The sequence below is a fragment of the Telopea speciosissima genome, chromosome 9 (assembly GCF_018873765.1).
Source record: "Telopea speciosissima isolate NSW1024214 ecotype Mountain lineage chromosome 9, Tspe_v1, whole genome shotgun sequence".
Lineage (NCBI taxonomy): Eukaryota > Viridiplantae > Streptophyta > Magnoliopsida > Proteales > Proteaceae > Telopea > Telopea speciosissima.
The window spans coordinates 7,192,672-7,336,850 of NC_057924.1; the positions used below are offsets into that span (position 1 = coordinate 7,192,672).

At 38.1% G+C, this 144,179-nt stretch overlaps 9 protein-coding genes across 13 annotated transcripts in view; 7 read left to right on the top strand and 2 right to left on the bottom strand.

The window, feature by feature from the left end:
* The first annotated feature begins 4,078 nt into the window (after positions 1–4,078).
* Positions 4,079–25,515, top strand: LOC122641022. 3 transcript variants are annotated; one of them, XM_043834335.1, is made up of 3 exons: positions 4,079–4,161; positions 4,294–4,352; positions 24,925–25,515. In XM_043834335.1, the coding sequence occupies exon 3, from the start codon at positions 24,926–24,928 to the stop codon at positions 25,448–25,450; it is 525 nt and encodes a 174-aa protein (XP_043690270.1). In that variant the 5' UTR covers positions 4,079–4,161; positions 4,294–4,352; position 24,925; the 3' UTR covers positions 25,451–25,515. The 3 variants fall into 3 exon arrangements, with proteins under 3 accessions (XP_043690270.1, XP_043690271.1, XP_043690272.1); XM_043834336.1 differs by lacking the exon at positions 4,294–4,352 and having other exon boundaries at positions 4,115–4,175; positions 24,926–25,515; XM_043834337.1 differs by lacking the exons at positions 4,079–4,161; positions 4,294–4,352 and adding an exon at positions 19,398–19,419 and having other exon boundaries at positions 24,926–25,515.
* LOC122640330 lies at positions 10,808–12,835 on the top strand. Its single transcript, XM_043833490.1, has 2 exons — positions 10,808–11,887; positions 11,942–12,835. The coding sequence occupies exons 1-2, from the start codon at positions 10,808–10,810 to the stop codon at positions 12,833–12,835; spliced, it is 1,974 nt and encodes a 657-aa protein (XP_043689425.1).
* Positions 25,516–36,838: 11,323 nt separating the features above from the next.
* Positions 36,839–37,861, top strand: LOC122640653 (vascular-related unknown protein 4-like). 2 transcript variants are annotated; one of them, XM_043833879.1, is made up of 4 exons: positions 36,839–37,109; positions 37,146–37,247; positions 37,382–37,447; positions 37,548–37,861. In XM_043833879.1, exons 1-4 carry the CDS (start codon positions 36,897–36,899, stop codon positions 37,677–37,679), a joined length of 513 nt encoding a protein of 170 aa, XP_043689814.1. In that variant the 5' UTR covers positions 36,839–36,896; the 3' UTR covers positions 37,680–37,861. The 2 variants fall into 2 exon arrangements, with proteins under 2 accessions (XP_043689814.1, XP_043689813.1); XM_043833878.1 differs by having other exon boundaries at positions 36,839–37,247.
* A 9,835-nt stretch (positions 37,862–47,696) lies between these two features.
* On the top strand, positions 47,697–69,665 carry LOC122640621 (protein disulfide isomerase-like 5-4). Its single transcript, XM_043833835.1, has 15 exons — positions 47,697–47,940; positions 48,958–49,048; positions 49,368–49,462; positions 51,125–51,182; positions 51,838–52,019; positions 52,163–52,220; positions 53,446–53,486; positions 53,586–53,660; positions 59,366–59,422; positions 60,673–60,739; positions 60,901–61,044; positions 61,700–61,924; positions 69,010–69,174; positions 69,252–69,329; positions 69,404–69,665. The coding sequence occupies exons 1-15, from the start codon at positions 47,900–47,902 to the stop codon at positions 69,479–69,481; spliced, it is 1,455 nt and encodes a 484-aa protein (XP_043689770.1). The 5' UTR covers positions 47,697–47,899; the 3' UTR covers positions 69,482–69,665.
* An 8,934-nt stretch (positions 69,666–78,599) lies between these two features.
* Positions 78,600–98,591, top strand: LOC122640539 (rab GTPase-activating protein 22-like). 2 transcript variants are annotated; one of them, XM_043833763.1, is made up of 12 exons: positions 78,600–78,739; positions 80,074–80,169; positions 81,999–82,102; positions 82,868–83,116; positions 83,177–83,229; positions 84,305–84,427; positions 86,236–86,324; positions 93,014–93,119; positions 95,918–96,015; positions 97,090–97,341; positions 97,910–97,994; positions 98,245–98,591. In XM_043833763.1, exons 1-12 carry the CDS (start codon positions 78,650–78,652, stop codon positions 98,247–98,249), a joined length of 1,350 nt encoding a protein of 449 aa, XP_043689698.1. In that variant the 5' UTR covers positions 78,600–78,649; the 3' UTR covers positions 98,250–98,591. The 2 variants fall into 2 exon arrangements, with proteins under 2 accessions (XP_043689698.1, XP_043689697.1); XM_043833762.1 differs by having other exon boundaries at positions 82,868–83,229.
* Positions 98,592–101,293: 2,702 nt separating this feature from the next.
* LOC122641140 (DDRGK domain-containing protein 1) lies at positions 101,294–107,230 on the bottom strand. The gene is made up of 8 exons (XM_043834465.1): positions 107,095–107,230; positions 106,684–106,786; positions 105,770–105,876; positions 105,186–105,287; positions 104,934–105,095; positions 104,397–104,453; positions 102,368–102,404; positions 101,294–101,573 (listed from the first exon to the last, which is right to left on the bottom strand). The coding sequence occupies exons 1-8, from the start codon at positions 107,212–107,214 to the stop codon at positions 101,371–101,373; spliced, it is 891 nt and encodes a 296-aa protein (XP_043690400.1). The 5' UTR covers positions 107,215–107,230; the 3' UTR covers positions 101,294–101,370.
* Positions 107,231–109,576: 2,346 nt separating this feature from the next.
* On the top strand, positions 109,577–113,969 carry LOC122640921 (GPN-loop GTPase 3-like). The gene is made up of 8 exons (XM_043834206.1): positions 109,577–109,803; positions 110,069–110,177; positions 110,266–110,347; positions 110,655–110,740; positions 113,015–113,118; positions 113,220–113,350; positions 113,440–113,533; positions 113,823–113,969. Exons 1-8 carry the CDS (start codon positions 109,759–109,761, stop codon positions 113,952–113,954), a joined length of 783 nt encoding a protein of 260 aa, XP_043690141.1. The 5' UTR covers positions 109,577–109,758; the 3' UTR covers positions 113,955–113,969.
* A 13,577-nt stretch (positions 113,970–127,546) lies between these two features.
* LOC122640922 (CRIB domain-containing protein RIC10) lies at positions 127,547–129,740 on the bottom strand. The gene is made up of 4 exons (XM_043834207.1): positions 129,630–129,740; positions 129,386–129,486; positions 129,180–129,285; positions 127,547–127,993 (listed from the first exon to the last, which is right to left on the bottom strand). The coding sequence occupies exons 1-4, from the start codon at positions 129,685–129,687 to the stop codon at positions 127,767–127,769; spliced, it is 492 nt and encodes a 163-aa protein (XP_043690142.1). The 5' UTR covers positions 129,688–129,740; the 3' UTR covers positions 127,547–127,766.
* Positions 129,741–143,521: 13,781 nt separating this feature from the next.
* Positions 143,522–144,179, top strand: part of LOC122640919 (probable dolichyl-diphosphooligosaccharide--protein glycosyltransferase subunit 3B) — a 1,416-nt gene continuing 758 nt past the window's right edge. The window contains exon 1 of the mRNA XM_043834202.1: positions 143,522–144,179. This exon is cut by the window's right edge and continues 511 nt beyond it. Coding sequence (XP_043690137.1) covers positions 143,580–144,179 — 600 coding nt within the window. The 5' untranslated portion in view covers positions 143,522–143,579.

Below are 144,179 nucleotides of genomic sequence, written 5' to 3' on the forward strand. Positions count from 1 at the left end.
AAAGATGAGAAATGAGAGAAGTGAGGTTTCTGTCACCTTCTTCTGATCTGGTTTGAGGTGGCTCCATTGGGCTCAAATTACATGTTTCAGTTCTATATAATCATCTATAATGTAATAAGTTTCAGTTAAATCCAAATATTCAATGTTAAAATTAATCCTTTTTAGCCGGTTATATATGGGTGTTATAAGTTTTTTCCTCACAATTCACTTTCTTGAACCAAGCATACTCATGTTAAAGTAGGCTATTGAATGATTGAATCCTCAAGCTTTAGGAGAAAGTTTTCTTCACTGTCAGTGAAGTAAAAGTATATATATCCATCTAGGGTCTTTATTACTCGATCTACCTCTTATTATATGAAGTCGATAATGCTTTCTCTACTATTTCTGATATCCATTCTAAGACACACGTACAAACCCATAAGCAAGGAATTCTTCTCTCACCGTGGGTGAAGGAAAACGACCTCCCAAGCTTTATATTTTTATAGAGTAGGTCTAATTTTATCATGGGTGAGGGTTCTCTGAATTCTCAGCCAAAAAAAAAATAAGAAAAAAGAGGGTTCTCTGAGTAAGTGGCATAACACCATTGAGAGGAGGTGGAACGGTTTTGTAAATATGAACAGAAAGGTAATTTCATGTTAGAAGGATAGAGAGAATGTGTGTGTGTGTGCCTGCTAGCGTACCCTCCGCATTTTGCGTAGAGAATCTTTTCCTTTTATAGATTGTGTATGGATTACTTTTGGGTGTTTAATTGATTGGTGTTTTGGTCTTTAGACCAATTAAGAATCAGAATCAAACCATCCCATTATTAATTAGCAATTGATCAATTAATCAGGACACTTCTGACTATGGTCTTAAAAAGATGAAACCAATTAAGACTCGTCCTGATTAATGAGAACCATTTCAATTGACACCTTTGCGTCAGTCTTGCGAGAAAAGAAGTCTCTACTCGTGCCACAATATTGTCCAGTTTTAATAAAATAGAAAAAGAGAAAGTTTTCCTCCACCGTGAATAAAAGAAAAGTATTTCTATCCAGGGTCACCATCGGTAGACCCAATCCTTTGGTTTGGTGGACTAAGTAAAATAAATGGCATATGATAGAATAGATGGGATAATAAAAATAGATCGAGCAGTAATTTCTTCACCTAAAGTCTTTTGTTTTTAATTTTTTTTAACACATTTTATCTAGCTTTTTTGCTTTTAATTATCACCTCAAAAATTTAAACCATGGAAGTGGATTCTCGGTGGTGAACTCCAATTTCTAACCCAAATTAGTTAAGCATACAAGCATGTTGTGGATGGCCAACCAAAGGTGAATTTATGTTCTTTTTAATTATACATAAAAACCAAAGGAACAGGGCCAGATATGAGAACAAGGGAGAGTCAGGTCAGGTCAGGATCAGCAGAGTAGTTTTGGTAGCTCAAAAAAGCACTGGACAATTAAATGTCTACATTTCATAAACCAATAATGGAATAGTGGGTTCCATTAATTATCCAAAATATGCCATTGGTAGAATATGTGGGCCCATTATGCATTAACCCAATAAGCTTTCTCTACACCTATCAATACATCCAAGTCCCTTGAATATGGGCCCCCACCCCAGCCCAACAATCTCATGTGAACTCAGTTTCCAAAAATGGGTCCCAAATAAATTGAACTGACTCAGTGAGTCAGAACTCAGAAGACTGGAGGAGCTATTAAGTCCTGCAACCAAGAAGATGAAGAAGAGGATTTCAATACACTTTTGGTAAGAAATTTAATTCAGGAGAAAACAAATGTACTTGAAAGTATTAAATACAAAAAGGGAAATAGAAGAAGTTTATTAAGGTTTTAGAGATTAAAAATGTAGTTGAAAGTATCAAAGAGAAATGGGAAATAGAATAAGTTTATTAAAGGTTTAAAGCTTTAATTATGGGTTTGCTGATGGGATAGGATAAACAAAAGAAATATGTGCAATGTAATGAACACCAAAGTGGCCCTATCTCTCATTTCAGATATTAGGAGAATATCATCTTCTTTTGATTTCATATCATTTCAACGTATTCTATGGGTTATGAAATGTATTTTAGATGCCCACGCTAGGAAGGCTGTCTATTATGTGAATGATAGATTGGCCAAATTTTGGATCAGGATCGTCTCCAAGGAGGCGAGCGCCCAGGGTGCTGTCAGGGGGCATCCAACGATTGAGTTGTGCGGCACACATCTCGGCGCATATCTAGGGATGTGAGCGGCATAGCCCAACGGCTGGCAGCACCTTGGGTGTGCTGGGCTCCCTGGAGACGAGCTAAATTCTCAAATTTCACTCCGTGGCTTCATGATCTTTGTAAATCTAAAGTTTTAGGCTGTACACATAGATATATCCTTTTACCAAAAAAACCCTTATCCATGAGAGGAAAAATAAATTAGCAATAAATCCATTTGTTCTATGGTATTTAATGAATTAATGGTAAAGTGCACAACATGATATCTAAAAAATCTGACTGACAATCCTAGTGATAGAACCTAGAGCTCAGGCATTACATACCATTAATTACATTTATAATAGTTATAATGTATAGTGTTTAATTTTCCCCCACCAGATTTATTGTCTTTATTTCAAAGTAAATAGGCCTCCACAGAAAGTCAGCCAAGCCCATGCCCAACAGAGCCCACTTGTTCTCCCTCCTCTCTCTCTCTCTCTCTCTCTCTCTCTCTCTCAATCTTGGCATCTTGAGGGGGATTTGTGACTGCATGGATATCAATGAAGAATGAAGAGCCATTGTTGCTTCTTTAGCTAGAGTATTTGCCACCCTATTACCTCTTGTTAATTTTAAATAAAACTTGGAAGAATGTTCTCTGTGCTGGGGCACAAGTTGCGCCCAGATACATGGGGGTGGGCACAAAGACCACCCTACCCCCTGAGTGGCAGGCCCATGTGTCTGGGTGCAGCCTGCGCTGCGGCATGGAGAACATGAGCCCATAAAACTTTTAAAAATGAAGATTCAAGAATACATTGTATTTTTCTTCTTTTTTGTATAATTGTGTGCAAATTAGTTGTGGGATAAATGGATAATGGATTACGTCGATTTTGAATATAATATAATTAATTTACACTAAAAAAATCTAATTGCATGTTTTTTTTTCCTTTTTATATACAAATACATCGAGGTTTTCTGAATTTTCCTGAAATTTTCTCCTTTTTACCAATTTTTATATTTATTGTAGTTTGATAATTATAAAATGATAAACCTTAAAGCAAAAATATATACATTTTTTAAAATATTTTTATTATTCTCATATTCAATTTTTTCTTATTTTTTGTACTTTTTAATGATTTTTTATATATTAATTGTCCTTTAAGTATAAAATAATTAATTTTATTATAAAAATATGTTTATAGGTTTTTTTTAGTCATATTTACATTGTATAGAAAAATTTTCTGATTTTTTTATTTGGGAAAGAGAACGTTACCTGGTCACATGCGATGCGCGGTTACTATGCCACACATAGGGCCGTACAAAATGACCACCGCGCCCTTAGGGATTTCCACCTTTCAATGGGGGCACGACGGTTATTTCGCAATGCCCTGTCTGGGCACAGGGACCTCCCGTCGCACGCAACTAGGTAGGGTTCTTTCTCCCTTTTTATTTTTAGAGAAAAGATTGGGTGTACTAGCGGTATACCGTATGCTAGCACCCTATGTGTCTATCTCTCCCTTTCCCGCTTTGATCTTTTTTTTTTTTTTGTTAGAACTTCTCCACTTTGATCGCTGTCCTGTTTTTTTATTAATGTTTTGGCTGATTCCAATTCTAGCCCAAAATGGCTTGGAATTGGTCGGGTCGGACCCATCCAGGCCGATTTTCAAATCGGAGTCGGTACTGACCTATTTAATCCCGATTCTGCTTTTCCTGGTTGTGTAATTGAGAGGATAAAAATTCCTGGTTGCACACTGTGCTTTGCGAGTCATATTTGTGTATTTTATTCTAAACCCTGGTTGCACACTGTTTAGAATTCCTTCTTACCTTCCATCCTCCCATTAGCGTTGACGAAACTTCCTATTATAACGTTAGAATTATTAAAGAAAGGGAGAAAAGGCATTTGAGTTGGCTGGGTAAGTCATAACCAATGCGAGGTGAACCAGAGGAGTAATTTGTTCTTAATCCTTACACACGAAAGAAGAAGAAGAAGAAGAAGGAGGTGCGTTCCTATCGAAAATTTGAAACTGTTTAATTTGTTGTAGTTGGCATTCCCACAGTTTTCTCTCTTGTTTACTGTAATCCCTATCATTCTGTCTCAACAACTTCTTACTGTTTGTAGAAATGCCATAAAGAGAGTCTGGTAGTTTGCTTAAATTTTCTTTTGAATTTTGTAACGGACAAGTAATTGAAGGTCATGTTTGAGAGTTGCCTGGGCATTTACTGCAACCATGACATGGATTTCTGTTTCCAACAAACCATTCTAATGTGCTTACTAGAAAATGAACCATTCTTTATGTGCCCTTTCCTCCCTACGATCATAGACTTACAGCTACTCGCACACTCAGTCACTCACTGAAATTTGATTGCTGAAACATATCCTTAATGTTTGAGCAGAAAATGCAGTACAAACCGAGCATGTTAGGAAGTGGGTTCAAGTACTCCAATGGATTAAGAAACGGTTTATGTTAGGCTTCCCAATTAGCTTTACTCAGTTCCTAATCACTGAATACCACTGCTAAAACATACATGATGTCTTAGGGACAAAACAGCACAAACAAGCATATAAAGAGATGGTCTGGATTGCCATAGTAATCTTTCTTGGGTTCCAGGAGGGAGGAAGATCTGGAGAACACTACCAGCTACCATCAACTTGGTCCTTTAGGAGGAAAAGCAACAATATATTTTAGAATCATGCCAAACCAGCCTATGGGGGCTTAAATGAAGGTGAAGGAAAGTAACATTTTTTTAAGCTTTCTAATTGGGGTAAAAGGACTTTTGCATGGCCCATACAGGAAGCCCTTCATATATGACCCAACTACTCTTTTTGCCATGCAAAAGGATGATATGGCAATTTCAACCATTGGATAGATATGTGTTTTAAAACGCTAAATCGTAGGAAATGTGAGATTATTTGCTCTAATATAAGATGATGAAGCTTAAAAGGAGAAAAATTAAAAACATTTACTGATAAATTAGTAAAACAAAGGGTGGGACTTTGATGGAGAGATTAATATGATGTGGAACAAGATGACTACTTATATTAAGAATGTTGCTAAAGAAGTTCCAGGCAAATCTAAAGGAAACCGACATTCATCTAGGGAAACTTGGTGGTGGGATGATGAAGTTCAAGCATCCATTAAGGCTAAGAAATCTAGTTTTAAAACTTGGCAAAGGATTAAGGATTAAGAAGATTTGAAAAGGTATGAATTTGCTAGAAATGAAGCTAAGAAGATAGTAAGAGAAACAAGGACTAAGAATTATGAGAATCTCTATAGTAATTTGAGCACAAAGGAAGGGAAAGATATCTTAAACTAGCTAAAATGAGGGAAAGGAAGAGTAGAGATTTCAACCATATTTGAGACTTTAAAAGTGAAGATGATAAAGTATTAATAACTGATGAGGATATTAAAGAGAGATGGAAAAACTATTTCTGTGACTTACTAAATGAAAACAATACATGTAACAATATTTTACAAGTAACAGTATACAAAAACAAGAACGCAGCCGTATCCCAACTAAATGGGGTTGGGTACATGATCCTTGCTCTCCAATCAGCTCTATTCGAGGTCAGACTCGATACAATGCCTAAGCTATGCATGTCTTTCGTCACCACTTCTCCTAAGTTCATTTTAGGTTTAGCCCTAGCTTTTTTAGTTCCTTTAATCTGAATCAAATCACTCTTCCGTACTAGGGCATCCAAAGGCCTCCGTTGAACATGGCCATGCCACCTCAAACGACTTTCTCGTAGCTTATCATTTATCAAAGCTAATACCAAAGTAGCTCTAATATGATCATTCCTTACTTTATCTTTCCTAGTTTTGTCACTCATCCATCTTAACATCCTCATCTCCGCTACACTGAGTTTATCTATATGATGCTTCTTAACTACCCAACATTTCGCACCATACATCATAGCTGGTCGTATGATTGTCTCATAAAATACAACACTCTAGACGCACCTCTCCACTTTGTCCATCCTATTTTAATCCTCTGTGAAACATCATCCTCTATATCACCTTCTTTATTTATGATTGAGCTCAGATACCTAAAATAGTCACTTTGCGGAATCACCCTCTCATCAATTTTCACCACCTCATTATCCGTCCTAGTGTAACCAAAGTTGCACACCATATACTCTGTCTTCGTTCTACTTATCTTAAAACCTTTTGATTCCAAGGTTGGTCTCCATAACTCCAGCTTGTCTTTAATCTCTGCTTTTGTCTCATCCATGAAAACAATATCATTAGCAGAAAGCATACACGAAGAAACCTCATCTTGAATGTCTCTGATTAAATCATCCATGGTAAGCACAAACAAATGAGTGCTTAAAGCTGATCCTTGATGTAACCCTATTGTAATTGGGAATTCACTACCTTACCCCCCACAGTTCTTACACTTGTCATCACACTATCATACATATCTTTGATTATGTCCACATATTTACTTGAAACACTTCTCTACTCTAGTACTTGCCAGATTAACTCTCTAGGGACTTTGTCATAAGTTTTTTCTAGGTTAATAAAGACATATAGAGATCCTTCTTGCAATCTCTAAATCTTTCCATGAGTCTCGTAAGTAAGTAAATAACTTCTGTTGTGGATATTCCTGGCATAAAACCAAATTGGTTATATGTAATGGTAGTTTCTTGTCTCAAGTTGGTTTCAATAATCCTCTCCCATAATTTCATAGTATGACTCATTAGTTTTATGCCTCTATAACTATTGCAGCTTTGAATATCACCTTTATTTTGTAAATCGAAACCATGATGTTTCTCTTCCATTCATCTAGCATTTTCCTTCTACTCATAATCTTATTAAACAGCTTGGTTAGCCAAGATAAACCATAGATTCCTAAGCTCTTCCACACTTCTATTGGGACCTCCTCTGGGCCTTGTGCCTTGCCTACTTTCGTCCTCCTTAAAGCTTCTTTTACTTCCCAAATTTTTTGTATATACCTACAACATGTGGTATCTTGATGGGTAATGCAGTCTTCCGGAACACTATTACTTGAAGTGTCTTTATATATTAGGTTATAGAAATAACCTTCCCAACTCTTCTTAATGTCCTCATCCCTTATTTGTATTTTACCATCTTCACTTTTAATACATTTAACATGGTCGAGATCTCTATTCTTCCTTCTCCTCACTTTAGCCATCTCACAGTTATCAAGGCGGCAAGGCGACCATGGTGTTGGAGAGGGTCTAAAATCAAGGTGACACCAACAAGGTGGTAAGGCATCCAAGGTGACCAAGGTGCCTGGACGCCTAGGCGTAGCCATCTTTTAAATAGCTTTTTCCCCTTCCTTTGTGCTCAGATTGTTATAAAGATCTTCATATTTTTTCACCCTTGCTTTTCCACAGTCTTCTTAGCTTCATTTTTGACAAATTATACCTTTGTAGATCCTTAACGTCCTTAGTCCTTTGCCATGTCTTAAAACTAGCTTTTTTAATCTTAATGGTTGCTTGAACCTCATCATCCCACCACCAAGTTTCTCTAGAGGAATAATGTTTTCCTCTCAATTCGTCTTGGACATCTTTAGCAACCTTTTTAATACAAGTAGTCATCTCATTTCACATCGTATTAGAGTCTCCGTCAAAGTTCCACTTTCCTTGTTTGATCACTTCATCAGTAAATGATTTCAAAGTAACTTCTTTTAAGCTCCACCACCTTATCCTATGGCAAATAAGCTCTCCTTTATTACGATTATGTGTGGTGAGGCACATATCCATGACCACTAATTTTTATTGTGTGGTTAGGCTCTCCCCTAGTATAACCTTACATTCCTTACATAATAGTCTATCGGACCTTCTAGTTAGGAAGAAATCTATTTGGCTATTATGGTGCCCACTTTTAAAGGTAACTAAATGCTCCTCTCTCTTTTCAACGTAAGTGTTAACAATGGATAAATCATAAGCCACAACAAAATCTAGGACTGAGATCCCCTCATTTCTGTCTCCAAAACCATATCCTTCTTGTACACCTTCATAGCCTCTACGATCTTTCCCAACATGTCCATTCAGATCACCCCTATAATTTTCATTTCTCTTTGACTAAAAGTTTGCATTAATCCATCCATGTATTCCCAATTTTTTTTTTTAACTTACTATTTTCATCCAATCCTACTTGAGGTACGTAGGCGCTAATTATATTGACAACCTCTTTCTCCAACACAAGCTTGATGGATATAATCCTATCTCCGAATCTTTTGACATCCACCACATCATTCTTTAAATCTTTACCCACTACTATGCCCACTCCACTTCTATTACTTTTATCCCTTGTATACCAAAGTTTAAAGTCATCCAACTCTTTAGCTTTTTTACCCTTCCATCTAGTCTCTTGAATACAGGCTATGTTAATCCTTCTTCTCCTCATAATATCTGTCAATTCTAGACTCTTACCTGTTAAAGATCCAATGCTCCAAGATGCTAATTTAATTATACGCTTTTGGACTAGCTTTTTTACCCGTACTCGTCCACGGTTCGAGAACCCTTGCCTACTTGTCACCGCATCCAGGCGCCCAAATACCCAGCAGTTGATCACTACTATTAGACAGAAATTAGGGCAAGATAGCAGTACCTGAGATCTGGAAAATTGGATCAAAGTGGAGAATTTCTATAAGCCACAAATCAGACCTTGGAATGGCCTTAAATTCTGATTGAAGACTACCCCTGGTGTGCTGATTGTATGCTTAAAATTTGGACCAGTTTTGATGGTCAATTGCTGAGATCTGAGCAAGTCTTGAAAATAGAAACTGAAGATGATGCAGGTCCAAGTACACGAAGGAAGAAGAAGAGCAGCCTTTATTAGGCTGCAATTCGTTGGAGCCTTGTAGTTCTTTTTTTTGTTTTAATTAGGAAGGTTAAAACAGTCTTTTTATATTTGTTTCTTAGTTTTTCCCCTCCACGATTTTAGAGGGATGATTTTTTTATTTGTTTGACTTGTACTCCTAGTTAGAGTATGAGTCCATTGTGTTTTATATTGTTTTTATTAGGATTCAGGTTAAGAGAGTCACTACTCCTAATCTGACTAGGATTGGTTTTAGGATTTAGGACTAGGACTCCTAGTTCAAATCTACATAATTGTGTAAGGCCTTTGGCCATCTTTTTTATTATAAATAGGCAGATCGTGGGCAGGCTCCCCCACTTATTATTGCATTAAAAAAAACTGACTTTTCAGATCTGAGAATAGCTGCCATCGAGCTGCTTCCTCTGCTCCTCTGTGAGCTCGCATCCTTGTGGACTCAAGGTGGTGAAGGGTGGGTTCTCCTGCGATTCCTTGCACTGTGAAGGTCGGGAAGTCTGTTATATATTCAAGCTGCTGCCTTGTTTTCTGCAACCAGTAAGTTAACCTGCTGCTCTGTTATTTCCCTTATACAGTTCTAACATAGTTGCCCTCTCCCATCACCACTCGACCTCCATTAAACCTGCAACCTGATTCTGCCTTCTACAGCAGAATTTTGGAACTTGTCCAAACCCTAACATCTTCACATCCTTAGGATCCTCTAAACCTGCACATCAAAACCCTATAAGCCCTTTTCCTCAAATCTGGCCCTAAACCCTAGATCTCACAACAGCTCAATTTTCATAAGGCATCCTACCCGAAACCCTAGATTTCCAACCCTATCCAAATCAGCCCAAACTTATACCATTAGACTCCTTACAACCTGCATATTCATACCACATAAACCCTAAACTGGAAACCTTAACCCTAACCCTAATTTTGCCCTAATTACCCTAATCTGCCCATTCGGCCGACCTATTACACAACCTGGTCCTAAGTGAGACTTATTTCACCTAGGCTACTTCAAATTGGTATCAGAGCTATGGACGGACAAGGCAACCCTATTGTTGATCCACCACGGCCACCCCCACCTGATCCAATGGCTGCAATTCTCAACATGCTCCATAAGATCAGTGATCGGCTCCAGATTGTTACGCAAAGGCCCGCTGTGCCTATTGTAAACAACCCTCTATATGTAGAGGAGGATCAACTACAAGTACATTCTGAAGTTCATGGAACTCTGGGAAGGGATGAAAATCACAGAGATCATCCTAGACGTCACAGGGACCACAGAGATCAGTCTAGACATGACCGAGGTTATAGGGATCGACGTAGGTATGACATGGATGACTACAGAGAAGACAGGGACAGAACTACTGAAGCACCTCGAAGACCTAACTTTGAGGAACACTTGAGATCCTACTTCACTGGAGATGAAGGCCATAACAGGAGATTTGATACACAGAAGGTCAAGCTCGAACTGAAAGAGTATGATGGGCATGGTGATCCACAGAAATTCTATGACTGGCTTGCTGCCCTAGATGACTATTTTAACTGGTATGATTTGCCTGAAGACCGAAAGATGAGACTGGCACGTACTAAATTAATTGGCTCTGCTCGAGAATGGTGGCGTAAGACAAAGAGGGACATGGAACGTGAAGGCAAAGCACCTACCAACTGGGAGGATATGAAGTATGATCTGAAAGAGAAGTACTTACCAAGACAATATACAGCTCAGATGCAAGATCAATTCAACTCCCTTCGTCAAGGTAATATGACTGTATCCGAGTACATGCAAAAGTTCGACTCTCTCTCAACTCGTACTGACACCATAGAAAGTGCTACTTAGATGCTATCTCGGTTTCGGTTGGGATTGAAATCTGATATCATTAGAGCTATTGGCGTCGTGGATGTTCTGGACATCAAGGACTGCTTTAAGAAGGCATTGAAGGTTGAAGACCTATTGAGCACCACTAGAAGGTTTGGCTCCACTGTTGTCAACACCAGAAAATCTTTTCCAGCATTCAAACCAACTAATGGTTACAATAGAGGCAATAACACCACTGCTGGTTCTACACGAACAGCCCCCTACACTGGCAGCTCTTCACGTGTGGACAAGGGCAAAGCCCCAATGACCACTAGTGAGTCAAATACTTGTTACTGCTGCAATGAAAAGGGACATTATGCTAAGGACTGCCCACAAAGACAGAGACCAATCAATGTAGTTGACAAGGAAGAAGACAGCCCTGACGAATTTGATGAACAAGGTATTTACGCATTACCCCCTGAAGATGATGATGATGGGGCTGCCTATTTTGACGACTTGGGTGATGAACTTGGCGATACCCGAGGTGTACACATAGTAGCTCGTATATTCAGTGCTGAATCTCAAGGTGAAGATTGGCGACATAGTTGCATCTTCTATACCCGCTTGCGAGCAGGTGAGTGCACTGCCCAGATAATTGTTGACAGCGGTAGCTGCGTTAATGTTGTGTTTGAAGATCTTGTGAAGAAGGCGAATCTGAAATTTGAGAAGCACCAGATGCCCTACAAAGTCTCCTTATTGAATGGGAATAAGCTTGATGTGAACAAGCGGTGCTATGTTCCCTTACAAGCCCAAAAATATTCAGAGGAAATTTGGTGTGATATCATTCCGATGAGAATGACTGATGTTCTACTAGGGAGACCGTGGCTTTATGGCAATGATGTTGCTCTCTTAGGAAGAAAAAACCTCTGTGTGTTTCAACATAAAGGAGAAGAGATCAAGTGGTACCCACTTAATTTGCCTGCAGAAGTACGGAAATGTCGTGTCATGCGCACTAATCAAAAGGGGACAGAATCGGAAAATAAATTGTTAGCTGTTCCACAAAGGGAATTTGAACAAATTAGTTATGATACGGGACTGGTTCTTGCCTTGGTGACTCAAGAGGTTGCTGCCCCATCCGAACAGAAGTTTACACAACCCATCAAGGATCTATTGTAGGATTTTTCAGATGTAGTACCCGAAGAACTGCCCAATGAGCTACCTCCACTCAGAGACATTCAACATGCCATCGACTTGGTACCTGGTGCTATGTTACCAAATCTGCCCGCCTACAGGATGAGCTCCTCTGAACATGAAGAGCTTAATAAACAAATTGGAGAGCTTCTCAAGAAGGGGTTTATTGACGAAAGCATAAGCCCTTGTGCTGTTCCAGCCTTGTTGACACCAAAGAAGGATGGTTCGTGGCGCATGTGTGTGGACAGCCAAGCCATCAACAAGATCACCATCAAGTATAGGTTCCCAATTCCTAGGCTTGATGACATGCTAGACATGCTGTCCGGTTCTAAGATCTTCTCCAAGATTGACCTCCGCAGTGGATACCATCAGATCTGCGTACGGCCTGGAGACGAATGGAAGACAGCCTTCAAGACCAAAGATGGATTATTCGAGTGGAAGGTCATGCCCTTTGGCCTGACGAATGCATCTAGCACCTTCATGAGAGTCATGACCCAGGTACTTCGTCCCTTCATCGGTAAATTTTTTGTTTATTTTGATGATATTTTGGTGTACAGTAAAAACCCAGATGAGCACATAGACCACCTGAAACAAGTTCTCAGAGTACTCCGGCAAGAGAAGTTGTTTATCAATTTAAAGAAATGTTCCTTCATGCTGCCCAAGGTTGTTTTCCTTGGTTTTATAATTTCTTCAAAGGGTGTTGAAGTTGATCCGGAAAAGGTCCGAAGCGTTGTTGAATGGCCTATCCCAGAGACATTTACTGAAGTGCGAAGCTTCCACGGTTTGGCTTCTTTTTACAGGCGATTCATTCGCAATTTCAGTGCCATCATGGCACCCATAACCGAATGCACCAAACAGAACAAGGGTCCGTTCGCATGAACAGCAGCCGCTTAAAAGGCCTTCCAAGTGATTAAGAAGAAGATGACTGAAGCTCTGGTGCTATGCCTGCCCAATTTTGACCAGATTTTCGAAGTTGCTACTGATGCTTCCCATGTTGGTCTAGGCGGAGTTCTTATGCAGAATGGGCATCCTATTGCATTCTACAGTGAGAAACTTAATGATGCCAAGACTCGGTACTCTACTTATGATATAGAGCTTTACATTGTTGTTCAGGTCTTGCGACATTGGCGACACTACCTTATTGGCAAAGAGTTCATCCTGTATACTGATCATGAGGCACTCAAGCATCTCCACTCACAAAAGTCCATTAGCACCAGGTATGCTAGATGGGTTGCTTATTTACAGGATTTCAACTTTGGCCTCAAATACAAGTCAGGAAAGGAAAATACAGTGGCTGATGCACTGAGTAGAAAAGTCCTGACCTTGAACACTTTCTCAGCCCATGCACTTAGCATCGAGCAGATCAGAGACGAGTATGCTAGTGACAAGGACTTTCAAGTCCTATATACTGATTTGAAGCAGGGTGGACAGCACCCTAAGTACTCATTACATGATGGTTACTTATTCTTAGGAACCCGGCTGTGCATTCCCGATTCGTCCTTACGACACCACATTATCCGGGAGTTACATGGAGGAGGTTTAGGAGGACACTTCGGGAAAGATAAAACCATCTTATAAGTGACTGATCGGTACTATTGGCCTCACTTGGCCAAGGATGTAGAGCATGTAATCAACCAGTGCCGAGTTTGCCAGCTAGCTAAAGGTACCAAGCAAAACACGGGCCTCTATTCGCCATTGCCGATCCCTCACCTGCCATGGGTTGATCTCAGTATGGATTTCGTACTTGGTCTTCCCCCTACTAAAGAAAGATTTGACTCCATCATGGTGGTGGTTGACAGATTCACCAAGATGGCTCACTTCATTCCTTGTCGAAGAACACTTGATGCTTCCCACATTGCCAAGCTATTCTTCAAGGAGATTGTTCGCATCCATGGGTTACCCAGTACCATTGTATCCGATCGTGACGTGAAGTTTATGAGTTATTTCTAGAAGACTTTATGGCTGAAGACAAATACCAAGCTTTTGTTCTCTACTGTATTCCATCCCCAGGCTGACGGACAGACAGAGGTAGTCAACAGGAGCCTTGGCAATTTGCTGCGGTGTTTGGTCCGAGATTATGAGAAGACATGGCCCTCTATCCTTGACATTGCTGAGTTTGCATACAACAGCTCTGTGAACAGGACCACCGGTCATACTCCTTTCGAGATTCTCCTTGGGATACAACCCCACCGCCCGATTGATCTCATTCCCTTACCCCCTCAAGCTCGGGTAAGTGTTGGAGCTGATGAGTTCATTCGTCATATCACCGAAGTGCTTGCAAATGTTCGGCGCAAAGTTGCACTCAGTTATGATAACTACAAGTCCACTGCCGACAAGCATCGCCGGTTCGTTGAGTTCAAGCCCGGAGACATGGTCATGGTACGGGTAAATCCAGCGAGACACCAACCGGGTGTCAACAGTAAGCTCCATCCCAAGAAGATGGGTCCATACAAGGTGCTGAAACGTATTGGACCTAATGCTTATGTTCTAGAGTTGCCTGATGATATGGGCATAAGCAATGCTTTCAACGTGGCTGATCTATACTTGTACATGGGGCATCATTCCGATGATGGCGATTCAAAGCACATGTTGCGGCTGCCCCAACTGAAGCCACCTCCGAAAGATGTGATTGAAGAAGTTCTGGATGATATGCACAAGACGACTCGTCAAGGCACCGGTTATCACTCTTTCCTTGTCAAGTGGAAAGGTCGCCCACGCCAGGACAGCACTTGGATACATGCTGATGATTTCAAGAGGCTCGATCCGGAGTTATATGATCGCTACATGGCATTCACCCATTCATCGGAGATGAATGTTTCTAAGCCGGGGAGAGCTGATGCAGGTCCAAGTACACGAAGGAAGAAGAAGAGCAGCCTTGATTAGGCTGCAATTCGTTGGAGCCTTTTAGTTCTTTTTTTTGTTTTAATTAGGAAGGTTAAAACAGTCTTTTTATATTTGTTTCTTAGTTTTTCCCCTCCACGATTTTAGAGGGATGATTTTTTTATTTGTTTGACTCCTCCTAGTTAGAGTATGAGTCCACTGTGTTTTATATTGTTTTTATTAGGATTCAGGTTAAGAGAGTCACTACTCCTAATCTGACTAGGATTGGTTTTAGGATTTAGGACTAGGACTCCTAGTTCAAATCTACATAATTGTGTAAGGCCTTTGGCCATCTTTTTTATTATAAATAGGCAGATCGTGGGCAGGCTCCCCCACTTATTATTGCATTAAAAAAAACTGACTTTTCAGATCTGAGAATTGCTGCCATCGAGCTGCTTCCTCTGCTTCTCTGTGAGCTCGGATCCTTGTGGACTCAAGGTGGTGAAGGATGGGTTCTCCTACGATTCCTTGCACTGTGAAGGTCGGGAAGTCTGTTATATATTCAAGCTGCTGCCTTGTTTTCTGCAACCAGTAAGTTAACCTGCTGCTCTGTTATTTCCCTTATACAGTTCTAACATAGTTGCCCTCTCCCATCACCACTCGACCTCCATTAAACCTGCAACCTGATTCTGCCTTCTACAGCAGAATTTTGGAACTTGTCCAAACCCTAACATCTTCACATCCTTAGGATCCTCTAAACCTGCACATCAAAACCCTATAAGCCCTTTTCCTCAAATCTGGCCCTAAACCCTAGATCTCACAACAGCTCAATTTTCATAAGGCATCCTACCTGAAACCCTAGATTTCCAACCCTATCCAAATCAGCCCAAACTTATACCATTAGACTCCTTACAACCTGCATATTCATACCACATAAACCCTAAACTGGAAACCTTAACCCTAACCCTAATTTTGCCCTAATTACCCTAATCTGCCCATTCGGCCGACCTATTACACAACCTGGTCCTAAGTGAGACTTATTTCACCTAGGCTACATCAGAAGAGTTGCAGGCCAAACCAGCCAGCAGTACGGCCTCAAAGCAGGGCCGAGTGGAGGCCTAAGCAAGGGAAGGTTATACTCCAGATATCTCTCAGACCTGATGGAAGGTTGTTGAGATCTGAGTCTTCAAAGTTGCAGCATGCAACTTGAGAAACTGACCAGCCGATAGCACTGATGGGGAACTTCAATGGATCTTGGATCTGTGGGCTGCTGATCTACAAACAGAGGTTGAGTGTCCTGTCGTTTGTGATGTATTAGATCTCCAAGTACCAACAGAAGAAACTCTCTAGTTGCTGAGATAACTGGACATTAACTAACAGTAATGAAAATAGAAAGTAGGAGGAAGAAGAGATATCGAATAGGGGAAGATGGGGGTAGGATGGCTATCTCAGCCTGGGCATCTCACCCTTCTCAGCCTCTCTCAGGACAATGGTTTGCAAACAACAATTGAAAGCTTCATTCAATAAATCGTGGTATGGCCTCTAAGGGCCATTACAAATATATAGGTTCAAGGACTGAGTCCAAAAATAGAAACAATGACCATAGGAAGTCTCTAGAAGAGCTGAGACTTTAGTTATAAGTAATTGAACTTTGCTAAGTAACAAAATTAGAAGTATCTAAAATAGAAGCTCCAACTTAGCCTAACAAGGACTGAAATATCAAGTAAGGAAACAAAATAAAGTCTTCTTGAAGATGTCCTATCGATCCTTGAGTAGCTTGCTGTCCAAAAGCTTCTAGAATATTGGAAATAGAAGCCACATATTGTCCCCCACGATTTTACGGTTTTAGAGACCCAAAAATTCCCAGCCCAAGTGGGCTGGCCCAGTTAGAACTGGTTGGCTCTATGGCCCTGTGGGAGGGTCCACTAAATGGTGTGATGGACCACCCCTTTGATTCCTTCGGCTGGTGTAGTGCTTACCAAAGAATCTATCTACAGCACCCTAGCAGTTTATAATATATGATTGTAGAATCCATGTAAAAGGGTTTGGCTAGGGTTTTTGCCGGCTGCCGACTTGACGCACCAACCCTCCTCCTTTATCCGGGCTTCAGACGGCAGCAAACACTGGCAGAGTTAAACCACAAGTCTTAAATATATTCAAAAAATTAGGTTTTTGAAGTAAATGAAGCTTTAAAGAAGATGAAAATAGGTAAGCCAATAGGTCCAGATGGTATTCCAATGGGTGTGGAAGAGCTTAGGAATCTGTGGAATAACTTGGCTAATTAAGTTGTTTAATAGGATTATGGGTACAAGAAAAATGCTAGATGAATGGAGAAGCATTGTGGTTCTGATTTGTTAAAATAAAGGTGGTATTCAAACTTGTAATAACTATATAAGAATAAATTTATGAGTATAACTACGAAATTATGGGAGAGAGTAATTGAAACCCGCCTAAGACAAGAAACTAATATTTCAGATAACCAATTTGATTTTTTGCCAGGAAGATCAACTACAGAAGCTATTTATTTGCTGAGGACGGATCTCCATATGGTCTTTATTGGCTTATAAAAAGTTTATGATAGAGTCCCTAGAGAATTAATTTGGCAAGTATTAGAGAAGAAAAGTGTTTCGAGTCAATATGTGGATATAGTTACAATTATGTATAATGGTGTGGCCACTAGTCTGGGAACTGTTGGGGGGGGGAGTAGTGATTTCCAATTACAATTGGATTACATCATAGATCAGCTTTAAGCCCATATTTGTTTGCGCTAATCATGGATGAGTTGACTAGAGACATTCAAGATCAAATCCCTTGGTGTATGCTTTTTGCTGATGATATTGTTTTGGTGGATGAAACAAAAGCAGGGATAACTGCCAAGTTGGAATTAAGGAGATCAACTTTGGAATCAAAATGTTTTAAGATAAGTAGAATGAAAACAAGTATATATGGTGTATAACTTTAGTAACAATACAATTGAATATTCTCGAACACAAAAGATTGAAAATGAATGCATCAACTGAAACACCAACTATCGTACTCTTCAAGGAACGATAGAGGGTGGAGAAATCTCTTCTAGGTTTTAGTGAAAAACTTCGAGGTTTCAAAGGTTGAACTCTTACAAGTTCAAAGTACACAACTGAGTAACAATTTCATTAATCATATTCTTCACTATTACAATGAGCATAGCTCTTACATATTGTTGTAATGTGGAATTAAAGGGTTATTTGGTTATCCTTGTAATTATGTATTGTTCTGAGGGTGTCCTTGTAATTTGCTCTTTCTCTCCTCTTATTATAAATAGAACATGACTGTGCTCCCTTGGGAATTATTCCCCAAATTATTTTCATCATGGTATCAAAGCGGGAACCAATCTTGGGATCAGTGCCCTAGTACCCATGTTACCGTGAACCAAAACAGCAGTACTGCCGCCTCCAACACCATCTCGCCTTCTTTCTCTCTCTCACAAGACATAACCACCACTCTTCTAGGACTTCCACGTCCTCTCTCTTCCACTGCCACATGGCAGATATTTGGGTTGTACAGGAAGGCCTTCCTCAGTGGGTCATGCTAGAAACAACTGCCCCTAAAGAGTTGAAGGACAAAATGATCAATGGCTTACCGCATACGGTCTAACTGGCTTTTCTTTTTTGTATGTGGGGGATGTATATGGTTTGACTTGGGGACTTTATAGTGTGTCCTGGGACTTGTAATACAGTTTCCTCTAGTATGTCCTAGGACTTTTAAGACAGTTTCCTCTTTTTTGCTCCATTTTCTATCCCCTTAAAGCAACCCTTGTTTTGCTGCATGGCACAGTGTGTGTCCTTGGATGGGTAAAAGAGGGCAACATGTTCACATTTTTTCTGGCCAGCTAAGTTGCCTAGGTGTAGATAAATGCAAAGAGACCTGCATCATGGGTTTTCTGTTACATGGAGGGCTGATTTAGCATATCTGGACTGGCCACATTAGGGGGACCCATTGGATTAGCCATAGGTACAGTTCACTTGTTAACACCAGCAATATGGCTATATGCTGTATTACATTTTTTCTATACTATTGATAGTCCTTTGATTTTGTTGAATATATGGGGCTTGAGAGATTTCGGTGGCTCATTTGCCACGTGGCATCAGGCAATAGAGCTGAAACTTGTCACTTGGAAAGGTATTGATCTGAGGAACATGGGAAGCTTCTTTGGCTGCAATTTTTGCATGTTTAACAGCAAAGTGCTCTGTATGAACATGATAGGTTTTATAAGGTTCGGCATAGATGCAAAGCACCTAAAACCCAAAAACTGCAGGAAATTACACCAGGAATATTACTATATTAATCTTGTGAGGCCCTATCACTCTTCTTTTTTTTTTTTTTTTTTGGGGGGGGGGTGGGCCGTGGGGAGTGTTCTTCATGTGCAATGTTCCCTCTTCTCTTTGTTTTGGTGGGTTGGTATGTATGTGTGGATGTTTTCCTATCAGTAATCTTAGATAGGAGGATGTATCAGCAATGCTGTGAGTTCAACCTTATGTGCCAACATTAGTGTCTAGAATGATGAAACAGTTCTGATAACTTGAGATTTCTTTCTTAGTGAATTTTTTACATGTGATTATGTAAGGAGCCGTTGAGATAGATGTAGAAAGTTCTCCAGATAAGGGTTTAGCTTCATGTTACCATACAATGTAGCTATTTCTTCAATTTTCTTCTAATACAGATAATGCTGATTAATGGTAGATGTACTACTTGTAATGGTTAAAATTGTGCTTCTGCTCTCTCTGAAATTCACTGTCTACTTAGTATTTCCTCTACAAGCTCTTCTTGAATCATATCCTTTTTTTCTCTGTTATGTTTTCTTTCTGATCTTTTAATGGGAAGAGCTGTTGAGGCAAATAAATTTTGTCTCAGGATGTACGTAGATTAAGTATACTATATGAAAAAAGGGTTTCTAGGTGACCTTAGCTTTATTTGTTAGCTGTCCATTATTTTACTCCCTCGGAGGATCTGGCAAATTGACGATTAGAAGTGAGCTTCATTTCACTACGTGGCATAACACTTTTTGGCCTTAATTCTCTGATAAATTGAGGCTGATCTAGGCTACATGTGGGAGATTCCTGCCTGTGTAGCATACGGTTGTCCTATTTCATTCTCACTGGTGCTTGCTCTATAATCTCTAATAGTACTGTAACAAACTAATTACAGATCTTGCTCCACAAGACAACAAGAAAATACCCACATATTTACCAAAAAAAAAAATACCCACAACCCTTCAGGAACAGTGGAACACTGCAAGGTTTATATGAGCACAAGACACCCACAAGGAGTTGACTTTGACTTCCACAGTCTATCATAATTATGTAGCCAATGCATCAGGAGTACAGTCACGCACAAGTTTCTCAAACTCCTTGAAGCAGCACATACACTCTATACTATTCACGCTGCCTTTCTATGTCCCATCACCATGAAGCCACAACTAACACACTGATTCTAAAGGAGAAAGTTTTGCTTCACCCATGGTAAAGAGAATCAAGGCTTATTAAATTCTCCCCCCCCCCCCCAACCCAACTATTGTATGAACCCCGAAAATGCCCTTAAGAGTAGGTGAAGAGTTCCACCCAACCGTAATGACAGCGCTGGGTGAAGTGATTTTCTTCACCGTGGGTAATAGAAACTTGGTCCGGTTCTAAATAGGATACCATCAACAAATTATTCCGTAGGCAAAAAGTCAACCCTTACAGTTGCTCCATAATTTGTAGTAGACGAAATCCTTAGAGACTCATCAGACCAGTATATGTAGGTGTAGACATTGAAGGAGAAAGAAGAAGAAAAGGGAAGAGAAGCCCCAGAATTAGAGAATATGAACGTCATCATCAGGTCTAGTGCTGTTACAAGCTATACCTCGAGATAGGGACAGTAGATGAATGGGGAAGACAGGAGGGCCAAAAGCAAGGTTTTAGCTATCCTACCATATCCACCGATACTATCTGCTACGTATCATATCTTTAAGGTACCGATACGATACCTAAAAAAATGTATCAACTGTATCAGGTCCATAGTTGTCAAGGCGTCCAAGCGCTTTGGTCGATTTGGGCGCCTTGGTCGCCTACTTGGTGTCGCCTTGATTTTTTCCCCTCTCCAACGCCTTTGGTCGCCTAACCGCCGTGACAACTATGATCGGGTCAATACATGACCCGATATGGTTGTTATATGGTCGATACCTATGATCCGCTTGATACATCTCTTATAAACTATAAAACATGATCTCTAACTACAAAACTTTTGCCGAGATCTCTTGTAATGCCTTCTAATCATTTTTTTTTGGGGGGCAGAGTGAACTTGATTCCTTGCTTCTAATGGCAAAGGTGACTCTAGTATTATTGATTTTATCATTTTTTGGGGATTAAACAGTCTGCAATCAAGGACCGAAACCAGATTTACCAAGAATAGTTATCAATCAAAACTTGAGTTTTTTACTTAAATATTGATTTTTAGTATTGTGTTTTGCAATGATCACTATATCAGGTTTTTTTGCAATGATGTGTGCATCTAAATCCTAAATCTTTCCCAAACTGAAAATGACATCTTTTTTGGTAATAGTACATGTAAGAAACCTCATTCTTTATGTGAACCAGCAAACCAGAGAAGAAGAAAAAGGTAAGTGAAGAGAGAGAGAGAGAGAGAGAGAGAGAGAGAGAGGAAGAAAAGAGCTTGTGTGCACTAGATTATGAATAGCTTCTATCACACTAGCCTACTATTTATATTAAGATAATCATCTACTCTTAGTAGGAATCCTACTAAGAGTGGAAATTAAATTACAATAGAAACAAATAACGTATCTAGACTCCTAATAACAAAAAGAAAGTATAAAGACAATAAAACTATGGTATTAGACTAGACTATCCAACGATACATTAGTCCATACCTTCATGGACCAACATTCCACGATGCATACTTTAACACTCGCCCTCAAGCTAGAGTATATATATATCTCCCATACCCAGCTTGGAACAGTGCCTTGTGAACATATCACCAAGTTGACCATCAGTGTTGACAAACGGAGTCAAAATAAGCCCTTGCATAATTGCATTCCTCACAAAATGACAATCGACCTCAATATGCTTAGTCCTCTCATGAAAAACCGGATTACTGGGAATATAAATCACAGTTTAATTATTATCACAATATATATTCATAGGTTTAGCAACTGAGAATTCCAACTCTTGCTTGAGAGATTTCAGCCACATCAGTTCAGCTGTTGTATGGGCCATAGCTTTGTATTCAGCCTTTGCACTTGATTGAGCTACTGTAGTCTGCTTTTTACTCCTCCAGGTAACAAGATTTCTGCCAACGTGCAACATCCAGTAATAAACTTGCGATCACCGTCAGCACCAGCCAAGTCAGCATCAGAGTAGCCCATGATAACAGTAGAACCATGGCGCCGATAAACAAGACCTTTCCCGAGAACACATTTGAGATACCTCAAAATATGACAAGCAGCATCGCAGTGGCCTTGTTTAGGATTTTCCATGAATTAACTAATTATACCCACAACAAATGAAATATCAGGTCGAGTAACAGTTTGATAAATAAGTCTACTAACAAGTCGCCTTTATTGATGTTTATCCTCAAAGTCTTTATCATCACCTGCTCCAAGTTTCAGATTAGGATCCATAGGAGTATCCATAGGTTTAGAACCTAACATCCCCATTTCAAATAGAAGATCAAGCACATACTTCCTTTGAGATAAACTGACTCCTTTGAACTACGAACACCTTCAATACCCAAGAAGTATCTAAGTATTCCCAAATCTTTCATCTTAAAATGTTGATGTAGATATGCCTTGACATCCTCATTCCCAAAGGAGTCATCACCATAAATAATGATATCATCTACTAAAACAACCAGGATTACCACCTTGGATGCATGTCAACGAACAAAAACGGTGTGATCAGAGGAGCACTGCATGAAAACCAATGACCTTGCTGAATTTGTCAAACCAAGCACGCAAGGATTGCTTCTACCCATAGATAGCCTTTTTTTTTTTTTTTGGGTGAATCATAGATAGCCGTATGAAGGCAACATACCTTTGATGCATTCTCCCCTTGAGCAACATACCCAAGGAGGTTGCTCCATATACTCCTTTAAATCACTATACAGAAAGGCATTTTTCATATCAAGTTGAAACAAAGGCCAGTCAATATTAACAGCCAATGATATCAGAACATGAACAAAGTTAAGGCGAGCAACTAGAGAGAGTAACAAAATAATCAACTCCATACATTTGAGTAAATCCTTTGGCAACCAAGCGAGCCTTCAGACACTCAATAGAACCATCTGGGATATACTTGACAGTGTACAGTGTACACCCATCGACACTGCACAAGATTCTTCCCTGGGGGTAAATCAGTTGTGACCATATCTGACAATCTAATAAGGCATCCATCTCTACATCCATTGCTTTCTTCCAACCAGTATGTAATAAGGCTTCCTAGTACTTAGCAGGCACATACACAGTAGATAAAGACAAAGCAAAGATACGAAGTAAAGGTGGAAGATGAGAAATTGAAACAAATTTAGAAATAGGATAGGCCACATTAGATTTTTAGATACAAGTTCTTATACCTTTACGAAGAGCGACTAGTAAGTCAATGGAGGTAGAATCCCCAAGCAAAGGTTCTGATAAAGTAGAGGGCGGTGTCGTAGGATCAGCCTGAGCTGTCATAGTCTCCTTGGAGCGTCGCCTATATACCTGCAATTGCATTGGTGGGGAAGTAGTAAGGTGAATAATAGCTGGAATGAGTGGAGGATTAAGGAGATGAGTATTCACCTTAGGACTCTCACTAGAGAAATATGATGTATCTTCAAAGAAGGTAACATCAACACTAATAGACTACTAATGTGTAACGGGATCGTAACACCTATATCCTTTTTGAGTGTGAGCGTATTTGAGGAATACATAGTTTGTAGCACACGGAGATAATTTATCATAACCAAGGTGTAGGTTGTGAACGAAACACATGCAACCAAACACTCGTGGGGGTAACCAAATAAGGAATACGATGTACCTTAAAGAGAAATATTAGATAATTTATCATATTTTTCTCACTAGAGAAATATGATGTATCTACAAAGAAGGTAACATCAACACTAATAAAATACTGATGTGTAACACCAATATCCCTTTTGAGTGCAAGCGTACCCGAGGAATACACACTTTGTAGAGTGGAGATAATTTATCATAACCAGGGCGTAGGTTGTGAACAAAACACGTACAACCAAACACCCGTGGGGGTAACTAAATAAGGAAGAATTGGGGAAAACCACAGAATTGGAGATATATTGACATTATCAGAGCTTAGTGAACCAGCAACCCGGAGAAGAAGATGAAGGAAAAGGAGAGAGAGCTTGCATGCGATAAATTCTGAATAACTTCTATCGGACTAGCCTACTGTTTATATTAAGATAATTACCTACTCTTAGTAAGAATCCTATTAAGAGTGGAAGTCAAGTTACAATAGAAATAAATAATGTATCTAGCATAAAGCCTAATGACAAAAGTATAAGGACAATTAAACTAAGCTATTATACTAGATTCTTCTATGATACACTAGTCCATGGAAGTCCATACACCAGCACGCCACGATGCATACTTTAACACTTTATATATAATCACTTGAAAACACTTGTCTAGTCGTACTTTGTTCTCCTTTTTGTATATGATATATTTTACATGTTATTTATTTGTAGTGTTTTATGCTTCAAAATTGTGATTTGCATATATCCTAAGCATTTCCATACTTTTCTTAACCATTTCCATGCGTATTTTCAGCTTATCTTGCTCAGATACGATATGATACATCTCTTAAAATCACACTTCCTATACGATACCCAATACCAATACATTAAACCTTGGTCAAGAGTATTCCTCCCTTGGTTGCTATTAATATGAAAACAGAAGTTACCAAATGCCCTGGTTCCATCTTTACACAGCATACATGCATTAAAAAAGTTGAACTTATTTGTTTATGAAATATAATAGAACCTTACAAGGATCAAAAGTTGTAAATTGCAAATAATTTTAATTTAGATCAATGGAGACCACTAAAGTGTAGATTTATCAGATTAATGTTTAAATTTTACATTGATGTATGTGCTTATGACTTGTAGATGGATAAACAGTGCAACCTTAACAAAGATGAGCTCATAGCTGCTGTTATGGCTGCTTGTTCTGCGGGAATGTTAAGCATGATTGCATGGTATTTGACCGGTGAGCTTGTGGATGAGGCAGAGACTACTGGTGAGCATATGACAGGGGATGAAGAGGTCAATCTTGGTGGCATAGAGGAGGGCATGGAAGCATCATCAGAGCAAACCAAAGCTCCTCCAGATTCTTCATTACACTCTGGTGGGAATCTGAACAAGATCCATTCCTCCCATCATATCATGGAGACAATGAATTCAGTGGCTGCAAACCTTGGCAAAATTGCTGAAGCATTAGACCGAAACAACAAATTAAGCATAGACAACTTGTATAATGAGATTATGAAGATCCAAGATTTCGATGATGAACTTCTTGTGGAAGCCCTTGAGTATGTTGCTTCTGATGACAAGAAGGCCATGACATTTCTCACTTTGAATGAAAAGAGACGAAAAAATTGGTTGTTAAAGCATTTACGTGGTCAAAGTTGTTAAAATGCTTGTATTAGTGTTGTTTATGTGCATGTATTGAACATTTTCAATGACTTTTGAGGATGATAGTCTTAGATATTGTATCATCTCACTTTGAGCTACTTCTTATGCTAATGGTCCTCTATTTTTTACATGTTTGACTCATGGGTATCAATCTTCCAACTGATTTCTGAACAGGGGATTGCAGAACATGTTATATTGACAGTTCATAACCAAACCAGGACCCTAGACCAGAGCCTTTAGGGCAAAATGTAGGTCACTGGGCCATGTGTCTCATGCCAGAGAATTGGAATTCTTCACTGAATGCCTGGGCCATTAATCAGCCTGATTCGAACCCCCTTTGTTTATTGTGATTACAAAAATTTCAGATAATCTGCCAATCCTAACCATGAGCATAAGTATAGTTTAGTATAATTTCAGATAATCTGCCAACCTAACAATTTATGATCTTTTATTAAGTGTTATGAAATGATTTCTAACCATTTGAATGTAGTTTTGATTGGACTTTGCAAATAATTTTCTGACCTTGCAATGAATACAATTATATTGTTACATTACCATAACAGGAAAGGGAGTAGTTTTGCTCCAAATGTTTCTGCCTCCAATGAAGAGAGCCCACATGTTCTTGGGGTTTTCTTTATTTTAAAAACTAAAGGATTTTGAATAGACAATGTTCATTGGCTAATTTAATTTAGATCACAAATTGTCCCTCCACATTGTTAAGTTAATTTTTTAATTAATAATGACATTTCCTTTCTCGATTAGTTTCCTAATTAATCATGCATGGTCTCCTCAATGCTAATATAATTTGTGTATTAATAGTAAAATTTCCTCTCTCTCTCTCTCTCTCTCTATATATATATATAGAACTTTCTAAGATATTTCCAATACCTTGGGATTTAAAAAAAAGGTTTAGATAACCTAATTTTCATTTGCTAATTAAATATTCTAGTTTCCTTTATTATGAATATATTTCATAATTTAAAACTCCCCTAACCTTTTGGAGTAGATATGGAACAAATAGACCATTTTAAGAACATTGCAGTCTATCTACACCCACCCACCCAAAATTTAAACCAAGTTCTATTATTTAGTTAAACTCGACAGTTGCTGGTTGAAAATCAGACCCCTTTTGACATTGTTTCTAGGTAATAGCCATGTAAAAATGCAATTTTCAAGTAAATTTCCATATTTTTTAATTTTTCTTTATGGGAAAATCTTGTTATAATCAAAATTGGTGAAAAAGAAGCTGTAAATTTTTTTCCCAACAGATAGGAAATCATATCATTTCACATACGACGATGACAACTTAAAATGATATATCACTTTCAAGTTATTTGAAAAAAAAATTTGCTTTTATCTTAAAATAATTTTTGGAAATAAGATAACGGGCAATTAGAGTTTCTTAGTTTACCACTTTGTTTACAACAAGTTGCACCCTTTATTTAAAAACTGAACCATGTGAACATAGAGGATTTGACTAGTCAAGTCTTATACTTTTCTAGCGAAGAATGGCATCAACAACACAATCGAATCTAACAAGAATAAATAGGCAAAGTCAAGAATTCAACTTCATACGGGGACTGGAATTGTTTGGGAAGTCATAAATGGCCATGTGGCTCAAGACCCACCATTGGATAGGTCCTACCCCAGAGATTTTTTCTTCTTCTAATGAATAAGGTATTTATTAAAGAAGCAATTCAATACAAAGGAAAAGAGCTGCAATTGGTGATTAAGGACTCAAGACCTCAGCAAGAACTGAGCAAAAGCTGATTCTTTGACTTTTCAGCTTAGAGACAACTCCAAACCTTTCAACGGTTTTGAATGATCCAACCCTATTGTTTGGGTACAAGAATGATCCACTTTGTTTCTACACTGTTAGGTGGTTTACCTATCAAAAATTAATTACACAGTATTTTTTTCTAGGTGAAAACCATGTAAAATTTTTTATTAAAATCTTACTCTTTTGCATTGATTTTTCCTGGAGGATTTTCTCTGCCTTCACCTAATCAAATGGAACTTAAACAAGAAAAAAAGGGAAGGGGGGGGCATTCACCTGGTCCTTTTATTAGAGAGGTTTCTCTAGCTGACCACCTACTTGAACAAGAATACCAAGATTTTTTTTTCCCCTTTTTTGGAGTAGGTTCTCTAAGCAAGCGATATGAGGAGCACACCAATGAAGAGAGACGAAACGGTTTTATACATAGGGGAGCAGAGATGTCATTTTATGTGAGAACGTAAGAAATAAAGAGAGAAAGTATTAGTGTATCTTCCATGGTTGGCTCAGATAACCTTTCTCTCCAAAAGGGTTGTGGTGATTCTTCGGTGAGCCGTTTTGCCTTTCCAAAATGGCCAAAAAGTGTATATTCCTGTAGTGCCCGTCAAAAGCTTTGATTTGGTATGTATTTCAACCTATTTCGGTTCAGGTTCGAACCAAATGGATTTCAGGGGGAGGGATAGTTTTGTACTTTCTAGGGTTAGGGTTTTCTTACATAATGTGGTTATCTCTTTGAGATGTGTGAGAGGGTTTCGTATTTTGCTTCACAAATTAGTGAATTCGTGTTATCGTTCAACCATGGGCTTAACCTTCCTTCTTGGGGGTGAACCACATAAATCTTGTGTTGTGCGTGTGTGTACTCTCTCTTTGCAACTTCTTCTATAAAATCGCCATTTTGGGCATTGTTTTTCTAACATGTCCATCCTGCGTCCAGACACATGGGGGCAAAATGACCTCCCCACCTTCTTAAAATGTGCAAATGACGTCCCACTTGATGCCCCGTGTAATCTCCCTTTGGTACATGCATACGCGCAAGAGCCATGCTCCCAAACAGAACACTCCTCCCACCCCCCTTTTTTTTTCTTATAAAACATAAGCTAACTAGATAATCATATAAAAATAATAAAGTTGACCAATAGAAGTACAGGGTCGGCTAAATAACTGACCAATGGGTCCTACAAGCATTGATCAAACTTATATATTGGAAATGGAAACATAAACAACTACCTTTAACACATCATATAAATGTTTTTGTGTCTGGATTCATTCACCTGTTAGATTCTGCTATTAGATGATTAATGAAGAAACCACACCCCTAACTCTGACTGTAATCTTCATTAGATCACAGTACCCCACCCACCACACAAGAGAGTTCATTGGAGAAATTTCATTTTAGATTAAATCCACAAATAATTCCATAATGGGAAGCTCTAAGTAGTCCCTTTATCATTGAAAATAAAATCCATTATATTATCCCTTTATACCGCAATTTGTGGTTGCTAATTTTGATTATTAAAATTAATGATGTTGATTATGACTATATAGGTATGGGACTATGGGTATGGGGAGGATTTCTCTTCATTTAAGAATTTTCTTTTTCTTGATGATGATAAGTTCCGGTGGAGGAAGTGAGTTAGGTTCAAGGAAAAAGGAATAATTGATGACACAAAAGCCTTTCTTTAATGAGGCTATGCAAAAATGTCAAAAAGGGAATTTTAAAGTCAATAGACTCAAGAATGGTACATGAAACATAGATGGGTTGGTTCTTACTCAAGGTTTTAAAACACATTAATCAGGTCTTAATGATTCTAATGATTATAATTTGAATTAAAATAGTAGAATGTCTACACCTAGATATAGGAGCGCACGAAATTACCGTCTCATTACTTGTGAAATAAAAAAATCTCATTCATGTTGATGTCTCTTCGTGCGATCTCTTGCCTATTCAAAAATGGGGAAGTATTTCTTGTGGAGGAGTGTGGCCTCTATGTATGCACAAGGGCCAATAGGAACGCACGCAGAAGCATCAACGCGGGCGATCATTTTGCAGCCTCCTGTGTTTGGGCGTAGGCACCATGCTCCCCCCATAAAAACCAATTTATAACAAAATCAAAGGAAAAGGTGTTGGGGGGGGGGGGGAGGAAATAGGGTTTCAACTCGGGTTACACGAAATGTCTCCCAAATCCGAAAGGGGCGGTGAATCGACCCGATCTAGATCAGATCAACCGATATGGTTCATGGGTTGAGGAATCGGATGAAATCAAAATCTGGACCGTTCATTCGATTCAATCGAATCGCACGGTCAAATTCATCGATCTGATTAAATTTTTTAAATCATGGTTTACTTTAATTAAATCATGATTGACTATAGACTCTAAAAGAGGATTGAGTGGAAACATAGGAAGCTTAGATTACAAATGTGGAAAGGAAAATGACGTTTTGGATGTTAGTTGTTGTTAGGCTACAAGAAGGTAATTAGGGTCAGCACTCATCACATGGAGGGACATCTCCCTCTGTAACCTTCTCCTTAGTTCACGGTATTGGGATCGGTATGGGTATCGGTATCAGCCATCGAAGAAATCGATACCGATATTAATTCGGATAAACCGTATGTCTCAGGTACCAATACTAAATCAAAACATCGTTTTTTCCATTAAAAAAAAAACCCCACATCTATATCATATTAGACGATTCGTATCAGTCAGGTATCGGTATTGATCATGACCAATACCGATATGACCGATCCGATACCGATTCTTAAAACCCTAATCTAATGGACTCCTGCAATTGCAATAGAGAGTGGAAATAAAGAAAGGGAGGAGTTATTAGGTTTGGTCAGCCTATCTTCTCTCCCTTAATCAATTTGGGTTGGCCAAGTTAGGGTGTCTTTTAGTGTTAGTTCTCAACTCATTAGGCCAAGAGAGGACTGCAAAAATCCATGAAGCCTTGTTCTTGAGTAAGTTCTCAAGTTCTATAAGAGATAATAGTTTGACATTTGCCCTTTCTTAAAGCTCAAGCAAACAAGAGAGCTTAGTCTGAGGTTGAGATGCTTTGGAGTCTTTTTCTTCTTATTCACTTCTGTTTATTGCTGAGAACTTGTAGTACAATTAGCTTCTCTTTAATGGATGTGTTTACCTAAAAAAGGGGGAAAAACAAGAAAGAGACTCTGGAAAAGAAGGGATTTTGGCAGGAAAGGGTCCAGCAAAACTATTGAGCAGAATTATTGACATTCCTATGAACATAATATTAGAGACTTCAATTGCCAAACAATTAAAGTTTTAAAAATCGGGATTCGGGTCAACCGGATCGGTTGATTCTGATTTGCCAATTTGGATTCTGGTTGATCAGGCTTGACCGATCCCCTACACGAAAATTAGGGTTAGGGGGGCCTAGGGCAGTTTTATACCGATTCTAGACCAATTTGTATTGAAAGTAATCTGGACCAATCCAGCTATTGATTCTGATCTTTAAAACCTTGCACCCTATATATAAATAAACGAAAAGAGTCGACGACTATGACTTCTCTCATTAGTGATATCCGTGCGGATGTAGAAGATAGATGTAAAGCTATTACTGTTAAGGGGATGAAATCTCCTAGGAACCTATTCCTTGTCGAGAGATGGAGGGTCCGTCTATTCTCGATGGTTAGGTGAGTTGCTGGTAGATTATGTTGTATTCCTTCTTTTTTTTTTTTTTTTTTTTATTGGTTATAGATAATATCACTTTTTTGAAAAGAAAATAAAAAAGGAAAAAGAAACTATGCAACCCCCAAGGGAGAAACAATGAACAAAGAACAAAGATCAATCCAAAAAGGCAATAAGATGTGGAGGAGAGCAAAAAACACAAACAAAGAAATACAAAAACCCTACATGAAGAGCAAAACACCGAGCACAAGCCATCTAATGTAGGCCCTAGGTGGGCCGAAAACCCCACTTCTAGCCCAAATAATAGTTCCTACTAGATCTCTTACCCTTGAGCAGTAAGCCAGCCATTACACCTATCCATCACATCCCGCTTGATCTCCAAGAACAATTAGAGAGAAGATCTCGATTTATGACTAAAGATCCTAGCATTCCTCTTGTTCTATAACTGACAAGAGGAAGAACAGAAAGCCAAACAAGCATTGTTACCAATGGAGTAACATCCCACAAGAGAAACTACTATACTCCTCGTCCTTTGAGCTGTTGGAGTGTTCATGTTGTTATTTGTTTTGGATTTTAGGGTCTCTTTGAGTCTCGCGGGTCCTGTTCATGATGCCTAGTCAGGTTGCCTTTGCGTTCGTATATGTTTTTTTTTTTTCCCCTTTGCAATAAATTAATATTATCTATTCAAAAAAATTATATATCTCAGTTTTATAAGGATGAGACTTAACATCATCAAAACCTAATCCAACATTCACTCATCTTGGAATTAAAATAAAAAATAAAAAGAAAAAGAACAAATCGCTATGTTCCATAACGTAATTGGAGTAATATTTGTTACGTGGCAGATCAGTTGGAATCTAAATTTCAATAATAGAAACATGTATCAAGTTCTTGTTATAACCGGCCGCTCTCCTTAACTGTTAAAAAAAAAGGTTAGATGAGCAACAATGGAAGGCTATATAATAAATAAGAATCTTAAATCTAAAACCTAACTAATACATGATGTACCCTTTTCATACAAAAGTTTAAATTTGATCACTTAATAAGTTACACGTGCCATTTTTTTAATCTAACCCCCCAAGAGTATTAGGGAAGAAAAATGAAAATTTCTTTATAATGAATTAATGGTAGGAAATTAGGCAAATGAAATAATTTTTTTTTTTCCATATTTTAGAAGTGAAAGAGAAAAGTGACAGAGACTTAGTTCCAACTAAGGACTGATAATGCCTAATAGGATGCAACAAGTCAGCCAAAACCAAACTCTTAGAATTTATTTAAGTTATAAAGGACACCAAATTCATAGAATCAACTAAAGTGCAAGGTCATAGTTTTGAATTTCTTTAATTAATTAAAAACTGTTTTTAATAATTTCTTTTTCTACAACTAAAGTGGAAGACTTGTGAAGCCAATACTTAAAAGAGAGAGCCCCCCCACCTTGACGTGGTACCCAAAAGCATATGCTACGTCACCACCACTCTTTAGGCTTTGCCGTAATTGGTGAATCCTTCATCTCATCTCTCTTCCCGAGATGAAAAAAAAACTCCAATAAACACATTACAAATCCCGTTAAATAATAAAAAGATAATTAAAATTTTAAAACCGTTTGGCACCAAGTTTTCATGAGAGTTTGAATTATTTTTTTTCAAGTTAAATTTCTCGACAAATAACATCTAAGGGAAATATATAATATTGGTTGTAATAGCATTACAAGATGAATAATCCTCAAAAATAAAAAATTATGAATTTTTTTGGTTCCTTTCAAGGTAAACAAGGCAAGAGAGTGCATGTATAATAGGTCTTATTTATCATATGACAGCTCGTATATGATTTAAATTTTTTTTGATACATTGGTATAGTGTGACAAATTTGAGTCCAATCTGACACTACCAAGTGTCACGAGAAAAATGGTAAAAATATATATACAAGTAAAATGCAATACAAGGTGGGCTACATGATTGAATTAAAGCTCAACTTTGACATGTGGTCCTTTTCCCGTTCAATAGTTTAGATTTGCCCTATTGGTATGAATTTCAGCTGTTTTTGGTTCCTTTCAATCGAAATAAGGCAAGAAAGTGCATGTCTAATAGGTCTTATCCACCACATGACAGGTCATATAGGATTTAAATTTTAGTGATACATCGGTTCCTCGATTGTGTGACAAGTTTGAGTACAATCTGACAGTACCAAGTGTCAGTAGAAGAATGGTGAAAAGATGCATATGCTTAAAAAAAATTATCAACTCTGAATATACAAGTACAAAAATGCAATACAAGGTGGGCTATATAATTGAATTAGAGCCTGAACTTTGACATGTGAACAATGCGAGATGTCCTATTTCCATTTGACAGTATAAAATTTCCCTATTTTTATGAATTTCAGCTGCTTTTGGTTCCTTTCAATCTAAACAAGGCAAGAAAATGCATGTCTAATAGGTTTTATCTACCCTTGGCAGGTCATATGGGATTTAAATTTTAGTGATACATTGGTTCCTTGATTGTGTTACAAATTTGAGTCCAATCTGACACTACCAAGTGTCAACAGAAGAATGGTGGAAATTAAAGATACATATGCTTTAAAAAAAATCTCAACTCTGAATGTACAAGTAAAAAAAATGCAATACAATGTGGGCTACATGATTGAATTAGAGTCAACTTTGACACTTGAACAATGCAAGATGTCCTCTTCCCATTCGATGGTTTAGATTTGTCCTATTGGCGTGAATTGCAGCTATTTTGGCTCCTTCAATATAAGCGCTTGCAAGGCAAGAGAGTGCATGTCTAATAGAACATATCTATCACATGATAGGTCATATGGGATTTAAATTTTAGTGATAAATTGGTTCCCGATCGTGTGACAAGTTTGTGTCCAATCTGATACTACCAAGTGTCAATAGAAGAATGATGAAAAGATGGATATGCTTTAAAAAAAATTCTTAACTCTGAATATACAAGTAAAAAATGCAATACAAGGTTGGCTACATGATTGAATTAAAGCACAACTTTGACACGTGTCCTCTTCCGTTTCAATAGCTTAGATTTGCCCTATTGGTACAAATTTCAGCTGTTTTTGGTTCCTTTCAATCTAAACAATGCAAGAGAATGGCTGTCTAATAGGTTTTTTTTTCTATCTCATGGCAGGTCATATAAGATTCAACTTAATTTAGTGATACATATGTTCCCCATCTTGTGACAAGTTTGAGTCCAATATGATACTATCAAATGTCGATAGAAGAATGGTAAAGATATATATGTTTAATTAAGAAAATTCAAAATTTTGAATATATAAATAAAAAAAATGCAATACAAGGTGGACTACATGATTGAATTAGAACCCAACTTTGACACGTGACCAATGCAAGATGTCCTCTTTCCATTTAACAGTTTAGATTTGTCCTATTGATTTAACAGTTTAGGTTTGTCCTATTTATATGCCACAGGGCATAAATCTAGTGTGTGAATCAAAGTCCCATCTATTCTATCAGACTTGCATTCTTCTTGCCACTAAAAAAATCATATTCTATGTGTAAAACATGCTTAGTAATTGAAGAAAGTATAATCTATGAATTTCAACCCAAAGGATTAGGCAACAAGGTCTCATAATGTCAACATGTATAAGACATCAAATGTTATATTAAAGTTTACCAAAAAAAAATGTTATATTAACTTCTCTATGTTATTAGTCTATCTTCTCTTATATCTCTTTCTTTCTAAAACATGATTTCAATGTAAAGTTGAGCTCAACATTATATGTTGTCATACATAAAAGAAAAAATGTTTCATTCATAAATATTCTTTCAATAGAGTTTAAAAAATATGAGAAAAAGATTACTACAATGCCCTTGTACAGATTCCTTTGTACCCTCACAAAATAAATAGTGAGACCCACATCAACATTTCTCTTTCCTATCCTGACCATGTGGGTCCTGTGCAGGTCCCATATGGATGATGCCATTTTCTAATTCTTCATTGGTTGTAGTGTGCAAATTCCTTCTTACACTACCTATGTAGGAAACCCTTTCACCAAAAATATTAATATTTTTCTTCTATGTTTGTAGTTTAGGCTATCTTTGGTATAGTTTAAATTTATGTTTATCATAAACATAAATAGATGTCTTTTGTATGATTTATGACCCCTATTTCTCATTAAAATAAATCAATATAAGCATAAATTAATTTGTTTCCCTTCTTTTGTTCTAAGATACTTATGTCTTCTGCCTTCAATGAAATTTAGAAATGACATGTATTTTCTTTTGTGTAGCCAGAATCAAGTTGTAAATGGTTACAAAGAAGACATTATTTTCTGTAGAACTAGTGAAGAGCCCTGTGAAACACATGGTTGGCTGCAAGCTAACAAACAAAGTATAGAGTAAATTTTTTATCATAAATAATAAGATTTCAAAAAGAATACATTCTGCATCATAGAACTTTATTGAACTTTACTGTTTCTATTGATTTTTTTTGTTTTTGGAATCACTATTGTATTATTGCAATACAATAATAGAAGAATATTACCATAAATATTCACTTTTATTTTTTTTATCATTATATATCATATTATTCTCTTAATGTAATAGTTTATTTTTTGTCTTTATTTTGATGTTGTTATTAAATGATAATTGCTAACCTTTTTATTTTTTATAATATTATATAATAATAAATAATAAATTTAATGTATGTGGAATTAGAAAATAAAAAATAAAAAGAATGGAAAGGAAAATGAACAAAGAATGTGATACAAAGAAAAGGGTAATATGGAGTAGGTTGATGTGGCAATATTGCTCCAGAATGATTTGATTAGCTATTTTTAGCAAATTGTTTGTGGTTATACATATTATATTTTGTCTTTTTTTCTTTTTTGACAGTTCAATTGTCTATTATTTGATGGTACATGGTACCCACCATCATCTTTGATCTCCATATATTAACTACCATAATAAGTTCTACCAACCCATTAAATAACAATATCAGATATGCTTATGAAGCTTCCATTAATAACTTCAGTAGCTAAATATGATGGTTAAGCTTCCTAGATGTGACACCCATGTATAAGGGTTATTTAGTTAAGAAAATAGGGTTTTGTTTACCATATGAAATTAAGAAATTTTGAAGAAAATTCATTTTGCAGTTTCTAGTTGGAAAATCGGGTTTTCTGACTCGATTCGTCCTTCAAAAAAACCTGGTGACTCAACCTTGTCAACCTTGTCAAACCTGGTGACTCAACTTTGTCAAAATATATGGGAAAACCAGATAAAATAAAGAATCACATTTCAATGCATTTTGAGTTTATACCATTGAACAAGAGAAGGGAGTCAGAGATGAGGGTTTCTTATTGTTTCAGAATACAGATTTACTATGTTACTCAATTCAGATTCTAATTGAACTGGCTTTATGGTTTTTTTAAAAATGACTAAACTCGTTATGTTTGTCATGACTCAGGCAAAAATATCGAGTCTTATTTGACTCCAACGATTTATGACTCAGTTTCGTCATTTTTTACCCTGACCTAGTTTACACAACTATTGATCAGGTTTTCCACAATTTTGACTCGACTAAAGTGACCCCAGTCAAAATACAAATTTCCAACTATATGATTCTTTTTATAGGAAGAGAAATTACAGATCCTAAGTGGGAAAGCAAAATACAAAGAAATGGTCCACGTCTTTTAAGGGATATTGAGTCATTAATGCATTTAGTTAAGTTAAAAAAAAAAAAAAAAAATTTGAAAATCTATTTTGGGCCACAAAGGTCAAAATCTCTCCTTGTCCTCTTTTTTCTTTCTTCTTGCACGTTCTCATTCTTCGTCTCTCAGTTCCATCTTTTGTTTGCTGCTAGTGATTAGCTTTCCCAAGTCCCAACTCCTTCTGGCCCACATTAAAGATTCTAATGCTTTCTTTTCAATTCTTTTTTTTAATTGAACCAGTTATCTGTAAATATATATGTATATATATATATGTCTCTTCTGCCTTCCTTTAAACCTTGCCAAAACTGTTTCATATTCTTCTTTCACTTTTGATCTTTGTTATAGATCAATGGAGGACTCAATGATGTCTTCTATTAACAAAGCAATTTCTTTAGACGAAGGAAGAACAGATTCCCCTGAAGAGAGTGGTTGGACTGAATATTTTGAAGACTTCATGAATGAAAATAGAGACAACACTTGTTGTTCTGATGATTTTAGAACCTCTTCTTTGGTTTCTGATGCTGCTTCTTGTGCTGCATGGAAGTTTTCTGATCATAAACAAGTTATTGAGTTCTCTCCAATGATGGGTACTGAACAGAATTGCAAGAAATTGAAGATCAAGAAGAAGAGAAGCAGAAAAATCTTGAATGATGAAGATGATTTGGAAGACACTGCCAGTTCTCCTTGTAATAGTCCCACGGTACAGATTACTCCAAACTCTTTTACTTCAATTTTACATTACTTTTTTTTGTCCCAAACCCATCAAGAAAAATGAAAAAATTTTCTGGGTTTATTGTCTTAAAGATGAAAGTTTTTCAATTTTTCTGTTAATAGGTTAGTGAGTTAAGTCAATTGCATATGAACAGAAGAAAGAGAGATGATAACTTAGACACTTCTCAGGTGAGCTTGATCAGTTTTTCCCTTTATAATTGATTCTGTTTGTTCTTGGAATTAGAATATGGTTCTCATCAAGTCCTTGTGGTTCTTATTTTTTTTGTAGGGGAAGGAAAGTAAGCAGATTGATGAGAGAAATGAATTGGGTTTCATTGGTACAGAAAATTACTGTACAGAACTGAAGAAAAGAGGGCTTTGCTTGGTTCCTATTTCCATGCTTACCAACTACCTTGGATAATTCCATCCTCTCTGTCTCTCTCTCTCTTGTGCATATCTTGTATATCTATTTTTCATGTGCAAGAAGCTGCAAGGCTTGGTATGAAGAATCTCTCTCTCTCTCTCTCTCTCTCTCTCTCTCTCTCTCTCTCTCTGCATATATTGTAATCTTTCTTTCATGTATGAAATTATATTAAAAAGTTTTGTTTCTTTCTTCTTTTTGATCATTCAGTCTTCAATACAATATATGTTTACTGATAAACTTCCAGAACACATAGTTTTTGGATGGAAGAACACTAAAATTTGTTAGTGATAGGAATTTGATGAAAGAAATGTATCAGAAAGGAAAATCAGTTATGGAGTGGTTCACAATGTATGTGTGACAGATAGCTAGAGACAGTTCTTAGGCCAAGTGTTTGTTGAAATTAATAGAATTATTTTGGTAACTTGCTCCTTGGATCATTCCTGGGTTCAGGTAGAATTCATCTTCAAAAGCTAACCGTTAAGGAGAGGATGCTCAAGTACCTACAAGTCTTCACATTGGGCTATTGATCGCCTCTGCGTGAAACCCCAATACACCATGGATGAAGGAAATTTTCTCTTAAACATCTAAAACAAATCACTACCAAACAGTCTTTGGTTAAAAGATCTACCTGAGTTTAAACTTTAAACAAACAGTTGATGGGCATTAATTTGGTTGGTGCATCCACTACATCTATGTTGCTTAATCACTTGTTTTTATATTTTTTATAGCAACATAGCTAGACAAGTGGGTGTGAGAATCACAACTGAATGATAAGTCCATAACTGAAACAATAATGAAAAAAATTACCAATAAAAATGAGCAAGTATCACATCTGATCTGGCTATTGCATGCGAACAAAGGCCTTTAAATTAAAATAATAAGGAACCACTACCATTTTATGTAAGGTCCCTCCATGTGCAGGGACATTAAAGCAGGTCATTAGTACAGAAAAGGCTATAGCCTTGTTTAATTTGATCTATAAAGTTTTAAGAACATTCTATCCTAGCCTCCTAATGTATTAAAAAAAGAAAGAGGAGAAGAAGAATCTTTAATTAGATTTTCATAAGCATTCATCAGTAATTCATCTTTAATTCCCCTAGTTGACTCTTTGCCATCTAGATTATTGCTTTAATCCTCTTCTGGTTGTTGATGCTTGTTGAAAGAAAAATAAATTATGGCAAAAATTTTCCTTCACCAGTGGAGGTGGAAGAATGCCTTCGCCATTAATGGTGATATGTCTCATCACGAACTCCCACCCTTTATTGTTTGGGTTGAAACTATCCTTCCTCTTGGAAATCTGATGGTATCGATGCCCATGACGAAGGAATTATTCTTTCACCACGGGTGAAGGGAGTCCAAATCTGATGTATCGGCCAATAAATCTTCATGATGATGAAGAAGGGGCAAATGGGAAGACAAATTGTTAGCGACGGGAGTGTGGCCTACGCCACCACTCCTAAATCACACTATTCTCCAAATTAAATTGTTTCTTCAATCTTTTATGTGCTTACACACAAGCAAGAAGGGTATTTTGGTCATTTTATCATTAATTAAACGTGGCCACGTGAGGTTTCTTGTGAGACAATTTTATAAAAACATAAAATAACACTCTACAAAACACTTTATCCACAAATTTATATAGGCCGGCCTTCAACAACTTCCATATTAAAGAAAATTTTCATATAAAAGAAATAATATAAAATCATATAAAAAAACCCTCATTCCTTCAATTCCATATCTTTTGTTGATCTACATGATTATTTTTCTCTTATATCAATAAGGACAGAAACTATAAAAACAAATAATAGAAGAAGGTTGGAAGAATCTACAAGGAAGGGCCTAAGTTCATCCAATCATTGGTTGTACATTCAAATTTTGATTGTTACAATATTCACTTGGTGAGGCAATTCAATTGTAGAGTCTTTGTGGTAGTCTAGGTTCCATTAAGCAAAACATTTTTGCCACTTTGAACATTAATTTCTTAAGTAATCTTGCTCTATTCTGAGGTAACCAACCTATATATTTCCACTAATGTTAATCTAAACATCAAGAAACACGAAGAAACAAAACAGATTCAATCAAGGATGATCCAGAGATTTAATGTGGTGTGCTACATCTACGGGCGAAGCTGAAGATGATTCACTATGTAATGGAAGAAAAATTACAATAGAAATCTCTCAAGAACTCTCCCCAGAAAAACCCTAACTTGAAAATGCCTAAATCTCTCTCTCTCTCTCTCTCTCTCTCTCTCTCTCACACACACACACACACACACACACACACAACAAGACAATAAAACAAGGCAATACTCTTCCAAGTTGGGTCGATCCATTAGATCGGGTCATATATATCTATTGGCCCAAGCCCTCTGCTACCATCAGAGACCTCACAAAATCTTTCCTTGGGATTGCCACAAAAAAATGTCGGAACAATATATACTACGAAATGGGTAGAAGAATTCAAGACTCACATAACAACTAGACATCAAAACTTGATCACCTTCTTAAAAAATTATCAGAATATCAGAGACATGAGAAATCTGAACCACAAACTATCATGTTCCTTAAAAATAGGGGGAAAAAAAAGGAATGAAGACTAAAGAATTCCATTATTGAGATGATGAGATGACTGTTGTGAATTATAGACAGCCATAGGTTTCCAATTTTTCAGTCTAATTGATTTTTTTTTCAATGATAGATGAGATTTCTGAAATTCATGGTATCTCATGTGCCTAACCCAAATAAATAAACAAGAAAAAAAAATATATATATATATATATATATATATATATATATATATATATATATATATATATAATTTTATTTTTTATTTTTTTTGGTAAAATAAGAAAAGAATATAAACATGCAAGAATGAGAGAGAGAGAGAGATCAACTACATGAGATATGGTTAGTTGATTCCTTTTTTGTGGCTGGTAGTTAGTTGCTGCTTGCTTGGGTTATCGAACAAGATAAGGGATATGGTGTCTCTTTTGTCATATATTAATCTTCCATTTGTTCATTCAAGTGGTTAGGATGTCATGTATGGAATTTTTTTTTTATTGACTTTGACTCAAACTTTTGGACTTGAATTCGAATTTGTTTGGTTCATGACTTCATGGATTTAGTGCATGGTATTGGATCGGATATCGGTTACCTTCAAAATCGATGCTATATCGATACGGATTGAACATATCGGACATTTTTATCCTTGATTTTTTTTTTAAATGAATTTTTTTACTATTTTACTCCTTCTCTATACCATTTCACCCATAGAATATCGACCAGGTATCGATATTGGTAACAATCACCTTCAAAACCGTGCAGTATCAGCCGTATTGGGCAATCCGCTACCGATATCTCAAACCATGATTTGGTTCAAATACACAGTATCGGTTATACCTGGAATCAATACCAATATGGCCCTGATATGAATCGGCTGATACAGTCAAAAAGTGGGATTTTTTTTATTAAAAAATAAATTTTTTTTATCGTGAATCAGAGTGATACAGATGGCTGAGACCGATACAGATACCAATACCGATAACTAAAACCTTGGTTGGGAGTAAGATTAGGTGATCCAGACTTGGGTTTTTGTCGAATTAAAAGATAACAACTTGGATGGAGGCCCAAATAAGGTCCAAAACGGACCAAGGGCCTGTTGAAAGACCCATTGGGTTAGGCTCCACTTTACCTGTTTTCGGCCTATGCTGGGCTTAGGTCTGAGACTATAGGCCCACCATGCACCTTAAGCTTCCTAGTTAAGATCGGGCTCCTCTGCAGCGCGGGGTGCGCTGGATATCTTATGGCAAGGCACCAAAGCTCGCCAAATGGATGAGCTCCCATTTGGATGGAGCAGATCAAGCTGGAAATCTGGATTTTAAAATTCAGAAATCCTCCTACCCATCGCATGTGCACCACACTTTGCTGTGCTATCGATCCGATGCACCCCCATGCTGCAGAGGAACCGGATCCTCCTAGCTATGGTTCAACCCAGTGAGCTTGATGGTTAGGAGTTAACCATGTAGAGCTGGGCCGGGACATATTGAACCTAGCCCAAGCCCCATTACAGTGAGGAAAAAAAATTGTTTTTGTATGTTTATATTGTTTGGATAATAAACTGTGTTCTTCAATTAATGATCCATTGCAAACAACTGCTAGTCCAGTCGGTTGGAGTGCAAGTTGAGTGCATGCTCCCCAGGAGGTCAAGGGATCGACTCTCTTGGATTACATATTGTGCCAAAAAGGCACCCCTCTCTCCCCTTCCCCCCCCCCTTAGTTGTAGATTGTGGGCTTGTCTTAGCCTTCCCCATTAGCTTGTAGTTGGCATGTGGGCCCTTGAGTAGGATAGACCCAAAAAAAAAAAATTAATGATCCATTTGAATGGAAATGGTGAGCTCTATGGGCTCTACTGGCATCGTAGAATTGCTTAATGGAGGGTTTTGTGATAAAGCATGAATATAGAAATTAGAATGCATGTTAGGTCTAGTCGATATAATAGTAAAGGGAAAGGGTTCTCTCAACGTAAGGCATTTCCTATACCTTATTCACAAAAGTATTTATTTATTTTTTTTAATCAGAGAAAATAATAAAAAATTCTAATATGAGGGCGTAGAAAACACCTAAGGTTTAGAGAGACTTTTCCCAACTGTAAAATAGGCAGGCTAAGGGTTCCCTATGCTGCCAGCATAAGGGGAATCTCCCACACCATACCCATCAGCATGCAAGAATTGGTTTTGTCAATAGGGCCCCACAAAGTCAAGGAGGAGAGAGTGTTAGTTATATGTGAGAGGACGTCGGATAGAATCCCTATATTGTTGGCGAATTTGTCCCCTAATAATATTGGGGATGGATTTGGGCAAAACTTCGTTCACATTTTATTATAAGGAGAAATGGTTTCTATGGGGGAGTGTGGTCCTTGCGCCCAAACATAGAGATTCGCAAAATGATCGTCCCACTCCATGAAAGGCGGAAATGCCCACCCTGTTGATGCTTCCATGCATGCTCCCTCACAGAGAACTCTTCCCCTTTTATTAATTTCCAAATCCAAGCCTGGACCACTTGCATTCATAGGTTCAATTTGATCTCATGATATGTGACGTAACGTTCATTACCTATTTTTTAGATCATGGGGCGTTAAAGAAGAGTTTTTAAAATAATTTGAAAGTGATTTGCCATTATATAACAAGTTGTCATTATTTTCTTTCTTTTAGTCAATGAAAATTAATGAAACCTATCTCATGTAACAAGATTCCCAAATTTATTAAGTCAAAAACTCAACAAAAAAAAAAAAAAAAAACCAACAACTTAGCCTTATCCCAACTAATGGGATTGGCTACATGGATCCTTTCAAGACAAAGTAAGAGAAATGAAGAATAAAAATGCAGAAATGAGATAAGAAAAATGAAAATTGAAAGTAAGAGGATAGCCCAGGGAACCAGGAAAATCTCAGTTACATGGTGGTGACAACATGGATCCTTGCCCTCCAATAGGCTCTATCTGAGGTCATATTTGGCACAAGCCCCAAAGTATGTATGTCATTCTTCCCAACCTCACCTATGATCGTTTTAGGCCTGCCCCTACCTCTTTTAGCTCCTTCAATCGGTATTAGATCATTCCTCCTTACTAGGGTGTTCCCAGGCCTTCGTTGCACGTGGCCAAACCACCTCAGACGACATTCTCGGAGCTTGTCGCTGATCAAGACAACTCCCACATCTGCTCTAATGTATTCATTCCTCACTTTATCCTTTATAGTTTTGTCGAACATCCATTTTAACATCCCCATCTCTATTACACATAGCTTCACTATATGGAACTTCTTAACTGGCCAACATTCCGCCCCATACATCATAGTTGGCCAGACAATAGTCCTGTAGAACTTTCCTTTAAGTTTTAAAGGAATGTGGCGGTCACACAGTATTCTAGTCGCACCTCTCCACTTCATCCGTCCCACTTTAATTCTTTGTGAAACATCATCATCTATGTCACCTTCTTTGTTTATGGTAGACCCCAATTATCTAAAATAGTCACTTGGCGACATCTCTCTCTCATCAATTTTCACCATGTCATTATCCATCATAATGTGACTAAAGTTAAACATTATATACTCCGTATTCGATCTACTAATCTTAAGGCCTCTTGTTTCTAAGGTTGATCTCCACATCTCTAACTTAGCATTAATCCCTGATTTTGTCTTATCCACCAAAATGATATCATCAGCAAAGAGCATACACTACGGTACCTCGTCTTGGATGTTCTTGGTTAATTCATCCATGATAAGCTCAAACAAATAAGGGCATAGGGCTGATCATTGATTTAACCTAACTGTAATTAGCCAAGAATTCCTTACCCTGACTTTCCACAAATCTTACACTAATTACCACACCCCCCATACATATCTTTAATTACATCTACATATTTATTCAACAACCCTCTCTTCATAAGAACATGCCATATTAAATCTCTAGGGACTCTGTCATAGGTTTTCTCCAGGTCAATGAAGACCATATGTAGATCCTTCTTATTAGCTCTGCATCTCTCCATAAACCTCCTTAGTAGGTAAATAGCTTTTGTCGTGGATCTATTTGACATAAAACCAAATTGATTTTTCGAGATATGAGTCTCTCTTCTCAGATGGGCTTCAATAACCTTTTCCTAAAGTTTCTTAGTGACTCATTAGTTTTATCTTTCTATAGTTATTGCAGCTCTAGACATCACCCTTATTTTTGTAGATCGAAACTAGCTATAATGCTTCTCCTCCATCCATCTGACATTTTTCTTGTGATCATAATCTTGTTAAATAACTTGGTTATCCAATATACCCCCACAAAATCCAAGGGTCTTCCACACTTCTATTACGATCTCATCTGGACTTGGTGTCTTGATTATTTTCATCTTTCTTAAGGCTTCCTTAACTTCTAGCACACCAATTTTTCATACATATCTATGATGTGTGATGTCTTTATGAATAATGTTATTAACCGGTTCAATCATATTCGAAGTATCTCCATTTAATAATTTACAAATATACTCATTCTGTCTCCTCACAATGTCCTCATCCCTTACCAACGCTCTTCAATCCTCCTTTATACATCTCACCTGGTGAAATCTCTATTCCTCTTTTCTCTCATTTTAGCTATTTTATAAATATCTTTTCTCCCGTCCTTTGAGTTTAGATTAATATAAAGCTCTTCATATCTCCTCACCCTAGCCATCCCCTTTATCTTTTTAGCCTCATTTCTGGCCTCATTATACTTCTTTTTATCTCAGTTTCTTTAGTTCGTTGCCATGTCTTATCCCCCCCTTTTTTTTTTCTTTCTTTCTTCTTCCTACTCTAACTTCTAGGGTTTCCATTGATTCCGACAAAAGTTGATTCCATGCCCTATTTCATATTCTTGAACTTAGGGCAGCTAGGGTTTCCAACCGATCTTGCAATTTGGATAAAAAAATTTGTTAGAATTGATATGGAAGATATTGAAATCCGTTACGAATGGAAAAAAAAATCCTAGAAAAACTATACAGAGAAGCTAATTTGAAGCAGCTTGAATTGAGATCGATCTCGGCAGATTTCGATTTTTTAAACCTATTTGGAAGCCAAGGAAAAGTTTTAACAAATAACTGAAATTAGAATGAGAAAAAAACACATAAATTAATTATTATTTTATCATAAATTTTGTCTTATCATGTTTTATCTTTTTCTTTTTTTGGCTCCCAATCAAAGCCTAAATGCCACCCAAGCTTCAAGAGAGAAGTTAGAATACCCCAACTCCAAATATAGAAAAAATGGGAGAGAGAACGCTGCTTGGTCACATGGCCTTTGTGCCATTGGCCTAGTCCGGGGCGAATGAGAGCGTGTACCCAGCCATCCAACATGGGGGACAAGATGGTCATTTCGCCACCCCTGCATATGGGGGTAGGGGCTTGCGATCAAGCATCCTTCTTTTTTTCATAAAAATAAAAAACTTGTTGCTAAGATAATATTTTTTGAAAGTAAGCAACAAAAAACTGCAACCTACTGGCGATCAAAGCTTTCACTTGTTTGTTGTCACTTGTCTGTCATGGCCACTGGAGATCCTCTCCCGGTGGTCCAGAATGAGGATACTCCTCGACCAATGGCCGTATCTGGTGGGGCAGAGGGATAGAGTTCTCCCACACGTTCGTGTGCTAGTCTTTACCCTGGAGGTCAAGTCCGTGATGGTGCTGAAGATATTCCGTATATAGTTCCGGAAATTGTTAATGGCAAAAAGATTGCCCATTGTTGCATAGATGATTTAGCGAAAGAAGAGGAACGCTGGGAAGCGGCTTTTGTCGGGTATGTGTTTGGACCTAAACCTTCCTTTGCGGTTATGAAGCGCTTTGTGAAGTAGAATTGGTCTCATATAAGTGCAGTTGAAGTCTTCGGCCTAGAAAGCGAGATTTTCATTTTTTGTTTCCAAACCATTGAATTGAGTCAGCAAATAGTCGACGAAGGTTCTTGGTCCGTGGGAGCTAGACCTTTGATCCTTCGTCCTTGGTTGCCGGACATCTCTCTCCCCAAGGAGGAAACTCAATTACCACTATACATTTGATTATATGGTCTCAACCTTCCATTCTGGGGTAATGGCACACTTGGGAAGATTTCTAGTGGCAAACCAATTTGCGTTGATCGTCGAACCCCTCAACGGGAACGATTAACCTTTGCCAGATTTTTTGTTCTCATCAATATTGAAGATGGACTCCCATCTACCATATCAATTGGCCTTGATGGTGGCTCTGTCATTGAATAAAAGGTGGAGTATGACTGGGCTCCTCCTATTTGCAACTCTTGTAAGGTTTTTGGTCACTCCGATAAGACTTGTCCTATCGCCACAGCTGCTCAGGCGTTAAAGGCCAAGGGAAAAATCTCTGATGTTCCAATGGAGAATGGAACCTGGCAGGAGCCCCCAAGTCGCCGAAATAGGAATAAGCAACCCTTACCAGTAGACTCTGCTCCAGCTTCTTCCTTTGGCCACGATGACACTACTGTCATGACAGTTAGTATGGTTGGTTGGATCACTTCCATTTCTCCAATTGAAGGGGCAGACGTGCTCCACAAAAGCCCACAAGTGTCAATAACTATTGCTAGACGTGGTGACTCATCTCCTACTTTGAAGGATTTGGTGGATAACCATCCCATGGGTGACGTGGCTTCAAAGGGGGACCCACAACCCATTCCCACCTCTATTGACCGTTGAAAGCAGTGGAAGAAGTGTGCCAAAGCCATCTCATCCTGGATTGAGTGACAAGACACAGAACACTGATCCACTAGGCAGTAGACCCTCTGTGCGCACCATGGGCCAATCTTTTGGGTCGAAGTCTCATTGGAACCGGTTTGCACTATTACAAGATTCCCAACAGCAGTGAATGATCTTGATGTGAGTGCTTCCCCGCCTACCATCACACGAGAAAGAGAGAGAAGTCTGGGTTGGAGGAATAATTCTCACCTCCAATTCGCGGGCACCTCCAATTCCTCCAATTCCTCCACTTCCTTTAATAGGGGGAATGGACCCCACCTTGGGCAATGTTTTCGAACAGGGGGTAGGGTGGTCATTTCGGGCCCCATGTGAGGAATTGGAAGAATTGGAGGGAGGCAGTGAATTGGAGGGGACAACGATTCGGGTTGGAGCACCATGGACATACTTTGGAACAGGAAATGGCATAAACACGTGGAGCTATATGGTGATGGGATCTGGTCTTTACACCTTAGCCACGTGTCATACTTTGGAACAAGAAATGGCATTGCAAACTGTTTAGCTTAGGGAGGGAAGGAGGGCCTCGTAATTCATAACTAACACTACTGAGACTGGTAATCGACTAATAATCGCAGTCTAATTTTAACTCTAGGCCTTCTTTTATTTACAGAAATATCCCTCAAAACTGGAAGTGCTCTTCTAAGCATCGTGATTGCTGCTTCCTCCGCATGAAAAACGGCACGAAACGGAAGATCCCCAGACAATCCTTACACATTATTGCAACTTTGCCTTAGCCGCGGTGGACCTTTCAAATCCAAATAAAAGGGAAAACCGATCCGTGAATCGTCATTCGAGCAGCGAATCTGCTATTGCTTTTTCGGTATTATATTGATGAGGCAAAACTATAACGGAGATTCACCATTTCTTTGCTTTCCTCCACCCTGAAGAGTGAAGATTTCGCTCCTTAGTATCAATTTTGAAGGATATTCTCTCCGTTGCTGAATCTGTAGCCATGATTTCCACTAACAGGCTCAAATCGGTCGATTTTTACAGGTTAGATTGATCTTATTTTGTTTTCATTTACTGTGATTTGAAGATTCAGGTTTTAGTCATTAGTTCTCAATTCCTATCTGATAAATTTCGATGAGTATCATTGAGAATGTCTATGTTTCTAATAGTCTTGTTCTTAGATCTGATATCAAGAAATCGAAATTTGAACTGGTTTAGACTTTAGATTGAGGAGCATTTGAGTTTTGGCTTTTTGAGTGATTATGCTTGATTCATTTTATAACAAAATTAGTTAAAATGTTTAACTGTAGTTTCTGAGACTCATACGCGCAGTCCTTCACAAAATAATGTAATCTGCGGGCGGGGGGGGGGCTGGCCTGAATAAGGAAACGCTACATTTTTGTATTTCTATATTTACATGAGCTATTGTTGTATGTGTTTTGGATTTTCCTAGTATACTTGGTTTTGCACCTCACAACTCATGTTTAAAACTCTGATGTGAAGTCAGATATGGAGAATGTGATGCTTGCACACACACTAAAGGGTTCACGCTTTATCATGTATTCCTTATGGTGGTTGTTCTCATGAAATGGTGTTTTAAAACATTCAAGTTGTACTTTTAAGTTCCAGCTAATTGGTTGTTCTAAATGAATGCCAAGTCAGCTGGGGAACCATATCGAACACCTTGAGATTTTATGCATCTCTCTGCCCCATACTTCGTTGCAGGGAGAGGTATCTATTGAGACATGGGGTTGATCACGTATATCAGAACATACAATGAATTACTCAAGAATTTGCATATCCTTTTTCACTGTGGATAAACCATTGGTTCTTGTTTTCTGGAGTCCCAATAATTCCATCTATGGTCTCCTAGTGGATTAGTTGTACTGGGTTATTTCTTAAAGGCCAATGCAGCTGGTCTGCATCCTCTATTAATCAACTGCTTGATTGAATGTGCTATCGAGAGTTGACCTAGATGTCATTTGAGTTTGATTGTTGGTTACATAAACTCTTGTATGATCATAGAAGTCCTGTTTTGTACTTACCAGCTTCCCTCTACAGGAAAATTCCCAGAGATTTAACGGAGGCATCACTATCAGGTGCAGGATTATCCATAATAGCAGCGTTGGCAATGATGTTTTTGTTTGGAATGGTGGGTTCACTAGCACCTTTTGAAGCTTCAGAGGTTGATCAGAATTTAGTGTAATTTTGGTTCTTCTGCTTTCATGTTTAATCACATTATTTATTGATGTATTATGTTTGTCTGGGAAATTATCAGTTTTTTGGTTAGTATTTTTCTCTCTTTATCTCTTAATTGTTTCCTATATTTATCTGTTATTGCATTTCATCATCACTTTCCCCTTGGTACACTGTATCATCGATGGTCATTCAGGTGTTGTTATTTCTGTTCTCAATTCATTGAGTAATTTTAAGTGTCAATAATGGATCGTTTTTCTGTTTTGATATTTCAGGAACTGAATGATTATTTGAAGGTGAGCACATCTACATCTGTTGTTGTTGATAAGAGTTCAGATGGGGAATTCTTACGCATTGAATTCAATCTCAGGTATATCCATCTCATTTAAAAAATTGAATATAAATTCTGGGTATCATTTGTACTACTTGAGTACTTTCCCAATACTCAACTTTGAGCCGTCTTTGTTTATAAGTAATTGCTTTATTATTGTGCACCTTTGATGTGTCTTGCAAGTTTTATTTTCACATTTTATTGCTTTGTATTTAAAATATCTGCCTCTATTATTGCTGTTTATAGTTATCATACAACCCACTAGGCTCTGACTAGGGGGTTAACTCAGTCAATCATTCAATCTATTTTAATGTACATTCTTTCTAGGATAAGTTTTACCCTTACGTTGTTTTGGTGTAAATCTTAGCAAAATGTGATTTTTTTTATCAAGAAAGTTTGTCTAGATTCACACTTTCAGTTGAAAAATGTGATTTCCTACCAAGTAAAAGTTTTAAATTCATTATTCAGTGATAAAAGTTTCTCATTTCAGCACTTTCCTATTTATTGTTTCCTTTGCCCTTGATACGGATGCTTAGACTTGCAGAATTAGAATTCTGACATGGATGCTGTTGAAACATGATAAGCTTGGTTCCCTGTATTGCAAAAATGATGTGATTGCAAAGTTTCAATATGGGTTACCTAATCATGTTTCTTCTTTGTGAAATAACGATGTTGGTATTGACCAAGAAAGATATCATAGTTGTCGCGGCATCTAGGCGACCCAAGGCATTGGAGGGGGCCTGGACGCAAGGCGACACCAACAAGACGACTAGATGCCAAGGCATTGCCTAGGCAACACCTTGACAACTATGAAAGAATTAGTTATAGGATTGCAAAAACTTGGGATTTTAAATGAAACAGGGTAGGGCTTTCACTGAGCAGTGTTTCACTGGCTAAAATTCGTGATAGATTAATGGAATTTAGGGGTTTAAGGTACTGATCAGTTGAGAAAGAGTGATATGAGGGATTAAGCTGTAAAGAAATTATAAAAGAGATTACCAAATCAATGATCTAACTGTTCAAGTCCCATAGTTCAGTAAAATATTTGCATACTTTAGTAGAATCTTTGAGTCAAGCCAGAAGGTGGATCAATTAGCACTGGAGGGTCAGTCCTTTTTCTGGTGGTTTCAAGAATTTAACTGGTCCAGGTACTGGCTTAATAAATCCATCTACCTCCAAGGGAAAATTGATCAACATGAATTACCGATTCCTGGATATGGGTGAACAGAGTGATAATCAGAATAGGAAATATTTAGACCCATAATCCACTAAAACAGAATATTGGACATGAAGCATAATAAATACTAGGAACACAGTTGTTGGGGCATCTCTGTTATTTGAATAGTGATATGTTATGGAACCTACTTGTTGCCATTATTGTAATGTGAATTTCCTGTAAACTGAAGGTAGAACGGCTGTTCTCTCCAACACCCCCTCAAATTTTGGTAAATTTTTTAATTTCCTGCAAGATTTGTTGGAGATTTTTGAACTGTTTATTCATTAGAGAAATGAACTTTCTAGAATGTCTCTTGTAGTGTAATCATGTGCCTGACTTTCTCTCACATTTACTTGAGCCATCACTTTGCAAGATTTAGTTTGTTTATGATAAACTAGTGTCACCAGTTAATTTTTAAATTTAGTTATTGTCTTTTTCTGTAGTCTGACCCTTTCTCAATTTTCTTTTTCTTTTTCTTTCTATAGTTTTCCAGCTCTCTCATGTGAATTTGCTTCGCTTGACGTGAGTGACGTGTTGGGAACTGTAAGTTTTTGTCCGTTAACATAGTTCCAGTTTGGTCAGTGGCTCAGTGCATTCATTAGGTTTATGAGAATTATCATCCTCCAAGGGGCATTTGTTTTATTTTGAAGAGTGAGCTTGTTCAATTTGCGTTGTTAAGAACCCCATACTCTAGCTAAAATTTATATGTTTGATTTTCTTTTATGCATTTAGGGGATAATGATCTGGCGTTATGTATTTATACTAACCCTACCCTTCCTGAACCCCATTCATGCCAAATCTATCTGGGTATCCTGACGGTATTAACCCAAAAATGAAAAGAGTAACTATGCCTATGGCACACAAAGGCCAAAACTATTTTCTTCCTCTACTCTGCAACCAAATATGCCCCTTCAAAACACTTCAGAATAATAATAATTTTGTTTTGCCACAAAGATCACTTCATCGCTGAATTTTTGTGGTAATATCACCTGTTGCGGTTAAAGTCAAATCTTGTTATCCTGTTTATGACACTGAAACATTTTTCATCCCCTTATTTGCTTTTGCTTTTAAAGTTGCATAATCTTGTTCATTTTATTGTTTTTAATAATTTCTCAATCGTTCCCAGAATAGGAAAAAAATTTGAAAGTAATTATGTACTGCCTGAAAAGTACCTGAATCTAAGTGCACTCATTTGCAGAACAGGTTGAATATAACAAAAACAATCCGTAAGTATTCAATAGATGCTTTTTTAAATCCAACTGGCTCCGAGTTTCACCCAGGGCCACTCCCAGTCATTAAGCATGGAGATGAAATTGATGAAGGAAATGGTGAAGGCTCTTTTTCACTCTCTGCTGATAACTTTGACAGATTTTCACACCAGTAAGAGGGCCAACTCTGAATTGTTAATCTCTTATCACAGTGGTTCAATGCCTAATATTTTCTGAATTGAATTTTTTGTATTATCCATTTTGTTCCACTTTTATGGCTGGGAATTTGAGTTGCCATAAACTTGTCTTTTGCAGGTACCCAGTTATGGTTGTTAATTTTTATGCTCCTTGGTGCTACTGGAGTAACCGGCTGGTACCTTTTCCATCTATTCTTCCTCTTCTTCACCCTCCTCTGATTCTATTTGCATTCCATCTTGATAACAGTCAGTGTAGGTGTTTGCTTTAGTCTTTAGAGCTGAGGCTTATTAGCAACTTGTATTTGCACATTCTGGTAGTTATTTTTATCTTTTACTCATTGGGAACTTGTCATATGTTATTGATTGAATGAGAATGGATAGTGGAGACCTTTAGCATTCTGCCATTGTTTAGATTTCCCTATTTTCTTGCTCCTTTGTTTTGAAAGGATACATGTAGCCAATCCCATTTAGTTGGGATAAGGCTGAGTTGTTGTTGATGATGATTTTCTGTCTAATGTTTCCCACTTTTCCTTCAGAAATGCTCAAGGTGATTATCATCTACTGTACTGTCCCCTTTGCTTAGGCTATTTGGATGGATATTCTGAGAGCTGCTGAGATTTGCCACATTCCAGCAGATGATATTTCTCTCTTTTCAAATTGTTGGGTGCTTAGGTGCTTCGGAACAGGGGCAAGAAACTCTGGATTTTAATTCCTAGGGGCTAGGGCCATTATTTGGAGAATACAACACGCCAACAATGGCATTATCTCAAAACTATCCCGTGCTGATGTGCTTGTAGTTCTACCCATGATAATGTGTTCTTCCCCCCCCAAACAAAAAAAAGAAAAGAAAAGAAAAGCGGTGGAGATAGCAGCTCAAAGAATTTTGTTATGGTGTGTGTATCATAATAAGCTATAACCACCCAAGACAACCAATATCTACATAAATAAAAACATTTAGATATTTTTGTTAACACTTCAAAATAATTTTAAAATATTTAAGAAAAAACTGTATAATACCTCCCGTGCCTGAACTTTTTTATATTAGGAGTTTGTTGAGTCTGACACCTCATGTCCAACCCCCATAACTGTATGTATGTAGCATAGTTCCTCCTTTGGCTTTTATATATGTCTTCATTGATGTGTAACGACATTACTTATATTTCAGTACAAGAATGATGTAAGTGCGCATTTTCAGGTGGTCTGTTTAATAAGTACACTTGAAAATATTGAGTATTTCTTTCTTCCTTTTTAAAATATTCTAAACATGCTTAGTAATGCATTTTATAGTAGTTGATGGATGTTCATCTGGATATTGATATTGTGGTAAAAATGCTTGTTTTAATTTTGAGTTCTTGCTTTTCTTTATCCTACTTATGCTTCACTTCTGGTCATTTGTTTCAGAAACCTTCCTGGGAGAAGGCAGCTACAATAATTAGAGAAAGGTATTTGGTAACATATCTTGTTGTTCCCTTCCTGAAAAATACACTTTCCTTATTCTGGAAGGTGTATTTCCAAGAATCTCATACACTTCCAATTTTCAGATATGATCCTGAATTAGATGGGCGTATTATCATGGGCAAGGTTGATTGCACTCAAGACAGTGAATTGTGCCGGAGGTATTCTCCAGATTAGCACTTACTCATCTCTGAGTTGATTCTTTTGGGTTTCTACAGAAATATATAAATATTATTGCATAGAATTTAATTTTGTTTGTTTGGGGGGTCAATAAGGGGGATCGGGATCTTCCTCAAACTTTCTGTCATATGATACGTCTCATATGACAGCCTCTTTACCCTTTTTGGACAAATTGGGCAGCAATATGAATCCTGTTTTGTCATGTGGTGTTCAGAATTAATGCTACAGGGTTTGGATCAGGGGTTTTTGTGATGCCGGCTGCCAACCAGACTAACCAACCCTCCTCCTTTACCTTGGTTTGGGACTGGCAATACAAAAGCACTGGTGGAGTTAATCATTAAGACCTCTCAAAAAGTTGCAGTCAGCCTCACTGTCTGCAGTTTCACAAACCCCAGACCATAAAATTTTCTTGGGGAAATATGATCCCCCTCCCCTCTAAGTTTCCTTAATATCAACCCAATACCCAAGTTTTGAAATTGATAATGCCCTCCCCTATTTTTAAAGATTCTATCAACCTTACCCTGACCGTTAAGAATTGCCATTTAAGTGATGACGTAGGCATATCCAATTTTTCTAAAACCCCAGATTACCCTTAATGTAATTTTATTCCAATTTTGCCCTCTTCAACCCAAAACCCCATTTCCTCTCCTTCCTCTCTACGTTTCTTCTTCTTCTTCTGCCAGCACCACCATCATCGCCACCACTGCCGCCACAGATCCTCTTCCACCACCACCACCACCACCGCCGAACCCCATTTCCATCTTTTAACCCAGCTCCTCCATCCCTCTCTTGGACTGGATATTACCCATCTCTTTCTCCATACGAAACTGAAACCCAAGCCCTCATCTCCATCTCCAAACTTCTTCCTGCCTTCTTCTTCTTCTTCTCCAAACACCCTAACCGACCCATCTCTCTACTGAACTTCAAAACCCATCTCTCTTTTTCTTCTATTAACCAAATTTATCATCACACCGTGACCCACTCCCTTTCCAAAACCCCAAAAAACGATACCCAAAATTCTGGAATCCAAAATTTGCAGGTTTTGGGAGATTTCAGATAGCAGCCAAGATATTGATCTGATGCCCACCAAACTAAGGTCGAAGGTTACCTAGGAGATGCTCTTTGATGTCCCAAAAGTTGGGGCTGAACAGATTACAAAATCAGATTTAATTAACAAATCAAACCAGGCTGAAATAGATAAAAAAACAGAGAATCCGCTGGTTTGTTAAAACTGAAATTAAGCTTTGGAGATTTGATTTCTGTTATCTTTTATCTTCAACCATCCACAATCACCCCAACTTCCGCCTTTCACCCTCCACCCCCCACCCAACTTCTATTTGGCTTCTCATTTCCATCTCTTTACCTTATCTCTTCCCTACCTTCTTCCTTATTTTCTTTCAACCCGAACCCTTGTACATATCAGTATGTCACTTTGACAGAATTAGGATTTGAACTCAGGATTCAAGAGATTTACTTTAACACACTCAAAGGACTTGGATGAGCTTAAGAATCCCATCGAGTGGAGATAATATATCAAGGGATAAATTCTGAAAATTTCAAGTTAAACAGATGAATATATTCTAAGATATGCCAATTCTTGATATAGGGATCAGATGTAGAGATTTATCAGCATAGACCAAACCTAATCTCAGACCAGCCTTCAACTACTGTTGAGTAGCCCTTCTAGTTTGATCTCCAAAATATCAGCAGCAGTTGTTGTTCGCCCATGAGTTTCGAGGCTGCCGGCCCTCCTTTTGGCCGCCACAAGGGGCGGCGGTGGGTGAATTGAAACCCTAATAGGGTTTTTTCCTTGTTTGTCGATTTGGGGAAGACGATGGGGAATATTCTCCGTCTAATTCCCCTCATTATAATTTTTAAAAAAAGGTTTTCTTTAAGTTAAGTAATTGGGATTTGCTATCGTGCACTGCTGAGAAGGTGCTAATGTGCACCAGGGTCGGGTTGGTGGATCCACCCATTAACTCCAATTTAAAAAGGGTAGTATCGACTTTTCATAAGCTATTTTAACAGAGTTAGTCACTTAAGGTACGGTTGATAGAATCTTTAAAAGGTAGGGGAGGACATTGTCATTTTTTAAAACTTGGGTATTGGATTGATATTAAGGAAACTTAGAGGGGAGGGGGATGATATTTCCCCAATTTTCTTTGGGCAAAGTTGCGGTTTGATGCAACTGGCCAGAAGTATTGACCTTCAAAATTTCATCAATTCCTACAATCGAGGTTCTAAATCTCGGGTTTCGACCAGCCCGAAACCGACATATGGTCGAAACCTGGTACTTTTTCCTAGCCAACTCAAGACTGGCTTCGAGGCCCAGAAATGGTTTTTTAGGTCTGATTTTTTGTACATAGCTTATTTTGACATTGTAAACACAATGCATGAACTATTTAAAAAAAAAAAAAAAACACTCAAAATGGTACTTGTGGTTATTGACCCAAGTTTACTAGTGTACGCTGAAGGATAACACTAAACCTGGTATTAGAAATACTTAGTTCACATAAAGTAAAAGTACAAGAACCCTAAATAATACATGTTATCCAAATAAAACATTAAGGTGCTCCTTTCTTAATTTCATGCGAATTTTCTTGGTGGGTCCAATCCACGAGTTGCGTACCACTAAATATTTCAGAGCCGTTCCTCTGAATGTACCACATATGTATCCCATAACACGCTTTGGACCCAATTGTTCTAATAGTTCATAACTGACCATCTATAAGCCCCATCATCAACTTGTATAAGATATCCCAACCTAGGGAAGGGCTCACTATGACTGTAAGAAGTTGGACCCGACACACATGGCTAGGATGGATACCCGAAGATACTATCAAAAAATGAAGACCCAGCACCTGACCCATCCCCATATCCATATATAGCAGCAGATGTATCATGATCACTCCCACATCCAAATGAACCGGTGCTCTTGAAGGATGGTCTACCAGCATATCCACCATATGGTCCATACCTAGCATATGATGTTGATCTGACACTCTCGAAGCCACTATCATGATGTGATGGACTAGGGGTCTCTGCTATCAAGGATGGCGTGCAACAATGCCAAGTTCCTCTAGTTTTTGGGTAGAAAACACTATTACCTTTGAGAAGAGAGGTTCAAACACTGGATTAAGAGAGTTGATGTAGCTTGTAGATTCACCAAACGAAGAAACCTCTCGAAGAAATCCACACTTTTGAGCCAAACTCCCACTCCTTGTGTCGAAACCACCGAGAGAGTGTATGTTTCGATCGAAACTTGCGAGAAATCCATTTTTATATGCCAGTTTGGGTTGTTTCAACTGGTTTCGACCGAAACCAACCGAAACCCTGTACTTTTTAAACTCCCACCTTAACTCGTCCCAGTGGTTTATGTTGGTTTCGACCGAGTTCTCTTTCCATGCCTACAACCATAGCAGTCTACTACAGTTTTTGGCTGGTGCAGTGTTGACTATTTTTAGGACAAAACTCTGCTTTTGACAATTTTGGCTTTTGTATAATTCCAGATGTTCTCTATAGAGTGATGATGCTAGTGGATTTCAATCACAATAACAAGATTCAACAATATCTTGAGCATAAAATTCCAGATATTTGCAAATTTAAGTAGAATTGAGAAGACATAGCCAATCAACAATCTAGTATTGAGAAATCAGAAATTGATTTGAGCAGCGACCACCAAATAAGAAAACAAGAACCAAACAGCTGGAATTTAAGCCTAAACAGTTTACAACAATTAATGATCTTTCATATACTTCAACACAAACAAGCTAAAGCTCAACACAATCTCAAAACTAGACAATCAAGATGAAATTCGTACTCATGCTCCAATTATTAAGTTCCAATCACTAAATATTGGAAAACAAACACTCTCCTTGACTCATCCAATGTCTCCTACTCTTATTTGAACCAAGGTTCGAAAACTCGGGTCTCGGTGCCAACTCGGACCCTTGAAAAACCGAGTCGAGTCGAGATCTCGCCAAGTTGGTGCACTCTTTTTTTCCCCCCAACTCGAAGCCTCATTTTGGTGGGTTTTAGACCTAGTTTGGGTCTGAAACTTGGTATTCAGCGTATTTTAGGCCATTTAAACACAATGGCACTATCAGATTTTACAAAAACAAAGTCCAAATAGGAGTTTCACTTAATGGGAAAGCAGGATCAACACTTATACTAGAAACCAAGACAGACACAGGACAAACACATTTATTTATGCCTAATATCATTTAAGTAAATGCTTTTGTAAATGCTCTTGTATTTGTATTTCATTTACTTAAGATATTATTCATAAATAAACAAATACCCCTTATTTGAATCCAATAAAAATAGTTAAAAAATCAAATTCCAAAAGGAAAAGAAGTCAACCCCCCAGTTCAAGAACAAAAACTGGATTTTCGGCAGTAGGTGCAATTTTCAACTTTCTAATGCTGGGGTTTTTCTCAAATCTAAAAATTTCATAAATCTTAATATATGCCCAACAAGTCCAAGATTGCTAAAATCTGATTTATATTGAAAGAGTTATGTACCGGTCAAACTTAATTCGGTGTGCGTGAATGTTGTCAAAATCGCTCTGAATGAAAATAGTTTTTTGGACATCAAAACAAATGAATATTTTACCGCACTTTTGGTTTTTAGCAATGTTTTACCATATTAAGATTTATGGAATTTTTAGATTTGAGAAAAACCCCAGCATTAGAAAGTTGAAAATTGCACCTACCGCTGAAAATCCAGTTTTTGTTCTTGAACTGGGGCGTTGATTTTTTTTCCTTTTGGAATTTTATTTTTTAACTATTTTTATTGGATTCAAATAGGGGGGTATTTGCTTATTTATGAATAATATCTTAAGTAAATGTAAACATTTACTTAAATGGTATTAGGCATAAATAAGTGTCTGTCTTGGTTCCTAGCATAGATAGGTGTCTGTATACCAAGATTTTCCAGCAAGATCTTGAGATCTGGCACTCATATAAAGGACCTAGATGGGCATTTTCCTATGTCAAACCGAGATCCGAGATCTCGGCGAGATATTGACATTTTGAGACTCGCAGGCAGTCTCGTCTCGGGATTTCGAAAAACCAAGAAACTCGGCGAGATCTCGAACTATGATTTGAACTTGAAGTATCTAAAACAGAAAGCAAAAACGCATTCGAGCTCAAACTAGAAGATTCTCTTTGCTTCTCAGTCTTCCATTGCTGATAGATGGATAATCAGTGACATGATGACTAGGACATCTCCCCCCCCCCCCCCCCAAAAAAAAAAAAAAAAAACACAGGTGGGTGGGGGGGGGGAACTCCTAGCCTTAGATGAAATAGTGAGTTTGGACGTTCATTGGTGCTCTTTCATCATAAATGTTCGCTGCCACTCCTTTTGGTGATCATTTTCATTTGTGTGCGACTCCATATGATAGTTGTGTTGCCATTACTTATATATTTTATGTGGTTAGAACTTGTAAACAATCATCTCTTGTTAGATGCTTTTTGGAATTTGGGGGTGACTTTCCTTGTTTTGGATTTGCAATGGTTGCTAAACCAAAGAAAATCCTTTATTATTGCATGTTCATGGAGAGTAGAGTTGTTTAGAATGTAGATTTCTTTCATGATAATAATTTATGCCGTAATTTACCAAAATGTGGTTGCTGCAACATATTTCCTCTTTTGGAAGTTAAACTGGGTTTTGTGATGATGTACAGGAATCATATCCAGGGGTACCCGTCTATCCGAATTTTTCGTAAGGGAAGTGATGTTAGGTGAGAGACACATTTATTTATTTATCGGTTATCATGAGCATTAGATACATTGAAACCTTAATATGGTAGAACGTGGGTTTTTTCATTGTGCTTCTCAAACCATGTCAAATCAAAGGCCCAAAGATTGGTCTGGGAGAGAGTATATATATATATATATTTTACCACAGAGGTCCCTGTTAAAAAAATATGATCCATTGTTTCTCCTGTGGTATGATTTTCCTCACAGTGAGAGATTGAATAGAATAAAACGTGCTGTAACCTGGTGCAAGTCCCGCTTTTGTAGGGTTCTGGGAGGGAGAAATTGCATAGAATATGAAAGCCAATTTAACATATCATCAGTGTTGCTGTCTGTTGGATTGTTTTGAGGTGTGGTTTGGTTCTGGGACTGTGTTCCTTCAACATTTTCTTGTTTCTTTTGCGGACCTTCTCTCTCTCTCTCTCTCTCTCTCTCTCCTTGCATGCATGCAATTAATAATAATTCACTAAATGTCTGTTGCGGATGCCCTCCCCACCCCCCAATTAAAAAAGGGCCAGATCCAATACCATCACAAGCTTCCTGATGATGATGCATCTATACATTCTACCCCCTGTTATTTTTTTTTCTTTTTGCAGTTGATGATCTCTAGGCTTTCAACTCTCTCTCTCTCTCTCCCCCTTGCATTCCTTTCCAACATTTTCACTAATCTTGTGTTGCAGATCCATCCCCCCACAAACCACCCCCTCCCCCCCCCCCCCCCAAAAAAAAAAAGAAAAGAAAAAAAAAGACAAAAAAGAAAAAAGAAAGCCAGATCCAAATTGAGCATGATCCTCCCTTGGGGGAGGTGAGTAATGACAATTGTTTTTTCCCCAACTCTAATAAGGCGGGCATTCACATTTCATTAAAAAAAAAAAACACTTGCTTGTATCTGATATAGGGTACCACCTAAGAATATGAGACATGGTGTCAGACCATGCATGAGCATTTTGTGCTGGGACATGTTCAATGGTGGGGTCCAACCCTATAATTCTGATTTCACAAAACCAAAAATTTTCTGGCATATGTTTATGGATCTTTTATTTGATTTTTCTATTTAAATGTTTTCCATTCTATTTTCCTAATATTTTTCCTAGCATTCACATTGTCACGTAGAATCATCATGGTGAATCAATTAGCATTACTTTTCTACATTCAATACACCGTTATGGCATTAATATGTCAGGGTGCTATTAAGTGCACTTTTGTCTTTAAATTTTTTTTTTTCCTGACACAGGCAAGATCATGGACACCACGATCATGAATCTTATTATGGAGATCGGGATACAGAGAGCCTAGTTGCGGTATACATTATTTTAAAACTTGAATTAGAAGCATTCTGTCTTAAGTTTGATATTTTTGTCATGCTGGAGTCAAAATTTAGGCCTGAATATTCTAAATATCATGTTTTATTCATAAGGATTGGATTCATGGATTGTTCTTTAATCTAAACTCTCTGTTACAGACAATGGAATCATTGGTTGCACCTGTACCATTGGAGTCCCATAAGCTTGCATTGGAGGATAAGTCTGACAATAAAACCGACAACAAGAGACCTGCACCATTGACGGGGGGATGTAGAATTGAGGGTTTTGTGCGTGTTAAGAAGGTAGAACTATTCTATATACAGTTGTGGTTAACCAGGTGTAAGTGTTAATGAATGTTCTGCTGGGTATTAACTTGAAACTTCTAGGAGCATAACTAAGCTTCTGTCTGATTGCAAGTAAAGGGAAATGAAAAGCAGTGAATTTAGTTTTAAAATGTAGATGGAAACTCTTGTAATCATGATTGTGTAACTAACTTAAAATCTTACCAAATATGGTAACTTTCAAGTGAATTCTATATTTTCCTGTTCAATTCCACTTCCAAGTGATTTGGTTGATAAGTTAATTAGTAGAAGTAGAAAGTTTTTTGAGTTAGTGACAGTCGTTGGTAATCATTAAAAGGTTTTCCATTTGGTTTTTGTTATAGTTTCATTTCCCTTCCCTTCACTTCCAACCAGGTAGTCCCTAAGATTTTTTTCCGTTTCAAGAAAAAATATATTTTTGCTTTCTTTATTATGCTTCTTTTGCCTATAAGTTTGCATCTTTGCATTGTGGTGGATAATTATAAGATAGATTCATGATTTATTCCTTCTAAATTCCACTTTACTAGTACTTCTGGTGTAATAGTTAAAAGGTCAGACAGAAATACTGAACACAGGAGGAATTTATATCTCACAAAATTATAAGCATGTGATATGGATCTGCATTTGTGTTGTGAAGGTTCCAGGCAACATTGTTGTCTCAGCTCGTTCAGGAGCTCACTCTTTTGATGCTTCTCAAATGAACATGTCACATGCTATCTCCCATTTTTCATTTGGTAATAAGATATCCCCAAAGGTGCTCCATGAAGTGAAACGGGTGACACCTTATCTTGGTGGAAGCATTGATCGGTTAAATGGTCGGTCATACATTAGTCGCCACGGTGATGCGCATGCTAATGTTACTGTAAGTTTTAAAACTTCCTCGAATCTTTCTATATTCTATGTGTCTTTTACTCTAGACTTATTTGTATCACAGCTACTACCTTGTCGGTTAATGGAATTGCAGCACGGTACTAAAATGATATGCAAGATCTCAAGGAACTGTTGCAATGTTTATTTTCTAGAGTTTTGTGACCATCAGACCATGTACCAAACTCCAATGGGTGCATCATGCCTGCAGGATATCTTGTTTAGGTTTCCTTAGTTTTTTGTATTTTCTTAATATATAAGCTATAACACTGGTGATGTCTCTGTTAATCCATGGGTATATGCTGTTAAAGTATAGGAAGGTGGCAAATTGTATGATTTGTATCTAGACAGGACACAGAATTGTAGTTGATAACTTGATATTGAATCTGCATCTATCACTACCTTACACAGAGAGGATGGTTGGAACCTACTATTTGAATTTGATGCATCTTACCTAGCTCTTCCTGGGTTCCAACCCACTTTAAGTAGTCTATTACTTCATAATCTCTGCATCTGTCACGTAGATGACAGAGAAAGGGAAGATGGCTTCTTCCTAACCTCTTCTATATAGAAGCATCTCTTCCCAAAAAATGCAAAAGTGATATAAGGTAGCTCCATTGATGACCAGTACTAGTTTATTAACGGATGGTCTTGATTTTCTTTGAGTGATCTCTTGATTTAAGTCAAAAGTCTTATGATCCATATTTGCTGCTAAATGTTCTTTTGTTTTACTTGATTAATCAAAGATTTTATTGGTAACGGCTTATCATACTAACAAGGGCCTAAAAGAACTACTTGACATGGAAATAGGTAATCCAGTGCTTCGGAGGTGACTGTTGTAAAAATATCAAAGATAACTAATGGTTAAATTAGGAGATATGAGCGTGGACCGAAAATAGAAACTAAGAAAAACCAGAAAATAGCAAGTAAATAAAACTCAAATAACTTTCAATCCACCAGTCCAATGGACATCAAACTTGGGTCGAGTGGAGTAGATGGAGTAAGGAATAACATAATCAAACTCAGCCCAATCTAATGGATAGATTCTTAGAAAACAGAGATTGAAATTCAGACATATGTGCTGTAAAATACTCCTATCGCAGAACTGAAACAGTATGTAAAATTATTAGAAAATAGGAGAGATTATGAGGGCAACAACAAAGGATTATTAAGACACAATAAGATCAGATTCACCCAATAACAGTCCACAATAGGGAGAGAGTTGCTGGAAAACCTGCAGTAATGGAAGAAAGAGAAGACAAGAAGATGAGAAGATAGAAGGGGTTATGACCACCTATGTCCTGCGGGAAAGGATTCACCATCTTAGGTTGCCACTTGCTTCACCACAAGGGCTGTGACTGATTCACCACAGTGCACGCTATCACATAGAGCTAGTTTTCCAAAACATTAAATCTGTGGGCTAGTGTGCTCTTTGCTCTTTATTTAATAACCAACAAATTGATTTCAAGAATAGAAACTCTGCTTGCTACTTGGCTACCAAGCAAACACTAGAAAGGATCCTTAGCTCTTACAAGGAAAATAGAAAGCAAATAAAAATAGAAACGAGGATGGAATCCTTCTAGAGGTTCCATTGCTATTACATGCAGCAAGTAACAAAATTAAAAAATTCTACTTAATATCTTAAAAAATTCTACTTAATATCTATCTTAACCACTAACTCTTTACATGCAATTAGAAACTAACTACTTAATCCAGTATGGGCCTTAAATCCCTAATATTTGGGCTTATAAAATTGGTCCATTACAATAGAAACCCAAAATTACTTACCCAATGACCCATATAACCCATTGGGGACTACTTCCACAGCCACTCAGATGCAGATATATCACCAAAAGAGGCTTATTTTGATGGGAATAAGTCTACGGTTAGGTTATATACATGTTGGGCCTTTGATCCCATGGATTTTCTATGTAACAGACCACTTTTATGGGCCTAAAATATGGGTAATTAGGTTGCATACGGGATTAGTTGTTTTAGTTCCATACTTAGTTTTACTTTGGTGTTTTTGTTCATTAATTGAACCGGTTCAACCAATGGTTCAATTTAAGTGATTTTAATAGTTTTCTTTTAAGTCTTTAGTGAGGCCGGATTAAGACTCTGTTTTGAGTGTATTTCAGTTTCCTAGTCAGTTTAGGTTACTTAATAGGTTAAGGATTGGATTAGGCCTTTCCTTTTTAGTGTAGGATTCTATTTTTGAGTCTTTTATATAAGGTTGTAAGGGGGCAAAGCATGGAACATTGGAACACGAATTTTGATATTAATGAAAAGCTTTTGCTGCTCTTCTTTTCCATTGAATATTTTTGTCTTGTATTTGATCAAGGTTGGTGGGATCGGTGTTTGATCCGATTGACACCTTGCGGTGGGCAGCCCAGGTGGTTCATTGATGGGATTGGTGTTTGATCCAATCGACACCTTGCAGTGTGAAGCCCGGGTGGTTCTTTTGAAGCTCTCCTTCAAGTTCTAGTTAAAGATTCAATTTTTATTCAAGTTTCTCAATCAAACAAGCTGCTGCCAAGGAAATTCTGCAACAACAGTGAGTTTGATTCATTCCAACCCTAACCTTTCTTCTTCTAATCCTCTAAACCACCAAACCATAACATTCCCCCTTTTTGTTTTCTCTTTTCCCAATACCTAAATTCTGCCCAGTCCAAACCAGCCAGCAAAATCCCTCCTTTTTTGGAACGAATTCTCTTCTCACCATAAGGAAAAATCGATCCAAGTTGCTCCCTCATCTGACCATTATAAACCCTAAAAATACATCTTTTCCTCTTTTCAAAAACCCGAAACCCTAACCCTAACCTTGCTGCCCATTCAAGTTTACATACTTCCCTCCATCAAAACATTTCAGGATCTTCACTGATAGACTCCTCTACATCAACTTGACATAACCCACACATCAAACCCTAACCCTAATTTCACCCAAAACACCTATTTTAGCCTAGCCGATTTAGTATTCATAGCAGATTCTGGTTTACTGGCTTCTAGTTGGTCTCCTACCAATGTAGGACTACATTAAATGGTATTAGAGCATGGATGAACATGGCAGGCCCTTGCTGTCACCTACACCCAACCCTACGGCATGAGTTATTGAGATGTTTCAGCAACTACAAGTTGAACAGAGAACTATGGCTGCGGAACAAAAGGCTATGTCTGCTGAACATGATGCAGATGGAATATTAGATCTGAAATAATATGGTGTAGGTTCAAGAGAAAGAAGAAGAAGATAGGTTGAAGTTAAAGGAGATAAGGGGAAGAAAATATGGGAGACAAAGAAAAACAAGATTAGGGAGAGGGGAGGGATAGAAGGTGATCAAACGCATTTGCTGATTTCCAATGAAATCCAATATTCAATTCATTCTTCAAATCTTCTTTTCATTGTTGGATTACATGAGTATATAAAGAAAATAAAAATGACTCTTGGATTCCAGCATTAATCACCTAAAAGCTAACTGCAATAAAGCATTAAATTACCTAGAAACTAATACCAAGTAAAATTAATTACATAACACAAACTTTTGGACTCCTACATAGAAACTTAAAAGACCCAACTTGAAAACTGAAAAGTCTAATTAAAGCACCTAGAAAAAGAAATCAACTCGTTAACTAAGCTTAGGAAAATGAAAAGACACATTGGAATATTAAAAGGTACTTTAAGAAAATTAAACTCAGGTCTGGTAGCTCTTTGGAGTCGACTCCATGAGCCCCAACAACAATAATATCACAGGGACTAACCCTAGCCAGCTTAACTTACGGCTGGGCTTAATTGAGGTTGGTTCTTGGCCTTGCGGTTTGGGTCTAGTTCTAATGTGGACCAAAATAGCATGGGGGATCTTCTTTAGGCTTGATACTGCATTAGAACAAAGGACTATCAATGATAGGTTGCAGCTAATTAAGCAACGTCAAGTTACTCCAGTTAGGAACATCAACATACCACTTGAAGAAGACAGATATCAAGGACAATCCCAAGTTTCTCGCCCTAATAGAAGGAACAGAGAATATAGAGACTACATGGAACAGCCTAGACCTCCAGAGGTGTTCGAGTTGAGGGAATATGATGACAGACTAGATCCACATGTATTTTATGATTGGTTAGCTGCTAGTAGTCAAGCAACCAGGATCCCACTGGTGAAGGAAACACACACCCAATGCTGGTTCGGTTAAGGTGTATATGACAGGCTGAATATGAAATATAGAACTGGTATAGACTAGTTTAGATGGTATAAAGATAGGTTGAGTAGGGTAGATCGTTGGTTGAAGTTCAGGTTCAGATTTGAAGTACCTTTGTTGATGTTGGAGGGACAAGTGGTTGATGTGATGAACTTGATGAAGGTAAACGAAGATAGATATGTGGCAACTAGAGATCCACTAGTACCCAGCTCTTGGAGATCTACCAAGGCCACCACCAAGGAGATCCACCTTGGATATAAACGCTGAATCCACAGCCCACCTGAGTCCACAGTATATAGTCCTTCAAGAGAAGATTTCTTTTGTTAAAATTCTGGTGTGCTCTAGAGAGCCCATGGTTTGTTTATTCTACCTGTCTGATTGATGGGTGTTGAATCTTGGTATCACAGTTAGTCTTGAAGGTCTTCACCTGCGTATGAGTGAAGATCATGATTGGAATCTGAATTCATATTTCTAAGACTCACAAGTGCTTCTTAATTTCTTAGTTGTACATTAACAATGTCTTTAGAGGCCTAGACAACTTCTTAAGTTAGAAATATCCTACACAGGGAAAAACTATTTGAGCGGTTTACTTTGATAACTTATCAAATCTGTCCAAGTCTCATTTGTCCCATTTGGAATGACGATATGGCAGTTCTGACTGTTGAATAAGTACATGGTTTAGATCAGGCACATCAGATTTCAGAGCATAATTCAATCAAATACCCTCCTGTGTATTGGCATGCATCCCCATTTATGTCCATGCATACCTATGGTATCCCGTCTACTGCTGTGCACTCTCAGTAGAAACCTCTATTCTGCCATTTGGCAAACTCTGTTGGGCTGAAATTTTACATGTGAACGGTGAACCTTGGGGTCCACGTGTCCACAAATTTCGTGCCCCATCCAATCTGCCAGTTGGCAGATACTTGTGCTGCCTTGATAAGTGTATCAAGGCAGACAGTAATATTCTTGAAGTAAACAGATATAAGATCACTGATCAAATAAAATTCTATTGTAGACTATGTCTAAGGGGGGCCAATTTGAGACCAGAACCGGGCGCTAAAACTCAGGACTGACCCATCCAGATACTAAATGGGACAGTTTTGGGAGGTGATTTGGAACCAATAAATGGGTTAGGATGGTTCTGGGATGGGCTTCCCAATGGGTCCAGAATCAAAAGACCAATAAGAACCAGCTCAAACCGGAACTGCTAGGACCCGTTTGAGATGCATACTTATTTAGGGTTTGTTAATACTTAATAGTTATAACTTATATAAGGGTTATGTCATAATTACAAATAAAAACCAAGGGTTGTGTATAGAAACACTTATATTTGAGTGTTTGAGACTTTGAGTGCCCAGAACCATTAAGGAACCGGAAACTAGTTGTAACTTATACAAGGGTTATGTCAATATGTCATAATTACAAATAAAAACTCAGGGTTGTGTATCAAAGAAACACTTAAATAGTGTTTGAGACTTTGAGTGCCCAGAACCATTAGGTTGCGTAAATCTATGGAAAGTATGTCCATAGATTCATGATTCCGATCTAAATAAATCGTTTGGTTGCAATCGGAGATGAATCGATGGAGATTGGGTGATTTCCCTTTTAGGTAAAAATTGGTGAACCAACTGAATTCACCTTAATAGGTGATCTCACATTTGGTTTACATAAATCCGGTTCACACATATAAACCCAGATTCACTTTTGGATTTACAATTATCGGGGAGAGAGAAAAACGAACTCAGTTGAAGGGGAAGGAGAGCTTTTGCTATCGGTGAAGCTCACTATCGGAACCAGGTTATGTCGTAATTACAAGAAAACACTTATATTTGAGTTTTTGAGACTTTGAGTGCCCAGAACCATTAAGAAACCAGAACTGGACTATTCCGTTATTAAATGGGATTTTGGGATCATTTAGTATACGTGACAGTTCTGGGATTACCCCCTTTGGGACCGGAACCGTCGCCCTGATTACCCGGAACTGTCCTGAATACCCAAAACTGTCCCATATGAGACACCCTTGACTATTTCTACTTTCTAGTCTCTAATAGCTTGCTGAACACAATCTTGGATTATACATGGAGCACGATTCATGAACTCTCTCAAGGGGTTTGGGTTGTGGGATATGAGACCATGGGAATGGAAGCCCATCATCCGGCTACTCAGCTCAATATGGTACATCAATAGGCTCACTTTGAAGCCTGTTGAGCATGGATCAGGGATACAGTAGTGGATCAGTGGAATTGGCCGAGACCGGTCTCCATTCCAGCTGATTCAAACGGGGTTTTCAGGCTGATTCTTGGGTGCTTAAGCTGATTCTGGTCGATTCCCGGCCGAACTGGCAAATTCCAGCTGAATTGGAATCGGTGGAGGCCGATCCCGTTGCTGAGATTCTGCTTCCTCGAATTATGCTGTTGAGTGACCCAGCTTGTACTGGCCAACAATGGTGAACATGGGCCTCAGAGCAGGCTTTTCCCTAGGTATCTGTTTCCAATTTTTTGCCGTGTCAAAATTTCAGTAATTTATTCTTTGCAACTTGTAGATCATTAATTTGATATTGGGCAATTACTCTTGTTTTTATCCTAAATTTGTCATTATTTTAATTTACTAATGTTTTATAATTATGTTTATTAGAAGCTAAAGCCGACCCCATTTAGTTGGAATAAGGCTGAGTTGTTGTTGTTTATTTAGAAGCTATAGAAGTAATACACAATAGTCTGTGAGGTTGTTATAGAGAATTATGAGTGGCTTATTCTTGTGATTAGATAAGAACATATTATTAAGTGGTCGATTACTTTGAAATGTCAATTATTTTGGTCGCCCTGCTATGAAATGGCCATAGTATGAACATCATGTATATCTACAACTTTTTCATACTTGCATATGCAGATCGAGCATTATCTTCAAGTAGTAAAGACGGAGGTAATAACAAGAAGAACTTCTGGGGGGAAAAATAAATTGGTTGAGGAGTATGAATACACAGCACACAGTAGTTTGGTGCATAGTATACACATCCCTGTCGTGAAATTCCATTTTGAGCTCTCTCCAATGCAGGTCTGTGTCTACAGGTGGTATTTTCCGTACTTTTCACATTCCTGCCTGTTTTTAACCCTGTTTTCTTGTGAAACCAGGTCTTAGTTACAGAAAATCCGAAGTCATTTTCACACTTTATTACAAATGTTTGTGCTATTATTGGAGGCATATTCACGGTTGGTGTCTTCTGTTTTGTTCTTGTTATTCTTTATTTATACATTTTTCTGAATATTTATTCTGTGGGTTTCAGGTTGCTGGGATATTGGATTCACTACTACACAATGCAATCAGAGCGGCGAAAAAAATTGAATTAGGCAAAAATTTTTGATAGGCCAGAGTTTTCTTTCGGTATTGTAAGAAACCCTCCTGCCCTCCCTCTCCTTTGCGTAGGTCAGTGCTTTTGAGGAAATAGAGTTCTTCCCTGATGTAAACGAATGAATTATGAGGAATGCAATTGTAAGCCTCTGCAGCTGCTGCTAATATAGAGAATGATACAAAAGAAAGATTCCCAGCCCCCCCCTCTTTTCTCTTTGTTTTGAGGAACTGTGTACGATGCGTAATTAGTTCCAGGTCTTTGTAATGTACATTGAACAAGTCCATGCATCCAGATAGTGTAGTGCAAGGTTTAAAAATATGGAATTGAGGCATAGGATTGCTGTCCACTGATTCTGATTTAGATCAGATTGGAATTGGTCAGAATTAGCTGAAATCCCAGAGAATGGACTCGGGAAAAAGCAAAAAATTTCACAAATTTATAAATTTTAGAGTTTTTTATTCATAAGTCTTGTGGATCTAGTTACAGGAGGTGAGTTTCGTTGGTTTCATGCTATTTTGTCGACTAAAAGAAAGGGTAAAAAATGTCAAGAAATGAACATTTATGTGCATTCATGACAGATTCCAGGTAGGGTTTTGAGAATCAGGTATAAATAGAAATGTGGTTAAATTCCGATTCGAAGTCAGTACTTTTGACTACTTTCTCTGATTTCATTCCGGTTTTCTTAAACCTTGGTGTAGTGTGAAGACCTCTCAGGTTGACCAGTTTCAATAGCCACGTGGATTGCATCGTAAAATTGTTCTGGTATAAAATCTTTGATGGTATTTTGTTGTGTGTGTCTCGAATGGGATTTTTTCTGAGGTATATGATGGAAGCGGAGGGCTTGGAGGAGTATTTCTTTGTCTTATTTTCTTGTTGTGCCAGTAAGGGTGAGATGTAAGATTACCGAATCAGTTTGGGGGCAGCTTATGAAATCCACCTACTTTCCCACAGGGGATTTTATGAAGGCTACCTTAGGTCACAGCCCTTCCTGGGTTTGGCGGAGTATTGTAGAGGGAAGGAAAGTTCTTGAAGAAGGGTTGTACTGGAAGGTTGGGATGGGTGAAGATGTAAACGTTTTGAGAGACAAATGGGTCCCTGGTTTACCAGATTTCAGAATCCCATACAAAGAGAGGCTTGACGGAGAGATTCAGCTAGTTGCGGGGTTAATTGACTCTAAAAACCCAACTTGGAAGGCGGATCGGCTCAATGCTCTGTTCCCACAAGCCATGAGGGAGGCAATCCCAAGGCATTCAACTTTCCCTCTTCCCCTCTGCTGATCAACTTATCTAGTGTGGCTCCAAAGATGGTCGATTCTCTGTTAAATCGGCTTACAATATGTCAAGGCAAGGAAAGTGTGGCCTCTACTACAGACCCTTTATTGAGACAAGGTAGATGGTGGTCGACGTGGTGGTCAACGTCAAAGCATGTCCGGAAGGAAGTTTGGAAGTGCAATACCTTACCAAAAGTGCAAAATTTCTTATGGCGAGCATGTGCCAATGGCTTGGCGGCAGGGGAAGGTATGAGTAAGAAAAAATTCAAGGCGGACAACAGCTGTGTATGAGGTGTGGAGCTGAGGTAGAATCGGTTGACCACATTCTGCTGCACTATCTGTTTGCCCAATCAACTTGGTTTGGATGCCACCTATCATTACAGAGCTTGGCCAATCCTACTCTCAAGTTCTCGGAGTGGATTGATGAAGGGCGGAAGCTCTATGACCTCGGTAAGGAGGGTCAGGAAAACATCGGCTTCTTAGGCTTTCTTACTTGGTATTTATGGAGATCGAGAAAAGACCTTGTGTTTGGGCAGTGAAATTGGACTCAGATAGAAGTTATTGAGGCAGCTGGGAGAGCCCATCAGGAATTTCTTCAGGCGCAGAATTCTATAGTTAAAAGTATGCCAGCCAGTAAGGATTGTCCCGATAAATCATCCATCCGCTGGTCTCCCCCTCCATCCAGAGTTTTAAAAGTAAATTGTGATGCTTCGTGGGACCTAGTCAGCAAAAGATGTGGCATTGGAGTGGTCATTAGGGACTCTACTGGTACTCCTATCTTGGCCAAGTCAGATTGGTGTTTCTTTGAATAGGTGATAGTGGGAGAAGCCATCACGGTTCGTAGAGGTTTATTGGAAGGTATTGCCCTTGCTGTGGATGGCCTTATTATTGAATCAGACAGCTAAGATGTAATCTCGTTCTCGACCAATGAGTCAAAGGTGCCCCCTACTCTTCTTCAGCCAATCATCGACGACATCAAGCACCTGGCGACCTATGCGCTCACATGTAATTTTGCTTTTGTTCCTAGAGAATCTAATTATGTAGCATATTCCCTAGCCCGGAAGGCCCTGTCTATGTAGTGTACGATAGTGTGGTCAAATTTCACTCCGTGGTTGAAGGAAGTTTATTTATCCTCCGCCACGTGCCCCTTTCCTACTTTTGAATAGATTTGCTCTTAACCAAAAAAAAAAAGATTTGGGGGCTTTTTCATGTTAGGGTTTCTAGAGAGTGTTCATGCACAGTTTGGGTGTTCTTGAGAGATTTCTGTTTCATTTTCTTCCATTACATAGTGAATCATCTTCAGCTTTGCCTGTGGACGTAGTACATCATATTAGTGTATGAACCATGTTAAATTTCTGTGTCATCTTTGTTTTGTCTTATTTCTTCGTGTTTGTTTTAACGTAATTTTATTTTGTGAAAGAGTTTTCTGTTTGGGATTGTGGCCCCTGTGCCAGCTCAGGGACCAATAGGAATGAATGAAAAAGCATCAATAGAGGTGGGATTTCTATCTTTCATGGGGTTGGGGCAATCATTTTGCATCATCACGTGTCTGAGCGCAAGAGCTACACTCTCGGATAGTCTTTTTTTCCTATAAATAGATAGAATCTTCTTCTATTTTTTTTGGGGGGGGGTGTTTAATGTCTCCTGGAAAGATAAAAAAATTAACATCTCCTTGGAAGGGCCACGGATCCTCTCCATTCAGTCGGTCTTCTCCTTGACGGGCCACTGAGCTTCTCCAGTCAGTCGAAAGTATTGGTGAAACAAAGTGTGGTGTTTTGGTTCACTAATAATTTCAAGTGATTGGAGAAGAGAAGTGCCCCCTTGACGAGAGTTTGTGAACCTCCCCTTTCTTTGACTAACATAGCTTGCCATGGTTTCGTGGCATAATACCACTATGATTAGGCATATATAGTGGCATAATATATCGGTGTGGTTTCTCATTCTTCTTGCAATTTTCTGTGTTAGGATATGATTTCATTCAAATTTAAAATTTTAAACTTTAGTTCTACATCTCTATTCCCCTTACAATTCCTCCATGTTTCTCCTGCTATGACAAAAATGAGTTGAAATCCCCAAACCAGATCCAGATCTCATCCTGACCTTGACTTAGTCATATGAGTGAGTCCCATATCATTTGCCTCTTGCTCTTAATAGGATCTCCGTAGACGCATGTCACAACAGTTCATGGTAGTTGGCCCATGGAGAAGATGAAAAAGAGGGATAATATTAAAAGTTGAAGGAGCTTCATCATTGGACCAAACAGTGGTTTCATTCAAGTAATCTACAACTCAATGCAGTGGAAGAAACAGAGCTCCCAAACCTCCAAACCTAAAACAATAAAAACTCAACTAAGTTGAGGCGATTGACAAAAACCTAGAGAGAGAAATAGAATATATATTCCATAAAAAGATGAGTAAGAAGACGCGTTTCTCACTCAACGGAGATTGAAGATGAAAGAAGGAATCTCCAAACCTCTCACCATCACCGCAGTAAATACAAGCAGGGGCCAAGATATCTGTAGCCTTGACAACAGTAGAACAAAACTTAAGCTTCCAAAATCCCACAGATCTACGTTAATACAGAGCCGAAAAGACCCTACCATTCTTACCAAATATAACAAAAGACGTATTAAAAAGAATCCTTAAATCTTTCTCTTCTCTTCCGTTGCAGATTCAGAGAAGGAAATGAAAATAAAAAAAGGTCCAAACTTCTACTACCAAGACATGTCGAACCCTTAACCTTGTCTTAAGAAACCCCTTGAAAAAACCCTAATTTATGTCTTAGGTTGGTTCTTTGATTATTCTGCAACTCGCATGCTTACAACGTGTAACTAACCTCACTCTTGTAGTAAGAAGGAACTCCAAGGATTGAAGATGCAAGGTTTAAAGCATGCTTAGTGGAGAATGACTATACTCAGAAGGAATATGTCGACTTCAATGAAGTATTCTCACCTGTCATGAAACATAGTTCCATTAGCGTGTTGCTGGCATTGGTTGCTCTATTTAACTAAGAGCTTGAACAACTCGACGTCAAAACTATTTTTCTATATGAAGAGCTGGAAGAAAAGATATATATGCAGCAGCCAAAGAGGTTCATTATTCAAGGAAAAGAACATCATGTTTGCCTATTGAATAAATCTTTATAAGGCCTGAAGTAGTCTCCTAGACAGTGGTACAAGCAGTTCAATACTTTTATGATCGAACACGGTTACTCAAGGAGTGAGTATGATAACTATGTTTATCACAAGATACTCTCAAATGGCTCTTTTGTGTAACTTATTATTTATTGTATGTTGATGATATGTTAATTGCTTCCAAGAACATGTAATTAACAAGTCAAAGATTCAGTTGAGTAGTTAGTTCAAGATGAAAGACTTGGGAGAAGCTAAGAAAATTCTGGGTATAGAGATTTGTAGAGATCGACAAACAGGCGGATTGTACTTATCTCAGAATAAGTACATAGAGAAGGTGCTTAAGCGTTTTGGTATGTAAAGGTCGAATCCTATAAGTACCCCACTTGGTGCTCATTTTAAGCTTTCAACGGAATTATCACCTCAGATTGAAGAGGAGGAGCTTTCTTGTTCCTTATACTAGTGCAGTTGGCAGTATAATATATGTCATGGTATGTACTCGATCGGACATTTCACAGGCTATCAATGTTGTCAGTAGATATATGGGGCATCCTGGTAAGGTTCATTGGCAGTCAATGAAATAGATATTGTGCTACTTGAAGGGCATTGTAGATACTGGCTTGGTGTATGACAGGAATAGTGATTCTAGTGGACTTGTCATTGGTTTTGTTGATGTATATTGATAAGGAGACCAAACACATTTTGTTTGATAATTGCAAGGACGGTGCATGAAATCAAGAGGTAGTAGTTGCACCTCCCACACCGATGAAGAAAAAATAGAGCTACACATGGTTTACCAGCCCATCTCCCTTCTCCTATAAATAGGAATGGGAGAGATCCTAGGAGCATAACTACGGTTCAGAGTTATACCTAGAACCAAATACAGAGTGCACTTGTAATATTTCTATTTAAGAGAGATATGAAGAGTACAGTGGGTGTGTTTGGGTTTTGGATTAGTGTGAGAGAGCGTTCTTGTATTCTCCATTTATTTGATAGTGAAATCATCTCGTTGTCTTCACCCGTGGACATAGGCTAAAAGCCAAACCACATAAATCCTCTTGTCTCTTTTGTGTGTGTTTTTGTGTCATTTTCTCGTGTCATTAAGATCCACACATAATAGACGATTTTTACGACATCCTATTCACAACATCCACCAATCTTGCTATAATTAATCTACATCTATTGTTCCTTAGGCTATGTTTGTTTGTAGGGGAGTATGGGGTGGGATAGTTATGAAAGTTGGTCTCATGTGTAGTGGGATGGGATAATAAGGAAAAGAAAGGGAAGGAAAGGAAAGTGAGGGAGAAATGACTGTCCACCCCCATGAAAGGTGGAAATGATCACCCTCCTGATGCTTCCGTGTGTTCTCCCATTCGGCCCCATGCGTAGGGGCCACGCTCCCCCATAGGAAACACTTCCCCTATAGAATAGAATTATGTCTCCTAACTGCGCTATTCTCAATCTCTTTAATTCGTTGCAGAACCACACGACCAACTTAGGCATGAGTTCTTTAATTCCTAGAGTTATTTTATTGGTTTTATTGATGTTCTTGAGTGCCAATTCTATGCAAGCTGAGGAGATTTGTCAAAGATTATATTACTTGGAAAGATTTCAGTACTAATGACTTTGATAGGAAGTTCAAGTTAACAAAAGGGTATAATAGCACTCAAGTGATTATTGTAGCATACGATGGAATCGATGATTCACATAAGGTTCAAGGTGTTGTGGACATGGTTCCTTGTTATAATGAAAATTTTGATAAGGGATTTTCTTATTGACACTTCTCAAGGTGTCAAATAATTTGTAACCTTACTTTTCTGTCATTTTAGTATGACATAATTTATTTTGCAATAAGGGTAATTATGTTTTTTTTTTAATTTTCACATGTATATTCGAAAAATGTACTTTTGACAATGATATAATGATATGTCATTTTCAATTACTTTTGAAAATCTTTTTATACTCCTACCTTAAACAACTTTTGGGTATAAAACAATAGCAATTCAATGAGGGTGTCAAGTTCTAAATACACCTATAGAGATATCATCCAGACAGTCCTTTTGATAATGTTGGGTATTTACATGTTAGTATAATCAGGACAAAATTATATTGGGCAGAGTTCTCTTTGGATAGTGTGGTCATATACATGCATGTGGAGACTGAGCGGCTCAAAGAACTTTCGATTGAGAAACCCTAGGTCCATCGCTTTGCATCTGCAACCCCTCCCTGCAACCCCTCCCTGCCACCTCCCGTTCATGGTTGCCAAGCCAAGATGTAACCCTTCTGCCTCTGTGGCTTGAAATCTCTCCGCTGCAGTGGCGTGTTCGCTTCTGCCCCAGTGGCGTGCTTCCCTCTTTCCCTCTTTTCCTCATCCCCTCTCTTTCCTTCCCTGCAGTTTTCTCGATCTTCTTCTTTCTTAGTCATGCTCTGTAGAACTCGTAACTGATTTTGGTATTACTTCAGTTCTGTTGTCCCCAAACCTTCAATTTAGTGCACCGTTCCTTACCCACCATTGCCGCCCTCTTCCCACTTTGGCTACCATCTCCCTCCATCTACACTTGAAGCTCTTCATCTCCGTTTTGAGGTTTATTGGGGTTTCTTGCTGTTGTTGGCAAACAACCTTCCTTTTGGCGATGGGGATGGCTCAGTCCTGCAAGGCTAAGTTTAAATAAGGAAATGGACTACTCAATCTGGTCTCTTGTAGGGTGTTGATGAATGGTGGGCCCATGAGCAGAAGGAGAAGGCAATGGTACAGCAGGGGTTCATGCCCACTGCCGCTGCCGGCAGCTATACCCTTACCTCTTTGAAGCCCCCTGTTTCTGTGTGGATTGTTGGGTTTCTTTGCCATTACCGGCATTCAACCTCTTTTGTTGTGTTCCAAATACAGGTTTCGATCTTTGTTTTCTTTTTTGCAGGTTACGCCAGTTCTGGCATTGGTGTCACCATGGAAATGGCCGGCTCCGTTACCCCTCTCGTCGTTCAGATCTTGTGGCCCTGTCATCGTTCACCGAAGCTCATCTTGGCGCGGCAGCATGCCAGCTCGCGTGGGCATGACGGTGTTGATCTTTTCGGCACTTATGGGGTCCTTTGTATTGGCACGAAAGTGCATGCGCATAACAGTTGCTGTGTTGACAACACTTTATCTGGGGCAATGGTTTTCACCCATCCCCTTTTCCGGATGACTCAGTCTATAGCATTCGAGACCGGGTCGCTTTCCGCTCCGTCGGTTTGGGTTCTGTATACCCAAACCTTCTGTTGGTCATGCTACTTATCTTTTTTCAGTATCTTTATATGTATTCTGTTTTTTTGTTTGCGTTGGGCGTGTGTGAATGAATAGCCCTGTTATCTACCAAAAAGGAAGCATCATGGGAGCTGAATTTCCACCTTTCATAGGGGGTGGGGCCGTCATTTCATTCCCTTTTAATGTGGACAATATTGTACACTCTCCCACTGTAAACTTCTCTTTTTTTTTTTTTTTTCTTGGTGTATATTTAAAAGTTAAAACATTATTTTGACCAGGTAGAGTTGTTTCTCCTATTTCTTTATCAATTTAGATCCTCTAGAGTCAAGCTGCCTGACAGGACCGTGCTGTCTAGACATGATGAGGCGTGCAATAACCGCCTTAATCCTGCCCGAGTGGGGGTAAGGCGATCATTGCACACCTCACCATGTCTAGACAGCACGGTCCTACCGGGTAGCTCGGCAATAGAGGATCTGTATCTTTGTCATGCTTTGGCCCACCTTATATATTTTCTCTTTTTTTAAACGGACAGGATCAAGGCAACTTGAGGGTAGATGCTTTCAGACCATAACATGGTGGGTCCCCATCCCACATTTCAACAAACATGGAACAGGAAAATAATGATTCACGAGCACACACCAGATAAGGATGACGTGCTGGGTGCCTGCGTGCGTGCGTGTTGACTGCCTGGCAGACCAGACCGTTTCCAAACATCCAACTGAAAATAGAACAGAAAAAGAAAATAAAAGTTGTTGGGTACTTCGAGATAAGGCCCACCATGGCACCATTCCAATCCAGCATAGCCCAGTCTGTCTTAGTGGGCCACGTCAGCCCAATCCCAACTTCCTAATTCCAAATATGCCACGTTGTCATTTTTCTCTGACACGTCATCGCCGCTAATTTATTTTTTTTGTTTTTTTGGGTTGCCTTCTTTTAAGGCAGAGAGAGAAAGAAAGAGTTAGTTTGTCGGTGTAGGTGGTGGTTCGAGCATTTAACGCTTTTAACGGCCTATTCCGTCTTCCACTCTCGTGCTCATGGCGTGAGGTGAGCGTTGATATTATAGAAGAAGAAGAAGAAGAAGAAGAAGAAGAAGAAATAAAGAAAGAACAAGAAAAGTCTTCTTTCCCTTGGAATAAATTTTTTTTTTTTTAAAATTTAAAAATAGAGTTAAATAAATAAAATTTTCTCATTTTTTCTTTTTTCAGTTTTTTTTAATTTCTGTTCTTCTTCTTCTTCTTCTTCTTCTTCTTCTTCTTTGCGGCGAGTCTGTGAATAAAAAATTTTCTGAGCCAGCACCAATCGGTCTGGATCCCCTTTCCAATCTTCAAACTCTGATAAAATTATTTTCGAGATTAAACATCTTGAAGGGGATCCAGCTCGTGTTTGCTGGTCTGTTCATTTAGGAATTTCTCCCATATTTTTTTGATATTCTAATATAGACAAATCCAGATTTCGATTGTTTTCTGGTTTGTGATCCTTTTGTCGCCGGATTCATTTGAGTTTCTGTTTTAATCTATCCGGAGGAGCTTCTATTTCGGTATGTGGAAGGATCCTGGTACTCCTGCTGATTCCTTCTATGCAGTTCGCCCTGAATGCAGCGATGTTCCTAAAACTCGCTTCAAGATCAAGGTTCTTATTTATTTTTTTATTTGGATTCTTGAACTCCCTCGCCTTTTCGGCTCTTGTTAGATAGATATTTATACGTGCTTGTTTATTATGATCCGATAAATGCTTCATATTTCTTCATTAGGGATTGCATTTAATAATTCTTGCTTCTAAATCAAATTTCATCCTAAAAGTTATTGATTTTAATGTCTCTTTTCTATTTCCCGATGAAATAATTGCCTTTTCGATGTTAATAATTAATGTACCCCACTGTGTTGTTTGAAAATTGTTCTGATGTTTCGGATTCATTTTCTGGTGGGAAGTTTAATTGTATGCATATAATCTCATTTTTCTGGGGCCCCGGGAGGGGAGGTAATTAGGGGAATGTGCCGTTAAAACAGAATTGGTTTTTAATTTTTTTTGTCATTGGCTGTAGAGAAACAGTAACCCTCTGATATTGCATTTGTAGGAGATTTAAGTAACTCAAGTCAATACAATGAATGTAATTGATGGAACCTAGGATGGTGGAATATAGCGTCATCTGATTTGGCAACTTCAACAATGACAGAATTTTTCGATGTTGTATTTGACTCCAGAATATAGAAACTATAAGCATGACCATGATCTGAGCTGTATTTAATGTCACTGTCCTAACAAGTAAAGCTCTATTGCTGGATTCTAATGAGGAACCGATTGTGAGAACTGTTAAATGTAACTCCCTGGAGCTTCTAGTGCAGAAAAAAACATTTGGTTCTTCAAAGGATCGTGTTTTTTTCTTCTTCCTAATTCCTAATAAACTACTATCTGAAAGAAACTCTGCAGACTTGTAAATGCACTGGCTGGCTATGCAATGGCCTTTGACATTGTTTTCACCACACCAGCTAGGCCCTCCTATCTCCCATCTGGGGCTCCCACCCCAGCCTATGGAAGAACAACCTCAGCCCTGCAGTGCAAAGAAATGAAACATAAAAATAAAATAAAGGTAAAAAGATATGATCAGAAGCTGCTTGGAAGATATATATATATATATATATAACAAAACAAGTAAATAATAATTGCAGTAAAGTCCTTTTTGAGCACTCTTGGACAGTTTACACTTCAAACTCCTGAAAGATTACCATGAGTTTCAGGAGCACATGTAAACTGCAGGAAGTCTAATGATTAGTTTATCCAAATGAGGCCATTAAGTCCTTTCCAAGATTTAGATGACTTGTACATTAATAAAATAAATGTGTATCCTTTTGTGTAATGGGAGCTATCCCTGGTGGTTCGTTTCAATTCTAGTTTCTCTTCTTCATTATGGTTTTATTTTGTGCTTTATATTATTTTGACGGATCCTTCTGTTCCAAATTACACAGGCTGGGAAAACTTTAAGTGCAAGGAAATGGCATGCTGCATTTACTCCAGAAGGTCATCTAGATATCTCGAAGTCACTTGAAAGAATCCAACGTGGGGTAAGGACATTATTCTGGTTGGAAGCTTGTATAGACTTATTTTAGGTCATCTGTGCACAAGATTATCAGAAAGTCAGCATGCTTCCTAACATTGTCTGTCCACACAATAGTTTCTCTTTCTCAAATATGCAGTTCCTCTGGAGAATCCTGTTCCCTAATATTTATCTCCTATTTATACAAATCTTCTACTAGGTGGCTTTGAGAAACCAATTGTTGTAGTTGCCCCCCAGGAACCTTCTAAAATTCATCCATTATTTTCTTATAACATAATTCAATCATAAAAAATAGTTTTGCTTCCTACATAGTGAAAAGGCCGAGATTTGGTTATTTCTATTCTGAACAGTTATACCAGATGAATAGGGTGTGAGTGGGTGGAATTGAAGGAGCCCAAACTCTGGCTGAAAGTTGGTGGACTTGAAATCAAATCGCCTTGAAATTTCTTCATCAATTATTGAATTTTCTTCCACTTAGATTTTCTTCTTGTTCTCTTCTTCTATTTTTCCATCTTTTTTGGAAGTAGGTTGGAGTTTCTGATCTTCTTCAAATCTTTTCCTTCTCTTTGTTTTGGGTATTATAAGGTTAATGAGAGATTGTTATCTCTGAAAACCATCCGTCTCAATTCTTACACTTTCCTTTCTTTCTCTTTTGAAGATGACTTTTCTGAACAATTTTTATTGCTTTTCAGTCAAATATGGTATCTTGTTAGATCTGATGATCATTTTAATCAATTTACTTAACGAATCAAAGAGTTACTTTAATTGAGTGTAATTCCAAATCTCTTTTTAATCAATTTGGAAGGTACACATTATCTTTTGTGTGTAGACTGTTTTGCTCCCATCCCAAGATATCTTGGAATTGTTTGATTTATTTATTTTGAATTCTGTGATCAAAAGAATTGTGTTGCATATTCTAGTCCTCTTGTACATATTTTATCATGGTTCCACAAAGGCATGTTATGCACAATCTGAAGGAATACATCACCTGGGGCCTTTGTTGAAATTATTATCATGGAACTTAATGTTGAAAGCAATTAAGCTTCTTGTTGTGTGTTAATATACATTGTTGTAGACCTTATTTAATTGTAACATGGTATCAAAGCCAGGAGGATCGGGTGTTTGATCCCTGGTAAGTGTGAGGGGTTTGTTTTATGTGTTGTCGTGCCCCTTTGGTGCCACATGATGGTGTCACATGCAGAGCCGTGTGTGTGTTGGGGGGGGGGGGGAGTTGGGATTAGCGGTTGTAACAAAGCTCAATTACCGTATTTCTCTCCAGCTACCATTATCATTTGTAAATGGATTAGGAATCAGCAGAGTCTTGAACTTATAATGAAATGTACTCCCTCTATCTCACTATGACTGTCCTCTTTTAAAAGTCCCATAATCTAGGGAGGAGTGTTTAAAGCATTGAAGACACTTATTTTCTAGTATTGTCCTTCCACTTATTTTCAAGGTGAAGAGTCCTCTCCCATTTATTTTCTAAAATTTATATGTGATAATAAAAGGCAATGGGTATTGTGGTAATTGTGGTAAACTTACGAAAGATCCATTACTTGATTTGCATGATGGACAGGCAGTTTGGGATATAAAAATGGGAAAAAGGCTAGTCTTTGTAGGGTGGAAGTAGTAATACATTTCTAATTATCTATGGATACACCTTCATTCATGTTGGTAAAAGTTACTTCTAAATTTCTGATTTTCTTCTTTAATCTTCGCCATACAAAATTAATGATATGTTATGGGGAAATTTGTTATGTACAGGATTCATCAATTCTAAGTATTTTACAAAAAATGAATGTGAGTTAATGGTGCATTTTTTTTTTATCAAACCAGGGTATCCATCCTTCAATTAGAGGAGAAGTGTGGGAATTTCTACTCGGTTGTTATGATACTAAGAGCACCTTTGATGAAAGAGACGCAATACGGCAACGCCGAAGGTAATTAGTTTTCCAACTTTAGCATGCTGTTAGGAATTTTGAATTCTGAAGTTAGTTCACTCAAGTAGTGAATGGAACAATAAGAGAGAAGATCATAGGAGGAAGGGAGCAAGGATTGTTGGGAAACTTATATTGTAGGGATTATTTGTATTGGGACACACTGGGAGAAGCAATCCTCCTTGTTGTTTGAAACAATCATTCTATGACACTACCTAGGTATCTCGGATATAAATACTACCTAAAGTGGGAGTTTCTACTTGGTTGTTATGTTCCTAAGATCAGGAAAGGTTACGTGGTCTGCGTGGACCAGGAAACCTTTCACGTAATTTATTAATGTATTGGCTTTCAAATTTTATTCATGTATGGTTCTAGTTTAAAGAAAACCAGATCCAATATTTACTGGTAAAAGCATCATATGTTTCATCGAGTAGCTAAAGAGGTTAATGTGCATTTAATGTTCTTTCTCAGAGAAAAATTATCTTAATTTTACCTTCGTCATCCATGCATTTGCATGTATATCCATGAGCGGAGCATATTAAATAGGGACCACCCATTTTAGTAAAAGAAACAGACCAAAGTAAAAGACATTCTTGAGCCTTGACAACCTTGACAAGTATGCATGTTTTATTTGTATTGTTTTGTGTGTAGTACAGTATTTGATATGCTGCTATTTATTTATTTCTCTTAGAATGTTGAGGGTGCATTTTGAAATTCCCAAGGATGTCATCTCATCTCTTGACTTCCTTCTTATGAATGCAATTTCAGGCAGCAATATTCTGTGTGGAAGGAAGAATGCCGGCAGATGGATTCTGTTGTTGGTAGTGGCAGGATTATCACGGCGCCTTTAATCACTGAGGATGGTGAGCCTATTCAGGATCCTTTAAATATTTTGGAAGCAGGTCCAAATAAAGGATTGGCTTCAGCTCCTCAAAGAGATAGTGATGATTCGAACTCTGAGCTTTCAAGTGAAAATGAATCCAATAATAGTGCAGCCGATGGCGCGAGTTCAAGCACGTATAATGTACCAAAAGAGGTAAAGGGGGCAAATAGTCATGTTCCAAACAAGGCAACAAGTCGTGTTCTGGACAAGAAAGTAATCCAGTGGAAACTTACCCTACATCAAATAGGTGAGTCTTTTTTGTTGTGAGGATATGTATGGATTTATAACCTAGGTGCTTTGATTGCTGTTCTGCAATTGTTGTCTCATTTAAAGTTGCAAGTTTATGGGGAATAGAAATTTATAATTTTGTAGATAAATCTTGCTGGATTACCTATTCAAATCCTGGATTTATTTGGTAATTTTTAAAGCATTAGAAAATGTTACTTATGAACTTACCATTTCCTTTAGCTATTAAAATACCAAAAACTGCTTTAGACTTAGTAATTCACCTTGCCACAAAGTGTTTTTTTTTTTTTTGTTTGTTTTTGGGATATGATTTCTGATCGTATTTTGTCATGTTTCACGTTAGTATAGAAAGTTTGCTTTCTATAAGTGAATTCACTTTAACTGCAAAATCTGTGGAGAAAGGCTGAACATAAATTTGCATGCATGTCTGTATCATGAGTGTAGAAGTTTAATATTTTCTCTTATGCTGGTACTGTTCACCCTTTCTTTTCCTTTCTAATCTATGCATACATACATATATGTACACCTTTTTTGAGTGCCATTAATAAGCTTTTCTCAGAAACCTTTTTTTTTTTGGGGGGGACAGATTTTACGGACTGATGAACTCTGTGTGTGTGTGTGTGTGTGTGTGTGAGAGAGAGAGAGAGAGAGAGAGAGAGAGATGATTATGAAGAAATATGCTGTGTAGGGAATAATGATTGTAATGCCATTATTAGGTTTTCTCATTGACGTAGATTGTACAAAGATATATCTCTTGTTGTGGATTTTGATCTATATTTCTGTTCTCTCTGATGCTTTTTAATTTGAGAACCCAGCTTTTTTTTCTTTTCTTTATTAATATATTTTTTCCCTTTCTAAAGAGGGGGGGGGAAGAAGAAGAGAGAGAGAAAACTAGTTCCCTCACATCAGTGCTTGGTTCCTACCTAATAATAATTTCCTCTGGGACAGAAACAATGGAATTTTATAAATTTCTATTGAAGTTAAGAATAATGGCATCAATGTGTAGTAGCTTTGGTCTATCAAGTAATCTGTCTACTATGCTTTTATATTAAGGAACAAATTCTTGTTTTTGCTAGGTCTTGACGTGGTTCGGACAGACAGGACGTTAGTATTTTACGAGAAGCAAGAAAATTTATCAAAGCTTTGGGATATTCTAGCAGTTTATGCCTGGATAGATAAAGATGTTGGCTATTGTCAAGGTGGGTAATCAAATATTTGACCTTTTTAGCTATAAGCAGTTGATGTTGCACCCTCATTAAATTTGAGAGAGAATCTTGGTTGGAGAAGTTAGGTACAGAATCCAGTATATAGTGTGAAATATCTTGCCTAAAATGGGCCAATAATGGCTAGCCTTCTATTACTGCAATCTGTTGGGCAAATTTGGTCGTGAAATCTTGCATTTCTTAGCTCCTTCCTCTTTTGATTGGCAAACAACGATCATTAGTAGAGAAATTTTATATTCATATGGGGAGACTGAAGAAAAGGAAAAACTGCAACAGTCGAAGTAGAAAAGGAACTAAAAGGGCAATGATTCGCCAAAGTCCAAGAAATCTTATTATTTCTTAGTGGTTTAATCCAAATTCTTTAAAATGAGTGAAGTGTCAATTTTCAGATTTTCAATTTTGAATTTATGAACTTAGTGTATATGGGAACAAAATTTCCCTTTTCAAATGAATAGAACGATTTTGAAGAAATGAGGAAGACTGCAATGCAAAACAAACATTAATCTTGGTAATTTAGTAATTAAGGTCCTTCAGCACGTAGATTGCAACCCTGAGCTAGGTTCCAAGTCTCGGGTTTCGACCAGCCCAAAACCGAGATATGGTTGAAACTGGTCGAAACATGTTACTTTTTCCCAGCCGACTCGAGACTGGTTTTGAGGCACAAAAATGGTTTTTTAGGTCTGAATTTTTGTACATAGTCTATTTTTGACATTCTAAACACAAGGTATGAACTATTTTCACAAAAAAACACTCAAAATGGTACTTGTGGTTATTGATCCAAGTTTTCTAGTGTACGCTGAAGGATGCACTAAGCCTGGTATTAATGGTATTATAAATACTTGGTTCACATAAAGTTGAAGTACAAGAACACTGAATAATACATTTTATCCAAATAAAACATTAAGGTGCTCCTTCTTTCTCAATTTCAAGCCGAGTTTCTTGGTGGGTCCAATCCACAAGCTGCGTACCACTTAATATTTCGGAGCCATTCATCTAAATGTACCACATATGTATCCCATGACATGCTTTGGGCCCAATTGTTCTGATAGTCCATAATTGCCCATCTATAAGCCTCATCATCAACTTGTATAAGGTATCCAACCTAGGGAAGGTCTCACCGTGACTGTAAGAAGTAAGAGCCGACACACATGGCTGAGATGGATACCCAAAGATACTGTCAACAAAGGTTGACCCAGCACCTGACCCGTACCCATATCCATATTTAGCAGCAGATGTATCATGACCACTCCCATATCCAAATGAAGAAACCTCCGAGAAATCCACACTTTTGAGCCAATCTCCTACTCCTTGTCGAAATCACCGAGACAGTGTATGTTTCGATCGAAACTTGCGAGAAATGGCAAGTTTCGATCAAAACTTGTCATTTTTAAGTGCCGATTTGGGTTGGTTTAACTGGTCGAAACCAACCGAAACCCTGTATATTTTAAGCTCCTACGGTCCTACCTTAACTCGTCTCAGTTTCTTGCGAAACCAAGATATCTTGGTGGTTTTGGTTGGTTTCGACCGAGTTCTCTTTCCATGACCCTGAGAACCTATAATCTATCCTTCCGTCCTTCTTCCCTGGGTTTATTGTACCATTTGTTTAGTTTTAGGCGAAAGTCCTCCATGGTCAGTTTTTTCCCTTTCCGCACCTTACCAATTGAATCCGTATCCAAATTATACGTATTTATGGTTCCTTAATTAAGAAAACTGTTACCATTATTTCTATGTTTACTGTTCGCAACAAGGTGCTGAAACATGTGAACTCGTGAATTGCTGGGCAGGAATGAGTGATCTTTGCTCCCCAATGATAATACTTCTTGAAGATGAAGCAGATGCATTTTGGTGCTTTGAACGCTTGATGCGCAGATTGGTAATATTTCTTGTTCCCTCAAATATGAGATCTCTTCTGCACACAGACACCATATGAATCCCATTTACTTTTGGAGATTTACAAACTAAAATGATGGTCTTTTATTTGCTATTTTATGTTCATAATTTCTCTTTCACTAATTTGATAGATTCGACGTCCCTAATGCATGAAACATCCCCACCGCCTTTTATTTTTTAAATTAAGATTCTGTATAACAAATCCTTTGTATTTTTCTAAAAGCAGGTGTATTTTTCATATAAATTAATATCTTCATGCAATCTATAGGGGAGGGTTTTCATGCACGGCCGCATAAGGCAGGGGCGGGTTACGATGCATAAAATAAGGGGAGTGGGGTTTGGTCATTCGACCCCCTCGTGTCCATATAAGGGTCGTGCATGACTGTAGAAGCTTGCACGGCCATGCACAAAACCTTTTGCTTATTCTATATTAGAATTTCTTTGAATTTTTTTCTGTTAGCAGGTGTATTGCTCAGAAACATTTTTCCTTTTATTGATTTCCACATCTTAGTTTATTATTGATGTTTATGGCCCATGTTTTGATCATCTTCCATCGAGAGTACCTACTTCACTATGTATGTGGGCCTTTTATGCACCAATACGAGCATTTTGTGGTCCTTTAAATTCAGCAAAAAATCAAGGACGATACAAAGAGAAGGCTTGTCATGAATATTCTGCAATTTCTTTCTTTCCCATGGTGTCCAACAAATGACAAAAGATGGAAGTTTTCACATAAGATGCCCCCTTCCATGTACCACCCTCCCCTTCCACTAAATGCCCTTTCTGGCCAAGCATCATTAAGAACCTAGAAAATTCAAGGTAACATCTGTGAAATTTTGAAGCAACTCCTGAATGTGGGCCCAAGTCTCAAAAGTAAAGAGGTGGGATGGAGTAAAAGGTGGCCGACTCTCCCACTCTTTGCTTTCATTCGAAAATGTACTACTTTTTTTAATGCGATTTTTATGACATAAGTGAATCTTATGCTTTTGTTGGGTGATGAGTGGTTCATGAAACAACTTGGACTTCTGTAATCAGGCTTCACCTACTTCAAGGATGTTTATTGTAGCCTGAAGATTTATGGTTGAAACACTCTGTTAATCCAAAACTTTTTTCCAATCTATAAATCTTTAATATTTTGGTTGACGTAAGACAATGCTCTGAATTCTCTAGTAATTGGTTTGTTTCTGAATACATGCTCATACTGACTTGACAGAAAGCAAATACTGATGTCTTTGACCAGTCACCAACATAACAGGATTGAAACAGAGTAGGAAAAATCCAGATTTAGATAAAAAATAATAATTCCAGATCCGCAGATCAGATCAGGAGATCCTCCTGTTCAAGTGAAAGTAATAAGCCTAGAACAGATACTGAAAATATTAGCAAGATCCAAGAGTGTTGGATTTGCTTGCGTGGACAATTCCTAGTGTCACTAGAAGAACTCAAAACTAATCAATCAACAGATCTCTTGAAAGAATTAGATATCAGATTCACTACAAACAGTTTCAGATTCGTCTATACCTATGAAATCAGAAACAACAGAACAATAAAGATCAGTTCTTGAATACTTGCTGAAAATAGAAACTGCTAGTACTCCAACCCAGATTAGGGATTCAAGATTCAACCAGCAAGATGTAATTGAAAGCAGAAAACAGATCAGGCTACTGACCGATTGATATTTACGAATTTAGAGCAGAGATCAGACCTGTGGATTCTTAGTTAACATAATTCCCAGATAGAATAGGAAAGTTGTATCGCAGGGATGAATCTGGGTTCTGTTGCAGGTTGCTGCGCAGGAACTTGCTTTGCTCTTTGAAAGAAATCAGGTAAAGAAGAAGAGGAGATGGCCTGGGTTTCTCTCGACAAGGTCTAACTGGAATCACCACCAGTGGTTTCTCAGCTTCACCATCAAGAAAATAACTCCTGAACACCCAGGAGGATGCTCTGATTCACCATAGAACAAGAAGCAAAACTTTGCGTATACTGTCAAAAATTGTGGGTAGCTTATACCCCCGTGCTTTATTTATAATAATCAGTTGAAGAGAATCACATTCATAACTGGACTTGGCAAACAAATTGTTGGAATATGTAATCCAGAATACCGTGGGGGTATTCTGGTCCCTTTGGGGTTAGTTTATTTATTATGTTATTAGGTAGAGTCGGCTATGTGGGTTTTAGTCCCACATCGCCTAGTTTAGTCTCGTTGTAATTTCCCCTCTATTATAAATAGTGAGGCTTACCTATCAATGATATTATTCTAAGCTATTATTTTCTCTATTTCTCTCTTCTCGTCTCTCTCAAGTTACTGGTTACAGGTCTTAGGTTTTCTACATGGTATCAGAGATAGGCAACCAGTGACTGATTCTCTCCAAGATTTGCAGTTTTGAGAGTCGTTTCAAAGTTCTCCGATTTATGGAGAAATCCTTGTTCATAAACGAAGAAGAACTAGGGTTTCGTATAAGTTTCGTTGAAGATTGATGTATATTAATCATACTGAATCGTTGAATCTGCTATTCTGTTTGCTTTGCCGCCTCCTTCTTTACTAGGTTTCTTGGTTGCAAGGTTGAAGACGTTTTTTTGTCCGAATTTCTCGGTTGCAAGTTCCATCCGGTACTTTCTTTGTTTTATTTCCCGGATTTCTCGGTTTTTGGTTCATGCTATTGGTTTTCTGCCTCAATTGCACCTGTGATATGTGCTTGGTTACCGCCAATCTTCTGTTTTGATTCATTGTCTTTCCCCTTTGGTTCATGCTGGAGGCTGGTGAACCGTTACTCGAGCCCTAGGTTCTTGATGGGTTTGTTGCTGGTTCTTCCTGATTTGCTTGTTTCTCGGCATGATCTCTTGGTCAATGGGTCGCACTCTTTTCCCCACTGGTTTCGTTAGTTGTAGGTCCTTCGAAGGTGACGATGGCATACTGTTGAATCTGAATCTCTGTTTGAATCCTGGTACTAAAGACGACTGGGTTTCCTCCTCTGATTGCTGGTTGTGTTTCGATTAGTATTGGTTTTACAAAGGTTGAAGACGACCATGTTGTCTGTTGAGGCCCTATCCTAGTAAACAGTGTCGTTGCAGCTCTTGTTCCTTGATTTTCGTCAAGTGTTGCTTTCGTTTTCGGCTGGAGGTAGAACATGATTTCTATAGTTAACGTGAGTTTTGGGTTCTTTTGCTGGTTACGTGACTGTCAAGAAAACTAAGGACAGTCACATTACCTATTTTAAGTATTTTTTTCTTTTGTCCTTTATTACCCCATGTCTCCCATGTTCCCTATGTCATCCATGTCCCCATGTCACTTATGTCACCATATCCCATGCCAATCCCATAATTTATCATTTTCCATAAAAACCCTTGGTTTTATGCTTAATTTAGTTCATATCCATATGTCATGTCATTGCCTAATTTGTCCCCATACAACAATACTAATTCTTCATGTCCCATTACTTCTTTATTTACCATTGGCCCCTTGCATAATTCTGGTTATTTACGGAACTGCCATTGCTTTTTCATACATTCCCCTATTTGACTACCCAATTGACCCTTGAAAATTCTGATTTATTACCAGTTTGCCCTTTGGCTTAGATTGCATTTAAAAGTGGATTTCCACCAAATTACAGCCATGCCATCATTTTTTCCAACACCGTTCCCTTTCAATAATTCTAATTCCCTTCATATCCTATACCTTTGGCATATACCCATAACCACTTTGGATGATAATGATATTCTCTAATTTGCCATTTCTTCCTTTTCCATTACCCTTAGCACCTCTTGGAAAATTCTGAAATATTATGTTTTTGCCCTATCTCTTACATCATCTCTGTTATGTCCACGTGTACTACACATGAGGGGGGGGATTATGTACAATACACCTGTAGACATTGCAGAACGCAGAACTTGCAGGAACATTGGTGCAAAACATAGAACATCAATTTTCTCCACCATTGCAGCCATTGGGTATCATTCGTTATTGGGTTGAGTTTGCCGTAAGGGGGAGATTGAAGTATTGAAGAGTATTGAAGATATTTGGTTGTTGCCTATTTGAGGACTTTCAGTTAGGTTGATACAGTATTTTTTCCGCTGCCTGATTTAGTTTGTTTTCGCTGCTTGCTGCTAGTTATTTAACTTCAAGATTTTATGTCATTATGACAATCTGAGATTCATCACTGAATAGCTATTGAAGATCGATGAAAGCTGCCTTTTTTGGAAGACATTCCAGTTCCGGTTTGCTGATCATGTCTGTCCAAGTTTTGAAGATCTATTTTTCAAGTTCTTGAAGGTTTATTTGGGAGCTGCATTCATATGTCAAGCTGGATTCTGCTGCACCTTAGTTTTTTTCCCATTTTGTTCAAGTTGGGCATTATTACCTTGTATGCGCCAACTTGAGGGGGAGTGTTAGCATTATTAGGAGTTCTTTTTTCTTTAGTTCAAGCTGGATCTTCTTTCTTTATTTATTTGTATAATCCAGCTTGAGGGGGAGTGTTGGAATATGTAATCCAGAATACCGTGGGGGTATTCTGGTCCCTTTGGGGTTAGTTTATTTATTATGTTATTAGGTACAGTCGGCCATGTGGGTTTTAGTCCCACATCGCCTAGTTTAGTCTCGTTGTAATTTCCCCTCTATTATAAATAGAATAGAGGGGCTTACCAATCAATGATATTATTCTAAGCTATTATTTTCTCTATTTCTCTCTTCTCGTCTCTCTCAAGTTACTGGCTATAGGTCTTAGGTTTTCTACACAAATCATATTATATCCAGGAAATATCCCCCATGTGTAGGACGGTATGAGTCCTAGTTACAGTCAATAAATAAAAGAAAACATAAACACAGCAGGACTCCTCTACGTGAAGGATTAATAGAATCCTAATAAAAATAAAAACAAAACAAGATAAGATAAAATGCTTAACTGACCCCCAAATTGAACCAACTAACCCACTGGTTCAAGAATTGAACCAAAACTGACCTAAAACAAGACATAACCAGACCCAGGCCACGTTATTCCTGTACAACCAAAACTAGGTAATGTAGTCCTAGATAGGTAGGAGGCCTACTAGGAGCCAAAAAACAAGATCAAATAACAAAAGGGGTTGCTGGTTCGAATGGACAGCACTAGGATTTAGGTCAATTCCTAGGGTTAGGGTTGGATATTGGGAAAGGGGTTTATAGGGTATTAATGGGCAGGTCTAGGGGGTCAATATGGTATAAAAATAATAGGATTTGGGAAGGTTTTAAAATTCTGCAGTTCTGGACAGAATTGTGTTGCAGGTTTTGGGTTTTAATGGAGTGAAGGAATAGAGGGGATAAAGTGGGAGTTTGGGGCTGAAACTTGGATCGAGTGTCAACAATGATGTAAGGGATGTATGCTGAAAGTTTGGTTTGAAACTGATGGACAGATTTGGAGTTATGGAGGTTTCCTAGTAGAAGTAGGAGAGACAGGTAAAACTGTAATTTCAGACAATCGGCTGGGTGGATGGTGCTGAAATTTGAATCGAGTCTCTCTTAGGGTTTGAGGAAGACTTGATCAATTTTTAGCAGATTCTAATGGTTAGATTTGGCTGGGCAGAATTCTCACGAAAATCACCTTGTATGTGACCTTCTAGAAGGAAGAAGAATAGTTGCAGAATTTCTTACTTGTTACAGGTCTTCAATGGCAACAACTTTGAAGATGAACAATGGGGTCTCCCGATCTTCACAATGCAAGGAGCTAAGTAGCAGCCCTCCCGATCTTCACAATGCAAGGAGTCGATTGGAGATCCACCAATCCCTTCAACCTTGATATTACTCACAAGGCACACTCACGATGGAGCTAAGGCAGCAAGCATAAAGCTAATTTTTATTAATCAAATTCGTGTACAATGCTGGCCTCCCTTACAAACTTATATAGAAGACTCAAAAAATAGACTTAGACACTAAAAAGGAATGGCCTAACCTTATCCCTAACCTATTAGGCAACTTAAACTGACTAGGAAACTCAAATAGACTCAAAATAGAGTCCTAATGACTTAAAACAACTTAAACTACTTAAAATAAAGAAGATTCCCTAGTAGCCAATAGGATATAAGAACCTCTTAGCCAATAGGATTACTTCACTTAAATTAGACCAATTGAACCAATTGGATGCAACCAATTTAAACCGGCTCAATTAAAAACACACAATAAAAACTAAGTATTGGGCTAATCCTGTATGCAACCTATGTACCCCTATTTTAGGCCCAGAAAAGTGGCCTATTACATTAGAAACCCATGGGATCAAAGGCCCAACATGTATGTAACCCAACGCTAGACTTATTTCTAATGAAACAAGCCCTATTTGGTGATGAATCTGCATCACTAGGCCTCATTAAGCCTGGTTTTTGTTGAACTTCTTACACTGGTAGGTCTTCAATTCTGCATCAGAAAGACTTAGTAACATGCTTTAGTCTTGCCAATCATTTGGACCCTTAGACATTAGTTATGTAATGCAACAGAATACTTCAGAAATTTTCATCTTCTACTTACTGCAACATTCAATTTGTTCCATGTTCAAGTCAACAGTTCAGAAGTAGCTTTAGTGACTTTTGTACTTAATTTAAGCCTTCAATTCTTGTTATTTTGAAAATTCACTGGATTCTTTTCCATTTCTTCATTTTAATTTGACTTCAAGTTGCTTATGATATGCATTGTTATTTGAAAATTTAAAGCGAGGAAATTTCAGATGCACAGAGAGCTCAGTTGGTGTGGAGACACAACTTAGTAATCTAGCAGCAATTACTCAAGTTCTTGACCCAAAGCTTCATCAACACTTAGGTACTGATTTTATTCACATGTTTGACCGTTTCTTGGAATCTAGTTCATCATATGCTTTATTTCCATTTTGAGTTTCATATTCTCACATTATTCAATTCCTAAACTCCACTTATTTGATTGGTGATAATATGTTTCCTTTCCATTTAATCAGCATCAGAAGTCATTAGAAAAATGGTATACAATATAGAATTTAGATATTGCTAGGTTACAGAATCCCAAAGAACTTTTTAGGTTGTCACTTGGAAAAGCATAATGGAGGTGTCTGTGACCTGTCCTCTTGTCACGCCAGAGGGGGTGTTATCATGCACCTATAGTAAATGCTCTCATGATTTATGTAGTAGTTGTCTTGACTGTACGGAGTTCATAATGCCAAGTTGCTGCCACTCTTTTATCTTCTGTGGTTCAATGACAAACAATCAAAGCATTATGCCTCCTGTAGATTTTTATACCCCAACACTTCAAAGCAGGAACTGCCTCCATAGCACTTCTCTTTTAAGTATAAATTCTTTCAGTTTTAAATATAACTGTCTCCAAAATCATACCCTTGCCCTACCCAGGTAACACCCTCTTGATAATAGTAAAATTGGTAAGGGTATTTATTTCATCCTTACCTACTGGTGTCAGAGAGGAAAACAATGTTTCATGTAAGTTTTGCAATCAGTCTGGATAACCTCTTTGAGTCGAATTTAAGCTTTTGTTGGAGGTACTTTTGAGCAAGATGAGTTTGTTCTTCTTGAGCTCCTGGTTTGTTATTGAGCAATTGCTACCGTTGGAATCACCACAAACCTTGGAAACTTTTAGGTGGCAAGTACTGCCTTAGGATGTTATGATCTTGTATGCACAAAACGTTTCCTGTCTTCTCTTTACGTACACTATTTTCAGCCCAATGTCTATAGTACTATACATAATCTCTCCACCCCAAAGTCAACCAACTTTAACATTTTAATGCCTACAATCCTATTGAGATATAGGTATTAGGTTTGACAGCTTTAGTTTGTTTCGAGTGGTGCACTTTTTACCTAAATTGGAGAGCTAGATATCATTTATCTGGCTAACTTGCCATTGCTAGGTTCCCACTCTTTCTGCATTTGTTTATCTACTTAATTGTTTGTTTGCGGTTACTTCTTAAATCATATCTAATCTGAATTGCACATATAATTAGCCTCATTGTCTGGTGTTGTCATAATCTAGGTTTCATATTCATATTTTGATGGAGATCAAGAGCTGTGAGAGAAATTTGGTGGAAAATATTGTGGGACTAAGATTAGTTACCATGTTCTAATGCTTAAAATCGTGAGTTCCAATTCTCAAACACCAACATAATTCGGCTCAAACATGAATCCCTGACCTGATATGCAAGAATTGCCCACAAGCCCTGGTTCCAACCCATGAATACTTGCCTAGTTACCTGCTAACACGTTTTTGTGATAGTTATAATGGTTTGTTTTATATAAAACTAATGTCATTTCTTATTTTATCTGTCTGTTATTTTTAATACAGGCTGTCAAAACCTGACTGATTTGTGAGGGCTGGGCTCAAGTATGCCTATGCCTACCCACTTAAATGATTGGGTGCATCTAAGCCAGGGATGAACTCTTTAAAACCAGGTTGGCTTATTGGGTAGCACTGTAGCAGCAGACTCTTTAAAAGTATCACTGAAAGTCAGCTGTTTAGGGAGTGTGGTCCTTTGATCTTTTCAAGAGCAACAGCAGATGTGATATTGGCTCTTTGCTGCCCCCAACTGAAAGAATGTTTAAACTGAATGTGAATGGGTGTTTTCTAGGAAACCTGGGATCATCAGGTATTGGGGGTCTTAGATTTTGGAAGTGTAGATCCATTGGGGTACCCTGGCCCTCTTGGAGAAGGTTACTCCATTAGGGGACTTGTCTTTGGGATTGGGGTACTTTCTGGTCCTATTGGAGAAGATTACTCCATAAGGGCAGATGTGATGGCTTTGAAGGTGTGCAGGACTTTTTGATTGGTAAAGGATTGGACCAAGCTATAATAGAGGGTGATTTGTTAGTGTTATAGGTGGGATGAGGAATTCATAAGAAGAGCCATGTGTCTACACTCCCTAACTCATGCCCAATTTTTTTTAGCTTCCCAGATGAATTTCCAGTTTCAGTGAACGCCAAGAAGTGAATGAAACACCTGATGGGCTTGCAAAAGGGTATGATCTGTCTGAGGCTATGTTATGGCAATGATGTCCCTTTGTGTGTGCATGTGATGGGCTTCTGCTTGAATTCTTGCTTTGGGTTAACTCTTTGAGTGCTTTTCCTCCTGGAGGATTGCATTACCATATTATTGTGTCCATATTTATAGACACATTAATTTTCTTGTTTATATTTATAAAAGCATTAATTATCCAAAAAAGTCGATATGTAGTCTGGGTGGAATTAGAAGATTCATGAGGGTTTTTCTTGTGCTATTACTTGTCTGCCACTGTACATTTTATTTCCTCTGCCACACAACAAGATCAATAGTAAAACCAGTTTTTTTGTTTCCCACCACAGGTAGAGTCATGGAAGTTTAGTTAATTTTAAAGTACCAAGATTTTTACTCAAGTAGTAGATCCTGGTGGGGATTGAGATATTTATGACTATTTTGTTATATCTTTGTTTGTGATGATTTTCATCAATTATTGGCCTTCATCTGTATTTTTCTCATCTCTATTCTTAAGAAAAACAGTTTTGGATCTTGTATATTTCTTGCATGTTTCTTTATGTATGTCAATGGTACTCAAATTGCAAAACTAATGAGTTATTTTTTCCTTACTTTTTTATGACATCGGAGCACAGAAACTTTGGGTGGAGGTGACTATCTATTTGCATTCCGTATGCTTATGGTCTTGTTTCGTCGAGAATTCTCATTTGGTGACTCATTGTTCCTTTGGGAGGTATAATTCAACCACACCAGCTTTCAAACCTCTCTGCTCACAGTTCCCCTTCCTCCCTTTTCTACCTTAAATTAATTTTCAGGGTAATCAGTATATATTCATAACTGACCTGTGCCATTTTGAATTAACTTATTGGGAAGAGATTCTTTCACTTGAACACATGACATTTGACAGCTGACTTGAAGCTCATCCTAGAGCTATCTAGTTTGTAGGTGTAGCAAAACTTGGAATTTGGAAGGTTGCTCTAGTTAAAAACAAATTTGTGGAAGAATGAATGACAAATGAATGTCACATGGTGAAGGACTATCATACATTTTTTTCTTAAGAGTTATGGATATGATTGGTCCATGTCTCTTTGCCCGGAGGGTCAAATTAACGTGGATAGTGCTTTTACCAGCTGATATCTTTTGTTTGAGGTGGAGGCCTGAATGAGGAAAATGTTGTGAGTTGAACTGGGTGTCGTCTCTGGGAAATTGTTTAGGGTTACAGGAAGGGGAGATCTTTTTTGCAGGCAAAGGGAGGTGAGGCTGAGAGAACCCCTTGCTTTGTAAACCTGTTTCCTTTTGCATTATGAAAATTACTTATGATACTCCATGGATGTGAGTAAATTTGAGCAATCAAGTGGTTTTTCTTTTCATCTATTTCTTTGCTGCATCATCATTAGCTGGTTTTTCTACATGTTCATTATTCTCAAAGCATTATCTGCCTGGAGAATCTTTTTCAGCTATTCATCACTAATTTTATTGATTAGTTGAAAATTTTAACCTTCAATGTGGAAGACTGTTTATACATGCTGCTGTTAGAGTGACCAGTTTGTTAGTTTTTGTGTTTAAGAACCAGAAAAAGAAGCACCAGTTGTGAGGTCTAGTATTTTATTTGGCGAGCAATGGGGATTTTGAAAATATGGATGAAATTGTTTCTATGAATGCATGAGTGTGCATGTTTGTTTTTATAATAACATCTTTTCTTTTTCTTTTTCTTTTTTTTTTTGGGTGGCTGGGGGGAGAGTTGGGTTGATGTGCGCAACATTCTTTCTGATAGAGCCTTGATATCTGTTGTTCAAACCTTGTGCAGATGATGTGGGCCTTGGAATATGATCCTGAACTCTTCTATATGTATGAAGAGTCTGATACATCTAGCCAAAAAGGTGAAGGGTCTAAAGGAAAAGCAAAAGCAATACGGCAATGTGGGAAGTTTGAGAGGGAGAATCTGAGAAGTGGATCAGAAGCTCCTCTTCCTATTTCAGTTTTTCTTGTTGCCAGTGTCTTGAAAACAAAGAGTTCAAAGCTAATGCAAGAAGCACGGGGCCTGGATGATGTTGTTAAGGTAAGCGCCATGCTACAATCCAACTTTAAAATCAATTTCCAAACATAGTTAACGGGAAAGAAGTTTTTATTTTTTTATTTTTATTTTTTTTTTGGGGGGGGGGGGGTTTGCATCTCTGTTGCAGCAATACAATATTGTATAGTGAGAGAACCTTTAGTGTTATTTTTGTGAAAACATGATTGGTCATTTCATCCAGTTTCTGTCATTGATGACTAATGGCACTGTGATCTTCATTATATCATTTACTGTTTTGAGTACTTCCTAGTTCCTACAACCTAAATAAAAAATCACTCTGCTCTTTCATAACTGGAAGTCTGTGTTACCCATATACTTCAACAACCTTATTGTGCCAATATTTCCATAATCAAATAATGAATTGAACACATAAAAACAATGTCTTTGTTGTATGACTGTATCTGGGTAGCATATTCTGGAATTAAATCCCCCTGTTCATATGGCTTGAGCAGCATAAGAGTGTAAACAGTGTATCTTGAATTGGTAGCCCTATGAATTCATTACAAGACATTCTCCCTATCACTCATCTGATCGTTGGCTTCTTCACTGTCAGATATTGAACGACATAACTGGAAATCTAGATGCCAAAAAAGCTTGCAGTGGCGCAATGAAGCTTCACAAAAAAGTATTTAAAAAAGGTATTGTAGAAATCATCATTCTCTTTGCATGAAATAGTGTTCTTCTTGTCCCACCCATATTTTCCAAAGTTTTCCAAGAATTGAAAAGTTGAAATATTTGCACCCCTAAGTTATTCAAAGATTTTTCTATCTGAAACTTGGTTATGATACAATTTAGGTAACACATCTATCATCCATTATTTGTCTAAACACCATAGATTTGACATTTGACCATTAAATTAATCTCAATGTTGACATATTATTTCTGCAGGCTAAGAAGACGTAGTAGTTGAGTTGAAGCAATTTCAGAAGGTCTCAATTTTTTATCCCACCTTTTCAATGAAATAAAGGGTGGAGTTTTTATACTGAACTGTGTGAGTAGGCAGAAGAATATTACTTCTACCTATTCTCATCTGAGCGAGTTCATAGTTCGGTAATATCTGGCAAGAAAAATCTGGCTAAACCCTACTAAAAAGAATTCCAGCGCTAGCATTGTTGTATGTGAAATTTTACTATAAGGTGTACTACGATCATTCTATATTTATATTACAATTTGTTGTTTGTAATATGATGGAAATACAAAGAAAAAGTTTGCCTCTTCAGGCTTATTCCATATCAGAATTTTTTTTTAAAAATTTTTACAAGACTTCCTTATTGGACAGGCATCCGGTTGTTATCCTTTAATTTGGAGAATGAGGAAAGGTTGTGTAATGGCTGCTTTTCCCACATCTAATATTAACAAGGCTTAGTGCTGGTTCTATCACTGAACTATGTGTTTGCAAATCCTGGAAAATAATATGGCTGTAATTTGAGTAGGTGAAATCTGATGTCTCGTAGTATCCAACCCAAAAGCTTAAGCTATCAAGTGGAGAGGTCGTTTAATTCCAACATTACTCCTCACGTGTTTGCCCCTCTTTTGGGTGATACATGTGGCATGTGTGGTCCAACTTTTGGGTGGTCGTGGTTCCTCTTCTAGATGATCACACAGAATATATCATTAATGATGGGTATGGTGCTCTGATACCAAGTTCAATTGTAGATTAAGCGGAAGAAGGGAGACAGTGAAGAAGAGAAGGAAGAGGTGAGAACTAAAGGAAGGAGGAAGAAGTTCGAGAGAATGAGTTAACAGGAATCATCTTTCATCACTCTATATTATTCATATTAAGAAAACCAAATTATAAGTATGCCTTTACATTCTAATAATTACACCCTAATCCAACTCATAGGTTTGCAGTGTCCATTAATGCCTGTTTTTTCATTTATTAGTAATAGAAATCCCACTGTTGGGTTAGTCCAATCTTAATTTAGTTTGTCGAAAATTCATTTTGATCCAACGATCAGAACCCCCTGGGTATTTAACATTTTTTTGCTTTTTGATAGAGAAATTTTTTTGCCCCACAAAATATAGGCTTTTCTAACAGATCACCCGGGGGGGAAAAGAAAAATCTAAAATAGGCGCCACCTCTCTCTTCCCCTAACTCACAAAAATCCGGCTTAACTTGCAGTTCGATAATTGCAATTTTAATCTTTTTGTTCCTTTTAGATTTTCAAATTCCCAATATTTTCTTCAATTTTTCAAAGTTGCATTTCCAAAAAAAAGACAAGAATGCAATGTTTGTCCTCCCCTCTAGATTAGCCAAATGCATGCTCCCAAAAAATAAGATATAAGTCCTTTTTTCCCCCTTGCAATTCATAGAAGTTGCACTTGCTTAAATGTGTCTCTGCCTTTTTTTTAAAACATAATATGCCAAAGGTGCTCCCCTAAGTATCACATTTTTATTTCTCCAATTTGAAGAAAGTCACTCTCAAAAAAACAAAAAAAATGCAACTATGCCGCTTTCCACAGAAGAGGGGGAAGTGTATTACATCTAAGCACCCTCTCGTTTTGGCAATTTCTCTCTCCTCCCTTTCCTTGAGGATTTAAGATACTATCCTTGAGTCCTCGTGCTGTTTAAATCATAAAGTATTGAATATTTTTGCAAGTTTATCAAATTTCCCTTCTATCATTTAATTGATATTTTCCCTAACAGACCAGACTAAAGAGTCCAAACCCAAGAAATGAAGTATTTATCCAATGAGCTTTTAACAATTCAATTTCATTTCCTAGTATGACTTCAATTTTTTGTTTGCCAAAATACAAAATCTCAAACTTTCAAATTTAGTCAAAATTAAAAATTTAAGCCACTTAATTTTTCTCTAATTCATCACATTCTCAAAAAAGCAATGTATGTTTTTTTCCCTCAATTTTACTAAAAGACGTATTCCCATAAATGAAATGAAATTAAATTATATGCCTCCCCCTTGGCCTTTCACTTAAGTTGCACTTTCTGAAATGTGTCACCTTCTTCTTTTTTTTTCATCTTCATAATTGGCTAAAGATGCATTCTCAAAAGCCTAACATTTTTTCCTTTTTTTTTTCCTCCAATTTGCCAAAGTATTTCCTAAAAAAGGTAAGACTGCAATGTTTGTCCTCCCCTCCCCGTTAGCCAAACCTTGCTCCCAGTAATGCATATTCAAATAAAATACAAACTCCTTTATTTTCTTTCAATTGGTGGAAGTTGTAATTTTTAAAATGTGTTTGTGCCTTTTTTTTTTTTTTTTAAATAATATGCCAAAGGTATTCCCATAAAAACCATATAGACTACGTCTAAAATTGCAAGGAAGGAAAATGAAAATTTCCAGACTTAAAGAGTAATTTTTGTAATCATTACCCCATATTATTCTATAAACTATTTAAAGTTCTGATCATATTTAATAATGAAATGTAATTTTTATTTTACTTTTTAAATCGGAGGGAATTGGATGCTTAGTAAAGTGAAATTTAATAACCATATATGAAATAATTTGAGTTTTGTCATATAATCACATGGGTAATGATTACAAAAATTTTCTTTTTAAGTTTAAAATTTTTACTTATCTTCCCTTTAATTCCTCTGGCCATTGTATGGCCATAGTATTAACCAACTTCACAATTTTATCAAATTATCCTTCTATCATTTAATCAATATAGAAGACTTGTAATCTTTGAATCTGGTTACTCAGTAATTTAACATAGTTCAAATCAATTTTGTGAAACAAATACTGAGTGCAAAATTTGGTCACCTTTTACTCTTGTTTGCACATGAGCCAAAAATTTGCCAGTTCTAGGAAAAGAAATTAAGAATTATCAGAATTGGATACCATGGGATGAGCTGTCATTGTAGGTATAAGTAAGGAAATAAATAATTTTTTTTTGGTGAAAAGGAAATAACTAAATTTACAGTTTCCTTCTCTATGTTTAATATATGAGATCTGAGTGCTTATAATTTAACATAGCTTAATTTTCTTTTCAAAAAGTTGACATGTCCAAAGACCTCCATTAGCAACAACAGCCCAAAACTGATAACTATACACTGAATTAGGTAACAGTAACTCCCTCTGAACTGATTTCTTCAACCAACTGAACTTTTGGTTCCAAATCGATGAATTGATTAGACTTGCTAGCCAGGTGTGAAATGCTAACCCTCCCCTGACGCTTAATGTAATCAGCAACTGCTTTCATTTCCTCCTGCGAGATGTATATGTATTTTCCTCGATCATCCATCACACCAGAGAGGCGACCTAACACAAATCATAAGAACATCAAGAACAAAAAAAATAGTGAATGTTGTCGAATTATCTAATTTGGGTCAGCAAAGTATGACTGCAGGAGTAATATAAACCATATCATGAGGTTTTTAAGGCTGTTGGCATCCTTCCCAAGGGGGTGATAGTTGCTAGCTGGGGCATGCAATTCAGGAATTTTTTTTTAAAAAAATTCAAGCCAAACCCATGGAAACCTCTGAAGGCTGCATATGCAAACCCAAATACTTAATGGCTGGCAGTTTAAAAACAGTGGAAATGGTGAAATATTTAGACAAACTAACAATGATCACATGATTGAAGTAACAGTTTGCCTTCTTATTCCAATTAGGATGCATGTACTTCAACTCAAGTGGGTCTCCCAGCTAAAATATTTAGGTGTTGGAAAGATAATAGTCACTTCTGATCATGCAAATGCGCACCCGTTCCCAAAAAGAAGATTAGATATTGGATATGGATATCATCTTCTTCTAAGAAGTTGAGCTTATTTTATCTGTGGCTGATTAATAAGTAGCTGATTCACATGCTTCTTTACATACATTTGTGGGAAAAGTATTTTGAGACTGTTGGAGATATTTCTAAAGTTACCTAGAATCATCCTTCAGAAGTTTAGTGGATATACAAAGTATATAAATATCCTCTAGCATAACATAGATGTCTCTCCGGTCAAAGTCCCAGTTTGCATTTTTTTTCCCCCCAAATATAAGTCACCTTTCTCCAAATATCATTGCAAAAGAAACTGATCAAGTACAAGTACATGGATCAACGCATACCCATATCTTCCAGTGAGGTGATCCGATTGATGCAATCCTGTGTAAGCAAGAGAACCGATGCAGTGTCAGGTAATCTCAATTCCATGATACAACATCCTCCTTCAAATAGTGCAATTGACTGATAAAACCTTAAAGTCTCAAAAAGTAGTTATATCTAAAAGGGCATTTCTGTTTTGCCCTTGCAGGCCTTGAAGCCCACAGTGTAAGAGGTTTTCTACCACATGGGGGAATGACATAGCAGATCCAGACCAACCACATTACAGGAGACCCCCTCTGGATAAACAGCCACTTTATTTGTGCTAAAAAAGGCCTACATAGCAGGTAAGATATACAAGTACAGAATCAAACACACATCAAGGATGCACCACAGGATAAAGTCCAGTATTCAGGCTTTTCCATGATACCCCTCCTACTCCTACAGCCAAATCATCAGCTATGGATTTACTAGAACTAGCCACATTAGAGCATGGTTCGAGGTCTCCCGAGATCTCAGCAATTGTCTCGGTTTTGACAAGAATCAAGTCAAGATAGGGTGCAAAATAAGAAGAATACATTTTCTCGGCTGAAATTTTGGTATCTCACCCAAATGTCACGAAGTCAGTCATATAAATACCATGTTTCGACTTTTTCTCGGCAAACTCGACTGATTTCGCCAGTTTGTGAAGAAAACAGCTCCAAATCTTACCAAAAAAAAGCTTGGAACACTAGGATTTGATGCATTAGAACAACATTTGGAGGAGATTTGCTTCCCAAAAACCTCCCTTGGAGGAGATTTGAAATTGAAGGCCCAGCACTCGTTCAATATTAGGATGAGCATACAAGGATAGGGGTGACTTGGTACTTGGTAGTTGTTGGCTTGTATTATTAAATGTCGACTCAAAATATATTTGACTCTATATAACAAACATACGTTAGATGTAGAATTTATGAAATGGTTCATAAGTTGATGTCTTTTCATTCTTATTGCTTATTTAAGTAGTTCTACTTGAATTATGTGTTCTAATACTAAAGATTGTGTGTAATAGGTCATATCAGTATATATATATATATATACAACAACGTACACTAAACCTAGGGTCCTAAGTCAAACTACCATTTTGGGTGTGAGTTTTAGAAAATTAAGGGTTCCACCATGTTTATAGGGCCTAAAATAGGCTGTCTTGTAAGTTTCATAACCAAATTAGGTCATATGGCCCCCAAAACCAAGGGCCGAAGTTTGAAGGGGAAAAAAAAAATTTCTCTTTATTGAGACAACTTGGTTTTTGGGCTGACCAAAACCAGCCGAGATACCGAGACCTCGATCCTTGCATGAAAGAGTTAAACCTAGGTAAAAGGGGGTAAGGTATAGTGAAATACAGAAGTGATGAAACATTTCACTATGCAGTTCAATTTAAAGTGAAGTGAATTGAAATAGATTAGCGATGAAACATTAATGTGGCATGAAAAATGAATGAGTGAATACACATTTTTCTTCCAAAACCTACTAAATATTTCAACGGTGAATTGACTGAAGGTTTAGGTGGGACAAGTAAAATTTTGGAAATTGAGGAAATTTTACATAACCAATTGCTTTCAAACCAAGTGAAAATCGCTGTTCAAGGTAAAATGAAGCTTTAGTAATATGCAAAATATATCTTAGATAAAATGATACATTTAATGCACACGGTGATATACATATTAAATATAGTACTTAGTACTTACACATAATGTTAAACTATAACTAGGGTGGATATCATCAGGGATTCAGGAGTTATATATCAATATCCAAATATGTCTGGGTATCATTTGGAATATCCAAATAAAAATATTCCTGATCAGGTCCAGATTTTTGGCCATCGGTTATCCATTTACATCCCTAATGCAGTCAATACATATTTCAATACACGACATGCAGTCAATACATATTTCAATACAAGACATGCAGTCAAATTTTATGGAATATAAAAGGCCACTGCATTGTTGAACACAGGAGTATTTGACCCTCGCTTCCAACAGTAAATGGCAATGAAGACCAGGCAGACGAAAATACCTGGGTCCGTAGTTTGAACTCTGCAGCAAGATCTTCTAATGGAACACACTTGTGTTTCTGCAAATGATATGCAAACAATTAGCATTTCCACTGTAGTATATTCATGTTACAGCCTCACATTTCTTCTTCTCCTCATATTCAATTTTTTTTTTCTCTTACAAGAATGAACTTAAACATTCAGAGACATTGATGATCAATCCCATAAAACCAGATGACAGGTTCAGTGGATGATCTAGTAGGATATCAACTTCGAACTAATATACTCCAAACTGAAGTATAGGAACATCTCTAGTAAAAGTTAAATTAAGGATTTCTTGATAAGAGTATCAGAATATGTTATGCATGACTACCAGGAATGGAAGGGGGGGAAAACCAAATACTTCTTTTTCCTTCTTCTTTTTTTTTTTTTTTTTTTTTTTTTTGGGGGGGGAGGGGGGGATGGTGGTGGTTGGGGTGAGGTTAAAAACAATGCAGTAGCAGGACATAAAGAAGCAAATTAAAGGAGATTAAAACAGCAGCCGAAGGCCAGAAAACTACCTTGATGTATTCCACAAAATCAAAAAGCAAGCCCTGACTCCCATCTTGTATTTCACTCCCTGTCGTACCTTCTTCGTCAACAGAAAACTCTCCTTTCCACTTCTCAAACTCCAATGCAACAGCTTCCTCTTCCTTGGCCTTTCGAGCCTTGGCTTCTTCCTCCTAAAATGACAATGGCAAACTGTTTCAATAAGGAACCATCTGTTGTTAATATTTTCAGGAAACCCATGGTTAGATGGTTGATGAACCCACCAGCAAACGCTCCTGTTCTTCACGTTCTTCATCTTTCAACCTCCGCATTTCTGCATATCGGTCTTGTTTTGCTTGCCTTGTTTCACGTGATGCTTCCTCAGCCTTTCAAAGAGAGATGTCAACAAAATAGGTCATTCAAAACTCATGAGACTATAGGAAAGCTTAAGCTGCATCAGAAACTTATCTTCAACACTTGCTGAGAAGATAAGAATTATATAAACATTTCTGGACAGAATCTTAAAATCTTTAAAATTCAAAAGAAATATTTGGTAGTTGAGACTTGGGAGATAACTTTAGATTTTCACAATTAATTAAGATCCACTATTCAGTGAATAAAACACATACTTTGCCTCATATTTTATAAATATTTGTATTCCAATAAATAACAAAAGAAAAAGATATAACATAACATATCCAAGTATTTGTGATGGTAACATAACTCGAGAAATCAATACTTTCAGGATCGGGATACCCAGTCTTTCCAGAAATCTCACAAAAAAGGGTCTCATTAGTGCTATCAGTACGTGTCCAACATAATAAAAGTACGGGGGTGGAAGGAGAGAGAGAAAATCATAGAGAAGCACCTGCCGTTGTGCATCCCTCTCTTGCCGTTTCTTCTCTTTTTTCTTGGATGCTTTAGCAACATGCATCTCACCCTCAAGAACATCCTCATCACTTCCATCAACAATTTCTGTATGCCACATACCATTACGTAATTAATTCAAGAATATGATAGCGTCCCCCAAGAACAAAAAATATATACCAAGTAAAAATTGGAAATAAAAATATCTATGGTAACTTGGATGCATATATCCTTTTCAAGCACAGGGTTGAGGGTTGAGTGAGACATAGTAAATTTAGAATATTTCCCCCAAAATTCATCTAATGCAGGTTAACTAATTTGAGTACTGTTAAGACAACTATGCAATTTTCTATAACATTCACTGATATTTATTACATAAATTCATGCATAACTCTTAGCTGTAGATTTGAAACAACACACACACTAATTCAAAGGACATTAACTACTATATATGAATCCCATCAATATATTGACTGAAGGCCACCTTGCTGAGACTTGGTTGTGTTGTTGTACTTCTATGTATTTGTATCTCTATGCACTTTTGTGATCTGATTCTTTTATCAATAAAAGCTTGTTAATTATCAGAAAAACAAAAATACCACCTGGTATCTGATATTGACCTTTTTCGAAATAAAATAAGTTCCTTCTATTCTTCTTTTTTTTTTTTGTTGGGGGGGGAAGAAATAGTTTAAGCTTGAGCACTGAGCAGCCAAGTAGACACACCAAACTTGCAGCATTCATCTCCAAGAACAATTCACAGCCAAGTCAAAGAGGGGGGAGGGGGGGGGGATGAAGTAAAATGTTGGTATTGTAAAAATTCAGAAAGTTACACTTCCACGCCGTATGGAACAGAAAAATGCACAAGTAGTTCCTCAAAATAGACGACTCGTGGAGCAAAGCTTGAACGGCACCAACCTTCTGCAATTGTAGAGGGGCCTGCAGACGTGCTGGCGGCAGCCGGTCTCCGCCGCATCCGGCGAGCTCCAATAGGACGAACAACAGCTTCTCTCCTCGGAACCTGAACGACCTAACTAATCAGAGACATGTTCTCTTGGAACTTAATTTCAATTAAAGATAAATTTCTAGCGGAAGCTATTAATTTGCAGATGAAGCTCATTTGAAAACCTAACAAGAGAAAGAAGAAGAAGAAAGATGGATAGAAAGTATCAAAAAAAAAACAAAAAAACATGTTATCGGACAATCTAAATCCATCAGAACACAAAATCTCCATCAAAGCTAAGTTGAATATCTCAAACGCTAAATAACCTACAGAAAATAAAAAACTGAATCAGTTCCAAAATCAATACAGAAGGGAAACGAAATCACCTGATCTTCTTCGCGGGGTTTCTCAGGTAATTGAGAAATTTGACGGCGTCTCCATAAGTAGAGTGGAATTAACGCGACAAGGAGAAACATGCTAAACAATGCTACAAGTATCTCCTCCATATCTTGCTGCTGCAATTTCTCGAGAGGATTACAACTTTAGAAGTGAAGTACAAACTTGGAGCTTTGGTTTTGCAGTTTTCAATGAGACAACCGATTCCAACTCCAAAGCGGAACGAAATATGAAGTCGGAAGTCCTAGTTTTCTTAATAAACCGGATCGGGTGAGTCCAAAACATGATTCAATTTAAGGGTGTAAGTTTTGGTTCGGTTTTATTTTGATTTTGGATCGATTTCTCTTATCGGTTTGGTTTCAGGTTAGTTTCGGTTTATCAAGTAAATATATTAAGAAATATGACGGAAAAAAAAATGTTTCGATATCTTAATCGGTTTCGTTGTGGTCCATTTTGGTTTTCAGTGTCACAAAACCTCAATCTAAAACATGATTCAATAAGCTTGTATCGGTTTCAATTCATGCTAGGTTTTGATACTCTTGTTCCAATAACTTTGGACCCCCAAAGAGAAAAGAAAATTATTATCACTCCCTCTCCTTCACCGAATCGTTGTCCCCTCCAATTCCTCACATGAGGCGGGAATGACCACCCTACCCCCCGCCCAAAAAACACTGCCCAAGGTGGGATCCACTCCCCCCTATTAGAGGAATCAGAGGAATTAGAGGTGCCCGCAAATTGGAGGTGATAATTATTCCTCCTTCTCCTCTGGTATTTTAAATTTTCCAAATTACTCTTCTATCCAGTATCTCTATCTACCCTAACCGGTTGCCCCCATCATCCCTGCTCTCTGCAACTCCCACCTACCCCCACCATTGCTCTACCTTCCAACCAAGGTTTCAAAACTTAGAATCATTAAATCAAATTAGCAATGTCGATTCTCATTCAAATTGGTTGGAGTTGATCATAATCCGCCATAAACTAACAGGAATTGGTGTGGATCGGTCATATTGGTCAATGTTGATTCCGATACGGATAAACCGACTAGACCAATCTGATTCTGATGATTAAATGTGGTGAGACGAAAAAGGTGAATGAAGTGAAGATAGCGATGGGAACAGGGTTTAACTAAGTGGAATAGACCTCCATGGATTTCACTTAAAATTCAATCAGAATCAATCGGGAATCAGCCAAAATTTACCAAAATCGGCCTGAACCAAAGAAATGAGCCTTTTTTTAATTCATGCATTGGATCTAGTCAATTCCAAACCGATTTTGATTCATCAAATAATGAATGGGTGGAGGAGGATATGAATTTGGGAACATAATTGATATTGCCCTTCTTGAGATGTTTTGAAGAAGTGTGAAATAGGCTTGAACCGAAGAACATAGCATCACATAGCGAGCAATGGAGCTTACTGTTAAACTCTGTTATTTTTGTTGCTCTCGTTTTTGCTAACTATGGTTCAGTCTACATTGGAGACTTGGAGTTCGAAGCTCCCAACAACAAAAGCTTTTTCCTAGGGGTGTCAATGGGTCAAGCTGGGCCGGGCATCTTAAAAACCCAACCCTGTCAAGGTTTACCCTAATCCGGTCCGGCCTTGATTGACCCTGATTGGGCAAGGCAGGCCGGGCCGGGTTGTCCCTGATTGATCCTAATCATAATTCAAGACACCGCTGACCCTGAGTTTTTTCTTGTCCTTGCCTCCTTGGACTCGGAAAACACACACTCTTCGTTGCTCACTTTTGCTTTGGCGTCTCGTACAAAGCTATAACCTGCGAAGACCAGAGACTCGACATAGCGACAGATAAGGAGAAGAAGTAGGATTCTTGACAGGTATCTTCTCTCTCTCTCTCTCTCTCCAAGTGTCACCATTTTCCGTCATGTCTCCTCTGCTAGCACTAGGGTTTTCTATCTGTTGGAATGTGTACTCAATTGATTCCAATGGCTAACCCATCCTCTTGGAATTGATTTTTCTGTAATAGTGCGGGAGTTGTCCTCTAGAAGTTGGACATTCTGCATGTCGAACACTTCCTGGCAGATTTCCCAGTAATATAGTTTACTACAAAAGCCTTGAGTTTATGTATATCTCCATCAATATGTTCTACTCGGCTTTGCCCTTATTGATTCCTTGACAGATGTACTCCGAGATTACATTCTTCATGGTCAAGCTGGAGGAGTCCCAGGAGACCAACAGGGAAACCCTGAGCATTGCTGGGGCTTTCCTTTTTCTCGATGATCTCCAGTTGTTGGGCTTGAACACCAACCATTTCTGCTGGAAAGGGAGAAGTTCTTGCCACTTCCCTGGCTTCTAAACCCACCTCATCAGTTTATTACTACTTTATAGGGCCTTACTGAAGGACCTGCTCTTCTCTTTCCATGGGGAGAGGAAATAGTTTTTAGTATAAGGGATTGCTTATTTCTTAGATTTTAAATGCTAGAATTAACTTCGAATATTTCTCTGTTTGATTCAGGCACATATATTATGTTCATCTCTTACTGATGTACATGGCATATTCTGCTTTCCTGAAGTTATTGTTCGGAGCTGGTGTTTGGTGTATTGCATACGCAGCTGTGGCAGTTCTTGGGTAACTTTGATTTTTCAATTTTGCCCATACCTCAACAGTGAACTAGAAAAGCAATTTGGATAGCTACCATGGGTTATGCACAGCTGGTTATTGGTCCTGCGGGCAGTGGAAAGGTGATTTCTTTCTATAGAATTCTGATTTTTCTTGTGTGGAAGTAGTAATTGTTCTTTATTTCTTCACTTTGGATTTTTTATTTCGAATTCTTTTCGTTACAGTAATCTTTACTGCAAATGGTTTTTTGACCAGCCCCTTTTCTTTTTGGTTCACAAAATGATACTTTCTTATGTCTTATGAAATATGAGATACATATGTATGTTTGTTACATGACATATTTATGTATTGATGAGATTATTTGTTCCTTTTTACCTTTTCAACCAGTCGACTTACTGTTCTAGCTTATACCAACATTGTGGAACTGTTGGACGGACAATCCATATTGTGAACCTAGATCCAGCAGCAGAAAATTTTGACTATCCTGTGGCCATGGGTAATTGAGCAGTTTGTGCTGTTATTGATTTTACATCCAAATTGTATCATCTTTTAATTCAATTTGATGAAGTAATATTTTGTGGCAGATGTAAGGGAACTCATTTCTTTGGACGATGTTATGGAAGAACTTGGTTTAGGTCCAAATGGTGGCCTTATTTACTGCATGGAGTATCCTTTTCTCGTTTGGGTTTATTGTAATTAAATGCAACTTTATTTGGTAGTCTGTTGCCAATCATTGTTCTTTTTCAAGAACAACCTTAGGGATGTTGTAATGCGCACATCTAGCTTATGGATGTTGTAGGGACAGTTTGCCTGCACAATATCATATATGTGTTGCTGTTAACTCTGACACATGCCTTGGTTAATGTTCTCGTGTCAAAGCCACAATGAATTTTAATATTTTAAGCCATTCCTTGACCTCTATAATATTTTCCTCCCTTGTATCAATTTGTTTGCCTTAAACCACTATCTTCAGGCACCTTGAAGAAAATTTGGATGATTGGTTTGAAGAAGAATTGGACAATTACTTGGATGATGACTATCTGGTTTTTGACTGCCCAGGTATTCTATTAAGTTGGTAGCTAGTCAAACTATACCCCAACAGAATGGTAGATTATTAGTTTGTTATGGACCAAGCTTCTACATATTAAGTAGGATTATTGTGAAATGGAGATTGCTGGGATGATATCTCTCCACTCTTTGCCACATGCCTTGGTTATTGGAAAGGTTTCGAGCATCTTGTGGCTGTAAATATGTCTATGTACTTGCTGGTTCCTCTCATGCAAGAACCAAGGTACTAAAACTCGGAACTCGGTACCAACTCGGCCCTTGGAAAAACCAAGTTGAGTCGAGATCTCGCCGAGTTGATGCAATTTTTTTTTTCTTCGACTCGAAGCCTCAACTCGGTGGGTTTTAGACCTAGTTTGGGTCTGAAACTTGGTATTCAGCTTACTTTAGGCCATTTAAACACAATGGCAGTATCATATTTTGCGAAAACAAAGTCCAAATATGAGTTTCACTTCGGACCATAGGTTGGTAGGTGACGACGTACTAAAATACCCTACTCTACACATAATTTAGTTATAGAAAGCAATCAAAACATTCAATTAATATTCTTAAAATAACTTGAATAAGCATTAGAAATGTTAAAGTGTACAATACATCAATCTTTAAACAAATGTTACATAAAATGTGATATGTTAATGTATTCAGTCCCAACATGATCCACATAGAATTCCCATGTCATAGTGTTGCTGTAGTTTTGCACATAATATGCCACTTGAAGATGTGTTGCTGAATCCTTCAAATGTGCAGCTGATTCAACTCTCCCGAAGGTCAGAACTTGAAATCCATAGGTAAAATGAAGAAGGAGCTTCAAATGGGGAAGAAAATGGTCTTTGGACAGAACTCGACTGAGATATGTTGAGTGCTGTCGAGTTAGGTAAGTTTTAAAGAGGTAGATGGACCGAGAACTCGATCGAGATAGTGTAATTTTTAAAATCGTATGGTAACTCGACTCGATTTCTAAAAAAACCGAGATCTCGCGAGTTCTCGAACCAGGGCAAGAACTGTGGATTGAAAATTAGTAGTGGTTTTGAACTCTAGAACTGTCTTAAGTGATAAGTCTTAACTCGTAAAAGTTGTTAAAGCCAAGTTGGTTTCTTTTTTGTGGAACCCAGGTTCCTCCTTTTTGCGTGTATTGGTGGGTGGATATTGCCTTTGTTCAAGGAGCTACAAACATGGACATGAGTGTCATGCCAACATGGGCAAAAGGTGCAAAACGCAGCAACCTCCTGAAATTAATAAATAGGGACATGGCTATAGAGGTGAACCTATGAAAGGTTAAAGGAGTGTGGAAATGAGAGAAATAAAAAATAAAATTTTAAATACATAAATTAAACATCAATCCATGTTTTAGTAACAAAGCACTATGATATGTTTAGCAGAAATTTTCAATAAACAATCTATTCCGGCCTGACACTTAAATGTATTAGATTAGATGGGGGGAGGGGGAGAAAAAGGGAGAAGAGGGATCATAGGAGAGTAAAGGAAACATGAAAAGCTAGCTATGATTTGCCACATCAACCGTGTGGAGATAGCCATTTGGTGAGTGATTTACTTTGGAAGGATTGGAGGGATTCTAGGAATGACCCTTGTCAAAGTGGGGAGCTAAGAAGTTGCAACCTTCTTTTAACTGCCCTTTGTCTTATTCCCAAAAGTTATTTAATGTAGGGGTAAGGAAGGATTTTTCAAAAAGTTGGAACTTATTTAATGCAGTATTTATGTGAAATGAAGGGATTTACCCTCATTGGAAAAAAATGTGTTATACTAAAAGGGCAAAAAGTAACGTTACGACTCTTTTTTCACCAACCTTGGTTACCACAGACCCTCATGGTAGATTCAGATAGAAGCAATCTTCAAACAGCATAAAAAAACCATTGTTTTCATATTGTGCTGAACAAGGATTTACATCCAGTAAAACTGGGAGTAGCAGTGATTGTTGCTAATCAAAATGAATAAACTTGAGAGACTCAAACTAGGGAAGACGTTGCAGTTGCTCTGATACCATGTGGCAAAATCAGATATAGGAAGAATATGAGAGAGAGAGCCAGCATGTATATTTATAAGAACAGCTTCTGGTAATTACAATTAAGGACCTATAACACATAAGCCCCTATTAAGTAAAGAACATAGTAATATAATTCCTATGGTAGACAATAAGAAATAAACATAACAACAACTTCAACAAATCCTTTTATAACTGAACCTTTTTCCTTTTGGGTGGGATTGGAGTGGTGCAGAATTGAACATATTCTTTCTTTGAGCTTTTTACAGGCCAGATAGAACTCTTTTCACATGTTCCCATGCTTCGAAACTTTGTGGACCATTTGAGACGAAAGAACTTCAATGTTTGTGCTGTATACTTGCTTGATTCACAGGTTTGTATTATTTTTTGCAGTTGCAGTTTCATCAACTTTTCTTCTCCCTCCCTTAAATCTTTTGTTAATATATGAAGGTTTTGACATCTCTCATGTATCAGTTCATGACGGATGTGACCAAATTTATTAGTGGATGCATGGCATCACTTTCAGCAATGGTTCAGCTAGAATTGCCTCATGTCAATATCCTCTCCAAAATGGACCTTGTTACAAAAAAGAATGATATTGAAGAGTGAGTCATTTTTGCATTCTGAGCTTTTGCTTTCTACATGCATATGTCTCTGTTGGTAATCTAATCATTCTTATTGATACTACTTGTAGCTACCTAAATCCAGAAACACAGTTTCTGCTGTCAGAGTTGAATGAACAAATGGCTCCTCAGTTTGAAAAGCTAAATAAGGCTTTGATTGAATTGGTGAGTTTTCAAGGAAAACATAGTCTGAGCATCCCCCACCCCCAAAAAAAAGAAGAAAATAAAACCTCCAGTGTTGGGAAAATGTGGAAGCGCCATTATATGTATGTGCGATCATCATCATTATTGTTATTACTGCCAGCCTGCCTTGGTAGCTGATGAGTAGTTTCCAAATTTTAGGGAGAGGAATTGCAGCAAGCTGTACAAGTGCTTATTACTTCGATAAACTTTCATAGGATTTATTTCAAGGCTTGCAAAAGATTTATCTCATTAATATTTTATGTGTTGTCAGGTTGATGAATATAGCATGGTCAATTTTGGGCCTCTCGACCTGAGAAAGGAAAGCAGGTACTCTCTTCTCTTTGTGCTTTTTACTTTTCTTGTTAATATTAGTATGGTTGGCCAGAAGAATGGCATTTCATGATACAAGCAAGAGAAATAGGCACCTTTTGGTCGTAGGGACCAAAAGTTGTCTGATGCAGATCAGGTAGATGGATCTGCTTGTGGTGGAAAACAGAGAGAATGAAGAAGAGAACAGACAGATCACAGGTTGAGGGAGAAGGGAAAAAACCCCAAGTCATGGCTAGGGGGGAGAGAGAGAGAAAGGAGGCAACAACCTCATTATCAAAAAGGCCAAATCAATCCGTTAATCAAAACCGTATGGAGATTATGCCTCTTACAATGGCCTTGGTGCAACGGTAAAGGTTGCTCCATTGTGACCAAGTGGTCTCGGGTTCGAGTTTGGAAACAGCCTCTCTGCAAAAGTAGGGGTAAGGCTGCGTACATTATGACCCTCCCTAGACCCCGCAGTGGCGGGAGCCTTGTGCACTGGATATGCCCTTTTTTTTCAATATATTTATAAACCTGAAGTAGACCGATTCATAATCCAATAATGAATGGCTGTAGCCAATCATGACTCAACAAGGAATAAAAAATAGAAAGTAAACTCTATCTAAAACTCTGAATTGCAGGATGCAACTTATAGTCATATTGTTACTAGGAAACTTAATAAATAAAGGAAACAGATTTTTAACTGGACTGGAATAAGTAATCCTATTTCCAGCCAACTATTACAATAAAATAATTAAGAAAACGATCCTTAAACTTAACCCAAGACCTACTGCAGACAACAATTCCTAACATCTAGGAACTCTAGAACCTCAAGTATCTTGGAGATAAGATTCTTGATTTCCAGGAATTCTAGAAACTGCAAGCCTATGAAACTCCTTCAAGCTGGTCCCACTACTTAGATAAACCTTATCCAAGTAAACTACTGATAAAAATAAAATAATACCTCCTATACGTCTGACCATTGGGCCCCACAATTAAACTGGACCACAGCGACTGGGTTGGACAAGAAACTGGTTCATAGTAGAACCAAATCAAACCCGAACCATCTCCTATTCCATTTAGTGCTTCTGTCTGATTCACTTTCAGAAGTTTACTCCCCTCTTAATACTTGTTGTTTGGTATGATATTAGTTGGAATCAAAGGGTTCGGGTGCTTGCTAATATTTCCCTAAAGCCTCGTGGAATTTGGGCTCTAGGTGGGAGAGCTTGATTGACTGTTTCGAATCTGGTTTCTGTGTATTGCTTGAGAAGTCGTAAGGTTGAAGAAGATAACTTCATTATTTTTTTACAAATAAACCCTTAATTGCTTATTTTACTAAATAGCCCTTAACTTATATAGAGTGATTCTGTTTTTTTACCATTCCTCGTTTACATCGTCACTCACTCACTCACTCACTCACTCACTCCAAATTTAATTACATTTACGTCCAGATTCATTCGAAGTCCTGAACTTCCGACACGACCAAAATGATGTAGATACGTTTTTTATTTAATTGAACCTTTTCTTTTCTAACCCCCCCCCCCCCAAAAAAAAATTTCCTGAACTTCCAACTAATTACAGAATTGCCACTACCTTTAAATTTGGAACCATTTAGCACTTGGGCAGGCCCATGGCAACCGTAATCAGGGTATTGGAACCCTGGGCTGCTTCGTTTGGTATCCAACCCAGTTATGCATTATTGTCTGTTGGATCCAACCTGTAATAGGGGTTCCATCATGTCTATGGCGTGGTTAGCTCATCCGATCATTTCTCATCTCTGGTCTCTCTATCCAAAATTGTTTGTTTTAAAAGGCTGAAACAATGCCTATGGCATGGTTAGGTCATCCGATCATTTCTATCTTCTTCCAATAATTTCATATTTTATAGCTTCTGTAAAGATTTCTATGGGTAGGTTTTATCCTTGGATCTTCCAATAAATTTGGCCTTTAATTTTGGATGCTAGGATTATTGGGTAACACAAATCTTATGTTGTCTCTCTCACTCCCCCTTCTGTGGGAAAAAGAAAAAAAGCAGAAATCTGTGCTAATCTCTCCCTCTCCTACTCTCCCTAATATTATACTTTCAACGTTCTTCTGAAATAACTTTTTTATTGCCTGAATGAAGACTCGGTTTCCAAGAAATATATTTTTCCAGTCTCCAAGTCTTGAAACAAGGTCTGCTCCTAGAATCTTGTCTCCTTGATTCATATCTCTAATTCTCTGTCCTCTTTCTAAACATCGTACTCTTGTGTAGTCTCTTTCCCTAATAAAATTTCTAAAGCCCTCATGCGTGCCCTAATTTATCATTTTCCTTGCAAAATGTATTGAGCAATCTGTTTTTTTTATTCCGTCGAAAATCAATTTTACCGTATAGACGCTTATAACCTCCCCCTCTATGCCCTGCCAAAAGAAGGTAAATCAGCCACATTAAAATTACCTTCTGGGGAGGTCCATTTGATATCCTAATAAGATAGCAATTACGGCCCAAGAAGTCTTTTTCACGAGGTACAACTAGCAATTCCTATTCATCTCTTACGGAATCGACCATAGATCAATTTTCTTTTATTTGGGAGTATGGTATACACCTATAATTCTGAGCTTCATGTTACTCCTTCCAAGAGACATGTCAGAGTCGGGGCTTCCCAATCGGATTAAATGGGATGACATTTTCTCATTCTGTAAAATCATAATTTCGATCAAATCAAGGCGGCCAAAAGCGACGAGCAGTTGCGGTCAAAGCTTGGCTGACGCTAATAGGCTAGCAGTTTCACCCAAGTAAGACAAAATTACTTAATATTAGAAAATGATGTCAAATGAGGTTTACATATAGATGTAGTATAAAGGTTTTTTTTTAAAAGCTTAGTATATCAAAGACAGAGTATATGATATGCAACTTCAGTCACACTATGATGGATGATGACATGGTGAAAATTGAGGAGAGAGAGATTCCACCAAGTGACTATTTCAGATATCTGGGGGTCTATCATACCCAAAGAAGGTGACATAGATTATGATGTTTCACAAAGAATTAAAGTGTGATGGATGAAGTGGAGAGGTACGACCGGAGTACTGTGTGACCGATACATTCCTTTAAAGCTTAAAGGAAAGCTCTACAGGACTGTTGTCTGACCTGCTATGATGTATGGGGCAGAATGTTGGGTAGTTAAGAAGTGTCATATAGCAAAGCTATGTGTTGTGGAGATGAGGATGTTAAGGTGGATGTGCGGTAAAACTAGGAAGGATAAAGTGAGGAACGGACGTATTAGATGTAATTTGAGGTGGTTTGACCATGTGCAACGGAGGCCTGAGGATGCCCCAGTAAGGAGGATTAATCAGATTCTGATTGAAGGAGCTAAAAGAGCTAGGGGCAGGCCTAAAATGATCATAAGTGAGGTTGTGAAGAATGACATGCATAGTTTGGGTCTTGTGCCAAGTATGGTCTCAGATAGAGCCTATTGGAGGGCAAGGATCCACGTTGTCGACACCATGTAGTTGAGATTTTTCCTGATTTTATAGGCTATCCTCTTTCCTCTTACTTTCATTTTTCATTTTCCATTTCTCACCTTTTTATCTCATTTCGTCTTTTTTCTTCTGCATTATTTTATTTTCCTTTTCTTTGTGAGGACTTCAGTTTTTCCCTATGTTGTTTTGAAAGGATCCATGTAGAGACCCCATTTAGTTGGGATAAGGCTGAGTTGTTGTTGTTGTGGATGGTGGTGGTGAAAAGAAATTTTATTGATGAGTGAGACACAAGGCTTTCTGTCGCAACACTCAACGACAGGGCTTCCCTAGCCAAGGTGTAAGCTATGTGGTTAGCTTCCCTTGGTACATAGTAAAAATCACAACACATAAACTTGGTAGCAAGGTACTGAATATCCTGGATGATGGGGATGACTTGAAAGGAAGCATTCACAGGAGTATTCTTGAGGCAGTGTATGACTTCACTAGAGTCGGATTCAACTCTGATCCTTGAGATATTCTTCTCCAGGGCTTGAATCAAACCTAATCTGACTGCAATTGCCTCTCCCACGCTGACTTCTGTGAAGGAAACTGGAGCTGAGAAAGCGAAAATCTGAGCACCTTCACTGGATTTGGCAACAACTCCAAGGCCTCCTTTTCCTGAGTCTGCGTCGAAAGCTGCATCGCAGTTAATTTGCAACAGTTTGCCTCTGTGAGAGGGGGGGGGGTCCAGTGGTGTGGTTCAGCTTGGTGCAAGCTTCCTTGGTTGTCCACATGGTTTGCCTATTGATTTGCATTCTGAAATTCTTCGAAAGCATGTTGAGCCGCTTGAAAGACCTCCACTGGTGTCCAATTTCGCTTTCGGAAAATGAAATCATTCCTAGCAATCCATAAAAACCAAAAGATAAAGAAGCATAAGCTCAACTTTTCTCTCGACCTTCTTTTGTCTGGGAAAGGAATGCGATCCCCATGATTTGAGCCATAAGTGGATTTTTGGGCTTTCTTGATTTGGCACAATGCAGGATAAGGGGCTTCCAAACCAGGTAGCTTTTGCGAACGGGCATTCGAGGAAAATATAGTCACTGGTTTTCATTAGCCATCCACACCTGGCACATGCTGGATCAATCAGAACTTGGCGGGCAGCCAGGCCTTGGCCCGATGGGAGGTCCTGCGCACAAGCTCTCCATATGAGAGTTTTGATCTTTGGCCACGTCTTGCAATGCCAAATTTTCTTCCAAGCCACTGAGGAAACTGATGTCCATTGTCTTACCCGAGAATTTGATGCTTGGTAAAGTTGGTAAGCATTCTTATGGCTGGTGAGGATATGGTATGCCGACTTAACTGTAAAGATGCCATTTTTTTTCACCGCTTCATGTCAGTTTATCTTCTCTCGGCCTCAGACTTAGGTTAATCTTTAGGATTTCATCTCTATTTGAAGGGTGATAGATCTGATCAAGAAGGGTTCACTTCCAAATTCGGTTTTGCTGATCGATTAGCTCTGAAACTTTCATAATAGAGCACCCGTGAGGTTTCGAGTGTTGAATTCGTAAATCAAACCGAGATGGAATCCAGTTATCATCCCATATGTGGATATGCTCTCCATTTTCAACTTGCCAAAGAAGACCTTGCTTTAGGACTTTTCGACCGTCTAATATGCTCCACGCCCAGGAGGGTTTATTTCCCGAACTTGCTTCCATGAACTCCTTTGAAGGGAAATACAGACTTGAGAAACTTTGCCCATAGCGCCTCTGGGTTCGCCCACAGCCTCCACCCAACCTTTGCAAGCATAGCTCGATTATGAGGCATGGGATCTCTAATTCCAATACCACTTTTCTCCTTAGATTGAGATAATCTCGACCAAGAAATCCATGGGATTCTATGTTCCTCCTGTTTCTGGCCCCAAAAGAATTTAATCATAGCCTTGTGGATCTGATCATGGTGAGAGGTTGGTAATTTGAAGTGGGATCCGACATAGTGACATTGAACTGGCCACCGATTTGAGCATGACCTATCTGCCTGCAAAGAAGAGTAATTTTTGTTTCCAAACATTAATACAGTTGCATACCTTGGAAGTCAGTTCTTTGAAAACCTGGCCTTTCGGAACTCCTGTTTCAGTTGGAAGACCCAGGTAGTGAGATAGCGAGAAGGACCTTCCCCATATGGTATTTTCAGAACGCGAGAGAACCAGCGCTTCACACGGTGATGAGTTTTTGGACTAAAGGTGATGGAGGATTTTTGCAAATTTACTGATTGACCGCTTGCTCTGCAGTAAACTTCCATACATTCTTTCCGCTCGCGTATTTCATTTAACTTAATTTCCGAGAACAAAAGGCTGTCATTGACGAAGAGGAGATGGGATACTGCCACAGCTCTGTTCCGGACACGAATGCCATGTATAGAGTGCTCTGCCGAGGTTCTATCCAGGATGGAAGATAGACCTTGTGTACATAAGATAAAGAGGAAAGGGGACAGAAGATCCCCTTGCCGGATTCCCCTTGATGGAGTGAGGACTCCCCTTTCAGCTCCATTGATCAGCACCGAGTATGAGACTGTTGAGATGGTCTCCATAACAAGATCTACCCATCTTGAACAGAAGCCCAGCTTGAGCAGAATACTACGGATATAGGGCCATTCAAGGCGGTTGTATGCCTTCCGCATATCGAGCTTGATGGCCATGAGCTTTTTCTTCCCTTCTTCCTTTTTCTTATGTAATTAAATAACTCGTGAGCCATAAACAGGTTATGCGAGATCAGCCTTTCCAGCACAAACATAGCTTGGGTTACTGTGCAAAGAATTCTTCAATCGGTCAGCCATAATCTTCGATATCACCTTAGTTGCTACACCACATAAACTGATTGGTCGAAACTGCTCAGCAGTAGTTGGATTAGGCATCTAAGGGATAAGGCAGAGCAGAGATTTGTTGAGACATAGCCGCATTTTACCTGTCAGAAAAAAAAAAATTAGAGACAAATTGAACCAGATCAAGGTTAGTTATGTCCCAATATATTTGAAAGAATATAGGGGGGAACCCATCTAGAAATCTCAATGATTATCTGTGTATGATGCCATCTTGGGAAGAGGTATAAAGAGTTTAAATAATAACATAGCATCATTAAATTGTGTTTTGTTCTGTTTATCTTGTTTAAATTACAATTTACTTAGATTGTTTTTAGTATCAAAACTCCATTGTTCTGTTGAAATTTTATTTTATTTGTTGACCATAAATATTTGAAAGTTTTTCTCAACCATTTTCCTTCTCCTTCATGGCTCTGATGAAATACATATTATCTATTTTCTTAGTTTCCCTGTCTCACATAACTTACCTTCTGTGCACCTTGTGAAAATTATATTATTGTACTTAGTCTTGTGACTGTTGTCACCTCTGCAATATACAGTATGTATTGTCAGAGATTGACAACTGCATACAGTGAGGAGAAGATGCCGATGTGAAGATCAAGGGTTTTGATCCAGATGAGGATGATTAATGTCTTTCTGATACTTTGGTGGCTTGAATAATTTAGGTGGTTAAAAAGTGATTTAGGCCATCCCAGGAAGATATACACAAGTTCATATAATCTGCATTTCCTCTCCTTTGATGAATCTTTTTAGCAAAATGTTGAGTTCTGTTGACCTGTCTTTGTTGTTTCAAAGACTTGCTAGCGACCTCATCTTGTACATTCCCTTGCATAGACTGTTGCATTAGCATCTAATATAAAAGAGTTTTCCAATCTGGTTGGCAAAGTCCTTCCCTCTTATTTCCTACACTCTTTCTCACCTTTCCCTCTTTCCCATGATATATATGCAGCAGTGATGAGGGTCTTTTTTCTTTCTGTTGATATGTATGCCTCTAGAGAATTTGAAGGGAATGTATCATCTTATAATAGGTGCTGTCATTATAAGGGAAAGCTTGGGTTGGCATCGCCTACTCTAAGACTCTGGAAAAAAAGAGGGGTTGGGGGATTGGGGACCTTTATCCGCTGCTTTATCCGCTGCTGTAACTGGAGCGCTGATGTGCTCATCGTGGCCCCACTGTGCACACATGGCCGCTGCTGCACCGCACGATGCGCACATCAGCACTCCAGTTACAGCAGCAGATAAAAATTCAGGGATTGGTGCCTCAGGCTACATTGCAGATCTTATTGCAGAGTTTTGGGGAAGATCATACCTGGTATCTCAATGCAAATTACCCTAAAAAAAATGGGGATTTTCCTTTACTCACCATCTTTTATTGTTGTTGGATAGAACTCTCTGGGATTCCAAGGATATTTACGGACTTCACTTGGTAGGGGAGTAATTATGACCATCACTCAAGTTTCTTTAACTCTAGGCAAAGAGAAACTTGAAATAAAAAAAGGATGAAATAGAACAAAAACATGAATAGACAAAAACAAAAAATTTTGTGCCATTTTTTGGTTTTTTTTTTGTTTTCTTTTGGCCATCATATGAGCTGTATATCAAGGAGATTTTACCTATTATTGTAGCTAATTCAAGTTTACATACTAGTGGCCATAGAGTTCATTACATAGCCTTGAGCAGTTGAGCTTATATATAAGAAAATTTTTGGATTTATTTTAAGGAAGAAGTTTTCATGCACGGCTGTGCATGTGCACAACTACCATTAAATGCGGTTTGATGTCATAAATGCTTATCTGAAATGACATAACCCCTCTATTTGATGGTGTCGATCTGAGAATCTCCTGCAGGAATACCTTCACTGTATCTTAGTTTTGGGGCGCTGTTCCCTGTGCCGTAGCGCAGCCTGCACCCAGGCACATGGGGTGGGCGCAATGACCACCCTGCCCCTCTGCACAGGCTGCTCATATGCCTAGGCGCAGGTTGCGCTGCGGCGCAGAGAACATTCTCCCTTTAGTTTTTGTTTTTTTTTGGGGTGGGGGGGGGGGGGTGAGGAAGAAATGCCATAAAGACTAAAGGAGTGTTGTTCTCTGTGCCACAGCATAGTCTGTGCCCAGGCACATGGGGATGGGTGCAATGACCACCCTGCCCCCTGCACAGGCTGCCCATGTGCCTGGGCGCAAGTTGCGCTGCGGCACAGAGAACATTCGTCCAAGACTTAATTAACACATCACCCATTACAAACAAAGGCATCAAACCCTAAATTGGAGAAGGAAATTACTTTATGGAATAAGGAATGCCACTCGGTGGCACAGTGCGGTGTGTACCTGTGCCCAGACATAGTTGTAGACGAAATGAACGGCGCACCCCCTAGAAAGGTGAAAAGGATCAGGGATGTAAAGGTCATTTTGCACGTGGATGTGTCTAGGCGCAGGTATATGACATGCTGTGCAACCGGGTGGATTTTTTTCTCCCTTGATTTATTGTCCAAATTCCAAATATACCCCCTTAGAAAGGGAGAAAAAATGCTACCTGGGTGTGTGTGGTGTGCTGCCCTTGCGCTAGATACAATGGCATACGAAATGACTGTCACGCTCCCAAGGAAAGGCAAAAATTTATAGGAAAATGATGATTATTTCACCCGTCACTATTTCTAAGCGCAACGGCGGCACACCGTCTGCACCCAAGTAGCGTTCTCTTTCCAAAAAAATAATAATGGAGCAGTAACATTTATACCTCGAGGAGCATGAACAATGCGAGGTTTAGAAATTTTTTGAAAACGCCCACAACAATAAACTAAAATGGATCCAATTTTTGGAAACAAACCCTCTCCCGCACATCCAACGGCTGGGCTGGCATGATGCGTACCCCAGCACACATCGTGCACATCATGCCAGCCCAGTCATTGGATGCGCACTAGAGAGGCACCCTCACGGGAGAAGATCTGAATCCCCAATTTTCCAAGAGTTAATAGTTTGAGACCTCTTCAAAGCATTGATCACTGATAATAAATCACCTTAAATATAACAAAATCAAGATGTTCACATGAATAACGATGCTCCTCCAACCATTGTTCTAAGTATCACTATCATATTGGTCAATATGCATCAATATCAATATCACCAGAGTAAAAATACTAATAAGACACTAATACAGATCCATCGATGTATCAAACGATGATATTTAGACTGTGTTTGGTATGTATTCTTGGAATGTATTCTAGGTAGATTTTGTATTTTTGAATGATAATAACAACTATTTTTATGCATACCAAACCCAACCTTAGTACTCAAATAGGACCAATATGTATTGGTATCCACTGAGACTGACTGATCCAAGCATGGAAGAAGAACTCGATCGAAACCTGTCGAACCACCGAGTTAACTTGGTTTCCCAGATTTTCGAGACGAGTTGAGGGGGGAATTTATAAAATCCATGGTTTCAACCAAAACTCGATGGTTTCAATCAGTTTCGACACTTATGTCCATTGAAACTTGGGGAAACTTGGCTTGAAACTAGGGCAGACAAGTATATATGCCAAAAACTATGATAGACTCTTGGACAGACACTTATTTATGCCTAACGAGTTGAAGGGGGAATTTATAAAATCCATGTTTTCAATCGAAATTCGATGGTTTCGACCAATTTCGACCATATTTCGGTAGTTTCGACACTTATGTCCATCGAAACTTGGGAAAACTTGGCTCAAAACTAGGACGGACAAGTAAATGTTTTTTTTATGTGTTTCATTTACTTAAGATATTATTCATAAATAAACAAATACCCCCTATTTGAATTCAGTAAAAATAATTAAAAAATCATATTCCAAAAGGACAAAAGTCAACCTCCCAGTTCAAAAACAAAAATTGGATTTTCTACGGTAATTGCAATTTTCAACTTTCTAATGCTAGGGGTTTTCTCAAATCTAAAAATTCCATAGATCTAAATAGGGTAAAACATTACTAAAAACCAAAAGTGCAGTAAAATATTCATTTGTTTTGATATCCAAAAAAATATTTTCATTCAGAGCGATTTTGACAACATTAGCGCACACCAAATTAACTTTGACTGGTACATAACTCCTTTAATATAAATTAGATTTAAACAATCTTGGATTTGTTTGAAACCTTTATTGGAAAGCTTTCAAACAAATCCAAGATTGTTTAAATCTGATTCATATTGAAGGAGTTATGTTCCGGTCAAACCTTATTCGATATCATGTCCAAGAACAATATACATTATCAAACTTGGATCAAAATCACAAGTATTATTTTTAGTGTTCTCTATGTGAAACTAATGCATGGATTGGATTTACTATGTCAAAAATAGGCAGTAAAACAAAAATTAAGGCAAAAAAAAATAACTTTTGGGCCTTGAAACCAAGGTTCGAGTTAGCCTGGAGAAAGTCCCAGGTTTCGACAGAGATATGGTCGAAACCGAGACGAACTCGATTTCTGACTGATCTAAACGTAGTCGAAACCCGAGTTTTAGAACCTTGGATCCAAGTACCGATACCCTAAAACCGTCCCTCCAATAAAACCGGTGTTGTTAAAGTTATCTTTGTAAGGTTAAGAACACGAATATTAGAAATTTGATAACAAAATCAGTGTCGTTAAAATCTGTTTCAACCCTTCTATTCCCACTAATATTAGAAATTTGATAACAGCTGGTGTAAGACTCAAGGAAGTTCTTCAACACGGAAAATACTTGGGTCTTCCCTCAGAATTTGGGAAAACCAAGAAATTCTTTTTATAATATTGTTGAAAGATTCAATGCTAAGTTAGCTGGGTGGAACTTGGAAGAGGCAACTTCTTTCTCATGCTGGGAAAGAAGTGCTCATAAAAGCCGTTGCCACTTGTATGTGTGCATTCCTATGCAAAGTCTATGTTTATAGGACCTTTATTCGCTGTTGTAACTGGAGTGTTGCTGTGCGCATGGTGTGGTGCAGTAGCGGCCATGTGCACACAGTGGGGTCCGTTATGCACACATGGCCACTGCTATGCCTCACGATGCGCACAACAGCGTTCTAGTTACAACAGCGGATAAAAATTCATGTTTATCCTGCCCTTGTCTATTTGTAAACTTTGAATAAGGCCATTCAGAATTTTAGGTGGTAGGATAAATCCAACAAAGAGGTTTCTTCGATGAAGTGGGCTAAGCTCTGCCAAAGTAAAAGCCTAGGGGGCCTTGGCTTTAGGGATTTCTGTAGCTTTAATTGGCCATGATTGCTAGGTAATGTTGGCGTTCACTTGAGAACCGTAAGGGCCCGTTTGTTTGCCTGATAAAAGTGGGATAGGCAAAAAAAGGTGGAAAAAGTGTACTATTTCCCCACAAAATACTAAGGATGTGTGTATTTGGATACATGGGATGAGAAACTTCCAGACAAGCTCATTAAACGCATTTATTCTTGTCTGGTGAGGTGGCATCCCTCTTTTTCCCACCCCATTCACTTTCAAAATCCTACCAATTTTGGTAGGACTTTGGCACTATTCATGAAAAAATTACTTTTAAGTCTGTCTCTCTCCTCTTCCTATTTCCTTTCTTTCCCATGGAATCCCATCCCATATCCAATTCCTCTCTCATCCATTATTTCCTTTCTTTTCCTTTCCTTTCCTTTCCTTGTCAACCCAACCCACATGTGGGACCCATCCTCCCAAGTTTCCCACCCCTTTTCATCCAGCAAACAAATAGAGCCTATTACTTTATGGGTTAAGGTCTTGAACGGGAAGTACTTTCCTTCATCAGAGTTCCTTAACACTCCCCCTAAGAAATCTTGTTCATGGGCTTGGCACAACCTACTGAAAGGGCGTGAATTACTTTGGAAAGGCCTTCGTAGATGTATTGGTGATGCTTGGATACCCTCTCTTCACAATGGGAAAATTGCTAGTCAATCCTTAGATGCAATTTTGAAAATTTCAATTTGTACTACTCCAAGGTTTGATTCTTGGGTATGGGATCTTACTGGGAATGGAGTGTTTACAGTTCATTGCACTAGACCATAACCCCAAGAACCAGATTTATAGCTCTCAAGATGGTTCTATCTGGAAATCTATTTTGAAGCTGAAGGTATTACCCAAAATAAAGCACTTCTTGTGGAGATGTTGTTCCGACTCCATTGCAGTCAAGCACTTGTTGTTTGTTCGAAACATCGGTCCTGACCCTACTTGCCCAACCTGTTGGAATAGTGAAGAATCTGTAACTAATGCATTTTTTCACTATGATTTTGATTTGGCATGCTGGAAAGATTCTCCTTTTAACATTGATGCTCAAGCCTTATCAGGTTCCATGGCTGATATTTTACAATAATTCCTTAATATGTCCACTGCTTTCTTAGATCCAGATGATGCTGTTCTTCAATGGGTAATGCTGGTATGGTGCATTTGCAAAGCTCGCAATGGATTTCTCTTTAATCGTTTTGTTGAAGAAGCTAGGATTGGCCTTGCTAGTAATGAAATCACCTCTCATCCTCCAGTTGCTATCTCTTCCATCAACCTTAGGATTCTTGTTGGGCATTTGCTCATCCACACGGATGGAGCTTGGAAGAAAGGCTGCTTGGATGAAGGTCGTGGAATCGTGATCTATGATCATGAGAAGGCTTTTGTTGCTGCAAAATGCAAGACTGGCTGTAGTTTAACTCCAGTCGCTATGGAGGTTGAGGCTATTAGAGACGGTTTACTCTTGGCAAGAAGTTTGGGTATGCGCCACATGTTGGGTGTATTCTATAACCCTTTTATATGTTTTAATATAAGTCTACTTGAATAAGGAATAAGGCTGTGGTGGCCCTACTAGATAGTGCTCATCTAACTTAAAACCTTAATCTTTCCTTTAAATACTAGCTGGAGACAACAACTTGCATTATTCCAAAAACTTGATATGAAAGGTGTATTGCTTTAAGCAACCTTATGCTTATACCCTAAACCCTAACACCACATTCTTCTATTATCTGACTCCTTGAGTGTAATATCTTGTTTAAGCAAATCTGCTGCTGCACCGGATTACTTTCGGTTCATTCCTAGGAATATAAATAGGGAAGCCATATTCTAACTAAAGGGACTGCAATTTTGAAGTTCTCTAAGGTATGGTGGATACACCCACCTCCTTTTCTTGTAAATCAGGTGTTACTCCACCTTCTCTTGACCAAAACAAAAAAGGGTTAAGAACACCATATATTGACAATTGTGATCATAATGAGGAAAATAATAGTAATGGTAGAAATTAAGCAAAAGAAATTTAGAGTTAATTTCCATTTTTGAAGGTGGGGTTAATATACAGGGCATTCCTCTCAAGTAAAAGAATAAAGAACTGATAGATTTCTATTGTATTAAATCTAAAATCACAAATAAGAAACCGGACAAAAGAAGAAAAGATAAAGAAAAAGAAAAAGGGAAGCTTTGTTCATTTACACAAGGAAATTTATCCACCCTCTTGTTGTGTCTTTCTTTTTGCCCTGTCTGAGTGAACATCCCTAAAACGCAAAAAGGAATTCACCAACCGTTTTGCTAGCTTTGAAGGGTTCCCATCTTTTCTGCTCTTCTTCTGTTCACAAAGTCTGAAACTGAAAGTGCATAGAGTTCATCTCTACCAATGTTACTAGATTAGTGTAATAACCCTTGGCTATTGGGGGTAGTCTCCATTTCAGTTACTGTTGTAGAAAAGGAAGGCTTAGATGCTCTGGAACCCCTCGATGAAGAAACTGACTTGGGAGACGACGTCGACTTCGTCTTCTTCCTTTTGTGTTTCTTCGGTGCCTTTGGAAGGTCTTTTGGTGCTGCATCATTGAACATCTCAGATGATGGTTGCCGCACCATTGACTGATCAAAATCTGTCACACACACACATCAAAACTAAAACATGAGACTCTACAAAGTTCCTTCTTTAGATTATATTATCTCTACAAACTCTTATGATCATTAATTCAGCATACAAGCTTGATTCAGTTCTCTACTTCTCTCTACTTAAGGTCATCCAATATAACATGACTCGGATGTTAGGGTCTAGGGTTTAAGCACTGGTTGCTTAAAGCATTATACCCTGTGTATCAAATTTGAAATACCCAGGCTGCTGCCTCCAATTAGTATTTATAAGGAAACTAGGATTTAACATATGAAGGGATATTACCATAATACCCTTACATCGGATACATGGTTGGCCTTCGAAATAATTCTCGATATCTAAGATGATATTGATTACGAGACCGGATCACCTGCAAGTGATGTCACAATTCCAACATTGGATGATAAATACATGGTCTAGATTAGCCACATGTCAAATTTCATAGCCTAATCCAATCAAATACCTTCTTATGCGTTGGTAATTGGTATGCATCTTCATGTCCATTCACGCCTGTAATACTCTCGCAATTACTATACACTCTCCCATAATCCTAACTTTTCAAAGCTCAATTTTGCCACTAGGCAAACTCAGATTGGGTTGAAACTTGACATGTGAGTAGACGACCTACGTATCTACTTGCCATCGAAACTTGAGCCCTGTCAAATTTGCCACTTGGAAGATTTTTAGGACCATTTAAGTAAGGCTTCCTAAATGGACCATATAGGAAAACTTTGCCCTTCTATGTTGCTGGAGAACAGCAGAACCTACCAAGGCCCTCATCACTCTGGCAAAGTGAAGGAAGGCTTAGGCTGTCAAAGGATCAAATGCTGAGCATTTTTAGGTTTCCTTTACATTTCTGATAATGGATTATGGGGTTTTCCAAAAGTGGCAATGGGAGTTCACTTTTGTAAAGAAATGGGGATTCCTCTAATTCTTTTAGGAGGAGAGAACATGCGTGTCTCTCGAGGGGACCAGAAACCAAACCTCCCTGTACAGCAAAGAATCTCCAGACATTCCTAGTTTGCAAAACTAACCCTCAAGAATAAGGAACCAGAGGCTGCCATCAATAATGAATAATCTATAATAAATTTCCTTTGGATTCCAATCGAAGGGTTGGAATCTTGTGATGATGATGATGGAAGACGATGAACAAGTCAAGGAAGACAGAGATATACCTTGAGAGCTCCAAGAGGAAATAGGAACGAAGCTGGGATCTGTTTCTCCTCCAATGCTACCAAGCGACATAGCAGAGAAATCTGAAGAACACTTGAATTCGTTCATCTGAAACATTACAAGGCAAACGAATCTTTAGAACTGAAAGAAAAGAAGATCTATTCAAATCTGTGTCTACAGAAGAATCAAAACAAATAAAGAAACGAACCCAAGTTGGTGCATTTGAAGATTGGTTGTCCCATCCGATATGGGCTACATGCTTAACATCTGTTGGGTACCCAATCTCCATCTCATGCTCCTCCTTGACAACTGCGCAACATCATGAACCCATATACCATTACTCCTGTTCAACAAATTTTCACCCAGAAAAGGGGGGGAGAGAGAGAGAGAGAGAGAGAGAGAGAGAGAGAGAGAGAGAAAGAGAAGAGTTTTCATGTTTGAAGGAGCGTTACCGAATATCTGGGAGATGTATTTGAACCCTTTATAGATCCCTTTGATCTTGGTCGCCATGGTGGTGCTTTCCAACCCAAAAAAAAAAAAAAAAAACACACCTTCAGCCTTCAGAGAGAGAGAAACAAGACCAGGACAAGAGAGAAAGAGATGGATTTATGGAGTGGGGTTCTAGGAGGCCTTGTACAGAAGGTTTTTCAATAAAAGGAAAGTGTTTCTATCTGTGCTGGCTTTCCTCGAACACATTAAATGCATTAAATACGAAGCCAACACATCATAAACCTCCACCCCATTAATGAGAAGGGTCAGCCAGAAATGATCTGTACCTTTACAAGAGAAGAAGCAGAAGAAGAAGAAGATGTTAAAAATTTAAATCCTGGGTATAGATTAGAAGGTTTGAAGAAACTCAAGAAAGAAGAGAAGCTTCACCTGCGCAGACACCCATCAAGATCCATCGTCCCCATTCATCAACAAATTTTTTTTCCCTTCCAGATACTGGGAATGACACCTTTTTCCCCTGTTCTTTCTTGTTTGAGATAGGCTTAGATTAGGAAAAAAAGACAACCCATCATCGTGGGAGACACATGAGATTGAGAAAACAGGTAAATATGAGGAGGGGAGAGAGAGAGAGAAAACCAAGGTGGAGAACCACGAAAACCTCCCAAACAGATGAGAAGAAAAGTTTTTATAGTGGGAGAGAGAAAAGCTGCGTAGAGAGTCTGAAAGGAGAAGGTGTGAGTGTGTGTGACTCTTTTTTTAATATGGTTTTGTTTGGTTTGAGGGAACGAATTAACTGTAACATGTAGAGAGATGTGTTTAGTTTAGGCAATGCCGCATTGGTGCAAGAGCGACAATATCTATGTCCTTCTGTCTCTTCCCCTTCCTATTCTAAAGAAAGTACAGAGGGGCATTGTCGTCAAATCTTCCAGCATAAAAGCTGAAAAGACGTGAGCTTTGTTGATTTGGGCCGTTTTGGCACTTTGGCTGCTAGGTGAATGACGAAAATACCCTTATGGTGTTTTAGGGGAGACTGATTAATCAGAAAATCTAGTAAAGTTTAAGCAACTTATAAGTAAAAACACTCTTGTAGCTCTCATGACTTTGTAGGTTTTTTTTTTTTACAAAAAAAAAACTCATGACTTTGTAAGCTGATTTAGACTTGGAGATGCGCAATGGGGCCGTGCAGGGATCAATTTGGCTCTCCTCTAGCCGTGGCGGGAGTTGGAGGGTCCAGCCCAGTAAAACAAGGGTGGTTTACAGGTGGGACCCAAGTGCGCTCCTTATGAAATGACCAAACTCCCCTATTTTTAGTTTTTTTTGCTAGACTAGACCCTCTAGCTCCCGTCACGGCTGAAGGAGAGCCAGATCCTAAAGGGATGCACTGACTTTGGGATTTGGCTCTTGTCCTGCAGTGGCGGGAGCTGGAGCGTCTAGCACCTTCTTTAAATGCTGCCACGTGGACTATTTAACATCCAACGGTTCAAAATATAAGAAACCAAATTTAACCCCAAACCTCTTAAGATTCGTCGGGTCACTCCCACTCTTACCCTAACCCGAATCAGATGACGCTTCTAACCTCCAACCCTGCTAACCCTCAATCTCACAACTCCTCTTTGTTTGCTGGATTCCGACGAGGCTCATCACCGCCAGAACCAAGTATTCCGACAAAATGATGGTGACTCTCTTTCTTCTCTCTCTCTCTCTCTCTCTCTTTCATTTTCGTTCTAAACAGGAAACCCTAACTCGAGATTTGTTCTTGGTAAAGGGGAATTGGAAGAAGAACGAAGGCGAAGATTGACGGTCTGCACCTCTTGTATCTTCCAGGGTTTTTTACCGATTGTCTCTCTGCAAGTGGGATGGAGTTTTTATTTCTCATCTCGACATGTGTTTCAGGGGCGAGAAAGGGTTTTGCAGTAGCCGCGAATGTCGCTACCAGGAGATCATGTTCGATGAGGGAATGGAGAAGCCTGAGTTGGATGAAGATCGTGGTATCTGTGCTTGATGCTTTCTCTTTCTCTCTGTCTCTTCCCCTACTTCAAAGGGTTGCATAAAAAGTTTCAGCTTGAAGAGGGGTTTAATCATCTGTAAAATGTCAATTTTTCTATAAATACTGATTATCAGTGAACTAAAAAGGAGAACTGAGGTATCAACTATCAATCGATCCGAGGAGATTAGACAGAGTAGACAAATTCGAAGATGGCGATTAAGAGAAAGACTACTCTGTTTTTGGATACATTGAATCTACTTCTATTTCTCTTGTTCTTTTAATTTTCCTTCTTTTTCCTCAATTGTTGTCTCTGTTTTCTCATACAAATTAAAGAAGCTGAACGATCAGAAGCTTGGAATATTGTAGAGTTGGATTTTGGTAGTGATTTATGCTAGCCTCGCTGGATCCCTTGAAGAAGAGGACTAATGGCGGTGAAGAATATTCACCCAAAAAAAATGATGGTGAAGAACAGAGAGGGGGTTCTTTCGGGTTAGGGAGTGACCCGATTTAACTAATGGTTAAATGGATAAAGTTCACTATATGACTTTCAAACCGTTGGATGTTAAGCAGTCCACATGGCAGCATCTAAAGAAGGTGTTGGACGCTCCAGCTCCCGCCACTGCAGGACAGGAGCCAAATCCCAAACTTTGTGGTTTTCTTTGTTTCTCATGACTTTGTAAGCTGATTTAGACTTAGAGATGTGCAATGGGGCTTTGCATGGATCAATTTGGCTCTACTCTAGTCGTGGAGGGAACTGGAGGGTCCAGCCCAGTAAAACAAAGGGTGGTTCTGGTCATTTCACAAGTGGGATCCAAGTGGGCCCCTTATGAAATGACCAAACCTTCTCCCTATTTTTTGGGTTTTTTGCTGGACTGCACCCTCCAGCTCTGACCACGGTTGGAGGAGAGTCAGATCCTACAGGGATGCGCTGAATTGCATTGCATGTTTCGTCACGGGATGAGAATTGACTGATCCGATTTTCGATTTTAAAATAAAATGGGAAAAAGAATATCATCTGATCGTGTGATTCCTACACACAAACATAGGAGTATATGCAACTACCGTTTAATCACTATTGAAATAGAAAATGTCATCCAAACTAATGCTCTAGTGCACACTCTTATTGGCCTTTGCTGGTGCAAACAATCAGGTAGCAATCTCTTACCCTTAAAATATTTACTCTATTTTTAGGGTTTCAGGTCAATTCTCAACCGATCCAAGGAGATTCGGAAGGCCAATTCTGTTGCCAATTCCGTTAACATGAACCTTGGTCACCAACAAGGTTTTAAATCACGGTATCAAGAACGATATTAATCACTAGGCGATATTGGTAATTGAAACCACGTGATTCAGTCCGATTCCATACTTTTTTTTTATATCGTATCGGCCTATCTGTATTGATATCGTATCACATAATCACATTACCTATGATTTGATGATTTGCTTATAAATTTAAAAATGTTGGGATTTGGCGTGTAATCGATGTTTAATAAGCAGCATTAAATAGTTAAGTTTGTGCACCCACGCGATGCACACTCTGAATGGTTCTCCCATTTGATTGAGCTGAGAGACTCAAAAGAGATCTGCTGCATCTGAATCGAAATCTTCAGTCCTGATTTCATAAATCACATGAGATAAATGCCTTTTAGGTCTTATGGTCCTACCAATAAAACATGGTATCCAGAACTCTGATGGACCTGATTCCTTTAAATACGGAAAACATATGGAGAAAACGATAAACGGTAAACATTTCCGTTTTAAATGCGTGTAAAATACGTTTTCATTTTTTTGGGGTGTTTTTTAAGACTTTAAACTTGTTGAACAATGGCTTACTTAACTGATCATATCTCTCTCTCCCGAACTCTGATCGACCCGATTCCTTTCACTGACGTAAAGATGACTCGAAGGACTACTTTTTTCATGATATCACCTTCAACTCAAGGTCAATGCACGAAAATCGAAATTAAAAGTATGTATTTCAAAAAGAATTCTCAATGTATATGAAATAGTGCAATTTTTTTGTTCCTTTTTTTTTATTTATTATAAACGTTTAAAACCCGTATCGTCCATTTTCCATATTTTACCGTTCTTTGCTTTTTTGACCGTTTTATTTGACCGTCCGTTTGTAAATTTTTACCGTTTAAAACCTGTATTGTAAGACTTCATTTTTTTTGCTGATCCGTTTTTGTTAACTATGATCTAGACCGGTATTTATTAGTTGGGATTGAACAATTTTACCTCTATTTTTTTTAAATCAGTTTTTATTGACATTTTTACACTTTGGTTCGTACTATTACATCAATACAAGATCAACCAGGAATCAGTATCGATACCAATCTGAATCGTCAATACAATCAATCTCGATACCTCAAACCATGGCCATGATGCCAAACTAAGAAAGCACAATAATGAGAGGATGAGAGATAGATTTGTTCAATAGAGAGCTTTCATTTTGCCTCGATTGATAGTATCAGTGTAAACCCCATGATTCATTATATGAAAGTGTAGAAAAAACCTCTCCCTTATCCGGCCTACTCAGGTATTTTCCCTCCTCTTTTTTACGAGAAAAAGGACTAGGCTTATGGGATAGGGGTATACATAAGATATCTATGGATAGAATAATTAGTTATACCCCTCCTCACATCCCTCAGCCTCGATGGAGTAAATTATTTAGGATTACTAAGAAAGTGCATGCCAATACTCAAGAAGGTATAGTATATCCAATATTCAAATTACCACATCACCCTTCCAAATGCCATAATAATATATAATGGATGTACCCAATCAATAAAAAAAAATTTCCATCCTTATTTAAGTGACTATAGTTCCATTTATTTGGATGCAAAATTTTGTAAAATGATGTACAATAATGTAAATACATAGCATATGACCGTATTATCGATAGTCATAAGATACAACTATCGTAGTGTTGGCATTCCTAAGTGGTATTATGCAAATTATATATGCAAGTTAAAGTGGGAGAGGTTTCCAACATTCCCGCGTGAGGGATGAATCTCCCACGCCACACCAATGGTAGCACGGAAAATAATATCATTCACTTGGGCTACATGATTGAGGTAGGAAAGAGAAAATAATAAAAAAAAATATGTGACAAGGCAATAATACATTGGCGCCTTGGGAAACTTTTTCCCTTAAATAATAATAATATAGAATGACCCTATAATAGGGAATACAATTAAGATCTTCACTACTTAACCTTATGGTTATCGAATTGAGGGTTATGTCCAATTCTAGAATTACTAAACCCAAAAGAATGAAAATTATTCTTCTACCATTTCATAACCATTGTAAGGTAGCTAGAATTCTCCCAATGTGGAAATGAAAAAAGAGATAATCTATCCTATTTGGGGAATGTTCTTGAGCTTTGTAGAAGACCAAAAGTTGAAATTTGAAAAAGAAATGGAGAAATTTTTTCATCGATCAAGATCTCTTCATCCACCATGACGTAAATCTATGATTGAACCCTTGGGCAGGTGAGTTTCATAATTAATACCCATTTCTTGTTAATCCTCATGAAGTAAAAAACACTCTTCCCCAATCCAATTTAAAGGTCAATGTCGCGACTTAAGATGTTCTCTCTTCACTATGGGTTAAGGAAAACTCAATCCAAAACTCTTCCATAGCAAGACTTAAAGGTCTGTTTGTTAACCTCTCAAATTTCAGATCTTCCTTTTTTTTCTTTTTTTTTAAAGCTTCGTGCAGCCCATAAGATGGATTCAAATGTATTCTTTAAGTTTTTACTCTAGATAGATAGATACGCTTCCCCTTGTGTCACTACACAAGTGATCTGTCATGGTTTATATCCTCTTTATTTAATTAGAACATTTCATATTATATATTGGTAAGAGTATCCTATCAAATCTCACAAAATATATGGTTGGCATTGAGATGTCATGAAATTTAAAAGAGAATAAAAGAAAGAAGCTTCAGATTGTGTGAACCCCTTATTAAGGATAGTTGGAACCACGTTTTGATGTAATTAATTAAATTGTTGCTTCTAGATGTGAGACAATACTTTGATTACATCAAATTACTTCTTTGGAACCTTAATTAGATTTGGATAATTAGAGCTGTTTGATTGGAGAGATTTTAATGCTTTGTGTTTAAGGTTTAAAACATAGGAAACTAAAGAATGAATCTGATATTTCCATGGAGGTCAGCTTTTCATAAGTTGACATTCTTATCTGTTTTATTAGCTACAACTTACAACCCAATTATTAAATAATTGATGTTTAGTGAAGGCATTATTTAGGGAGTTACATAGATTTTTTTGTTAAGGCAAGTGGCCCTACATGAGGCATTGGTTTAGAACTGTTAGATTGATGTCAAACTGCAAGTGACCATTGCCCAACTTTTCAAACCCTAAACCCTTCATTGTCAGGTGATTTCTGAGGTAATGTGTTTTCAAAGGATTTGTTATTCCCAGATCATCCTATTTAAACTGAAACAAAAAAAAGAAGAGAGAAGTAAAAATTATGATAGTTAAATTTGATTTATTGTGATCAAGTGGTCACGGGTTTGAGTCTGAAGCAGTTTCTTTACAAAAGCAGGGATAAGGCTGCATACATTATGATCCTCTCCAGACTCTGCAGTGGCAAGAACGTTGTGCACTAAGTACACCCTTTTTAAGAATTATGATAGGATCGAAAAAATAATCTGTCTACTCAGATAGCCCTTGAAAAGTTGCTAAAGAATTTACTATGTGTTGTACTATTACAAAATTGGAAGAGGACGACCTACCTTGCCTATGAAGGAAGGAATCTGCACACCACACTAGTGCTTGATTTGAAAAAGGTATCCTATATCCACGTAGAACTCACATATTCACAGTAGGTGAAAGAAAAAACAAAATCATGTGAGAGGAAAATTGCACTTTGGCGTTGTGGGGAAGTTTTTTCTTACAAATTTTCTTTATAAATATCAGTTGCCTATTTGACTTCAGGAAAAAAAAGTCTTTCATGATGTTATCGCCCCTCTCGGAAGAGTTTTCACTCTCTCTCTCTCTCTCCCATCATGATCATGTGGTCCCATATGAATGACCATTGTTGTGGCATAAGAGATTCTCCCATGGTGGTGGGAAATCCTCTCCTTAATTGGCTTTATATTACTACAGAAGAGTAGTTATATATATTGTTTAGAGTGGTTCAAGCAAACCACTTAATCTTATGCCCATATCTTTTTTTGGATTTTCTTTTTAAAATTTTTGCATTTGTACTGAGTTTTGTTGGTCCACTTGTTAGGATTATTCTAGGGCTACAATAGGGTCGGGTTGTGCCGGGCTTTATAGAACCCTAGCCCAACTCTAAGTCCCCTTAGTTGGGCCCAGACCCAACCCGACCCTGACTCAGGGCCAGAAAAATCCAACCTTGACCCACCCTCTAGGTCGGGTCAGGCTGACCCTAATTGGCCCTGATCATGGGGAGGGGGAAAGAAATGCAAGGGCTAGAATAGACCAGGGAGAACATTATCAATTTTACATAAAATAATGCTATAATAAAATGTATTATATCACTTATTGTCTTCATATATTTTATATTATATAAAAAATATGGGTGAAGTTTAAAGTTTATAATGTATATATTATATTGATGTATATTTTATAGTATAACTTAAATCAGGGTCGGGCCGGGCCTGGTGAGACTTAGCCCAAGGCCTCCACCTTAACTAGACCCGACCTTGACTCAAGACCAGAAATTTCCAACCCTGACCCACCCTCAGGGCCAAATATTTCAGCCCAGGCCCTGTTCGAGCTTAGGGCGGGCCAGGGAGGGTTTGGGCCGACAGCGCCAAACTTGCACCCCTAGGTTATTCAATTGCCAAAGTGTCCCTACAGTCCTGTTCATAAAAACTAAGATAGGGCAAGGAATTTTCTCAAGGGGAGCATAGTAGAGGTATACAGAATAAGCAACAAGTCTATATCCATACTTACTAAGGAGAAGGAAAGAAAAAAAATGTTTTTCTGCCATGCTTGGGTTCTCCTATGTCAACCTAGAGAATGGGGCTACAACAACCATAACTTTTCCTCTGTTTCCAAGATAAAATGATAAGTAACAGGTTCTTAGCCATACCCTAGAGTTTTTACTTCTCACAAATAGAAAATTGTACTTAAATTTGGGTTTTTTAGAACTTCTTATTATCATTCAATAAATTGGAAAAACATTTATATTTTTGTTTTATAGTTTCATCCAACTTTCCTTCCTTTTTTCTTTCTCTTGGAAAGCATTTTTTCTCCCTAAGGGCAGGGGGTGGGGAGGGTTACAATTAAGATATGATATGAAAATAATTATAGTGTGGGAAAAGGCTCTTTGAGCCTAAGTCGTACACTACATCTTCTTATATTGGATTATTATATTATTTTTTAAGAAAAAAATAATATCAAAATAATCAATGCGAGAGGTTGTACAGTACCCTGCTTGCTTAGAGAACACCCTTCCTGTTAGAGATGATAATGCATTGCCAACATGTTCTTGTATGGAGCAATCTTCTATTGTAGGAAAGTTATCTTGTTAGCCTAGAACCCAATCTTGATTGTGTGTCATTGTTTTATCATCGGTGGAGATCCTCTTGAGAGGTAAATTCTGCTGATGCGATGATGACACAGCATTATCATCTCTAACACTCTCCCTCAATTGAAAAGGGGGTGGAAGCACCTTGAGATTGGCCTTGAGTAAACAGAACCATTGATGAAAGAGTGGCTTGGTAAAGACATCAGCGATCTGATCTTTTGTTGAAATGAATTGAACCTCCAATGATCCTTTTGAAACCTTGTCACTGACAAAGTGGAAGTCAATTTCCACATGCTTTGTACGGGTATGAAAAATCGGGTTTGCTGCGAGATATGTGGCCCCTACATTGTCGCACCATAAGACTAGAGCCTTTGGAAGAAAAATATGCATTTCCTTAAGTAGGGACTGCAGCCAGGTGAATTCAGCTACGGTGTTTGCCAAGGCCTTGTACTCAGATTTGTGCTGGAGCGTGCAATTGTAGCTTGCTTGTGTGAACTCCAAGAGATTAAGTTAGTTCCATGAAATATAGCATACCCCCCAGTGGATTTTCTATCATCAAGGCACCCTGCCCAGTCAACATCAGAGTAGACAAATAACTGCATCACATTTTGTTTGGCCAGGAATAGTCCATGATCAGCTGTCCTTGGCAGGTATCGCAAATTTCGTTTTACTTTAGACCAATGGTTTGCAGTTGGATAGTGCATGAATTGACAAACTTTATTGACTGCAAACTAAATATTTGGTCGAGTCAATGTATTGACACAACATTATCATCTCTAACACTCCCTTATATTATATAGTATTTGTACACTCTAGACTAGGATTATAAGTCGTGTCATCACTGCCAAAGCTAATATCAATATTGATACAATATGCCAAATCGGTCCATATCAAACGTAAATTAAAAAAAGAAACTTTTTTGTGGATACTCCCTATCCATATCGGTATCGAGTACTGGTGATAACGATATGTATCGGCCAATATAATACCGTACCTTGATCCATGCTCTAGACACCCTCATGAAGTTGATAGGAAACTTACTAGGTGTTACTACCAATACAAAATTTTGTTAATATGTTAGTCAATGTATTTAACTCTATGAATATTTAGGGAGTTAATATCATAATCCCCCCCCCCTTTTTTTTTTGGGTTCCTTTTTTTAGAGTGGTTCAAGCAAACAACATATGTTAAACTTATTTGAAAATTTTATTTTATCTAAGTTTGCATTTGTACTTATCTTGTTGCCTCACTTATAGCTTCATCTACAAAATTAATCCTAAGGTCAATGCATGAAGACTAATAGGATAAGGAATTCTCTCAAGGAACAAAGTAGATGAGTGAAAAAATGAATTCATAAGTATTGACCTATTCTTACCAAGGGGAAAAGAAAGCAAAAGTGTTCACCTACTAGGCATGGATTCTATGTCATAGGACATGTAGAATGGATCTTTGGCACCCATAACTTGTCATATGTCTTGCATCCAGTGAATTGGAATCTAAATAAGGGAAAAGGTTCTCTTAGCCGTTGGGGTAGGGAATGCTAATATCTTTGTGTCTATCTCTCCCTTCCTCACATAAAATAACCTTTATGCCTTCCAATATTGTACGAATAAACTTGTTTTATTACCAACAATTGCCTAGCTCAGTTGGTGAGCCATGGAGCGCTTCATGCCCATGCTCACCAGGAGGTCTCGAGTTCGAGTCTCCTGGCTGGTACCTTATCTCCTCCCCGATTCGATCCCCCCCCTCTATACAAAATATATGTATAAAGCTCCCAATTCCAAAAAAAAAAAAAAAAAAAAACTTGTTTTATTGCACCTTATTGGTGTGCTTCTCTATACCACTTGTTTAGAGAACCCTCTCTAATAAAATAATATTAAAAACATTAATCTTAAAATCTATTTCTCTATAATGACAACATATTCATGCTAAGTCATTGATGTTGGACAATTATTCATTACTTTAAATTGAGAAATGTTTAGACCTAATTAATTAATCATAGATAAGTTCAAGAAAACAAGGGAGAAAGCATGGATTAAGGTGAAAACCATACAAATAAAAAGAAATAAGTATAGATTATGTGGATGGAAGAAGGGGTGGGGAGGAGCAATAATAAAAATAAAAAATTAGAGAAAAAAATATTAAAGACAGCTTATGTTAAAATATTTCTTTAAAGACAGCTTATAAAGAAATTTTTTTCATAAGAACTACTTTAGTCAATGACTAAAAAAATATTTGAGGGTGTATTTTACAAACAATGTGGGAAGCCATCTCCATGTCAATAGTATTTTTTTCATGTAAAAGTGTATGGTGGGGTTCAAATTTGATGGACATTTGTTTTCATTATCATTTACTCATGAGTTAATATTTGGATCAATCAATCTAAGAAATCTACAAGGCAATATAATAATTAATTTTTGTTTTAAATAATCAATCTATTTGAAGAACATGGACCATTGAAGAAAAAAAAAAGAAAAACAAAAGACTCATACATAGTGGGCTATATGATTGATACGAGTCATAATATTGACAAATGGTTAACCCGAGGAATATCCAATCAATTTAACAAATAGAATGATCAAATCATTTTTCATGTATCAGAATAAATTGTTTGTGTAGGAATATCTCCTACAATCTCTGTGTAGGAAATCTATGAACAAACATCTATTAAGGAATTAGTATCAAGATTACCATCAACCCCTTTACTACTATATGATTAGTTTAGAAAAGAAAAATCTAAGTAGTGATTAAATACTTATGATGATCTGGATTCAAGATTTCTTTTTCTTCTTTAACTCTTCTTTTATCTATATCCATAATGCAAAAAGGGAGTTGGGAAGGGGTAGGCATGCATAACTAAACCCAAGCCATCTACAATTGAGCAAATTTAGAAAGCTCACTTAAAAGAATGCTTATTGGGATGTTGTGCAAGCTTGGGGTGGGCCTGGAGGGGTACACTATTTCATCAGGCTAAAAGCCCACAAAATATAATGAAGTTTCTCTTCTATGTGATTGGATTGTGATGTCACAATAATGGTGAGATTGTCATTTTTCGATTTGTAACATGTTAAAATGGTTGATTGGGCCGGCCCATTATTGAGCCCATACAAGCAGGTTTGACTACGTGGATGGCATTGGCCCATCGGGTAAGTGGAGGCAAGGAACCCATTAGTCCACCATCCATGCTCTTGAGGTTCTTGTAGTGCTTTTCCTACTTAGGGTTGATTTGGGCTGTGTCTTTGGCCTTAATAGAGGATTGGTCTTAAAATGCGCAAAAATTTAAAGTGAAATATTTGCAATTAATAGTAGGGATTAAGATTTAGGATATGTGAAGTCCGCACAAAACCAACTCAGCTTAGCTTAGGGTATTTGTCAACGCTCTATGAAATGAAAATTTGAGAATTCCTTTCCCATCTTAACTATTTGATTAGTTATTCATTTTATGTATTAATCATATGTCAAATTTCATACTCAAATTGAATCAAATACATATCCATTGTTGGGGTTCCACACAGAAGGCGGAAGTATTAATCCCACATTAGATGTAAGTAGTGCGATGTGGAGACTTATAGATATTTGGGTATCCTATAGCTTTTAAGGATGAGTTCTATCCAAGTCCCCTAACAAGTGGTATCAGAGCCAAGGTTGTAGTGGGGCTAAGGCGTGGTAGGGCCCAAGATCCTAGTAGAGCCAGGGCATTGGAATCCGGTATGCGGATGAAGTCGGAGAAGAACTCGGTAGCTCCCACGTGGAAGCGGAGATTGTTGGGATTTCACGCAGAAGGTGGAAAAAAAAATAATCTCACATCGCATATGAATGGGAGATTGTGGAGGTTTATACGGACTTGGGCACCATCTCCTTAACGACTAGATTTTAAGGATGAGTTCTACTCAAGTCCCTAACAAGTGATACCAAAGCCAATTTGGTAGGGCCAAGGCATGACAGGGCCAAGATTCTAGCAAAGCTAGGGTTGTGGGAACCTAGTGTGATCTTGGATGCTCTTATGTGGAGAGGGAGATATTAAAGATCTTGGTAGTTTTTGTGTGGAGGAGAAGATTATTGGGGTTTGACACGGAAGGCAAAAGTATTAATCCCACATTTGATGTGAGTAGCCCGATGTGGAGACTTATAAGTACTTGGGCATCTTCTGTGGCAAAGCCAGGGCGTTGGAACCTGGTGTGCCTCCGAGAATGAAATTGGGGAAGATCTTGGTAGCTCCCACGTGGAAGGGGAGATTTTTGGGGTTCCACACAGTAGGCGGAAGTATTAATACCACATCAGATGTAAGCAGTTTGATATGGAGACTTATAGATACTTGGGTACCCTCTCCTTAGCGGCTAGCTTTTAAGGATGAATTCTACATCCATATAAGTGCATGCATCTTTGTAGTTTTCAACCATCTGTGTGTGTACATATGCTCTCTCTCGTAATCCCTAAAGTCCAAAACAGTTAATACTTTTTTAACTTTGAGAATAGTCTACCTTATGTCCTTGACGAGTCTAAATTTCTATTGGTTTCAACAAAAAAAAAATTTAAATATAATTGTGGGAAAAATACTTCTCTCATCTTTACCTTCTCACTCTTCATTGAATTTATGAATCACTTCTCTCTCCTTATTAAATATATTATTTTTGTTGGTCACTGTTAACTTGACATATAAGATAACAATATAAGCGGACAATATACAGATCCTTAGTTCTATAAATTCTATTTATAAATCTCAGCTTATATTCTTTTAGTGCAACCGATGAATAATTATTGTCATAAAAGTCTGTTATTTTTTCAAATGTCATAAGGTATTCATTCTGCCATGTGGACAGATGATATCCATTTCAACAATTGGATAGAGAGGATATGGTCTAGATTAGCAATGTGTCAAATTTTAGATCTAATTCAATCAAATATCCTCTTTTGTATTGGCCGATTTTGCATTCTCGGACAATAAAATTAACTATTTTTTTCATCGAGAATGCGAAATCGATCCGGAATGCATTCATAGAATGCATACAAACGCAAATTAGCCTCAACCAGACTGGGCTGTATCAGTTAATATCTGCTCGTTATTGACTGGCTCCACTTGGGCTGGAGCATTTGCTACTGAGCTGTTTCCTGGAGCCAATACCATATGAAAAGCCCATTTTACTCAACTCATCCAACATTCCGATTACGTGGGCCTCCAGATTTTATGCCCATGTCATAGCTAAGCCCATAATCTGTAGGTATACTGACTGGGTAGTGGGCAGAGAAGTTCATCTCCATCGTCCAAAGTCCAAACGAGTAAAGTCGTATACTCTGCGCACGTTAGCGAAGACCAATGACGAAAGTCGTCTACGGTCTTCCTCTTTCTTTCCCTCTACAGAGAGACTCCCTCTGTGAACTAAAACGAAGCCTTTCCCGCTTCGATCCATAATCCTGCGACAGTTGCAGAGGGAAAGGAAATGGCGATCTCAGGTAAAGCTTCTCTTCGCATTCACATCCTCCTCTTCCTCGTTCTCTCATCTTCTTTCGCTATCTTCAGAGTTTCAGCGGACGAGGACGAGGACCGAGTCGAGGAGCTACTGAGTCTCCAATCCAGATCGAAATCCGGTGTAATACATCTTGATGACCTAAGTCTCAGGCGCTTCTTCACCCCTGCAAATTCCAGATCTTACTCGCTAGTCATCTTCTTCGACGCAGTTCAACTTCACGACAAGCATGAACTTCACCTCCAAGAACTCCGTACAGAGTTCGGCCTCGTCGCTTCCGCTTTCATCAAGAACAATGAGGACACCCCGGCCCAGTTCAAGCTCTTCTTCTGCGATATCGAATTCAAGGAATCCCAGTCCAGCTTCGCTCTTTTCGGCGTCAATGCCCTTCCTCAAGTTCGCCACGTCGGGCCTCAGATCCAGAACCTCAAGGATTCGGAGTCTATGGGTCAGAACGAATTCGCTAGAATGGCGGACTCTATTGCTGAATTCGTTGAGGCTAAGACGAGGCTAACGATCGGACCAATCGAACGACCTCCGCTTCTCTCCAAGAAGCAAATAGGGTTTTTGTTG

Coding starts and splice junctions, on each gene's coding strand:
- LOC122640330 (XM_043833490.1), top strand. CDS start 10,808: ATGCTATCTCGGTTTCGGTTGGGATTGAAATCTGATATCATTAGAGCT. Junction 11,888..11,941: donor TTGCCTTGGTGACTCAAGAG/GTTGCTGCCCCA, acceptor GATCTATTGTAG/GATTTTTCAGATGTAGTACC.
- LOC122641022 (XM_043834335.1), top strand. CDS start 24,926: ATGGATAAACAGTGCAACCTTAACAAAGATGAGCTCATAGCTGCTGTT.
- LOC122640653 (XM_043833878.1), top strand. CDS start 36,897: ATGGAGGACTCAATGATGTCTTCTATTAACAAAGCAATTTCTTTAGAC. Junction 37,248..37,381: donor CTCCTTGTAATAGTCCCACG/GTACAGATTACT, acceptor TTCTGTTAATAG/GTTAGTGAGTTAAGTCAATT. Junction 37,448..37,547: donor ATAACTTAGACACTTCTCAG/GTGAGCTTGATC, acceptor TTTTTTTTGTAG/GGGAAGGAAAGTAAGCAGAT.
- LOC122640621 (XM_043833835.1), top strand. CDS start 47,900: ATGATTTCCACTAACAGGCTCAAATCGGTCGATTTTTACAG. Junction 49,049..49,367: donor TGATGTTTTTGTTTGGAATG/GTGGGTTCACTA, acceptor TTGATATTTCAG/GAACTGAATGATTATTTGAA. Junction 53,661..59,365: donor GACAGTGAATTGTGCCGGAG/GTATTCTCCAGA, acceptor GATGATGTACAG/GAATCATATCCAGGGGTACC.
- LOC122640539 (XM_043833762.1), top strand. CDS start 78,650: ATGTGGAAGGATCCTGGTACTCCTGCTGATTCCTTCTATGCAGTTCGC. Junction 86,325..93,013: donor AACGCTTGATGCGCAGATTG/GTAATATTTCTT, acceptor GAAAATTTAAAG/CGAGGAAATTTCAGATGCAC. Junction 97,342..97,909: donor GCCTGGATGATGTTGTTAAG/GTAAGCGCCATG, acceptor CTTCACTGTCAG/ATATTGAACGACATAACTGG.
- LOC122641140 (XM_043834465.1), bottom strand. CDS start 107,214: ATGGAGGAGATACTTGTAGCATTGTTTAGCATGTTTCTCCTTGTCGCG. Junction 105,096..105,185: donor AAGAACAGGAGCGTTTGCTG/GTGGGTTCATCA, acceptor TTGTCATTTTAG/GAGGAAGAAGCCAAGGCTCG. Junction 101,574..102,367: donor CACCTCACTGGAAGATATGG/GTATGCGTTGAT, acceptor GATTTGTGTTAG/GTCGCCTCTCTGGTGTGATG.
- LOC122640921 (XM_043834206.1), top strand. CDS start 109,759: ATGGGTTATGCACAGCTGGTTATTGGTCCTGCGGGCAGTGGAAAG. Junction 113,119..113,219: donor TATACTTGCTTGATTCACAG/GTTTGTATTATT, acceptor CTCATGTATCAG/TTCATGACGGATGTGACCAA. Junction 113,351..113,439: donor AAAAAGAATGATATTGAAGA/GTGAGTCATTTT, acceptor TACTACTTGTAG/CTACCTAAATCCAGAAACAC.
- LOC122640922 (XM_043834207.1), bottom strand. CDS start 129,687: ATGGCGACCAAGATCAAAGGGATCTATAAAGGGTTCAAATACATCTCC. Junction 129,487..129,629: donor ATACATCTCCCAGATATTCG/GTAACGCTCCTT, acceptor GATGTTGCGCAG/TTGTCAAGGAGGAGCATGAG. Junction 129,286..129,385: donor CTTCAAATGCACCAACTTGG/GTTCGTTTCTTT, acceptor GTAATGTTTCAG/ATGAACGAATTCAAGTGTTC.